General features: G+C 52.5%; 3 protein-coding genes across 11 annotated transcripts in view; 1 reads left to right on the top strand and 2 right to left on the bottom strand.

Annotated features, from left to right (window-relative positions):
• The window catches only part of LOC138423588 (nascent polypeptide-associated complex subunit alpha, muscle-specific form-like), a 4,633-nt gene extending 144 nt beyond the window's left edge, over window positions 1–4,489 (bottom strand). The window contains exons 1-3 of one of the 2 annotated variants that reach the window (XM_069559666.1): window positions 1,741–4,489; window positions 990–1,130; window positions 1–94 (exon numbers count right to left, since the gene is read on the bottom strand). The exon at window positions 1–94 is cut by the window's left edge and continues 144 nt beyond it. In XM_069559666.1, the coding sequence (XP_069415767.1) occupies window positions 1,033–1,130; window positions 1,741–2,923 (1,281 nt within the window). In that variant the 5' untranslated portion in view covers window positions 2,924–4,489 and the 3' untranslated portion in view covers window positions 1–94; window positions 990–1,032. Of the gene's footprint in view, window positions 95–989; window positions 1,131–1,431; window positions 1,531–1,740 lie in introns of those variants that run through there. The other variant, XM_069559667.1, reaches the window with a different exon arrangement.
• A 15,262-nt stretch (window positions 4,490–19,751) lies between these two features.
• On the top strand, window positions 19,752–122,731 carry CDC42BPB (CDC42 binding protein kinase beta). 4 transcript variants are annotated; one of them, XR_011250392.1, is made up of 37 exons: window positions 19,752–20,170; window positions 60,506–60,597; window positions 66,019–66,102; window positions 68,054–68,149; window positions 76,158–76,306; window positions 81,366–81,459; window positions 83,307–83,507; window positions 85,191–85,439; window positions 86,700–86,779; window positions 88,872–89,038; window positions 89,117–89,236; window positions 89,991–90,124; window positions 90,487–90,729; window positions 92,734–92,844; window positions 93,853–94,097; window positions 94,167–94,272; window positions 94,650–94,774; window positions 95,153–95,258; window positions 101,854–102,002; window positions 103,289–103,383; window positions 105,055–105,134; window positions 108,209–108,298; window positions 108,577–108,654; window positions 109,849–109,954; window positions 110,458–110,594; window positions 111,100–111,239; window positions 112,373–112,454; window positions 113,588–113,804; window positions 113,919–113,981; window positions 114,908–115,320; window positions 117,839–117,936; window positions 118,011–118,095; window positions 118,189–118,306; window positions 118,384–118,501; window positions 118,851–118,959; window positions 119,041–119,111; window positions 121,527–122,731. XR_011250392.1 is itself a non-coding variant. In XM_069559857.1 (37 exons), the coding sequence occupies exons 1-37, from the start codon at window positions 19,996–19,998 to the stop codon at window positions 121,656–121,658; spliced, it is 5,142 nt and encodes a 1,713-aa protein (XP_069415958.1). In that variant the 5' UTR covers window positions 19,752–19,995; the 3' UTR covers window positions 121,659–122,731. The 4 variants fall into 4 exon arrangements, 2 of the variants coding, with proteins under 2 accessions (XP_069415958.1, XP_069415959.1); XM_069559857.1 differs by having other exon boundaries at window positions 114,908–115,504; XR_011250393.1 differs by lacking the exon at window positions 118,851–118,959.
• Window positions 121,771–135,363, bottom strand: AMN (amnion associated transmembrane protein). 5 transcript variants are annotated; one of them, XR_011250394.1, is made up of 13 exons: window positions 135,064–135,363; window positions 134,280–134,398; window positions 134,123–134,167; window positions 127,065–127,152; window positions 126,263–126,477; window positions 125,993–126,130; window positions 125,702–125,810; window positions 125,499–125,581; window positions 125,142–125,319; window positions 124,667–124,760; window positions 123,133–124,595; window positions 122,829–122,925; window positions 121,771–122,519 (listed from the first exon to the last, which is right to left on the bottom strand). XR_011250394.1 is itself a non-coding variant. In XM_069559862.1 (12 exons), exons 1-12 carry the CDS (start codon window positions 135,104–135,106, stop codon window positions 124,509–124,511), a joined length of 1,389 nt encoding a protein of 462 aa, XP_069415963.1. In that variant the 5' UTR covers window positions 135,107–135,363; the 3' UTR covers window positions 124,398–124,508. The 5 variants fall into 5 exon arrangements, 4 of the variants coding, with proteins under 4 accessions (XP_069415963.1, XP_069415962.1, XP_069415960.1 ...); XM_069559862.1 differs by lacking the exons at window positions 121,771–122,519; window positions 122,829–122,925 and adding an exon at window positions 124,865–125,054 and having other exon boundaries at window positions 124,398–124,595; XM_069559861.1 differs by lacking the exons at window positions 121,771–122,519; window positions 122,829–122,925 and adding an exon at window positions 124,865–125,054 and having other exon boundaries at window positions 124,398–124,595; window positions 126,263–126,480; window positions 135,064–135,336.
• Window positions 135,364–139,179: the final 3,816 nt, after the last annotated feature.

Genomic DNA, 139,179 nt, shown 5'->3' with positions numbered 1-139,179 from the left:
TGCACCAGTTTCCAAAGAGGAGGGCCGGGGAGACGGTGTCAGGGCAGGATCAGCAGAGGCCCGATCTGGGCAAGGCGGCTGCAGCACGGGCCACCTGATGATGTGGGTGAGAAGAGAGGTGAGGGTGTGAAAAGCGGCTGCAGAGACGACGCTATGCTGGGAGGAGCAGCCAGGGGACTGGTCCCTGATGATAGCAGGGAGCTCTGGGAGGGTTTAGGCAGGTAGGTCCCCCAGTCAGCTACGTGCTGAGACGGGACCCCCATACACACATCCACCTCCTCACTGGACAGAACTTGAACCCCAAGGATGGTGGGGTGCTGTTTTAGGGCCACGCAGCAATGCTGGGGCAGGCTCTGGCTGCAGCTACGCCATTACAACACCCTGGCACCCTGTGTCAGGAGAGTGCCTGCTGGCATGCCCCCCCACCCCATCCCCCAAAAGGCCATGTCACTTCCTTTCCACCTGGGCGGGATTTTCTTTCCCTCCTTGTTAATGAAGGTGTCAGCTGTCACCCAAGGTGCTGCCTTTCACCCAAGGTGTTAGCCGACAAGGGCTCCTAAGAGGGCTCTCAGGAGGTGCTCAGGGCCACTGAGGCTCTAAGCCCCGATGGAGGAGCAGCGGACTGGGGACAGGGAGCCTCTTTAAAGACAGACCTGGAGGCCCAGAGCTGAGCCCACAGCAGCCATCTTTGGGGCTCGTCTTTGCCTCCAGCCTCGGATTCTGCTTCTCCCCCTCCCTGCTGCCCTCCACAGTGGGCCCTTCTCCACTAGGGACAAACAGATCTGCAGGCGGGAGCTGTGTGTCCCAGTGGCGCCCAGCCTTTGCTGTGTGCCCTTGGGAGGCCCTGCCTGCTCTGGGCCGTGGTGTTCCTGCCAATGGAGTAAGAGAATGTTGTGTCAAATGAAGAGTAAGGACCAACCATCCCTGAGGCTCCCTGGCCTCGGCGAGGCTGCAGTTCTCCTCCTCCCGGCCCCCTCCCCTACACGTACCCTCCAAAGCTTGCTTGAATGGAGGCAATGGCACCGCGCGGCTTCAGGCACTCAGAGTGGGTGGAGGCCTGGCTCTGGGCAAGGGAGGCTTGCTCTTTGGCGCCCTCTTGTGGCGATTCTGGAGTAAAACACCCCAAACTCCTGCGAGGGACACAAAACAAGAGCAAAGGGAAATTCCGGTGTTAATTTAATGTGGGCACCGTGGTCCAGGGCTTCCCTGGTGGTTCAGACAGTGAAGAATCTGCCTGCAATGCAGGAGACCCAAGTTCGATACCAGGGTTGGGAAGATCCCCTGGGGGTAGGGCAGTGGCTACCCACTCCAGTATTCTTGCCTGGAAAAGCCTGGCAGGCTACAGTCCCTGGGATCAAAGAGTCAGAAACCACTGAGTGATGAACACCGCACTCTCACCTTTTTCCTATACTTTGTCCTCACGTGCTGATCTTCTGTGAGAGGCAGGGCCAGGACGGAGTCCCTCTGCCCTTGGTGGGCTGCTGGGCGGAGGGTCCTAAGTAATGATCCCAAAGGAGGAGTGGACGGGCCCTGGGGATGGGTTGACAATGAGGCAAGAGACAGGCCCTGGCCGGAGCTGGAGGGAAGGGCCCTGAGGAGGGATTTCCAACCGTCTAGCTCCAACACTGAATCCCCAGCCCCTAAATTAGACTGGCTGACCGCACACTGTTTCTGGACGTTTCTTTTTAACATAAACAATCCGATTTCAGCCTTTTAAATGCAGTAATAAGGGAAACACACCAACAGAGGGAGCCCCTGGAGGCGCCGGCGCCGTTCCCAGCCGCTGGAGGTCCCCAGGAGCTGCAGACGTGGCCTTCAGTCCCATCACAGCACCCCTCGAGGCCTGCGACGTGTACACCCAGGATGAGAGCCGCGCCAGGACAACTGGGGGACAGATCCCCCGGGGACAAGTTGGGGACAGATCCCCCCCGGAGACAAGCGGGGGCTGAGGGAACCTGTCCTCCCAGTGAGGCTGCAGTGGGGATGGGTGAGGGGGACCCGGGCCTACCCTCAGACCCGAGCTGCCCTCCTTGACCTGCACTGCGGCTGCCCCGAGCCTGAGCGGGGACCGGGCAGGTTGGGGTCCTGAGACAGGCGTCAGCCGGGCAGGCCGACGGCCGCGAGGCTCTGGGGTGCGGGCGGGGCGGTCCTCGGGGCCGCGGGCCTTCTCTCGAGCGCCCGCTCCCACCGGGGTCCCTGCGCGGCCCCGGCTGCTCGCGCCCGCGAGCCCAGATTCGGGACTGGCAGGTTGCGGGCGCCGGGCCCCCCTCCGACGGTGGGGGCGGGCGGCGGAGGAAGCGCCCAGCGCCCCCGGACACGCGCTCTCGGCTTGGACGTGGGCGGCCCGGAGTCTGTCTCCGGGTCCCGGCCCCCGTTTCCCCCCACGGGGCGGGGCGGGGATTCCGGTTGCGGGAGCCAGGGCGGGGGTCGGGCTGACCTTCCTTCCTAGCTCAGCGCCGCCGCCCTGCCCCGTCCGGAAAGACCGAGGCTCGGGGAGCGCGGGTCGCCTGGGAACCCGAGGCGGAGGGGCACAGGATCCACGGCCCGCGCCCTGACACCCCGCCCTCTGGCCGAGGAAGGGCTGGCTCCCCATTTCGGAGCCCCGGGGTGCTTGCTCGCCACCCCCCACCCCCATCCCGCGACCCGCGCAGGGAGCTGCGCTCGGGAGGAGAGGGGGCGATGGGGGTCCGGCTCCACCCGCCGCGCCTGGAGGACAGGTGACCTGCGACGGGGCGAGGGGGGTGGGACGGGGTGACGGGGGGACGTGGGGGGCAGGGGGCGGGGGTTGAGGATGGAAGCGAGAGAGGCCGCGCGGAAAGGCGAGGGCGCCGCGGGCCAAGGGACGAAGGGCCGCTGCGGGGGTCCAGAGCCCGGGCCACCGCGGTGCTGATCGAGGCCACGGCCGCAGGGGCCACCCGGTCATCCCGGCCAGTGCTCCGCCTGCAGAAGGGAAGGTGTTCGCGCCTGCCGCTTTTTCTGCCTCATCGCAGTCCTTCGCGCTGTCCGCAGCTCGAGGATGGGGTTGGGCGGGGCTCCTGGTCCTGGGTTTTAGTCTCTAGAGCCTCCCGAGGGCTTGCCCACGGCCAGGAACAGAGGGCCGCACTCAGCCGGCCTGCGCCCGGAGGCTCCAGGTCTTGCCCCACGTGGCCGCCCCCGCGGCGCGCCAGGTCAGCTGCAGCCTCTGCTTCGCAGCCCCCAGGGCAGGTTGCCCTTCGGGTGCGCACGTTCTCCCCGGCTCAGCTGTGTCCGACTCCATGTAGCCCGCCAGGTTCCTTTGTCTGTGGGATTTTCCAGGCAGGAGTACTGGGGTGGGTTGCCATGCCCTCCTCCAGGGGATCTTCCCGACCCAGGGGTCCAACCTGCGTCTCTTACTCTCCTGCATCGGCAGGCGGGTTCTGCTAGTGCGCCTGGGAAGCCCAACCGCGCTGGTAGGTGAGCAGTGACTGTCCTGAGCCCCGTGTGTGCTTAGTTCCTAAGCTGAGTCTGACTCTGTGACCCCATGGATTGTAGCCCGCCTGGCTCCTCTGTTCATGGGATTCTTCAGGCAAGAGTGGGTTGCCATTTCCTCCTCCAGGGGATCTTCCTGACTCAGGGATCAAACATGCCTCTCCTGCAGTCCTGAGCCCCTTTGTGTAATAAACAGAAAGTTTAACATATGTGCCCTTTAATGCATGTACATGTTTGTACAGCATCGAAATGTTTTGCAAGACCAGCAATATTCTAGCTGAGCCTGCCTGGCTCTTCCTGTGTACAAGGCACGGTTTGGTGCTTTGCGAAGCTCATGTAATCTCGGAAACCCTGTGAGATGGTATATTATTATCTCATCCTATACATGAAAAGACTAGGCACAGAGAGGCTGAGGAACCTGCCCGGGGTCACAGAGCTGCAAGGTGGGGCTCTGCTTTGAGTGGGCACGTGAGACTTGCTGCAAACCCCCGGGCTAGGCTGCTGTCCCAGGGTGCGGGGCTCGAGTGGGCAAGCCGGCACACCTCTCCCCGCACATCCATTTAACACTGTCGGGCCACAGCCCTGTCAGGGCCAGCCAATCCGGTGGGTCCTCCAGACATCACAGCAGCCTGGAATCGAGGGGCTCAGACACCGAGACCAGAGTCCAGAGCAGGAAGCGGCTTGCCCCAGGGCTCCCAGCACAGAACCCAAGCTGGGACTTGAGTCTTCCCAGCCCCTCCTGCCTTCCAAGGGGAGCCCTGGGGTCTTCCCACTTCCCCCTACCATCCCCGCCCCAGGGGCAACCAGTCACTGCCGGGTGACAGGATGGACGTTAAGTCCTTGACCTTGTGGAAACTGCCCACTCCCGGCTCCCTCTCGGTTTACTGGTTCTCCAGAGCTGGACTCTAAAAGAGACTACAGTGGGATGTCCCTGGCAGGCCAGTGGTTAAGACTCTGCTTCTGCTGCAGGGAATGTGAGTTCAATCCCTGATGGGGGGCTAAGAGTTCACAAGGTTCTCAGACAAAAAATTTAAAATTAAAAAAAAAAGCCTCGGAGTGACCGCCCCCACTACTCGCCTGGGGGCAATGCACTGACTGCCGGCAGGAGCAAGTCCTGAGCAAAACCGAGGTGGGGGCCAGTGGAGAGCAGGCCTGGGCCGGACTCCTTTCTGGGCCCCAGCCCTGCCTGCCGGTGGGGCGGAGCAGGGTTCAAGGCCCGGAAGCCTGGAAGAGCTGCAAGCCCAGGCCCAGACACCGGTCTACCCGCTCCCAACGCCACCCCCACCTCCAGCTGGTCCTTCAGCCGCGGGGCCACCATTTCCTCCCACGTCCATTCACTGAGTGCCAGGGTGACATCCGCTGCTCCGGGCGCACCTCGCCAGTGGGAGCAGGGGCCCTCTAACCCTGCGCCCCAGGGCCCCTCACTCCTGGCCCTTCCTTAGTTGGGTGGGAGGGTGGGGGAAGGCCGGAAGAACTGCCGGGAGGGGTGGCCAGGCAGCAGGCCCCGTGAGCTGAGAACCCCAGACTCAGGGCAGTCAGCAGGGGTCCCGGCCCTGGGTCCTGAAGGCTGTTGTGGGGAGATTATCCCTGAGCTCTGCTAGCAGCCGCGGATGGTGTGGGGGTGCAGGTGTTAGCTCCACCATAAAAATAGCAATTTTAATGGTAAAATAGATGACAGCACTCTAATGGCAGAAAGCAGCGAGGAACTAAGGAGCCTCTTGATGAAGGTGAAAGAGGAGAGCGAAAAAGTTGGCTTAAATTCAACATTCAGAAAACAAAGATCGTGGCACCCGGTCCCATCACTTCATGGCAAATAGATGGGGAAACAATGGAAACAGCGACAGACTTTATTTTCTTGAGCTCCAAAATCACTGCAGATGGTGACTGCAGCCATGAAATTAAAAGACACTTGCTCCTTGGAAGAAAAGCTATGACAAACCTAGACAGTGTATTAAAAAGCAGAGACATTACCAACAAAGGTCTGTCTAGTCAAAGCTATGGTTTTTGCAGTAGTTATGTATGGATGTGAAAGTGTGAAAGTGAAAATCCCTCAGAAGTGTCCTACTTTTTACAATCCTGTGGACTGTTCCACAGAATTCTCCAGGCCATAATACTGAACCGGTAGCCTTTCCCTTCTCCAAGGTATCTTCCCAACCCAGGGATTGAACCCAGGTCTCCCATATTGCAGGCATATTCTTTACCAGCTGAGACACAAGGGAAGCCCAAGAATACTGGAGTGGGTAGCCTATCCCTTCTCCAGCGGATCTTCCCGACCCAGGAATCGAACCAGGGTCTCCTGCATTGCAGGCGGATTCTTTACCAACTGAGGAAGCTTCATGGATGTGAGAGATGGACTGTAAAGAAGGCTGAATGCCGAAGAATTGATGTTTTTGAACTGTGGTGTTGGAGAAGACTTTTGAGAGTCCCTTGAACCGCAAGGAGCTCAAACAAGTCAATCCTAAAGGAAATTAGTTCTGAGTGTTCACTGGAAGGACTGATAAAGCTGAAGCTCCAATACTTTGGCCACCTGATGCAAGAGCTGACTTATTAGAAAAGACCCTGATGCTGGGAAAGATTGAAGGCAGGAGGAGAAGGGGACGACAGAGGATGGGATGGTTGGATGGCATCACCGACTCGATGGACATGAGTTTGAGCGAGCTCCAGGCGATGGTGATGGATGGGGAAGCCTGGCGTGCTGCAGTCCATGGGGTCACAAAGAGTCGAATGCGACTGAGTGACTGAGCAACACCAACGATGGTGATGGAGAGGGGGTTTAAGAGGAGTCCTTCGTGCCCGCTCCGCCATCACCTCCCTTACTCCTCACACCTTTGGGAGGTGGGGATGTGCAGCAGGGAAGAGGGATTGGCTGTCGGGTGTGACCATCCCTCGGACTCGATCAAGTGAAGCGGGGACTGGCCAGGCCGTGTCCAAACTAGATGTCCCCCCAGAGGTCACTGGGGCTGCCCCTCCCCTTCTCATTCAGCTCTGAGGAACTGAGGGGAGTAGGTGGGAGGTGAGTGCCCACCAGGGCCCAGGGCAGAGGCCCTGGGAGGAAAACAGCTCCTGGCAGTCCCCAGGCTTGATCTTGGATCAGAATGGCATGACAGCCCCTGGCCTGGCGGTTCTGGGTCCTTGTGTCTGGGGTGCATCAGTAGCAAGTTCCCAGGGGTTAGACGGAGCCCTTGCCCCTCCATCCACTCCCTGTGTGCCTCCAGACAGGTCCTCACCCCCTCTGAGCCGCGATCTCCTTGTCTGCACAGTGGGGAGGAGGACAAGCTGTGTGCAGATAAGCGCGAGGCCCTGTGCAAAGTGCTGGCACACAGATGGCACTGGGGCTAGTGTTCCTCATCGAGTTTTTCTTTCTTCCCAGGAAGAAGCCTGGGCTAGAAGGAGGCAGGGAAGGCAGCACAGCAGTGGGCCAGGGCGTCTGGGCTCGGAAGCAGGCCCTGCCATGTCCCAGCAGTTACTTCGCCTCACCCAGCCTCAGTTTGCACCTCTGGAAAATGGGGTGACTCCTGCCCCTGCCTCATTGGGTTCTTAGCAGTTAGTCTGTAAAGAGCTGTGCATCAGGTGCGTAGAGTGCTTGCAGTCTTTGCTGTGACACCTTGAAGTCTCCACCGAAGCCCCTCCACCCCCACCCTATCCCATGCCTTCTCCCTGACTTCCTAGTTGGCCCTCCACACCAGCAGCGAGTAACTCCCTCTGGCAGGGCAGCGCTGTAGGCCCTGGGAGGGGTGGTTGAGTTGCTCAGCCGTGTCCGACTCTGTGCGACCCCATGGACTCTAGTCCACCAGGCTCCTTTGTCCATGGGATTTCCCAGGCAAGAATACTGAGTGGGTTGCTATTTCTTTCTCCAGGGGGATCTTCCTGACCCAGGGATGGAGCCCAGGTCTCTTGCATTGCAGGTAGAGTCTTTACCAACTGAGCCCCCAGGGAAGCTCCTAGATTAAAGGCTCAAGGGGACACCCTTATCCTTGAGGGAGTGGGGAGCCACGGAACCAAGAGAGCTGTGGTCAGAGCCCAGCTTCGGGAAGATATGCGTGGCAGCCAGTGGAGGGTGGGGGACTCCTGGCCCCAGTGGTGGGAGCGGGGGAGAGGGGGCCGCCTCCGGCCCTCGCCTTCCACCGGCAGCACTGTCGTTAGCTCCGGCCTGGCCTGTGAGCGGACGAGCTGCAGTCAGGTGCCCAGTGTGGCAGCAGGCTGCACCCGTGACTGCGCTGCAGTCTCCCTGTGACTGCGGGTCAGGGTCTCCAGCCCCCTTTCAGACGGGGAGCTGGGCTCCCAGAGTCGGCCCGGGGCTCGTGCCCTCACCCAGCCCTTGGAGCATCCCACGTGGGCAGCTGCGGAGGATGGCTGGGGGGGCGGGTGGTGGTGCTTTTGGATGCAGAGAACATTCCAGGCGTTTCCTGCAAGGATGTGCCTGGGGGGACCAGCGGGGCGGGGCTCACAAACCAGGTCTGGGTCGCTGCCCCACCCCACCCCGTGCGCCCTACTCTCCACCCCATTCCTTCCTGCACACACATCCAGGGGGCACTTTTTTCGGGTCCACCCTTGGCAGAGGACTGGTTCATGCCCCTGACCTTCAAAGTCCTCCATGTTGTCAGCTGGGAGGCTGAGAAAGAGGAAGAGAAGCACCCTTCAGGAAGAGCTGTGGCCTAGCGAGGCAGGCAGCAGGAAACCTCAGGAACCGCTGGCGGGGTCACCGTGGCCATGGGACCCCAGTGGCGGCTGGCAGGGAGCGGGGAGTCGCTGGGCCTACCAGCCGAGACCCGGCCACGCACGCGCAGGCCTGCCTGCCTGCCTGCCTCTCTGCTGGGCCGCCTGGGCCGCCCTCGGTTCCCGCTCTGAGCGGGGAAGCCTCACCGGGCTGCTTCTGCTTCCTTTCCACTTGCTTCTCAGTGACAGTGTGCTGGAGGCAGGAGCCCCCCCCCCCCGCGCCCCCCACCCCACCCTGCCATCTCATCACCGTGAGCACTTCCTCCCGAGCCCTCACTGTCTGGGATGCTCTCTTTCGACTCCTCTGCGCGCTGCTCTGTAATCTGTCCCTGGACCAGAGAGGATGCTCGGGTGACAGTCTTGGCTGCTGCCATATCTTCGGCATGCGGCATCTCAACAGGGATTGAACCCTTGCCCCCGGCATTGGGAGCATGGAGTCAACCACTGGACTGCCAGGGAAGTCCCTGTTTCATTTTTTCAGTGGCTCCATGGAATTTCATACTTTGGAGGTACCATTATGTATCTATTTATCTATTGAAGGAGACTTTAGTTTTCATTATTTTAATTGTAAGTAGCCGGAGAAGGCGATGGCATCCCACTCCAGTACTCTTGCCTGGAAAATCCCATGGACGGAAAAGCCTGGTAGGTAGGTTCAGTGATCAGTGCAGTCCTATGTACAGTGATACTCATGACCTGGTTGCTGCTGCTGCTGCTAAGTCAATTCAGTTGTGTCCAACTCTTCTCGACCCCACTTTCACTTTTCATTTTCATGCATTGGAGAAGGAAATGGCAACCCACTCCAGTGTTCTTGCCTGGAGAATCCCAGGGACGGCGGAGCCTGATGAGCTGTCGTCTATGGGTTCGCACAGAGTCGGACATGACTGAAGCGACTTAGCAGCAGCAGCAGCAGCAGCAGCAGCAACCAGGTCATGAGTATCACTGTACATAGGACTGAACTGATCAGGGTCCCAGCAGAGGCACACGGAAGCAGGTGAATCCAGGAAAGCATAAAAGTGGGTTTATTTACTGGGATCTGAGCAGGATCCTGGACACTCGGGGAGGGACGGCAGCTCCGAAGGCGGTGACAGGTAGGTGGGGGAAGGGCCGTGGAGGGAGGGGTGGCTGGAACCTGGGGGCAGGTGTGTCAAAGAGAGGGGCCCCAGGGCAGGCTGTGGCTGCAGCCATGGGATGGGGCAGCGGTGGGGACAAGATCCCATTCTTCCTCTCCCAAGCTCCCTCTCCCACGGGCCCGTCTGGGGCACAGAGCAGGCAGAGAAGGGCGGAGAATGGCCCTGGAGGAGCACCTAGCCCCGCGGCCTTCAGCATCCACCCCTGTCCCCTGGGGGACATGTGTCCTCAACACTCAGGACACACGGGCTGCACCAGCCTCTGATCACCCTGGGTGATAACAACCAGGGAGGGGGCCAGCCTGAAGCTGGAGGCACCCCCCCCCCAAATAAGGTCTCAGGGGATGGAGCGGGACAGCTGGGAAGAACACAGCCACCCTCCACCCCTCCCCGGGGGGTGCTTGCTGGGACAGAGCCTGCTTCCGACATGCTCTGCAACTGCTGAGCCCTGGGTCAGCCCTTCAACAGCACTTTTTTTTTTTTTTGCAGCTTTATTTATTTATTGGCTGTATTGGGTTTCATTGCTTCGAGGGCTTTTCTCTAGTTGCGGCGAGCGGGGCTCCTCTCCAGCTGCGGTGCGGGGGCTCATCGCGGTGGCGTCTCCAGCTGTGGAGCATGGACTCTAGGTGTGCGGGCTCCAGTAGCTGCAGCTCACCGGCTCCGTAGTTTTGGGGTATGGGCTTAGTTGCTATGTGGCATGTGGAATCTTCCTGGACCAGGGATCGAACCCGAGTCCCATGCATTGGCAGGTGGATCCTTATCCACTGTTCCACCAGGGAAGGCCAGCAGCGCTTATTTTTTAGCCTTGGTGGGATGACCCAAACTTTTGTTCCCTCGGGACCTGAGTGCTTTCCAAGCCCATCTGTGAGGAGCGCCCTTCCTTTTGCCCAGTAAGAACCATTGAGCACCACAGTGAAATCTCAGGGCGCCACATGTAGTCCACCTGGCCCCAACATGTGGCTCAGATCAGATCTCCTCTGATGACTGGTATCAATATGCCCTTCTCTGCCTGCTGGTTCAGTAGCATGAGGAACCAGAAGTACCCGGTTGGGGGAGGAGACAGCCTCAGCTTTAATTCATCCGAAGCATGAATGCGTTTCCTGATGGAGACATTCCTTTCTTGGACACTAGTCCAAGGTCACAGGAAGGAAAGCAAAAATTCCTCCAGTGTGTTCTTTGGTGTAATTGTGGGAGGGATGACTCCTACCTCCACTGCTGGATTCCCGGATCCAGGCGTTTGGGCTGTGGGGGAAGGGCACCCTGTAATGCTTGGTGGGTCAAGCATACCCCACACCCTGGAGAGCAGCACTTAAACCTTGCAGGGTGTTGTCTCTCACCCGGCATGGTAAGTAGTCTCTGCAGACCATCCCACTATCCTCCCAAGGCAGCTGCTTCTGGAGGATGGGGCATGGGGTAAGTCCAGGGAATTTCTTGGGCAGGAGCTCTCTGCCTCACTCTCCATCAGAAAATGAGTCCTTCAGCCCGAGGCGATGTTGCCTGGTTGCCATGGTGATGGATGAATAAAGCATTCTCCGAGTCCACAAATGGTGCTGCAGGTAGAAGGAAAGTGACTGAAAAGGCCTCACCTGAAATAGCCAAGGGCAATGTGCTGCCCTTTCCGTGATGACAGGGGCCCGATGTCATCAAGCTGACCGCCAGGTACCAGGCTGGTCCCTCTGGGAAATGGTACCATATTAGGAACTCAGTGTGGGTCCCTGCTGGTGACAAGGTGGGCACTCAGCCATAACGGAAGCCAAGTCAGCCAGGGTGAGGGCAGTTCATATGGCCGAGTCCCTGCATAGACTCCATTTCTGCCCTCTTGGTCACTTGTACATGGACCTGTTGAGCAAGCACTGGGGCAAGGGAGGGGAGAGGCTGACGTCCTCAGAAACAGATCACCTTGTCCACTCGACACTTGAGAACTTCCTCCATGGCGGATGTCCTTCGATGAGTATTCATTCTCACTTTGTGCCCTTTCTGACAGGTCCATTTGTGTGCCTTTCCCCCAGATCTCCAAGGAAAAGGTTATTCTTTCCAAGTCTCTGATCAGCTGGCCAACCTGTTAACCACTGTCCATGAGTCCACATCAGTTCAGTTCAGTCGCTCAGTCACATCCGACTCTTTGCGGCCCCATGGACTGCAGCATGCCAGGCCTCCCTGTCCATCACCAACTCCCAGAGTTTACTCAAACTCGTGTCCATTGAGTCAGTGATGCCATCCAACCATCTTATCCTCTGTTGTCCCCTTCTCCTGCTGCCTTCAATCTTTCCCATCATCAGGGTCTTTTACAGTGAGTCAGTTCTTCACATTAGGTGGCCAAAGTATTGGAGTTTCAGCTGCAGCAGCAGTCCTTCCAATGAATATTCAAGACTGATCTCCTTTAGGATGGACTGGCTGGATCTCCTTGCAGTCCAAGGGACTCTCAAGAGTCTTCTCCAACAGCACAGTTCAAAAGCATCCATTCTTTGGTCCTCAGCTTTCTTCATAGTCCAACTCTCACATCCATACGTGACTACTAGAAAAACCATAGCCTTGACTAGATGGACCTTTCTTGGCAAAGTAATGTCTCTGCTTTTTAATATGCTATCTAGGTTGGTCATAACTTTTCTCCCAAGGAGTAAGCATCTTTTAATTTTGTGGCTGCAGTTACCATCAGCAGTGATTTTGGAGCCCCCAAAATAAACTCTGTCACTGTTTCCATGGTTTCCCCATCTATTTGCCATGAACTGATGGGACCAGATACCATGATCTTAGTTTCCTGAATGTTGAGTTTTAAGCCAACTTTTTCACTCTCTTTCACTTTCATCAAGAGGCTCTTCAGTTCCTCTTCGCTTTCTGCCATAAGGGTGGAGTCATCTTCATATCTGAGGTTATTGATATTTCTCCCGGCAATCTTGATTCCAGCTTGTGCTTCATCTAGCCCAGTGTTTCTCATGATGTACTCTGCCTATAAGTTAAATAAGCAGGGTGACAATATACAGCCTTGATGTACTCCTTTCCCAATTTGGAATCAGTCTGTTGTTCCATGTCCAGTTCTAACCATTGCTTCCTGACCTACATACAGATTTCTCAGGAGGCAGGTCAGGTGGGCTGGTATTCCCATCTCTTTCAGAATTTTCCACAGTTTGTTGTGATCCACACAGTCAAAGGCTTTGGCATAGTCAATAAAGTAGAAATAGATGTTTTTCTGGAATTCTTGCTTTTTCGATGATCCAACAGATGTTGACAATTTGATTTCTGGTTCCTCTGCCTTTTCTAAAACCAGCTTGAATATCTGGAAGTTCATGGTTCACGTACTGTTGAAGCCTGGCTTGGAGAATTTTGAGCATTACTTTACTAGTGTGTCCTGCTGCTGCTCCTGCTAAGTCGCTTCAATCGTGTCTGACTCTGTGCAACCCCATAGACAGCAGCCCACTAGGCTCCTCTGTCTCTGGGATTCTCCAGGCAAGAATACTGGAATGGGTTGCCATTTCATTCTCCAATGCATGAAAGTGAAAAGCAAAAGTGAAGTCGCTCAGTCGTGCCCGACTCTTAGCGACCCCATGGACTGCAGCCTACCAGGCTCCTCCGTCCATGGGATTTTCCAGGCAAGAGTACTGGAGTGGGGTGCCATTGCCTTCTCTGTACTAGTGTGCCAGGTGAGTGCAATTGTGCGGTGGTTTGAACATTCTTTGGCATTGCCTTTCTTTGGGGTTGGAATGAAAACTGGCCTTTTCCAGTCCTGTGGCCACTGCTGAGTTTTCCACATTTGCTGGCATATTGAGTGCAGCACTTTCACAGCATCATCTTTTAGGATTTGAAATAGCTCAACTGGAATTCCATCACCTTCACTAGCTTTGTTTGTAGTGATGCCTTCTAAGGCCCACTTGACTTTGCATTCCAGGATGTCTGACTCTAGGTGAATGATCATACTATCATGATTATCTGGGTTGTGAAGATCTTTTTTGTACAGTTCTTCTGTGTATTCTTGCCACCTTTTCTTAATATCTTCTGCTTCTGTTAGGTGCATACCATTTCTGTCCTTTATTGAGCCCATCTTTTCCTGAAATATTTGCTTGGTATCTCTAATTTTCTTGAAGAGATCTCTAGTCTTTAGAATCAACATATTTGCCTTCTGGAAGAATTGCTCTTCACCATAGTCTTTCGGGGCTTCTCCTGAGTGTGTCTGTAAAGCCACAGCCATCCATCTTTTGTGGGAGTCACCACACCAGGCAGACCAATCTTTAAATCAGACACACATGTTTTCATCCTCCATTGACTGATCACAACACTTCCCATGGGAGCATAGCTGTGGGGTTTTTAACAGTTGGTAAAACAGATACCATGGAGTCTAAGTCACCTACTCATGAAGTCTGCTTGTTCCTTCCAAGTCTGTTTGGGAGGAGTTTCATTCTACAATGGAATGCCATGTACGTATCTACACTTAAGATTTAGTAGGTAAGACGATATCTATTTCATGATGGACATCTTGAGTCATAATTCCTTGGTTATCCGTGGTTAGGCACTAAGCCCCCATCTAGATCCACCAGGAAGCCAGGAACAGTCCTTGAAATGCAGAAGAGTTGTTGGCAGAAGAAGACATGGTCTGCAACTTCCCGGTGGCCCAGTGGTTAGGAATCCACCTGCCGATGCAGGGGACCCCGGTTCGACCCCTGGTCCAAGCAGGAGTCCACATGCTGTGGGGCAGCTAGGTCTGTGCAGCACAACTGCTGAGCCCGCGTGCCGCAATGACTGAACCCCCCCATGCCTTAGAGCCTGTGCTCCACAGCAAGAAAAACCCTGCGTGCAGCAACAAAGACCCAGCGCAGCACTCTCCCCACAGACAAACCAACCAACCCAGGGTCTGCTGGATCTTGGGGCTTAACTGCTTGTGTGGCAGGGCAGTTTGCACCAAGGCCTGGACCTGCATTGTTCTGAACCCACTTTTTCTCTGGGTTTCCCTCAAAACTGACAGCCTTCATGGGTACCCAGCAAATGAATCAGAGAAGCTTACCCAAGTAGTAAGTGTGTCTAGAAAAGCAAAAGAAGGCAATCAGGCACTGTTCCTCTGCCTTCCTGGTGGGCCTTCATATATTTGAAAATGTCTTTATTTCCACCTTCATTTTTTGAAAGATATTTTTGCTGGGTATAGAATTCTGGGGGTGGCAGTTATTTTGCTTTGCTTTTGGTACGTTAAAGATGCCACTCCAATGAGATGTCTTCTCATTTACACAATTTCCAATGAGAAATTTGATGTCATCTTTGTTCCTCTGCACATAAAGTATCTTTTTCCTCCTCTGGCTGATTTCTTTTTGTCAACAGGTTCTGAGCAGTTTGATCATGATGTGCTTTAGTATTACGTGTTTGTTTGGGGGGTTTTATTGTTTTTTCTTATGTTTCTTGTGCTTGCGTTTCACTGAACCTCTTGGATCTGTGATTTATGGGTTTCATCGAGTTTGGAGATTTTTCAGCCATTATTTCTCCAGATTTTTTTTTTTCTGTCCCTTCTCTTTCTTGTTCTTCTCCTTTGGGACCCCAATCCATATATTGGATCAGTTGATATTGTCCCACAGTTCACTGATGTTCATTTTTTTTAATTAAAGAATTCTTTTTTGGCTGTTCTGGGTCTTCCTTGTGGCACGCAGGCTCAGTAGCTGTGGCCTAGGCTCAGTAGTTGCTGTGCAGAAGCTTAGCTGCCCCGTGGCTTTTGGTGGCTTAGTTTTCCCACCAGAGATAGAACCCACATCTCCTGCGCTAGAAGGCAGACTCCCAACCACTGGACCACCAGGGAAGTCCGTTATTTTTTTTTCCTCGCTTTTTAATTTTTTTGGATAAGCTCTACTGCTGTACCTTCAAATTCAATAATATTTTCTTACACAATGTCTAATCTGGCATTAATCCCATACAGTATGTTTTTCATCTCAGAAAGTGTAGTTTTAATCTCTGAAAATTCTATTAGGTTTTTTAAAAAAATGTCTTTTATGATTCTACTCATGTTTTGAACATGTGGAATGCAGCTATAACAACTGCTTTAGTGTCGTTCTCTGCTGATTCTAACATCTGTGGAAGTTCTGGGTTAGTTTTGATTATTTGATAATTCTCTTCATTATGGGTTGAGTTTCCCTGACTGTTTGCCTAGAAGTCTTTGAGTAGATGCCAGACATTGTGATTTGATCTGTTTGGGGTGCTGGATATTTTTGTGTTCTTATAAATTTTCTGGAATTTGGTTCTGGGATGCTGTTAAATTACCCGGAAACAGTTTGATACTTTGGGGTCTTATTTTTATGATTTGTTAGTAGGCAGATCTGGAGCAATCCTCAGTCCCAGGCTAGTTCCCACACCCAAAGCACAAACTTCTAGGGAATTCTGCCCAGTACCGAATTATCGAGCTTTTCTAGTTTGGCTGGTGAAAAACAACACTAGTCCCAGTGTATGTGAGTACCAGGCGCTACTTGCTATAGTCCTTTTGAGTGGTTCTTTCCCCAGCCTTGGATAGTTTCCTCCTGCACAAGTGCTGGTCAGTATGCTGCTGGAAACCTGCGGGACCGCCTGCAGATCTCCAGGCGTCTCTCAGTGCAGTTCACTCCTCTTGGGTACTTGGTCCCAAGTCTTCTACCTGCCAGACTTTCAGCTCTGCTTCCTCATCTCAAAACAGGTTTCCCCGCAGTTTCAGGCTGTGTGAAGACGCTCTTAAGACACACTGTTCGATTCCATGAGAAAAGAAGTTGGGGGAGAGTGTTCCGTGAGTGTTGACTGCCATACCTGTTGTTACCCTAATCAGGCGAAACTGTACTATTGGAAGACTTCCTGTCAAGAAGTGGCACGTAGGCTGTTTCAGAAAACTCAAATATTTGAAAAAGTTGTTATTGTAAAGAAGAGAAAAATGAACCTGTGTGTTTTTCTGGCAGGAGTGAGGTTGCAGCTATCCAGCTTTCACGGAAGAAATCACTGCTTTTGGAATCGGGCCCCATTTCTCAGGTTCACAAAAACAAGTTTCCCCGCAGTTTCAGAGCTGTGTAAGAAGAGAGGTCAGGCGAGAGTGTTTCTCTGAGTGTTGGCCTGTTGTTACATTGATTAGGTGAAACTGTGCTGTGGCTTGATTACTCTATGTTGTGCATGTTTCAGGGCCTGGGGATAAGGCCAGGCTCAGTGTGATGTTTTTTAGGAGGTGGGGCTTTGGTAAATGATTAGGTCATGAGGCTGGAGACCTCATGAATGGATTAGTGCCTGTTTATAAGAGGCCAGAGCTACCGCTTTCCATCATGTGAGAGCACAGAAATACAGCCCTCTGTAACCAGGGACAGTGAAGTCACCCAGAACCAGACCACACTGGCATCCTGATCTTGGACTTCCAGCCTCCAGAACTGTAAGAAATAAACTGCTGTTGTTTATAAGGCACCCAGCCAATGGTGCTTTGTTATAGCGGCCCAAAGTGATTAAGAGACACAGAGGAACCTTAAGGATGGATGCCTGAGGACACTGGGATTCCGTGCTCTGGGGAACCCAAGACACTCGGCCCATCAGCTGGTCACAGAGCCCCTGCCCCTGGTTTTAGATATAACAATTCCAGTGCATGACACCAGCTATCAGTGTGTGAGCATGTGAGCCAAAAGGCAGTTCAAGGTGCTCTTGGGGTATTAATTTAGTTCTTCCAGAAACTTACTGAAATACTGGTGAAGGTCCTATTATCATTCTTTTTTTAATCTTTGAAGAAACTGAGGCCAGGAAGATTTCTAGTATCCTGACTAATGGGCAAGACTCACAGGTACCCACTTTGCCAAGTGCTAAGGAAAACTATGAAGTGGGGCCTGGGGAGTTAGGCAAGGCTGCCCTGAAAGGACGATTCTGAGACAGATTTGGGCTGAGCAAAGTGAAAATGGCCAGGGAGGGGCATCCAAGCTGAAGGGCTTGGCAAATGCAAAGGCCCTGAGGCAGGAGGGAGCAGAAACGGCAGAGGAACAGCAAGGCAGGCAGTGAGACTGAAGTCAGAGACCCAGGAGAAGAGAGTAAGGACAGGGCTAGAGGGCTGAGCAGGCCCAGGCCACCCTGCTGTGTCTGGGGATGAGAGAGCATCCTGTATAAATGGGGGCATGGCGGGAATGAAGGTCATTGTTAGATGTACACTGGGACAATGGCAAAAAATTGGGACTGTCCCAGACAAATTCAGATGTTTGATCACTTCAAATGTAAGGTGTGCAGCAGAAACTAGCACAGCATTTTAAGTCAACTATACTCCAACAAACAGACAAAGGTAAAGTGAAGAATTTGGTCTTTACCCTAAAACCAGCGGGGCATCTTTGGTTTTGGGCCTTTTGTTGGCTTGGCCTTTTTCTTTTTAATTGAGGTATAATACATGTGTTTGTGTGATGAGTTGCTTCAGTCATGTCCGACTCTTTGTGACCCTATGGACTGTAGCCTGACAGGCTTTTCTGTCCACGGGATTCTCCAGGCAAGAATACTGGAGTGGGTTGCCATGCTCTCTTCCAGGAGATCTTCCTGGCCCAGGGATTGAATACGCATCGCCTGCACTGAGCCACCTGGGGAAGGTCCATAACACACGAGTACAAATATTTAAGAGCATGGTTTATTGTTTTGTTTTGTACCCTGGTGGCTCAGTCGGTAAAGAGTCTGCCCGCAGCACGGGTGACCTGGATTCCATCCCTGGGTCGGGAAGATCCCCTGGAGAATGAAATGGCAACCCACTCCAGTATTCCTGCCTGGAGAATTCCACAGACAGAGGAGCCTGGTAGGCTACAGTCCATGGGGTCACAAAGGGTCAGACACGACTAAGTGACGTTAAAAACATTTTTTTTCCTTTTTCTTGATTAAACTTTATGTATGTATAGACCCATATAGCAAGATGGGTCAAGATACAGAATGTTCCTAGTCCTGTACCACATATTTCCCCTGACGTATCCACTACTCTGACCTCTAACACCAAAGATTGTTTATGCCTGCTTTTTAAAAATTAAGGTATAATAGCGACATGCACTACTCAAGTGCACAGTTTAAGAATGTTCCTTATATGGAGTCCTGCATAACCACCATCCAAGTCAAATTACAGAACATTCCTAGAAGCCCAGAAGGCTCGCTGCTACCCATGGCACTCAATGCCTCCCCAACAGAGGTAGCCGCTATTTTATGTCCGTAGGTTAGTTTTCTCACAGGCTTCTTTAGGGCGCCGTCTTCAACCTCATCTGCTCTCCCTAGCTGGCCCCGCTCCTCCTGAAGCTGCCCGCTCGCCCCTCCTCCCACTTTAGGGATTCCCTAGCCCTACATCGTCATTGGAAAAGTCCCTATGCTGGGAAAGACTGAAGGCAGGAGGAGAAGGGGATGACAGAGGATGAGATGGCTGGATGGCATCACCGACTCGATGGACATGAGTTTGAGCAAGCTCCAGGAGATAGTGATGAACAGGGAAGCCTGGCGTGCTGCAGTCCCCTGGCTCCCCAGCCCTTGCCTGCTCATCCCCGCGGCCTCAGTAATTCCCCACGAGTTCTAGGCTGCCCCTCCTCTTCCGACGCCAAGGGTCCCTCTGGCTGCAGATATTCACCATTACCCTCCTTCCCCAGACACACGCATAAACCCGCGATCTGAGTACCAGCCCAGAGGGAACGGCAGGCAGCTTCCTACCAAACTGCCACCCCAAGGCATCTGCGGGGAGGGGGCGGCGGGGGTGCATCACGAATTCATGGGGCGCTGGGTGGCCCCTCTCCGGCAGCCCCCACCCAGCCCGGGCCTCAGTCTCCCGCCTGTCAAGTCGGAGCAGGGTCCGCCTTTCCCCAAAGGCCGCTCCCAGCTAAGAGGAGGCCCGGCTTTAAAACACCCCGTCGTGCGGTCGAAGTCGCCAGCACTGCGGCAGCGGGGCAGCCTTGACGCTCGCCTCAGCGCACCAACCCCGAAGCCCCCGGGCAGGCCAGAGCCCGCGGGCGTCGCCTCACGCCTCGGGGGCCCATCCTGGAGCCGCGTCGCGCGCGCGCGGCGGGAGCGCGGGCCCCGCACACAGGCTCCGGGTCGCGCTCCACGCGCTCCGGCCCGCAATCTCGGCGGCGCGCTGGCCGCTCGCTCCGCCCGCCCCCGCCGGGCGGTGCTGCCCTCCGACCCCGCCCGCCCGGCCTTCCCAGCATCCCGGCCCCGCTACGGCAAGCGGCGAGGTCCGGCCGCGCCGGGAGTCGGGAGCCGGGAGCGCGGGGCGGGGCGGCGCGCTGAGGTCAGCGCGGCGGCGGCGGCCGGCCCCGCCGTGGTTGGCTGCGCCCGCGCTGGCCGCGCCCTGGTTGGCTGCGGGCCGCGGGGCTGGGCCGCCAGGTCGGGGCCTGGGGTCGGGGCTCGGGCGCCGGCCGGGCTTTGCGCAGCAGTGCTGGCCTCCGCGCTGCTCCAGGCCGACGGCGAGCTGCGGCGGCGGGCGGCGGGGAGGGCGCGGCCGCGGGTGGGGCCGCGGGGCGCGCGGCGGGGGCGAGCCCAGCGGCGCCGGGCGGGGCGGGCGGCGGCGCCGAGGGGAGGGGAGCGGCCCATGGACCCGCGGGGCCCGGCGCCCCAGACGCTGCGCCGCCGGGCCCGAGCCCAGGAGGTCGGCCTAGGCCGGGGCGCGACGACGCGGACGGGGCGGCGGCGAGGCGCCGCGGCTGCTGGGGCTCGCGGCCGCCGGGACCCCGCGGGCGCGCCCTGACGGACCGGCCGAGCGGGCCGGCAAGAGGCCCGGCGCGTTGGGAGCGGGCCGCGCGGCACCATGTCGGCCAAGGTGCGGCTCAAGAAGCTGGAGCAGCTGCTCCTGGACGGGCCCTGGCGCAACGAGAGCGCCCTGAGCGTGGAGACGCTGCTCGACGTGCTCGTCTGCCTGTACACCGAGTGCAGCCACTCGGCCCTGCGCCGCGACAAGTACGTGGCCGAGTTCCTCGAGTGGGGTAAGTGACCGGCGGCCCTGCGACCCCCGCCCCGGCGCGCCCTCCCGGTCCTCGGGCGGCCGCGCGTCCCGCCTCGTCACCGCTCCCAGGCCTGCCTCTCGGCCCGGCCCTGCCCTCCTCCCCGGCCTTCGCACGTCCGCGCTGGGCCGTCCCGCCCCCTCATCCTGCCCCTCGGAGCCACATCCTCCGTTCCCACCCCCGCCCCCACCGTCCCGCCGGGCCCGCGCCCCGGCCGCTTCCTAGATCCACTCTCCCCGAGCCTGGATATCGTTTCCTGCAGCCCTACCCGGGATATCCGCCGCCGGTCCCCGCCTTGGGGTCCCGAGTCCGCGTCGAGTTCCTCGCCCCCCCCCACCCCACTCGCCCTGCGGGGTCGTATGGGCAGCGGCGCGTGCCTTCTGCATCCGCCTCCCCACCCCCGCGCGTCTCCTGGGAGCCCCTCCTAGGTGACAGCCTGTCCGCATCCCTTGGTGTCCAGGGCCTGAACATCCGTTTTACTGTACCACCTCCAAGGGAATTTTAAAGTTGAAATCCTTGTTTTGAAATGCCATGGGAGAGTCTGTTGATATTTTTCATTGTAATTTTGCCAGACCCTGATAATGCTTGGGGAGGGGAGGGCAGCTGGAACTGTTAGTCTATGGAAGTCACTGTAAAACTTTCTTCATCAGACCTCCGCATGCTTTTTAATCATGGGTCAGCTAAATTATTATGTTCTACTAGGACAGAAATCTGATTAAGCTGTGTAATGGTTAGAACCCCAGAAACAACTACACGTGTAAAGCGACGTCTTCCCTTTCTCTCTCTCTAACTTGGGCGTCTTGTCAAGACCCTCAGCCTCGTTTAAAACTACCTAGAAGGAAGATGAGATGCTTCTGTTCAGGGTTCAGGTCAAAGCTATGAAAATCTTATCCTTGGGTTGTTTGAGTCGTTGGGCTCAGACTGTGCCGTTTGAACCAGTAATTTCTAATCTTCAGGGCTGATAAAGCTGACTTTTTTACATAAAGAAATGAATGTGTTCTGTAGTTAGGACCCCTGGTCTGCCAAAATGGTAATTGGAATTTGGGATTTTGTTTACCAAATACAACTTCAGTTGTTAGGTGTTTTAGAGAGCTTTCTCTTCTTCCCTCTTTAGTGAAATTTTGAAATCTTTTGAGAACAGCAGGAAAAGGAGGCCCACAGCCCCAAGACAGCCTGTTTCGCTTTGTTTTGGGCTTCGTTTTGGTACTGACCACCCTTCCGGGTTACATACAGTATCAATAAAATGAGAATACTATTCATTTTCTGGCGTCATTCATTAGTGATGTGATCGCCAGCTGAATAATGAACTTGACTTCACAGTTGCTTTGAAAGTGAAGTCAAGCCTCTTACATCCAGCCTTCTGAGGATCCTGTTTGCTCTTCCTTGCTGAGCATTTGATCTTGGAATCCAGACAGTTTCACAATCAGGTTCAACTCAGTGCTTGGCATGTGAGTCAATATGTGACTGAAAGGAGGAAGCAGATGGAAGCTTGAGTTAGCAGGTGAGGTGTGGTCCCAAAGTCCTCTGGCCTGGGAAGTGCCTAGGAGGGACTTACTTATCCCGAAGGCTGAACCAGTGGTTGCTGTGCAGCCCTCTTAAAACCAGACAGTAGCAGCCACTGTGAACTGGTGGGTTTCAATGGAAGAAGCGCTCAGCATGTGAGGAGGTCTTATTTTATGAGGTTTTGACTTTTCCCAAGTCTGAATAGAAGCTGTGTGCTGTAATATAGAAATATTTTGACTCTTTGGAAATTATGATTACAAATAAATGACATTATCTCTTAAGAATTCAGTCTGCATTGAGCTTTAAATCACAGAGAAGAGGAATGGACTCTAATTTAGGTGGCATTTTTTGTGGAATAGTAATATATTTGAGAAGCAGCATTTAATGTCATGTATGTTAAGATATGCACCATTGTGACTCCACAGTGTGTATCACTCATTAGAATCTGGGCGGTTGTTATTTAGTGTTGCTTGGGACGCCCACTTACTGTGTTGGAAAGCAAAGAGTGGTCTTTCAAATGGAATTGTTTGTGGAGCATTACTAGGTACTCTCACTTCCTAGTGGGATTACTTCTGCTTTACTCAAGAAACATATATATAGGCTGTCACCCTGCGAGCTGTTGATTTACACTCTGCATGATGTTTGTGACCTCTAATGTGTCGAGTCCTGGCATGCAGAGGACCAACCTTGGTAGGTATCTGCTGACAGTTATGGAGAAGTCTGGAAGCTCAGTGAAGAAAAATACCCGATTCAGCCCAGATTTGAGAATTATTGGGGATTTTTGAGGAAATTTGGAAGGTATAAGTAATAAAGTTTTTAAGTTTTAAAAGAGAATTTCCCACAGTGGTTGCGTGGGCCTAGACTCATCCTAGCCTTCACTGTAGGTTTTGCCTTTAATTTTCCCTTGATTATGTTTATAGTTTGATTAGTTTCCTCTATGAAATCCTGGACCTTAATTAAAAGTTGGAAGTACCCTGCTTTGCATGTGTATTTCTTTAAGCTATTTTTTAAATGCAAATTTGATACCGTTTGAAGCAGAGCATGTGAAACACTTTGAAATTTCTACAAGTAAACAGCAACAAATACGGACAACTAAATGAGGTGAAGTTGTCTTTCATCTTCATTATGTAAAAATACTTGTACATGTGTTAAAATTTTTTCCCCTGACTTAAAAAAAAATAACCACGGCTGTTATATTTGGACAGAGCCGATGTTGCGGCCCATTGGCGTTGGATGGACCACAGTGGTCCTCGGCCCTGGCCCCCATGTGGCTTGCAGACCAGGCGGGAAGCAGACCTCAGCCTGGTTCCCCGATTCCCAGTCCAGGCCCTCATCTTGCTCTGTGCCACCATACTTCTTCTGGAAGGGATAGAATTCATCTCTGTAGTCCTCTGTTTAGTTTCCTCATTGGTGATTTTTCTTACGAATGAAGCATTACCTTGTCAGAGTTCTCTCTCATCTGTGTGAATTCCTGTAGCTTTTGGCGCGGGGATGCTCAGCGCCCAGTGTAGGTGGGATGTCTCTACCAAACTGAATGTGTTCAGGGCTTCACTGATGGTGCTAAATATCTCAACATACATTTTTAATCTCAGTGGCTTCTCGAGATAGAATTTTTGCATGACAGGGGAACACTTTTTTTTTTAAGTAACAGATTTGGAGAAACATCTTTTGAATAAAAATATGGAATTTAGTAGAGGAATACTGGGATTGTGTAATAAAAATTAGGTTAACACAGTTTGGATTTGTAAATAGCTATTTGAAGTGCAGAGTGATATTGACTATGGCACTGTAACAGAACAGCTGAAACCATTAAACATTAACCAGCCAGCCTTACTTTTCTCTCTTGAAACCTCCTCCATTGACAGTTGGGCTTTGAAGTAGACAGCAGTGTGTCTGTTAAGTCTAGACCTGCGGCAAATGAAACTGGAGTTGGAGTGAGTTGCTCTCACTTGATACCACTGCCTGAAAGAGCTTAGGAGGTGCGGTGCATGGCTCTTCAATTGCAAATGCATGTAAGGTAGAAACCCCAAACACAGCAGCGGTGTGGACAGGAGCCCCCGTTGGCTTTGCCCTGCCTCCTCCTGTAGCACCTGACGCCCTTGGAAGTCTTGTCCTGTCTGTGCTGACGTCTGTGATGCCGGATAAACATGCGCGCAAACAGGACTGTTAATACCAAACTATATTAAGTACAACAAAACTATTGAACTCTTTTCTTGGTAAAGAGGCAAAACGTATTTTTTTGAGAGTAATAACATGAAACGATCATGCTGGAAGAAACCAAATACATATTTTCACTCTTTTTTTTTTTTCCCCACCAAAAAGGTGATAAAATGCAAGTAAAGAAGATTTTGAAAGAATTAAAAAGACAAAATTCCCTGTAATTCCCTCACCCCAACCCCCATAACATGACATCTTTTAGTCCCTGCCCTGAATTTGATTCTTAAGTTCCAAATGACAGTATGTTAGCGTTACCTGAAATTTGTGTGAGAAGCTCTCTTACTAATGAAAATGCATGAGAGGAAAATACACTTTCCTTAGATTTAAAATCATAAGTATTTGGGGACTTCCCTGGAGGTCCAGTGGTTAAGACTCCACCTTCCATTGCAGGGGGCGGAGTTCGACCCCTGGTTGGGGAACTGAGGTCCCATGGTCCTTGGGGGTGTGGCCAAAATTTTTTTTTTGGTAATTAATAAAATCATGAGTGTTTGGCCAACATAAACTTCGTATGGTAAATTTTGAAGGCTTTATTTAGGTTTAAAATCTATCAGATAAATTTTATTAAGACAATAAAACAGATACTATGTATGAGATGAAGGTCACACATTATAGTATGATTTTAAATGTGTTCAATATTAGATATTTGGTCAGTGTTATTGAGTGGTAGGTAACTGACAACAAAATTGTTTTCAGGTTAAAACTTTGTGAAAAGGATCAGTATGTAATATAACAGGAGACTTTGGATATTTTGTTATCTTTAGGAAAGAATTAGAGATTTGAAGAAAAATTTGAATTAGAGAGTTGAAGAAAAATTTGAATTATATAATTTCTTTTTTAAATATAAATTTATTTATTTTAGTTGGAGGCTAATTACTTTTACTGGAGCATCTTTGAAGACATATGAGATTTATTCTTCTAAGGGGACCGTCGACATTACTGATGTGATGATGCTTCCTGTCGCTTCCAAGTTGTGGGTTTGAAAACTGTTGGGAATTTGAGAGATGGCATGGTCTTTCCTCCACCCACATCTCCCCTCTCTGTTGGGTAAACCAGGCTCTAGACTTTTCCCCTGATCATTTCTGAGCAGCTCGCCCTCCAGCCAGGGTTTCTCTCCTCCGTGGGCTCCTGGTCAGCCATGGGCTGCCTTGCTGGCACCTGCTATGTAATACCTCAGTTTTATTTTGACCTTTTTTTCCCCTTCATTCCCATCCTCACTGGCCTAGCTGAAGGTCTCAAGACCTAAAGGAAAGCGTTTCTCCCTTGAAGATTTCAGTATCTCTGCCTGATCAGTCTTCAGCACTGCCTTGCATTTCATCCCTCGCCTTCTCAAAACTTCTGCCATGACTTTGGATTCTGTTGCCTTGAGAAAAATCAGATCTGGAATCTGCAGTCCAACGGCAATTTAGAATTAACTAAAGGGGACTTCCCTGGTTGTCCAGAGGTTAAGAATCCACTTTGCAACGCCAAGGCCTTTGTTCCATCCCTGCTCAGGGAACCGAGATCCCATGTGTTGTGGGGTGGCTTAGCCTGTGGGCCTTAACTGCTGAGCCTGCATGCCCCGACTCAGAGCCCGGGAGCCGCAGCAGAAGGTCCTGCAGACTCGACGACGATCCTGCGTGTTGCAGCTGATACCTGCTGCTGCTGCTGCTGCTAAGTCGCTTCAGTCATGTCTGACTCTGTGCGACCCCATAGACAGCAGCCCACCAGGCTCCCCCATCCCTGGGATTCTCCAGGCAAGAACACTGGAGTGGGTTGCCATTTCCTTCTCCAATGCATGAAAGTGAAGAGTGGAAGTAAAGTCGCTCAGTCATGTCTGACTCTTCTCGACCCCATTGACTGCAGTGCACCAGGCTCCTCCGTCCATGCGATTTTCCAGGCAAGAGTAATGGAGTGGCCACATACAAAAAAGTGAATGAACGAACATTACTCTTTCAAAGTAAATAAATAAAGTTTACCTGAGAGACTCCCTGGTCCAGTGATGAAGACACTGGACTCCCAGAGCAGGGCCCGGGTTCCATTCCTGGTCAGGAAACTAAGATCCTGCCACCGCACAGCGCGACAGAAAAGGAGAAAAGAATAAAGACCTAAAAAGATACAGCCAATCCTAGTTTGAGAGGTTGAGATGAACGGCACATCTGACCATCCCCTGTGGAGTGATTTTCTTTCAATGTAATTTTACTTTTATCAAAGTAATGCATTTACTCAGTTTTAAAAGTGAAGTAGTTCTGCAGAGTTAGGATGAAAGACAAAAGTCCCTTTACCAGCCGGCCTGCTCTGGGTTCTCAATTCTCAGAAGCAACCAGTTTTAACCCTTCTGTTTCTCCTTATGGTCAACTGTCTTAGGCTGCCAGTGACAGAGAACCAGATAACAGTCACCTAAACAAAATCGGGGCTTCCCTGATAGCTCAGTTGGTAAAGAATCTGCCTGCAATGCAGGAGATCCCGGTTCGATTCCTGGGTCTGGAAGATGGAGAAGGGATAGGCTACCCACTCTGGTACTCTTGGGCTTCCTTTGTGGTTCAGCTGGTAAAGAATCCACCTGCAATGTGGGAGACCTGGGTTCAGTCCCTGGGTTGGGAAGATGCCCTGGGGAAGGGAAAGGCTACCCACTCCAGTATTCTGGCCTGGAGAATTCCATGGACTGTATAGTCCATGGGATCGCAAAGAGTCTGACATGACTGAGCAAGTTTCACTTCACTTCAAACAAAATCAAGGTTGATTTGCCTTTCATGCGGCTTGTGAGCGGTCCAGGGCTGGTTTGACAGCCTCATTCCAAGAAGTCTTCAGGGACCTGCCCTTTCCTGCTCAGTCCACGGTCTGGTCTGAGGGTGACCCTCTTACCTACATTCCAGGCAGAGGGCGAAGGTGTTATTAAGTGGATGGGGGAAGAACCTTGGATGCTGATGGTGGGGGCTGTTGAGTCGCTAAGTCGTTTCCGACTCTTTGCAACCCCATGGACTGCCACACACCAGGCTTCCCTGTCCCTCACTATCTCCTGGTTTTTGCCCAAGTTCATGTCCATCGAGTCGGTGATGCCATCCAACCATCTCATCCTCTGTCGTCCCCTTCTCCTCCTGCCCTCAATCTTTCCCAGCATCAGGGTCTTTTCCAGTGAGTCGGCTCTTCGAATCAGGTGGCTGAAGTATTGAAGCTTCAGCATCAGTCCTTCCAGTGAGTATTCAGGGTTGATTTTCTTTAGGATTGACTGGTTTGATCTTGCTGTCCAAGGGGCTCTCAAAAGTCTTCTTTAGCAACACAGTTTGGAAGCATCAGGTCTTTGGCGCTGATGAGTACTTATTTAGCAATTCCTGCCTCAAATTTCATGTGTCTCTGTAGCATGCTTATGCTGCTTCTTTCTGATTTTCCACTTTATATGCCATCTGTTAACTTCTCCTGTGGAAGAGAAGGCCATAGAACTTTAGATGTCTCCTCCCCTGCATTGCCGAGACACACACACCCTTCCTCCCTCTTTGTTTTTCCAAATCTGGCTATATAATAATTATTGTTTAAATTGATATTCAGTGTTTGTTATCATTGGGTAAACATCTTAACAGCTAAGCCACATAGGATGCGGTTAATTCCCAGTCTACTAAGACAAGGAATTATTTTTGTGTTAATTGGGATGAATTATTTTTTCTCTCCCTTCGTGTGGATGCAAATGTCTAGTCATGAATTCAGTGCAGGCTTCAACTAGAACTCCCCAGTGCAGTCAGCCACCTCAAGTGATCTCTCACTTTTCAGCCCTTGTAGAGCCTTGCATTTCCCTGTCCCACTTGAGGCTGTGTCTTCTCTAGGCCTGCTGCTCCCTGCCATCCTGGGGTTTCTCTTCGTTCCTTATGGGAATTCTTTCTGTGCCTCTTCTCTGTTGAATGGGAATTCCGGGACCCCATGTCTTATGTTCTGGTGGCTTCCCTGGAAACAGTCCATCAGAAAGAAAGGTTTTTGAGAACTAAACTGTCTGAAGATGGCTTTTTTCCTTTGTGTTTGAATGGCAGTTTACCTGAGTGTTGAAATCTAGGTTAAAAGTCATTTTCCCACAGAAGTTTGAAGGCCTGACTCAGATGTCTGCTGGCTGTTGTTACAAGGGGAGGCCTGAGACCAGTGTGATCCCCATGCCTTGGTGAGATTTGTTGATCCCTAGTGTTCCTTGGGGGTCTTTCTGGAGGCGGGGGCCACTTGGGTCCTTCAGCTCTCCAAAGCTTTCCTGTATTATTTCTCTGTGAGCTCTGATTTCTTTATTCTAGCCTTTTTGATCACCTGTTATTCATATGTCAGATCTTCTGAGTTTTCTGTTAATTTCCTTTCTCCTGCTTTTTCCTAGTTGTTGACCTTTTATCCTTCTTGTTCTGGATGAGAGCTTCGACTTTATCTTCTAGGCCTTACATTGCAGGTTTATTTCTGCCATCATCATATCTTTCATTTCTAAGTGTTTTTGTCCTTAGTATTCCTTTTTATAACATCTTGTTTCTGTTTCATGAAGGCAATCATCTTAAAAACCATTTCTCTTTGTTGTTCAGTTGCTAGGTTGTGTCTGACTCTTTACAGCCCCATGGTCTGCAGCATGCCAGGCCTCCCTGTCCTTCAGTATCTCCCAGAGTTTGCTCAGACTCATGTCCATTGTATCAGTGATGCCATCCAACCTTCTCATCCTCTGTCGTCCCCTTCTCCTCTTGCCCTCAGTCTTTCCCAGCATCAGGGTCTTTTCCAATGAGTCAGCTCTTGCATTGGGTGGCCGAAGTATTGGAGCTTCAGCTTCAGCAGCAGTCCTTCCAATGAATATTCAGGACTGATTTCCTTGGGGATTGACTGGTTTGATCTTGCTGTCCAAGGGACTCGCAAGACTCTTCTTCAGCACGACAGTTCAAAAGCATCAATTCTTCGGTGCCCACCTTTCTGTATAGTCCAACTCTCACATCCATATACGACTACTGGAAAAATCATAGCTTTAACTAGATGGACCTTTGCTGACAAAGTGATGTCTATACTTTTTAATGTGCTATCTAGGTTGGTCATAGCTTTTCTTCCAAGGAGCAGGCATCTTTTAATTTTGTGGCTGCAGTCACCATCCACAGTGCTTTTGGAGCCCAAGAAAAGAAAGGCTGTTACTGTTTCCACCGTTTCCCCATCTGCTTGCATTGAAGTGATGGGACCAGATGCCATGATCTTCATTTTTTTAATGTTGAGTTTTAAGTCAGCTTTTTCATTCTTTTACCTTCATCAAGAGGCGCCTTAGTTTCTCTTCCCTTTCTGCCGTTAAAGTGGTGTCATCTGCATATGCGAGGATGTTGGTGTTTGTCCTGGCAGTCTTGATTCCAGCTTGTGATGCACCCAGCCCAGCGTTTCGCATGATGTGCTCTGCATGTGCGCACACTTGAGTTATGCAGACATTTCCTTTCGTTTCCTGTGTTGTCTCTGTCTCTTCTGAGTCCTTCTGAGCTGGTTTCCTACTTTGGTCTTCGTCTTTGGTGTCAGAAGCTCTTCCAGTGCCTGGTGATTATTGGCTGTCTTCCACAGTTATGAGTGGACTGATTGGAAACTCTCTGTGTGCATAAACCGTAAATGTGAGGCTCACCATTAGGAAATGGGATGGGGACCTGGTCCCATTTGAGGGGCGCTAGCAGAGTTGCTAGAGTAGTCCCTTCTCTGGGCCTGTCGATTTTCCCAGAACAGAGCTTCTGGTGTCCAGCCTAGATGGTGGCGAGTGTGATACAGGCCCAGCTGCCAGCATTCTGGGAAAGTGGGGCAAGCTGGGGTTGGGGGGGCAGTGGGTTGGGGATGGGAGATACCTGGAGTGTAACTGCTTCTCCTGCAGACTTGCAGCCCGTTCTGCGCTCTGTCGCTTACTGTTTGCATGTGTGTTAGTCACTCAGCCCTGTCTGACCCACTGTAGCCCGTGATGCTCCTCTGTCCATGGAATTCTCCAGGTAAGAATACTGGAGTGGGTAGCCATTCCCTTCCCCAGGGGATCTTCCCCATTCAGGAATCGAACCCACGTCTCCTGTGTCTCCTGAGTTGGCAGGTGGATTCTGCCACCTGGTGACGCTCATTTCTGTTTAGTCTGCAAGACCCTGCTGCTGCTGGTGATCCCTGTTTCTTTTCCCTCCCTCCCATGGCTGACTTTCACTTTTCTGTCTTTGCTGGATTCGATGCTGCTTGTTCATTTCCTCTGTGCAAAATCGTGTTGACTTTCTAGTCTACTGCCACCTTCTGTCCTAAGAAGTGCCCGGGCACTGCAGTGGTGAACAGAATTCCTGTTCTTTGGAGCCCATGTTATCCTTGAGGCTACGTCCCACTGTAACCCATGCTATCATTTTAGTAGGGCTTCCAGATGGTGCAGAGATACGGCTGTTCTATACACTAGAGGTAACTGAAAGGTACCCTGATTTTCATCTCTAAATGGAGTCAGGGTGTATAGTTACCATTTTAGTTTTTTTGGCCGGATTGTGTTTCTGTTATATGTACTCACTTATTAGAAAGCTTCCCCTCTAAGTAGAAGGGAGAAATGCAGATAAGGGAGGGCAGCGTTTTTTTCTGGTAATTGCACAGCATTGGAAGAAAGAGAAAGGAGGATGGGTAAAACAATGTGAAGACAGGGGACTTGGATATTTTGAGAGCTGGAAAGTGGCTGGAGGGACACTGGGCCGGCACCCTGGGTGTGCTGGGGGCGAGGCAGGGGTGGTGTCTGAATTGGCCCCTTGTGCCTCAGGGACCCTGTGTGTGAACTTGATCTTTCTTGAAGTGACACAGACTGGTTCTGTTTAACTCCAAGGCTTTTGGTACGGAGGAAGAAATCACTAATTTAAAACAAAGAATAGAATAAGAAATGCTCTTGCCAGTCGTGATTTTCTAAAACCATAAATAAATGAAATCCAAAGGTAGACAGACCTCCCTTAACCATGACACCCAAACTGCATTTTAAGGCTGTTTTCTCTTGTGCTGTACCCCGTTCATATGAAAGAATTCATTTGAAAACACTGGGTTATTCTCTCTCTTTGTTTAAAAATTTTAAATTAGGGGGCTAAAATTTTTAACTTCCTATTTTTAACTTGAAATAGCATTTGTATTGATTCTTTGTTGAGGAAGATGTCGATTTATAATTAGTGGGTTTGCAGCAATTCTTAAATATTGCAGCTCAGATGTGTTTCTTTTTTAACCCTAAGTATTTGAAATCAGATTGTTGAAACATCTTTAAGTATACTAACAAATCATCTTTCAAATGAATCTGGGAGAGTGCTGATGAAGTATTGCTTTCAGATACGTAGGATATATTGTCTAGTTGGCAGCAGATTGGGAAATTATTGAGAATGCTCTATGCCAGTTTCACCAATTAAGCTGTCAAGGGTAGCATTTATATTAGACTGTATTCGAACATAAAAAATGTTCTCAAAACATCAGGTGTTATTGTGATTTTATGTACTCAAACTGATAAGCCTGGATAAATTTTCTTCTACAAATATATACTTTTTTTTAAAACAAGATTTGTGTTCATGAAGTTTTGATAATCCTTGTGAAATGATATGTTAAGAAGGTTACTGAACAGAAACCAGAAGTCTGCTGACAATATGAAGCTTGACTTGAACTGCACAACTGATCATTTTAGTGAAAAAGGAAGATTTCTCTGCCATTTACAGTTACCAGATGACTTCTTTCGTTTGTAACAGTTTTATTGAGATGTATAATCCACGTGCAAATTACCTATTTAAATTGTAGAGTTCAGTAGTTTTAGCATTTCACAGAATTGGGTAGCTATCTCTGTTGTTTATTTCCAAATATTTTCATCACCTTAAAAAGAAATCCTAAACCCTCTAGCTATGACTCCTAACTCCTTCTTTCCCTCCCCACCCCCAGGCAGCCGCACATCTAGTCTTATTATATATACGCACATTCTGGCCATCTCCTACAGATGGAGTCATACGATACGTGGTGTTTTGCGATGGCATTCTTTGCACTTAGTGTAATGTTTTCAAGGGTATATCTGTTTCCTTCCTTTTTATTGCTGAATAATGTTCCGTCGTATGGCTCGTCCGCATTTTGTTTGCGCGTTCCTCAGTTGATGGGCGTTTGGGCTCTTTCTGCCTTGGAGCTGTTCTGAATAACGCCGCCGTGAACGTTAACGTGCCGGTTTTTATGCGACATGTTTTCCTTCCCCTTGTGTGTGTGCCTGAAAGTGGAGTTGATAGGTCCTTTGGTAACACTATGCTTAGCGTTTTGAAGAACTGCCAGGTGGATTTCCATGACAGCTGTCCCAGTTTACATTCTCACCGGCGCTGTGGGGTTCCAGCTTCTCCTTATCCTCACAGATGCTTGTCGTTATTTGTCTTTCTTACTCTAGCCATCCTGGTGTGTGCGTGAGGTGGTGTTAGAGTCAGACACGACTGAGCGACTGGACTGAACTGAAAGGCCAGTGATGCTGAGTATCTTGTTTATTGTTTTGTTATTGGCCATTTGTGTATGTTCTTTGGAGAAATGTCTGTTCCGTTTCTTTGCTCATTTTTTAATTGTGTTGTCTGTCTTGTTTTTCTGTTGTTGTAAGTTATGTACCTACTGGATACAGATCCTACATCAGACATGTGATTGGCAGATATTTTCTCCTTTAGGTTGTCATTTCACTTTCTTACAGGTTTCCTCCGAGTCCCAAGTTACTAATTTTGATGAAATCCAATTTAACTTTTGTTGCATCTGGTGTCATGTCTTAAGAATCTGTTGCTAAATCCAAGGTCACAAGGATTTTATACCTGTGTTTTCTTCTAAGAATTTCATAGTTTTTATAGTTTTAGCTTTCACATTTAAGTGTTTGATCTGTTTCGATTTTTTATTTTTTTTAGAAATAAGGTGTGAAATGGGAAGTTATAATTCATTCTTTTTCATGTAGCTGTCCTGATCTCCCAGCAGCATTTGTTGAAGAGACTTTTTTTTTTCCCCATTGAATAGTCTTGACCCCCTTGACCATAAATGTGCGGTCTTATTTCTGGGCTCTTAGTTCTGTTCTGTTGATGTATATTCCTGTCTTTGTACAATATACTACCACACTCTCGTGATTACTGTTGCTTTCTGCTGAGTGTTGAAATCAGGGAGTTTGAGTTCTCCAACTTTGTTTTTTTCTAAGAGTGTTTCGCTATTCTGGGTTCCTTGACTTTCCATGTGCATTTTAGGATCAGTGTGTCAGTTTCTAGAAGGAAGACATCTGGCATTAGGGATCACGTTGAATCTCTAGATCACTTTGGGGAGTACTGCCATCTTACAGTATTAGCTTTTCCTGTGCATGAACATGATATGACTTTCCACTTATTTAGATCTCCAAATTGAAGTGTGTGTATATATATATATATTTTGTAGTTTTCAGAGTTTAACTTTTTTTTACTTTTTGATTGTGGTAAAATATATATGATACAAAATTTGCCATTTTAGCTTTTTAAGTGTTCACTTAGTTGCATTAATTTCATTCGCAATGCAAAATGTAAGATTTGTACTTCTTTTGTTAAATTATTCCCAAATGTCTTTTTAAAAATTCTATTATAAGTGGAGTTGTTTTCTTAATTGCGTTTTTGGATTGTTTGTTACAAGTACAATTTTTTTTTTAATAGCGATTTTGTATACTGCAAAAATGTTTAAATTTTTTATTAGTTCTAATGGTTTTTTTTTAAAGTGGATTTCTTAGGATTTTTATATACAAATTCGTGTCACCTGTGAATAGAGGTTGTTTTAGTCCTTCCTTTCCAGTTTGGGTGCCTTTTGCTAGTTTTTGTTGCCTATTTGTCCTGACTAAAACCTCGAGGACAGTGTGGAGTAGGAGTGGCAAGCATGGCCACTCTTCCTCCTAGTCTTAGGGAGAAAGCATCTCAAGTCTTGCGCCATTAAGTAGGCTGCTTTCTGTGTTTGATGAAAGTCCGCTGTGAAGCCAGCTGGGCTTTCTTTGTGATTAGCCTTTGGATTACTAATTCAGTCTCTGTACTTTTAGATCTGGTCACATTTTCTGTTTCTTCTTGAGTCAGTTTGATAGGTTCTGTCTTTTTAGGAATTTGTTCATTTCGTTCAGGTTAGTTTATTGGCATACAGTTGTTTGTAGTATTTCTTAATCCTTTTATTTCTGTAAGATCTACAGTAATGTCCCTCTTTCAGTTTTAGACATTTGAGTCTCTTTTTTTATTTTTTAAAAATGATTACAGTGGCAACTTTTATGTTATGTATCTTTTACCCTAACAACAAAGTAATTGCAAGTAAAAGTAATTGAAGTCCATCCATGCTACTGAGTGTAAGTGACAGTAGCTAGTTCCTTCTGGTTGCTGTATCCCACTGAATTCCTTCCCCACAGTTTATCCGTTCATTCAGTGCACATCTCAGCTGTCCAGCTTGGGGCTATTAATGAAGAGTGATACTACCAGAAATTGTTTTGGCTTTTAAAATTCTCCAGAGAGAATGAATGATTTTTCTAAATCCAACGCGTTTCCCTTAATGTTGAATTCTGTTGTTTGTGGAGGGTGGTCACAGGTGGTCCAAGTCACAGTTCTTTGTCATTTAGAATTGTCCTTTATACCAAGTATTAAAATGTCAGCACCTGTATCACAGAAATTGTATTTGGCCAGTGCAATTTTTATTTTAAGTAGTGTTAAAATTATAGAAAATAACGTATGCTCATGATTTTAGTAAATTCAGGCAGTATAGAAGGGTATGTCACAGAGTAAAAAGTCGCCTTCCCTCTAGTTGTTTTAATTTTTTTAACTTCTTTTTTAGATTTTAGAGCATAATCCAGAATTTCCATTAAAACTGAATGTTGACTTGAAAGGTTTTTTTTAACATCAAAATATGTTTATATTAAAATTTTTAATAAGAAATTAATGTTGGAATATGGCTTCCCTTGTGGCTCAGCTGGTAAAGAATCCACCTGCGGTGTGGGAGACCTGGGTTTGATCCCTGGGTCGGGAAGATCCCCTCGAGAAGGGAAAGGCTACCCACTCCAGTATTCTGGCCTGGAGAATCCCATGGACTGTACAGAGTCCATGGGGTCGCAAAGAGTCGGACACGACTGAGCGACTTTCACTTTCACTTCACTTTCATCAATTTTATGTTGTCAGAGTTTCTAACATTTATGGTATGCTGTGACTTAGAGAAGTCTTTTTTGTTTTGTCTAAGTTGGTTGTACGATTTGGAAACTAATAAATAGAATTTAAAATAGTTATAGGTATGTAACTGTTATCCACTGTAAAACCCAGCTGTGTGACTGGACCCAGAGAGAGGCACCCGTCCTGTGTCTTGAGCAGCAGAGTCATCGAGGTGCTGGTGTTGAAGAGTCCCTGGACTTGCTTCCTAACTTCTTTGCTGCTTCTGGGTCATACGCAGATGTCTCTGTTTCTTATGCTCATGTCACTTTCTTGGATTCTTTTATTTTGATGATTGGCTAGAGCCTTTTCCTGGTGGACTAATGCTGAGTTGCTTCAGTCGTGTCCGACTCTTTGTGACCCCATGGACCGTAGCATGCCAGGCTCCTCTGACCGTGGGATTCTCCAGGCAAGAATACTGGAGTGGGTTGCCATTTCCTCCTCCAGGGGACCTTCCCCACCCAGGGATCGAACCCACAGTCTGTCAGTTCTCCTGCATTAGGTGGATTCTTTACCACTAGCGCCACCTGGGAAGCCTTTCATGGTTGGGGGGCGGGGATATGTATATGTTATACATACACACATAAGTGTATATAGCATTTCCTCCCATGTAGGATCAAGGGTGGTAATCTTTCCAAGTTACTGCATTTCTAAAAATGTCTTCCCTTACCCTCATTTTAGTGGTGTGTGTTTGACTGAGAATGGAACTCTGGGGTCAGAATGTCTCCCTCTTGGAGAAGATACTGCTCTATGACTGTGGTGAGGTGTGGCGTGGTAGGAGGCTAGACTCTGTCCTCTTTCTGAGAATATTAATCAGATTTTTTTTTTTTTTGGCTGCACTGGGTCTTTGTCGCTGCAGGCAGGCTCGCTCTCATGGTGGTGGGTGGGGGCTGCTCTTGGGTTGTCCAGCGTGGGTTCTGGGCTCACGGGCTTCAGTAGTTGTGCATGGGCTCTGGAGTGCGGGCTCAGTAATCACGGCACATGGGTTTAGTTGCTCCACAGCATGTGCAGTCTTCCCAGACCAGGGATTGAGCTCATGTCCCCTGCATTGGCAGGCATAGTCTCAGCCACTGGACCGCCAGGGAAGTCCGTTAATTAGAATTTTTTAAAGTTTTCTTCTTCCCGATTTATCAGTTTTCTCTGGAGTCAGTTCTTGGTTCACTTGGAACTTTTCCTCTTAATGATTTTCCTGGTCTTTTTGTCATGCAGTATTTAGAAATCTTCCCTAAAAATAATATAGAATTACTAGTTGTCCCTGTTGAGGGGTGATGTTTTTGAGTTCTAGATCCTTAGTCCTTCAGGTTTGATAGTTTTTCTTCTCTGATAGCATTTTTGTAACAACTCTAGTTTGTGATATAGATAAAACTTCATTTCATAAGAATTTAAAAAAAATTCATGCCATTCTTAATATCCATTTCACAGTACCACGTGTGTATGTTATGGCTTATTTTTTTCCCTACTGCAGTTATTTTGGATTGTATTGTAAGTTTAATGATGCTTAAAATATTACATTTATTATCTGAGAAAAATATCTGGCAATAAAATGAATTTTAAATGTTTTTTAAAATGAAGTTTGGAGTGGAAAAATTTAACTGTTTCCCCCACTTTCCCCATAGCGTTCTCATTTCTCCACAGTGAAGGGGATCCTTAGGTAAACATTTATCAGTCAGAGCATCACCTGGCCCTTCTGGAAGTGGAGTCTGGAGTACTCAGTGCTGTACTAGCATCAGTCAGGTCAGGGGAGAGATCTGTTACACCGAATACTGAAGCTGTTAGTCATGGCAGCTTTTCAGAGTTCGTATGAAATGTTTACCAGCTCATAAAACTGTTTTATGACCCAGAAGGAATTCCAGCAATAAAGCAAATGAACTCGTAACAAATAACCTGGGCATGTAGTTGATTTTCGTGCCCAGATACACTTGCTGTGTGGTTCGTGACAAGAGAAGAGCTCTGGTGATTTGGATTCATTCTGTTTGGAATTCAGTTGGTTTGAGTATTTGTAAAAGGAGACTTAATTTTTCAAAAACTTCTAATCTAATATCCCTTGTCATGCCTTCAATTGTCCTCCATTTAGATATGAAATAGTCAAGGACACCATGTTTGAAAACGTCATTGTTCCGTTTTGGAGGGGCTTGAACTTTTCATATATTGATACTCTTTGTTTTTATATTTAGTGTTAATAAAAGTGATTGATTATAATTCCATTTAACATTTTTATTATAGGGGCTTCCCTGGTGGTGCAGTGGATAAGAATCCACCCACCAATGCAGGAGCCACGGGTTCTGTCCCTGGTTCGGGAAGATCCCACCCGCCATGGGGCAGCTAAGCCCACGTGACGCAGCTGTTGAGCATGTGCTGTAGAACCCTTGCTCTGTGGCAGAAGCCACCACAATGAGAAGCCTGTGTGCCACCATGAAGAGGAGCCCCCGCTCACCGCAACTAGAGAAAGCCTTGCACAGCAACAAATAGCCAATGCAACCAAAAAAAAAAAAAACTTATTATAGGAATCTTGAACCTGTTAAAAAGTAGAAATAGTTGACTAATGAACCCCTTGTTTCAGTCACTCCCTTCAACAGTTAAGTCACCCCTGTCTTCATTTTGATACCTTTTTCCCCCAAAAAGAGTGATTTTGAGGCAAATCCTAGACATCTGTCATCTCATTTGTAAATATTTCCCTGTATGTCTCAGGAAGATTAAGGCCTTAGCCATATAAACATAGCATGTAACATAAAACCATAGTAGTATCATGTCACTGAAAAAAGGACCATAATTCCTCAGTACCGTCAAATACGCAGTCAGGGTTTAAATTTCTCCTTTTTTGCTGCTGTTTTCAGTTAATTTGTTCTGTAGCAGCCAAAACAAAGTTACTTATGGCGTTTGGATTGCCCACCTCCTGGTTCTCCTTTAACCTATAGGCTCCCTTTCTGTCTTCTCCCCAGTTGCAGTTTATTTGTTGAAGCAACCAGACCACTTGTCTTGTTCTGCTCCTTCCGTTTGAATTTATTTCTAGCTGGACAAATTTGGCTTTTGACAAATCATTTCTATACTATTGGCCTTGCATATTTTGTGGGAAATAGAGCTATTAGGGGACCAAACTGATATAAAAAATTAGATACTTCTTACTTCGTTTGAAATCCCCCTTTTGTGAGGAGTATTGCAGTCAGTACCTGACTTGGCCTAAGATCCTGAGTGTGAGCTGGGTGCCCGAGGGTGCTGTGCCAGAGGTCAGTGGTTGGCATTCTGGGTGGTGATGCAGGGGCTTGGTGGGGGCTGGGGCAGTTATTGCCTCCCTTCCCCTCAGTCCCTATGGAGATGTGGAGGCACCAGTTTGACAGTGGGCACCTGCCTTTCTCTGGAGCCCATGTGTCTGATTTGCCCCTCCTGTCCCCTTGCCCCTCTCCTCCAGTGAACACTGTGTGACTATTTGAAGAGTTGATTAATGTCTAGCTGGTATCCTTCCCCTTTCTCCACACTTCATATTGGATTGCTGCTAGAAATTTCTTAGAACTTTATGTTCTAACATTCCCTATGTTCCTGTTAGAGGAATTAGCCTAGCCTCTTTTTTGTATTCTGTACTTGATAGCTTTCCTTTGGTTTTTGTTAGCACTTACTGGTGTTTTGTTCTTAGTGTTAATACTGCAAGTTGAATTGGAGGGTGCCAGGGTCTGACGTTTCCCGTCCTGGTCCCTTCCTGTGCCGTATGCTCCCACTTCCTGTGCCAGATGCCCCGCTTCCTGTGGTGGGGTCCGCCCACTTCCTGGCCAGATGCCCCACATCCTGTGGTGGGGTCCCCCACTTCCTGGGTCAGATGCCCCGCTTCCTGTGGTGGGGTCCCCCCCCACTTCCTGTGTCAGATGCCCCCACTTCCTGGGTCAGATGCCCCGCTTCCTGTGGCGGGTCCCCCCGTTTCCTGTGGCGGGTTCCCCCACTTCCTGTGTCAGATGCCCTGCTTCCTCTGGTGGGGTCCCCCCACTTCCTGTGCTAGATGCCTCACATCCTGTGGTGGGTTCCCCCGCTTCCTGTGTCAGATGCCCCCACTTCCTGGGTCAGGTCCCCCGCTTCCTGTGGCGGGTCCCCTGCTTCCTGGGTCAGGTCCCCCGCTTCCTGTGGCGGGTCCCCTGCTTCCTGGGTCAGGTCCCCCGCTTCCTGTGGTGGGTTCCCCCGCTTCTGTGCCAGGTGCGCCCCGCTCCTTTTCTGGGCCGGACGGTGGGTAGGCCTGGCTCTGTCACCAGCTCCCTTCAGCTTCCTTCGTCTGGAGCAGGAGAGGCCTCGCTGGGGTGAGCTGGTCCCAGGGGAAGATGGAGTTTTGTTGGGTGGCGGGGCTGACTGTAAGGTGCCGAAGAGGTTCGTGGAGGTGCGGGCTGGGAGCCGGGAACCCTGAGGCAGGGAAGGTGGGTCAGGGCCGGCGGAGGGGTGAGAGCCGTCCTCAGAGGGTGGCAGCCACTTGCGGGGGGAAGGAGGTGTAGACAGGCCTGGCCTGGAAGCCACTGCCTGCCCCAGGCCAGCGCCAGGTCATGCCACCTGCAGGCCCTCCCTGAGGGGCCCCGAGGCTACGGGAGAGGAGGGGGCAGCGCACACTCCCTCGCCCGATCCGACGCCCCTCTGCCGGCTCTGTCTCGCCGCCTGCCCTCTCACGCCAGTGTGGCCCCTCTCCTTGGGCCTGCACCTGGGGCGCCCTCTCCGCCCGTCTTCGGCTGGGGTTCTGGAGGGCCGGGTGGGGTGCAGGGAGACCGGAGCCCAGCCGGAGGCGGCGGTGGACGGGGCTCGGGGTCCCTCTGTGCCGCTTGCGCACCCCGCCGCTCAGCGTCCAGTGTCGGTCGGTGCTCGGTTCCCCTACCCACTGCAGCGGTCCAGGGCCTCTGGGTGTGCGGGGGCTCGTCCCACAGGGAAGTCACCGGGACTCAGGCTCTCCTCTTACACTGGGGCTCGCACGGGCAGGGTCAGGATGGGACGAGTCCACGAGGTCGGTTGGGAGGTTGAGCGTGTCATCTGCACTGGAGGGAGTGACACCTCCCCATGGGGACTGGGATGGTGTCCTGAGACCAAGCCGCAGCGTGAGAAGTGAGAGGTGTGGTGTCGCTTCCCGGGTCCTTCCTGTTAAGAAACGCCCACGCTGCCCTTTCTTTCAGATGCTTGTTCAGCTTGGGTGACCGGCAGGGAGCTCTGAGAGATACCTTGGACTCATAGCATCAGATATTTTTTTAATACAAGACAGGTCTTACATAGAACGTAACAGTTGTTTGCTAGAGACGCTTTGGAATTAACATTGTGACTTCTCAGTTCTTAAAATACCTTTTTAAGGTTTTGGTTTTTTAATCTGACTTCCGAAAAAGTGGTTCCTGCTTGTCCGTGTCTGACAGTGGTGCTGTAGCCTGCAGTGCATCCAGGTCTTCCTTTTCCTTTAATCCAGCTCTGCAAAGTCAGTAGGCCGGACAGACACTGTGCTCTGGAAATAGTAGGAGAGCCAGGCAGCTTCCTGCTGAGAACATTCAGGGGAAGAACTAAGTAGGAGCATGTGTGCAAAGTCAGTTCAGAATCACCAGACATCCTGGGAAATCGTGATTCAAAACAACAACAAAAAATCCAATAACACTTGTAATATAAACCTTTCATTTTTACTGAAGGGTTAAGAAGGAGGCTGTTTTTTGATTGGTTCTTAGAACATGCAAATGTAGGCTCCACAAAGCTAAGTGTTCTTTTTTTGAAATGTAAAACATGTGCCAACCTATCAGTAAAATTCTGTTGATTTATGGGAAGCTTTTGTCATTTGCTAATTTTCAATGTGTCTCATCTCTGGCTATCTAGTGGGAAGATGACCAGCTTACCAATGGCTGGATAAAACCAGAGTGACTGTCTTATGTACAAAACAGCTTTCTTCCTCTTACTAACTCACTTATTTTGTGATGGTGAGCTAAAAATAAAAGACAAAGGAAGACATTTATTCTCTTTCTCTACTTTGTGGCTTGAAGATTTTCCTTTGTGTTTCATTCTCTTTATGCTGACATTTTATTAAAAAAATATCAAGCAGGGGACTTGTTTGCCTGTTTTTTTAAAAGTGCTCAGAAATGCATAGGTTCCGTCGGATAATTCAGTGCAGGTAGTGGCATCCGGTCGAGGGCACATGTAATGTTGATGTTCAAATAAACAGCGTTGAACACGAGTGTAGCTATTTTTGTCACATCTAAAATACAACTTCTCCTTAAACAAGCTTCTTTAAAAAACGAAAGCACACAACTTGGTTCTTCTATACATTCATGAGCATTTTGAAAATGCACGGTTTCCATCTTAACCTTGCAGGGCAAGGGTGTGAAACTGCCTTGAGTACCCAGGAGCACCAGCCTGTGTGGGACTGAGGTGGGTGACAGCTGGTGAGAGGTCAAAGCCGCCGGGGCAGGTGGAGGGGCCGGCAGCTCCTCATTTCCCCCTTTTGGAAGAGAAGTGAGTGCGATGCTCGGAGGGCCGCTTGCTGGGTTCTTCCTCTGGTTCAGAAGCAGTTGCCTTGAGAGTAGGTTAAGTACTGCAGTTGCTGGGCGAGTTACTGTTGCCGTTTTGAATGTTCTCGTTCTTCATGTCTGGCCACGGGGGGCTTCAGGCTACCGTATTTTTGTCTCCTGAGATGTCTGACATAGGATTCGGTTCTGGAGGATGCATATAATTTTTGGTAAAAACACTTCTTTTCCTTCCAGAGACATTTATTCCTTGTGTAAAAATATACAAAACTAAGTATGGTAAACAGCTTAAACGAATTTTGGATAAGAGAAGATTACCTGTGAAAAGATGTAACTTTTTTTTTCAAACACCACAGTACTCCTTGTATATCAACCATCCAACTCAGACTTTGTCAGGTTGGACTTGGATCATTTAGTATTCAGCTCTGTACAATTGTTATGAACACTGATGTTTAGGTGCAGAAGGTTTAGGAGCTTAAATAACATGTCCTGTTGGTCTCAGGACGTGTGCTAGACATTTTTTTTCTAGAACCGTGACATAAATTTGTTTTTCTGTTGTTTTCAGTTGTATGAGTTTAAGAGTAAATAACACTCCCATTAACCAAGAATTCCACACACTTGCGCCCAGACAAGAGAGTCCATGCCATACGCACAGATCACCAGTACAGAGTATAGGACGGTTACACAGTGGTGTTGGGAAGGCCTTCTTGGAGGCAGTAGATTCTGCTTTATTCAGCCGGGGTCAGCGCTCAGAGGCTCTTCCTCAGGGCTGGGCAGGGAGTGGCCCTTAGTGGGGAGCGGCAGGCAGTGCCGTGGGGCCGGGCGGGGCTCGAGGCAGTGAGGCAGGCACGGCCCAGGACAGCTGCCTGGGCGTGGGCTCACACCGGGAGGAGAGTCGAGGTGGGGGGCACAGTGAGTCTTCTCTGGTGAGCCTGCGATCACACGCATATAGTGACCCGCGTCTGGAGACACTGAGCTCATGGTCTCCGTCCAGGGCTCTTGTAATTCTCCTGATAACCCTCAGTCCTGCATTATCCCTAATTGGCCATTGAGGAAGCCGGGGCTCGGATCACGCATCCCGCAACACCAGCAGGGCAGCTAAGTCTAAGCTCAAGCGCATGCTGTCAGTCACTCTCTGCTTCATCTCAGTAATTTTTTTTTTGGCTGCACTGGGTCTTCGTTGCAGTGCACAAGCTCTCTGGCTGCGGCAGGCAGTGGCTCAGTTTCCCCTCGGCATGTGGGATCTTAGTTCCGCAACCCAGGACTAAACCCGCGTCCCCTGCACTGGAAGGTAGATCCTTAACTAGGGAAATACCAGTAGTTTCCTTAAATATCCCTGATACCTTTTGAATAAATGAATGAATGAGTCAGGGACCCACGCAGGCTCTGCTGTGCCCTCTTCACCCCTCAGTATATGACTCTTCCCCAGAGTGGGGGGCACTGTGTGACCTGCATCACACGTTAGTTAATGCCCGGGTTTTTTTTCAAGTTTATTTTTTTCATGTGTATACAATTTGGTGATTTTTTTTTCTTTTTTTGTATATTCACAGAGTTGTACAACCACCACCACTGCCTGATTCTAAAACATTTTCATCACCCTGCAGAGAAACGCTATTTCCATTAGTAGTCCCTCCCCATCCCCCTGCCCCTGGCCCTTGGCAGCTAGTAGTCTACTTTCTGTCTTCATGGGTTTGCCTGTTCCGGGCATTTCGTATAAATGGAATCATAAAACACGTGGTTTTTGAAACTGGCTTCTTTCACTTAGCATAACGTTTGTAGGAGTCATCAATGTTGTACTGTATATCAGCATTTCTTTTTTATGGCTTACTAATATTCCATTCTGTGGATAGACCACATTTATCCAATTAAAGGAACAGAAAAGAAATTTTCCTCATAACATGATAAAGAGGCACAAGCTTTCAGTTACAAAATAAATGAGTCACAGGTATGAAATAACCAGTATGGGGAATATAGTCAGTAGTCATGTGTAATTATGTGTCTTAAGCCAGAAGGCAATGGCACCCCACTCCAGTATTCTTGCCTGGAAAATCCATGGATGGAGGAGCCTGGTAGGCTGAAGTCCATGGGGTCGCCAAGAGTCGTACACAACTGAGCGACTTCACTTTCACTTTTCACTTTCATCCGTTGGAGAAGGAAATGGCAACCCACTCCAGTGTTCTTGCCTAGAGAATCCCAGGAACAGGGAAGCCTGGTGGGCTGCTGTCTATGAGGTCGCACAGAGTCGGACACGACTGAAGCGACTTAGCAGCAGCATGTATCCTAAGAGTTCTCATCACAGGGAAAAATACATTTTAAAAAATTTGTTTAATGTCCTATCTATATGAGGTGATTGTTGTTACTCAGCTGTTACTCCTAGACTGCAGCATGCCAGGCTCCTCTCTCCTCTGCTGTTGCCTGTAGTTTGCTCAGATTCATGTCCTTGAATTGGTGATGCCATCCAACCATCTCATCCTCTGTCATTCCCTTCTCCTCCTGCCTTCAGTCTTTCCCAGTGTCAGGATCTTCTCCAGTGACTCAGTTCTTCGCATCAGGTGGCCAAAGTACTGGAGCTTCAGCTTCAGCATCAGTCTTTCCGGTGAATATTCAGGACTGATTTCCTTTAGGATTGACTGGTTTGATCTCCTTGCAGTGCACGGGACTCTCAGGAGTCTTCTCCAACACCGCAGTTCAAAAGCATCAATTCTTCCGAACTCAGCCTTCCTTTTGGTCCAACTCTCACATCCATACATAACTACTGGAAAAAACATAGCTTTAAGGACCTTTGTCAGCAAAGTGATGTCTCTGCGGTTTAATACACTGTCTAGGTTTATCATAACTTTCCTTCCAAGGAGCAAGTGTCTTTTAACTTCATGGCTGCAGTCACCATCTGCAGTGATTTTGGACATCACTGAGATGTCCATGAGATGATGAATATTTACTAAACCTGTTACAGTCATCATTTCACAGTGTATGTAAGCCAGATCATTACGCTCTGCACCTTAAACTTGAAAAGATTTTAAAAAAGGATTTACTGTCTTAACATCTTGCGTATATAATGTACAGCAATGTTAGTTATAATGTTGTCCATTGCACCAGAGTACTTACTTGTCTTATGACTGGAAGCATACATTTTTAGTTTTGATGAAGCCTAATTAAAATTTTAAAATTTTCTCGCTTGTGCTCTCAAAACTTCATTGCCTAATGCAAGGTCACCACGGTTTGTAGCATTTTTTCCCTAAGAGGCTGATGGTTCTAGCTCTCACTCTAAGGTTTTTGGCCCACTCTTAGCATCTTAGCTGGTTTTCATCTTTGGTCTGAGGTAGGGTACAGTTGTTTTCCTGCGAGTGGTTGTCCACTGTCCCTGCACCATTGGTTGAAGAGACTGTTCTTCAACCCTTTGAGTTTTCTTGAAGTTGTGTCTGTTTTGAGCTTCATACAATGGAATTATGAGTACTTTGCGTCTGACGTGTGTCTTCTTTAAAATCATAGTGCGTGCTTTATGTTTGGCTGGGCTGGGTCTTCCTTGCTGCTCTCAGGCCTTCTCTGGTTGGAGCGGCGGGGCTGCTGCTCAGCGGCGGCCCCTGGGCTCCTTGCAGTGGCTTCTCCCCGTGGAGCACGGGCTCTAGGGTGTGCAGGCTTCTGTAGCTGCGGCGCCCGGGCTTAGAGCCCAGGCTCAGGAGTGGTGGCGCTGGCAGGTGCTCCGGGGCATGTGGGGTCTTCCCACAGCAGGGATCAGACCCGCGTCTCCTGCGCTGACGGGCGGGCTCCCAGGGAGGCCCTGTGTCTGGTCTCGGGCACCTCCCGCTCTGCCCTGGGGACAGGTGCATCAGGGCTGTGTGCCACAGCGGGTCACTCTTTCTTCTTGATGAGAAGTATCCCACTGCAGGAATAGGATTATTAACACAGATAATATTATGTTATTATTGTTACATTATTATTATTATAGTAATATCCTGTTATCACAGATTATTCTCCATTCTCCTGTTAGCGGACATCTGGGTTGCTTTCAGTTTTTGAAGGTTATAAATAAAGCTGCTGTGGAAATTCTTGCAACTTTTTGGTAGATGTAACTAACTAGGTCATAGGGTATGTTAACTTAGATACAGACACAAATGGGGGAATGGAAGGGCAATAAATCAAATACTCTGTATAGAGGATAGTGAAAGAATTGCTTACTTGGATTACCAGTTTTCAAAGAATTTGAATGAGACTGTTCGCTTTCACCTAAGATGATACTGGCTACCATTGACTGTTAGTTCCTCAGAAGCTTTACTAATCATGAAATTAGAAGCAGCTATTGCTTTGCTGTGCAGAAAGAAAACCACGCCCTTCTGAAATGCCAGCAATAGTACACAGAATTTTGATAAAATACTACCTACTCAATGATTAAGTTAAACAACAGCAAAAATAGTGGAGTTAATTTTTTCCTTTGATTTTTAAAATTGAAAAATTTTAATGTTTATGAAACATGAAGAGTCACTTATGTGAGAAATAAATAACAAGGGGGTAAAAATGCTGTATATTTATATGAACTTGGGCTTTGTGTTTTCAGGGTTTTTTTTTTTTTCCTATCAAAAGCAGATGATATCTATCCTGAAGGTTTTAAAGACTATTTTATGAAATTCCTGAAACATATGTAGATGTTCAGAAAGTAGTGATGATTTTATAAACTATTTGGGGTGCAAGAGAGAGTAAAAGACAAATTTAAAGTATTAAGTCAAGATTTTATGTCCTTAGGTTTCTTAAATTGAACCATGCCGTAAGTTTAATGTAATCATAACGGAATGCCAGTGGATATTTCTGGTTGCTAAAAGTTCCCCCAAATGACTGATTACTGAAAATAAGTTGCCGCCTTTTCAATGTATCAATTGCTGGTGATTTGCAAACTTCTTATTTCACTCTTCCCATTCCTTCTTAGTTGCCCTTTCTTCTCCAAATACTATTTTTGTCAATGTCCTCTGTTAAAGAGCAGTGTCTTCCAGGAATGTGCCAGCAAGGCTGGGAGTTGGGGGCCAGGAAGAGCGAGTGAGGACTCACTCTGGTATAGGGTTCTGGGGGCGGGAGCTTTGAGCTTCTCCGTCCTGCTGTCTCAGTCCGGCGGGCTTTGTGAATCGATGCAGCCTGGGAGGAAGAGCTGCAGACACCCCCTTCCTTGTCCTGCTCACGCCTCCTTCCTGCCCACGGGTTCCCGCCCAGTTGTCAGTGCGTGGGAGGGCGGCGGGTCTGGCTTTGTGCTGGGAAAGGGTGAGGAATCAGGGATTTCTCTTCCTGCTCCGCACAGCAGCTCAGCTCATTTCCGGATCCCTTTTCCTGGTGACGGCCTCACCCTCCAGGGGTGTCTCATCCTGGGCGTGGGCAGCGCCCTGACCAGGTGACCTGCAGGGCGTCTCCTGTCACCACGGGGTGCACGGGGTGCTACCTTCTGTCCCCGTGGGTGTGTTGATAGCTCAGTCGTGGTTCCCACATGACTCTGCCACCCTGTGGACTGTAGCCCAGACTTCTCTGTCCATGGGACTTTTCCAGGGAAGAATACTGGAGTGGGTTGCCATTTTCTTCTCCAGGGAATCTTCCCTACCCAGAGATTGAACAGGAAAAACTGAAGAAAACCATTTTGTAAAATCACTCATTTCTCCCCAAGGCTCTCGGGAGGGTGCCCGGGCGGGAGCCTGATGCAGGCTAGCAGGCCTGTCTGGGCAGGGCACTGCCAGGCCCTGGTGCTAGCCAGAGACGCATCCTGGGCCATTGAGTTCGTTTTAAAGAAATCGTTGTGTTCTGTGGGTTGCTGTGCTGGGAGCTTGAGACATTCATCTTTGTAACCTAGAGTCATGGTTTGTTGTAAACAGCCAAGCCAGACGTCAGTAATACTCACCCCAGCCCCATGCTGGTGGGCTAGGTGGTCATTGTGATGCCAGCACGGGTTTGGAATAGACGGACTTGCCCCCTACTCCAAGATGAGTGGGGATGTGGCCTGAGGGATCTTAGGATCCCCACCAGGAACCGGACCCCCAGCCTTGGCAGTGAGAGCAGAGTCCTAACCGCCGGACTACAGGGAGGTCCCATCGTTCTTTAACAAAACATTTGGTGAAAATGAAGTCAGACATTTAAACTAGGCTCCCCTCCTCCCGTCCTTTTTCTTGAAAGCAGCAAGCTCGGTGGAGTTGTCTGCTCCGTGTCTTCAACTCCCGCTTCCCCATTCGCAGACTCAGGCTCATCAGACCGCTGCCCTAGTCAGGGCCGCCCGTGGCCCTTAGTTCTCAGCCTCGGGTTGGAGTCCTGGCTTCCTGCGCCCGCGCTGGCCACTCCCCCAGGCTCCCGCCGCCGCCGCCTCTTCTCCCGTCCTCCTCCTCCCAGAGCTCCCTGGGCGCCGTCCTTGCCCTCGTTTGCCCCACTGACTCCTCGGGGCCTTGTCCAGGCTCCTGACCCTGATGCAGCCGGGTCCCAAGACCCCAGTTCCCACCCCTAGCCTGGTCTCCTCTCCAGAATCCAGACTCTTGTAGCGGCCACCTCGGAGCGCCCGCTGGACACAGCAGCCGCCGGTCCCGCCTCATCCGAGGCAGCTCCCTCCTCCCGCTTGCTTAGGCCACGCCTTGGATAATTCTCCAGGCACACTTCCGGTCCAGCAGGAAATCCTGTCGGCTCCACCTTCAAAATACAACCGGGATCCGACTGTTGAGACCACTGTCACCCTGCGAGCTGTATGTGAATATCTCTGCCCCACTACACTCCCATTTTCCCTGCCGTTTTTTTTTTTTTAATCCGAAGGGTTTACAATTTTCTGTATCATCTACTTGTTCCTTACATGTGTTTTCTTTTCTCTCTTACTCCACTAAAATGTAAGCTTGATGACGTTAGGGGTTTTTGTTTGTTCACAGGTTTATTCATGCCGCTTAGTGTCATTCTCTGCAAATAGTGGGTGTGGTCCTGTGTAAAAATGCTGTTGTCTGTGCTGTGGTGATACAGGAACTACCACCTATCCAATAAGAACCCAAAGGGCTTTGTTTATACGTCGCAAAATCAGAATCAATTTAATAGATATTTATTAAGCGCCCACCTTCTTTTCCGTTTGGCTTGTCACAGGATGTTGAGCATAGTTGCCTGTGCTGTACAGGAGGACCTCGTTGTCTGTCCATCCTGTATGGAATAGTTTACATTTTCTGATCCCAAGCTCCCAGTCCAGCCCTCTCCCAGCCCCTTCCCCCTTGGCAACCACAGTTACTTTCTGTTTCCCTGATTCTGTTAAATTATGAAAACTTTTTGAGTTAAATTCTGGAATGGGGTACATTAGAGGGTAACAAAACCTAAAGCTTTTCTCCATTTATATCTGTCTCTCCAGTGTATCCCCCAAAGCCAGAAGGTAGCTTAGGTGGTCTCTTGGGGAAGATAACTAGAACTGATCCTCCTGACACGGCCCTAGCACTTTCTAAGCTTCTAGCTGACACCTCGTTTTTCTTCCTTTGGATCATCTAAGACACAGAAGGGCGAGACAGCACTCCCCACCAGCCCCAGAAGCCTGACCCCAGGGCCCTGAGAAGACCCAGACCTGAGGGGCTGCGCTGGCTTTGGGTTCGAGAAGCTCTGGCGTGAGGGTGCAGATCCGCAGTCCTCTCGCTCGTGGGACGGGTGAGGCTGCCAGGCTGTGGGGTGCTGGGCGCGGGGCTCCGCCCGTACCTGCCCATTGGCGCCCACTCAGGGCTGCCGTCCAGTGGCCACTCGGCTGCAGGCGCACTAGGAAAGGCTCTGAGTCGGTGGGTTCCTGTTTCACAGTCACGCTCCCTGTAGACGTCGCCCTCTTCTCTGCCCTCTACCTGTCTTACCAAAATGAGGTCAAACAGAACAGAAAGAGAGCTAAAGCTCTTACATCAGAAATTCTACTTCAGAAAAAAATACGAATCTCTTAAAAGGTTTTTGTCCCATTTTCCCCGGAAGCAGAAGGGCGACATACCGGCTGTGCTCGTTCAGGCCTGTCTTCAGCACCTGCGTTTTCCGGTCGCCGTACTGTAATTAATGGCGAGCCTTTGAGCAGGTCTGGGAAGCTGACAGCGGCTGAAAGCCCTGACCCAGGGGCCTATTGGTCTCTGCCTCAGGCAGAAATTTTACTTCCGTGGCCCTTTGTGTTTAGAAATAGGCTCTTAGACTGAAGGAAAGTAAGTCACATGGTGGAGATGTGAAGGTCATCACAGCAGTCAGAAGGTTCTGCCATGCCTCCATGAGTCACAGCTGCTCTGATGTGTCCAGGGAGAGCGATAGAAAAGCTGATTAAAGTGGGGGGTCAGCGACAGCTAGTTCCCTGGGGGCAGGGGAGGCAGAAGGGCGGCTATCCGGTGGTCTGGACCTTGCAGGTGAAGCTGCCCTCCCTCCACTAAAGTAGCAGCTCCAGGCGCCTCTGCTCCAGGGCAGCCCTGCTGGCTGAGGCGTGCCTGTGAGTCGCCCTCTCCTGGGTGAGAGACCATCCTCCAGGGCTGTGCAGGGCCCTCTTGGAGTACCTGGTTTACAGGGCTGCTCAGTGGCAGTTACTGGGTGCTACCCAGGAGTCTTCTACATGCAGCCTGCCTGGCAGAGCTTGTTGGTAGTGAGTGTACCTTCTTGGTTGGTAATACAGCTGGATTCTAGGATAATTTAGGCAGTGGTTTCATTTGTTGATTTGCTGGTTGTAGTTCTTCAGTCACTGAGCCATGTCCAACTCTTTATGACCCCATGGACTACAGCACGCAGGCTCCTCTGTCCTTCAGTGTCTCCCAGATCTGGCTCAAACTCATGTCCATCGAGTCGGTGATACCATCCAACCATCTCATCCTCTGTTGCCCTCTTCTCCTTTTGCCTTCAGTCTTTCCCAGCATCAGGGTCTTTTCCAATGAGTCGGCTCTTGGCATCGGGTGGCCAAAGTATTGGAGCTTCAGCATCAGTTCTCCCAGTTGAATATTGAGGATTGATTTCCTTTAGGTTTGATCCCCTTGAAGTCCAAGGGACCTGTTGGTAAATATGGCATATAAACAAAAACGAAAAGAGACGTGCCACCCCGCAGTGATGACGAGCTCCCGAGTAGTGAGGACGGACCGTGTGCTGGCCCAGTGCTGAAAGCTTTTGGGTTATCGGGTCTCACGCTCCTGTAACTCCTTGGATGCACACTCTCACTCTCAGTCCGCAGGGGAGGAGACGAGCTCGGGGATGCCTTGTGAGTGTGCCGGGCTCCTGCAGCAGCCTGTGCTGGTGGGGCTTCACCTCTGGACCCACAGGGGTTGTACTTGGCCTGGCCACATGGGTGTGCCTTCTACTGAGTGATGGGAGAGTAATCTTCAGCGAGCTTCCCCCTCCCCCACCAGTTGGTTACCGGCTATACATTCTGTACTCCTGAATTTTCTTTTTCTTAAATTTAGCAGGTAGGTGGCCAGGATGAGTGTGGCTCAGATGGAAGGGCCTGGATGTGCACGGTCTGCCTGGTCCACCCATCAAAGCATCGTGCAGTCGTCTCTTTTTCTTAGGTCACACTTTTGCAACATGTGCACATGTGTTCCTTGCTCATCAGAAATTAGGCTTTTGTGCAGAACCTCCATTAGTACCTGTTCTTGGTAACGAAGAGAAATTCTAGGACAATTTTCATGTTTTGGAAAAAAAGGCAGAAAGTGAAAATACTGACGAGTGTTTATGTTGCAGAGCACCATCTATAGAGGCAGCACCCCCAGCAGAGAGAGGGCCCCGCCAGGCTCCCTCCCCAGGAGCCCCCCTCCAGCTCTGCAGTGTCTGAGTGTCTCTACGTCATCTCTGTGGATCAGTTAGCAGACGTGTCCTGAGGCGATTGCTTAGGAAGGATTTCCATTCCCTTCTCCTAGGGGATCTTCCCCCAGGGATTGAACCCCGGTGTCCTGCATAGCAGGCCAATAGCTTACCATCTGAGCCGCCAGGGAAGCCCCAGGGAAGATGTCCTGTGAGCACTCTATTTTGGGTAGCGGGGAGCCCGTGTGTGACTGTTGGCTTTGTCATAACGTGGCGTTGTACACTGGGATTTTTTTTTTTTAACAAAACATATATTTGTATTCACATCCTCGAGGGATCTGGCTTTAGAAAAGAGATGTGTTGTGAAGGTCACTCACTTTACACAGGTCTTTGCTTTGACAAAGGAATCCCAAAGGACAGGGCCGCGGCTGCTCGTGGAGATGACTTCATAGTCTCAGAGTTGCTGCCTTCTTGACTGGGAGCTGCAGGCAGGAAGGCAAGCAGTTCTGAGTGATGCCCGTCAGTGAGGCAGCAGAATTTTATTGCAGTGATGTCAAAGCAAGAGGGACCACGTGAAGAGGAATTGAGGAAGGCAGTCCGTCAACTCTGGAGTGGAGGCAAAGATGCAGGGTCGTGTGACTGACCCCAGGGTTGGTCTGGGAAGGCTCGCCTCCTTCACATAACATAACATAACATAAGAGCAGGCTGTTGGAATGAGATTTTTCCTGGTTTTCTGTTGACTCACTGCGGCCTCCCCACCCCTGCTTCTCAGATTTTCACTGACTTAGTCGGAACCTTACTTGTCTTCTGAGTCAGAGCATTAAAGGACTTCCTTCTCAGTCCTCTAGAACCTTACACTGCTTTAGGTTAAAATTAGTGTTTCTTCACTTCACAGTATTGTAGTCCCTGATTGTCAGCTTATCTGAAGAGTTCATGGTTGGAGAATTTTTAGTTGGGAGTTAACAGGGCTTCTTGGAAGCTTCCACTTTCTCGGCTTCTTATGAAGTATAGCATTCTGTCATTTAACCAAAGATCATCGTTGCTACAACAAGTAAAGTCCATTTAATGTAACGTAAGCACATTTTCCACAAACTCTGGGGCAGGTGAGACTCCCATTGGGGTTTTGGATCTGCGCTGTGGGGACAGACTTCACCCCGTCTTGGAAGCGTGAGCTCCCCGGAGCCGGTGCTGGGGAGAGTGCTTGCTTCCTGCCTGGCTAGGTCAGGGCCTGGCCCGGGGAGCCCTGCCCTGGACACGCAGTGGGGCTGAGGTCACGCCTTGCCCTTCACGGTCCTCTGGTGGCCACACTCTTGGGTCCTCAGGGTGCTGTCCCACCGCCCTCCATGCGGGATGCCTATCACTGCACCTCTTGAGTGGTGGGGGTGGGGAGCCTCCCCAGGATTGGGGCTGACTGTTCGCAGAGGAAGCAGAGCCGCCCCTCGCATCCTCTGCGTGTTCCTGGCCCTTGGGCTCAGGGTTCCTCCCTGGTACGTGTACTGTTTAGACTGGGTGATCTGAAAGGCCAGTTCCCCGGGTGTGAGTGCCGCGGGGCCTAGGCTGGGCCCAGGGGCGGGGGCCCAGCACGCCCCACCCTGCGACACGAGGCCGCCCCTCCTGGCGACATGAGGCCGCCCCACCCCGCAACACCAGGCTGCCCCTCCCAGCCCCCCGTCCAGCTGGTCTGCTCTTACCTCTCTAGATAAACAAACCAGAGGGTGGGGCATCAGTTTCTCATTTCACATTTTCAGTCAGTTTCAGCGAAAGTGTCTCCCTCTGCCCCAGTCCTTCCTGGTAAAGCCATTCTCTGTTTAGAGGGAACATAGGGATCCCCGTTTGCTCTTGGAGTTGCCAATGGTTGTCCTTGCTTGGCTGATTGATTGATTGCCCTTTAGAATCATGAGAAGTTCTGTAGGAAGAGGATTAGGTTATAGAAGAATGAAGAGAATAGGAAAATGTTTTTCCTAATCAAGGTTTAGCTGTCTAAGGGCTAAGCTTTATTCTGTCTTTTTTTGGAGGAAAATATCCCAAGTTGTTGAATGTATTCTTAGAAAAAAAATAAAGGTGCTCCCAGTGGAGATGGTCACCTTTCCTGATGACTGGTTGCTGAGGCAGCTGTGTTTGCTGGTTCCCTTGTGTTCCGCTTGGGGGGCGGGGTACCCCTCACAGGGCCCTGCTTCGTAACACCACATTCAGGCCGCAGGCACTGAAAGATGAGTGTAGTGGGACTGAGGGGCGCACGGGGTGTTGTGGAGGAGGGGCGGCAGCAAGCTCTGTTGAAGGATGCTCAGGTCGGCAGCACGGCAGCAGGGAAGTGCTGGGACGGTGCTGGTTTGGGAGAAGATGGTGCTGAGGGCTGGAGGGTGCATGCAGGCCAGCACCGGAGGGCGGGGTGGTAGCTTTGTGACTGCCTGATGGGGTGGGTTCTTGGGGACGGTCTCAGGCCGCAGCTGCAGGTCACCCACCGCGCGTGTGGGGCGGGGCTCCGAGTGGTGCCCACCCCAGCAGTCGCTGAGCGTGGGTCCCCACCGGCCGGCCAGCCCGCGCCCGGAGCGCTGCCCCAGTGCAGGGCCCTCCCGTGTTTGCCAGTTGCTGGCATGAGAGGAGAGGTCACCTTGCTTTTTCTAAGGTTCGGAGTAGTTGTGTTGTCTTACCTCAGAATCTGTGGGTTCATTATTACCATGAAAAAGCAAATGTTATTTTAAGCATTATAATGAATCTGTTTTCTTCAAACTACCCATAATATCTGACTTCTGAGAGAATCTTAATATAAATTATGTTTGAAATGAATCCCTAATGGTGTTTTGGTTGTGATTTTGCTTTGCAACCTGACTGTTTAAAGAGTGTCATGACAAGCTGCTTGTTCCCCATTGGGCACAGCTCATAGAATCCTGGTCTTGTATTCTGAAGAGCACCGGAGCTCTAGGCTTAGTCAGTGGAGCAGCCTTCAAAATGCTGCTGCCCGGCTCCCTCCCAGTGAGCTCCAGTTTCCTCCCGGTAGGAAGCCACCCTGGGGTCAGCTGGCTGCTCTGAAGTGAGACACTTGTTTGAAAACATGAACCAGCAGTAGACTCTTGTGAGAACAGTCCGTCCGTTTGGTCTCGTCTCCGTCTCCGACTCTGCAGCAGGAGCCGTGAGTCCTGTCCATCACTGCTGCCCACCCACTCGCCCTGGAGTCTCCCCCTGCTCCGCCCACATCGCAGGCAGCGCTCTTCCAAAGGGTGACCTGGTGCAGCATCGTCATCCTCACCTATGCTTCCTCCCGCCGTGGTGGGAGGCGGCGCCCCCCCCATGCCTGCCCCACAGCCCCACCCGCGCTCCAGATACCAACTGATGATCTTTGAAACGAGGTTAAATGTTTTGAAACAGTCTCAAACTTACAGAAAAGCTGCAGATAGCAGTATAAAGAATTCCCTCAACAATTTGAGGGTGAGTTGCTTACATAACCCCCCCTTGAAGGCTGAGTGTGTGTTCCCTGGACCCCGTAGTCTGCACCCCCAGATCAGGACTTAGCATCGCACTCCCCCAGGCCCGCCGTCCCACCTTCTCCCTCAGCAGAGGGGCCGAGATCCCAGCCCCTCTGTGCTTCCGTCCTGTCTCCCTCCCTTTTCGGGGATGTGCCTGGCCTCGCCTAACTGTCATGGCTGAGCCCTCTGTAGGCCAGTCATTTCGTGGACTGTCTCCACAGCTTAGGCTTCGCTCTGTGTCCTCGTGGTTGAGTTCAGAGTCCAGAACGAGGTGATTCTCGTTGTGTCCTCTGGGTGGTGCAGTCTCACTCCGATCCCCGGGTCTGCAGCCTGTCGGCCAGGCTGCACTGTGAGGTCGCTGTGTCTCTGTTTGATCCAGTAGTATCCGTTTGGATGTACTTTGAAACTGCAAATATCCCATTTCTCATCAGATTTTAAAACTTCTTGATTAATTTATTATCCTTGTGTATTCCTGAGCTTGTTTTATTTAATGGGTGGGATGATCTGTGACCGTGACTGTTTGTTTCCATTCACTCATTCTTTGAGTGCTTGCTTGCTTTCGGGCACAACAGGGGGCTCCAGGCTCACCTGTGCTTGCCTGACCCAGCTCTGGAATCGATGGAGGAGCCCTGGTTCCTTAGCTGGAGAATGGTGTTTAGAAACCAAGATCTTTCCTAATGATGCTTCTTGCTGGGGTGGTGCTGCCTCCTGGCCCTCCATGGAGACAGAGTGCGGCTTCTGTGTGTGTGTGTGCACACCGATTACATCCACACATTGAAAGCCGTGAGTTCTCACTGCTGCCCCCACTTCTAATCCAGTACCGAGGGGCCTTTGTCCTCCCTTTTCTGACAGTCGTGGCCCTGGCTCCCATGGTCCTGGGTCTGGTTACTGAGGGCATCAGGCTTTCCGTGTGGAGCAAGCCCCCGTCCCTGCTCTTACTGTGTCTCCCACACGGATGTCTTCCTCACCCCAGCATCGCCCAGTTTGGGCTCTAACCCTGCTCCTTGTTGGTCTCTGCCCAGGGCGCCCCGGAGGGAGACGGAGGGGGCTGGAGGAGGGAGAAGGGCCTGGCAGCTTCCTGCCGCCTCCTCTTCCTTCGTGGCATTTGTGAACCCTGGGCAGAGGGCTCCGCGCAGCCCAGACTCCATCCCGAGTTTCAGAGTTGAATCTGGGCTCACCTCTGCAGGGGACACCTGGCCCCCAGCTTCTTCCTGGCAGGAAGTGTCTTCCGGTCGTGGGCTGTGGGCCCCGGTTTGGGTGTTTTCCCATGCTTGCAGACACCCCAGCAGCAGCTGGCCAGTGCCCCTCTCAGCTTGCGGGCCTCCAGCCCCTATGACCTACCTCTGTGCTCAGAGACCCCGGCTGCCGCCCACCCTCCGAGTCCCCGCTGTGCGGAGCCCTGTGCCCAGCCTCACCAGCCCTGCTTCTCCCTGTGGTTCTCCTGGTCCCCGGGTGTATCGGCTGCTTCCTGCCCCTGCTGTTTCATGATAATCCCGCGCACTTGCATCTCTTCGGTTACCTAGCCACCAGCCCTGTCTGTCACATTTTCCTCAGACACGCCTGTGGGCTCTGCCTCTAGACGCGGCCTGGTCCGGATGGCGGGCTCCCTGGCCTCTGAGATGACACTGCCGCCCTGTTGGAAAGGTGGCTCTCTCCCCTCCCCTTGTCTCCCTCAGTCCCTCCCGCCAGAGCGGTTTTTGGCCTCTCAGCGCTGCTGGGCTTGTAGGAGGCCTGCTGCTCTGAGGTGATTTTCTGTTTGGGTTCTAGATAATGCAGTCTCAGTGATTTTTACCTAGCACTGTAACATTTTTACTGTGTCTTCAGAACTGTTTGAAAATATTTAGGATTCTTCAGAAATAATGCTTTCCTTCGGGATTCTTTTTAGTGCTCTTTATTTTAAAAATTAGATTTTGTTCTCATAGTTAACTTCCTGTTGCTTGAGTCTTACTTCCTTTATCTTTTCAAGCTTTCATTTGGGGTGTTCCCATGGTTCTTCCCCTTTTATCAGACTGGACTGGATAAACCCGTGGTCATGCATTTCAGGGAAGTTGTTCAGAGCTGTGTAGAACGCATAAACAATAAAAATTGTTTCATCAAGAAAGTAAGAGGACAACTTGAGGAGCATCAAGGAGGACCGTTGATGCGGAAAAAAGAGGCGCCGAGAGAGCCGGCTGGGGCTCCTCCGCCGCAGGGGCCTTCTGCCTCCCTGCCTCAGCCCCTGCTGATGGGTCCCTGAGGAGGAGGGGCTTTTTGCCTGTTTTATGGAAAATTTAGTCAGAGGAGCAGATGCCTTTTCTAAGGTAGCAGAGCTACCAGGTGTCCCACTTAGAACTTGACTCCCCTGATGGAAGGAAACCAGGACTTTCCTGGTTCCGCGGCCACATGGCCGCCTCCTGCCAATACGGGAGGCGTGAGCAGAACTTGGGGATGTTTCCCTGGACTGTTCACCTGCTTACAGATAGTCACCAGTGGAAATCAAGACAGACGCTTCTCACCAGGTTCCAGAGTACTCTGAACAACAGGTGAATGATGAGTTGACTGTTTTAACAAGCTGTTTAGCCAAAAATAGGGTTGGCTATCAGATCTGTATTAAAGAGTTACAACTTTCTAAGCCCTAAGAATAGAATTACAGGAAAAGTGAAGTTGGTTTTATTAAAAGTAATAATTGCCATAAAATAAAAATAGTGCAATTCAGATGAAAAGAGGCAGCAGAGTGGAGGCCTGGTGTTTACAGTTGTTATGTCTGACAAAACCAAAGTAAAGTTCTAACGTACAGTTGGTTAAAAAGGGTGAAGCAGATGTCATGAGGTCATGAGGTCAATGAGCTGATGTCATGAATGGATAGTTAACATCCCAGGGCATACAGCCGGATATGGGAGAACATTACCTCACCAGGCATCAAAGAATGTTTTAATTTCAAAGGAAGACAAGGCATCAGTGTGGGGTGGAAGACAGGTTAGGAACCAGAAAAATGTTAGCACCCAGAGGAGAGTTCTGGAATTTCATCCTATAAATTAACTTGAAATAGTGTAAAAAAAAGAAAGAAAAATCTGTGTGTATGAAAAGTTTCTTGCAAATTTATTCATCATAAGGAAATAATTTTAAAGAAGTAAACCTTTAAGCTCTGCATTAGGTAGACACACAAGTTTAAGTTGTGGGTGTGTCAGCTTACTGAAATATTATGCAACTGTTAAAATGATAGTTGAGTGGTTTAGAAAGATGCAAAACGAGAAATTGAAAGCAAAATATGAAAAATAGCTGTATGGACATTTACTGTGTCTACAATCAAGGGCTGGAATGGGAACGTGGGAAGTTACAAGGATTTGCAGCACAGTTGGGGTGGGTTGTCTTTGACCTCCATGAACACTGCTGTTGGGCCTGCGCATTTATGACAGCGGGCTGCAGGCTGCGTGAGTCTCCGGGTTTTTGCAGCAGAGTGCCCCGCGCTGTGTGGAGCCCCCGCCAGGAGGAGCGTCTGCCGGCCACACGCCACATGCGCAAGGCTCAGCTCCTTCCCAGGAGCGCCGCAGCATCGCCTTCCCCGGCTTGCTGTCCTGCTGGGGGAGGATGTGCTGGGCACGTCAGCTTTGCCAGGAGTGTCTTCTTCACGGAAAAATGAAGGTACCATTTGGTTCCCCCAGAAGATGCTGAGAGAGGTGATGGTCTTCAATGGCTGTTGAAAGTCCGCATTTCCATGAGGATTCCTGAGAATGGATATTTTGGGCGATGTTTGAAATAAATCATGAGGCGCCATAGGTGACCTTTTAAGTTCTAGCTCAAGAGTTTTCTTTAGCCTTGCTTCTCGCCCCTAAATAATTCAGATCCGGTGTGTTCTGTTCCCTAATCTCAGCGCTGATGGATAATCTCAGCGCTGATGGATATTTACAGTGGCGGCGGTGGTAATTTACTACCAGCAGGAGCCAAGAACCTTCTGCTACTCTTTGTTCCTTGGATCAGCAAACCTTGTTTGTCAAACCTTGGTGGACTGAGCAGCTATTTAAGGAGGAAATAATTGAGTTAAATTAAGAATGTGGAGCTCAATTGGAAGTCCAGAAAAGATGAGATTTGCAGGATTTGAGGAGAGAGAATGTAGCTGCAAGGAGATCCAACCAGTCCATTCTGAGGGAGATCAGCCTTGGGTGTTCTTTGGAAGGAATGATGCTAAAGCTGAAACTCCAGTACTTTGGCCACCTCATGCGAAGAGTTGACTCACTGGAAAAGACTTGACTCACTGGAAAAGACTCTGATGCTGGGAGGGATTGGGGGCAGGAAGAGAAGGGGACGACAGAGGATGAGATGGCTGGATGGTATCACTGACTCGATGGACGTGAGTCTGGGTGAACTCCAGGAATTGGTGGTGGACAGGGAGGCCTGGCGTGCTGCGAGTCATGGGGTTGCCAAGAGTTGGACACGACTGAGCGACTGATCCGAACTGAACTGAACTGATGTAGGTGCACATGCAGTTATAACAGAGAACCCAGAGAGAACCTTCGTACGTTTGCCCACATCCCCCCAGGGCAGTGCTGGCGAAGCTGTCCTCGTGGAGGACCTGAAAGAGAGCTGTGGAGAGCAAGTCCAGGTCGGCCAGACACAGGACTGCAGGCCTGAGGGTGTGAGCACTGTGACGGGCCAGGCGAGGGCCGGGCGGACGGCGGTCACGCTGCGTCCTGTGCCGGTGGGGCTCCCGACCCTGGGGCTGCTCTGAGAGCTCACCACCAGCTGGGGGCCCCAGAGCAGCAGAGAGCTCCTGTTCTCCCACAGCTCTGGGGCCAGAAGTCCCCAAGTCGGGGGGTCAGCGGGGCTGTGCTCCTTCTGCAGGCCCTTGGGGAAAGCCTGTCCCTCCCTCTCCCAGCGACTGGCAGCAGCAGCAGTTGGGGGCACCCCTTCCTTGTCACTGAACCCCTGGGCTCTGTGCCTCCATCTTCACGAGACTCCCCTCGTCGTCTCTCTGGTTTAGGTTTTTTGTATGTGGGTGCCAGTCGTGCTGGGTTTAGGACCCACCTCGTTCCTGTTTGGGACCTCCTCTTAGCTTGATGACGTCTGTAGAGACCCCACTTCCAAGTCAGATCACATCCACAGGTTGTTGGGGAGACACTGTCCAACCCGGTCCACATTGCGCAGGAACCTGGCTCCGTTTTCTTCTCCCTGGAGCGTGGGTGGCCACACAGTGGACTTTGAGAATGGCGTGCGGCCTCGTGGGGGCGCAGTGCCCCCAGCCTGCCCCCCGGCACCGCCAGGGGCTCCAGCAACTCAAGCTGGTTACCGGGAGTTGGGAGAGCGCCTGGAGTCCCTCAGGCTGGCGCGTGGCACCCAGAGCTCACAGATCTGGCCCGCTAGCCTGTGCTGCCCTGCAGGAGAGTCGAGCGTCCACAGCTCGCTCAGTGGGGAGAGCCCCACTGCCCTGAGTTTCCCAGGGGGCCTTTGTTGTGACGGTGTTTGTCACGACACGTGTTGAAGTACAGGTCCAGTATGAATGCCCACCTTAATCTGGTGTAACTTCTGATTCTCCAGCTGTCCATACCTTCCCAAAGGTTGGTGTTTAGTCGCTACACTGTGTCTGACTCTTTTTGCAACCCCACAGGCTGTCCATGGCATTTCCCAGGCAAGAGTACTGGAGTGGGCTGCCATTTCCTTCTGCAGGGATTGAGCCCCCTTTTGCTACCTAGGCAGGTGGATTCTTCGTAGGCAGGTGGATTCTTTACCACTGGGTTGCCAAGGAAACCCTTACGGATATGTTGCATGTTTTAAAAAGTATTCATTTAAAAAGTAAACTGCTTCTAAGTAAAATATAACTTCTTAGAATGCCCAATTATAAAATTTTTATCTGTTATCAACTTATTAGAGCAAATTGTTGATTTGACTTCTTTTCGTTTGTAGCAAAACCGTTCACGCAGCTGGTGAAGGAGATGCAGCTCCATCGAGAAGACTTCGAGATCATTAAAGTGATCGGAAGAGGCGCTTTCGGTGAGGTGAGGTAGACGTCTTCCCTCCCTCCTCCCTCCCTCCCACCCTTCAGTTTTGCCTACAACTGTTATCTAGCGTTTCTAAGGTCCTGTATGTTGATTTTGAGATGAGGTAATTATTGGTATCATTTGGAGAGTTTCTGGTGGATAAAATCTGAAGGATAGAATTAAGGAGGAAAAAAAAAAAAGGTGGTGACTGGTGAATTACCCTATTGTCTGGACCAGAATAGTTCTTTCTTACAGAGTAAGTTTTTAAAATTATCTATTTGTCAGCTGAAAAAAGTCTTAGGAAAAAAGAACCATCGTCTCGGCGGTACTCACTGTTGGTAGCCTGCCCGCCGCCTGTCGGTCCTCGTGGGGTTGAGTCCAGGCGTGTGTGTGTGTTGGGGGTGCAGATGGGAGCAGCCTGTGCACCCGGGCCGGAGCCGCTGACCTCCTGTCTCCGCACCCAGCACCCTCCGCGGGCCGCCCAGCAGCGGGCCAGGATCCGGTGCGTTCGCAGGGGGCTCTTCACTGAACTGCAGTAACGCCGTTCCTTCGGATTTGCCTCAGTGCTCCTGGGCCAGGAGCTGCGTGTGTTGGTGAGCCAAGTGCCCTGTCACGTCCCAGCCGCGCGTGTGCTCTGCTCGCCAGCGACCCTGCTGGACGTGACTCGAGTGCTGCAGACTGTGAGATAGCATTCGCTGTGCACAGCGTACACTTTACATGGGGCGAAATACACACGGAAGGAAGCAGAGCAGGATTTAATGAGATGGCTTCTTTGCCCTGGAGTTTCTCATGACTGCTGCGGACTGGCATCTGTTCTAGAAAACATTTCAGCGTTTTTTATGATTCTTGCGCTGCCAGCACCTGGTGACAGCCGCGCTGTATCTGCAGGCTTCAGTAGAACACCCAGGAGGAGAGAGCTGCTGTGGAAACGCCTTCAGAACACCTGCGTGGGAAAGCCTGGCCTGCCGGCGTAAATGTGGGCAGCTGTGTGTCGCACTCCTGTTTCTTCCTTGGAAACCCTCGGCCTCGGGTCAGACCCTGGCCCACGCTCTGTGGGGGCCTGTCCTCCTCATACCTTCCTCTCCCCCGCCAGCCCTGAGAGTGGATCTCTCCAGGCCGCAGGGGATGGGGCGGCCCGCCACTGGGGCAGCTCAGACCCGGGGCGACCCCAGACCGGCTGTGGGCTGGGGCGGGACGGGGATGTTGGCTGTTGCTTTCAGGTACTGAGGTGCACCTCCCCATGAGATGCACAGATCTGGGTGAACGGTTCTAGTTATGACAGCTGTCTGCTCCTCTGCAACCAGCTCCCCAGTCAGTACGGAGCATCCTATTCCTGGAGAAGTCCTTCCCTTTTCTCCTCAGAGCCCCCACCTCCTGGGAGCCCTGCCCTCCCCGAGCAGGGGAAAAAGTGAGCTCTGTGGAGAAACAGCAGATCTCTCTTCAAACTGAAACCCAGCTCAGTTCAGTACACCCTTCCACCGACTGTCTCCCCTCCCAGGAGCGGGGCGGTCTGCTGGGCACAGCGCTGGCCATGCAGAGCTCCACACTGACAGCAAGCCCTGTAGGGTGTTGGGGTGGGGAGCAGGAGGAGAGCCCAGGGCAGGACAGGGATGGCCTTTGGGAGGAGAAAACAAAAGCACAAGGAAGGAAGTTGTTGTGCCCGAATAGTTGACAAGTTATTTTTAGTGCTCTTTTTTTGCCAAAGAACTTAATGCAAAAGTCAGTTTCTGATTTTCAAAGAAGATAACATCGATCACTTTTCACTTCCTCCCGGATGAAGAGAGATGACGCATCCTTGGAGTCCAGCCCTGGCTCCCTCTCCAGGTTTAGCAGCTTCTCTATGAGGCACACAGTCAGCCCTTCCTGGGCCCCCACACCAGCCCTCCTCACCCAGCTCCTGTGGCTGTCGGCTCGCTGCACGCGGGTGCCGCCCTTGCCAGCACAGCTGGAGTTCGGGCTCTGTGGCTCACCTTCCTACCACTGCCGTTCCTCCCGGAGTGGTCTTGTCAACACGTGCCTGAAATGTGGCCCCGTTTCAGCTTCTCTGTCTCCAGAGCACCAAGCGGATTGTGGAAATGGGAATGCCCTAATCATTGTTGTGTCCTGAGTGTTCTTCACACGTGGTTTTAATTGAATGATTGCTTCCTCGTGACAAGCCAGGGATGGGGGAGAGTCTGTGCAGATCTGCCTTGTGTGTGCAACTGTACACAGGTGTGTGTACCTGTGTGTAGACAGGGGTGTGTGCACCCATACGCAGACAGGGGTGTGTACCCCCATACGCAGACAGGGGTGTGTGCACCCATACGCAGACAGGGGTGTGTGTACCCGTGCATAGACAGGGATGTGCGCCTGTGCCTCTGACACCATGGCGGTGCTGTTCAAGAGCCCTGCCTGTACACAGAACTCGCAGAGTCCGCTTGGAGTGGAGTATGTCCCTCTTATCTCAGAATTGTAGCAGAGCTCAGCGAATAGGTTATTATTCAGCCAGGGCTTGGAGTCTCAGGGTGTTGGCTTGTTCCTGAGCTTTGAACACGTCTCCGTCCTCCCCTCAGCGTGGAGAAGCGGCCCGAGAGGTTCCTCTGACCCTGGATCTGCAGTGGGGCCCACTCTCCGGCTTCGAGGTGTGGTGCCCAGGGCCGTGGCTTTGGACGTGACGGCAGGTCCCCGAGGGTGACCGTGTGCTTGGCACCACAAGCCTCACATGCTTTCACAGACATGGAGAAGATGCGAGGCTGAGGCGCAGAGCGGGGGCCTGACCCTGGGTGGGCGGTGGGGGCAGCACTGACTCCTGAGCCTGACGCAAAGCCCATGTGTCCAGCCACCCTGCCTTGCTGCCCCTTGTTTCTAGGATGACTTAAAGAAGCAAAGCTGTGAAAGCTTTGTTTAGAAACAGGTTCAAATTAAGAGAACAGCTGTGTGGATAGAACGGTTCAGAGATCGGTTCAGCCCTTTACTCAGATGCCCCTTTGTTGACGTTTTATCTCACTTTCTTGATCACTTTATAGCTTGCTGCTCTCGATTGAGCTCCCTCCCCGTCCTTCCCTGCCTCTGTGCGTGTGTGTTTTATCAGAACCATCCTGTGTGTTATCTGAAAGTTTTCTGTGCCCTGGCAGAGCTCCTCTCTAGAGCCACGCTCTCTGGTGGTCTGCATCTCGTTCCCGGCAAGGTCTGGATCGTCAGTGATGCTTGTCATTTTCAGAATCTCATTCTTTTTCTCAAAGGTTAGCAGCTCTGCCTTGCTTACCAGGTTAGACCGTTTCTGTACTAAGCACTAGTAGTTTTTTCCCACTTAATATCTTACCCTCTCAGATTATAGCTAATTCCCAGGAAGAGATAGACACTCCTCACATGATGGCAGTGTGTGTCCAGAGTTCCTGTCCTTAGACATGTTGGAGAGCCCACTAAATGTGCGCTTGCTGTTATTTGTTGTTATTCTTAATTTATTCAGAGTTGTAGCAGGTTTGGTCAGTGGTTTCTGAACCGGCAGTGGACCGACGGCCACTTAGGTGTGGTGTGAGGGGAGCGGCCCTTGGAGTGGCGGTGACGGGGTGAGGGGGGTAAGGGCCAGAGGGTGGTCGTGGGCACTTGTGTGGAGGGGACCCTGGCCAGTAGCCCAGCAGTGCAGGGCACGTACCTCTGACCCTCTGCAGGCTCTGGGAGGATTATATCTAATTGTGACCATAGTTGTAAGACAGTCCTTCCCAGCACATGCCTGAGGGAGTGAGGCTCTGCATCTCAGATGGCACACCTGTGACGTTATTAGAAGTAGCCCCCATCTAGGACTGTGGAGAGGGTGAGCTGAGAGACAGTGGGTCCGCTGCTCGGCGCAGCCCCGGACACAAGCGGTGTTTTGTGCGTGTCAGCTCCTGTGGTTGCTGCGATGATGTTGCTATGTGGTGTTGTTTAGAAAGCAGGGGAATAAGTGGTTCGCTTTTGGAACTCTCTGTCCCATCCCTGTGTGTGGCAGCCCCTGGCAGCAGAGCCCAGGTGCAGGGGTCAGTATCACTGCTTATGGTTTTGTGATGGGGACTCAGGGCAACGAGTGAGTGATTTATTTATATAGGGTAGGGTGTGCCATATGACGGTGCAGACATCACTTCTCACGTGCAGCGATGGAAGAATTCATCTTAGATGTGATGGGGACCAGAAGTCCAAGAGGACTTCCTGGACAAGGTGGCATTTGAGTTGTACCTTGAAGAATATGGCTGACAGCCAGCATGCCAAGGGCTAATAACTATGTGCCTAAACCATCCTGAGCCACGTTGAACGTGTCGAGTCTTTTAATCCACACAACAGTCTTAGGACAGTCCTGCTGTTGTCCATTTTCTAGTTGTAGAAACTCAGGCACAAAGAAGTGAATCTGCCCAGGTTACACTTTGGAGCCCCTGTAGGGAAAGAGCAAATTAGCTGAGACAGCAGTGGTCAGGCTCTCTTGTCCCACGGCCTCTCACCCCGCGTTTTGTAAATACATGGTTATGTAACAGCTGAGACCACATATAGCACCGCACGTGCGTGTCACGACATTCCCCATGGGCCACTTTTCTCGTACATAAGCTCCACCTGAAAAGCCCTTGGAGCTACGTGATGGTCTGCGGTAGGGCTGCTGCGCCAACCCAGAGATAGCGTCAGCCACTTGCGCCTTGCCCACTGGGTTCAGTAAACAGTGAGATAAGAGGAAGGCATCCCCTACCGCAGTTACTCACCACCCTCGTGAAGAAAAAATCCCGGAGGCGAGTCCTGGCGTGTGCAGGGCTGGGAGGTGGGGGTGGCTGGGTGTGCGGGGAGATGAAGCCCCAGAATGCAGGAGGGGAGCTTGGGAGCCCCTGACAGAATGCAAAGCCATCGCTGTGCAAATGCGCAGACCCCAGAGAGAGGCCGGCAGGCCGCGTGCTCCAGTGCTTCAGCTCCGAAGTGATGGAGGCTGAGCCAGCGACTGCAGTCATTCAGGCCTCATGTGACTAGAACTGACTTTTTTTTTTTTAATCAATTTATTTTTATTTTTGTTTACACTGGACCTTTGTTGCTGCTCGGGCTTTCTCTAGCTGCGAGAGAGCAGGGGCCACTCTTGGGTGAGGTGCTCAGACCTCTCCCTGCGGTGGCCTCCCCTGTGGCCGAGCGTGGGGTGCGGGCTCGGGGCGCGCCGCACGCAGGCTTTAGTTGCCCCGAGGCGCATGCAGCCTTCCCAGACCGGGGATTGAATCTGTGTCCCGGGCGTTGGCAGGTGGAGTCTTACCCATTGTGTCACCAGGGAAGTCCTAAAATCAAGTTTTGATGCTTAAAATGGCAAATCTTTGCTTATATAGAAAACTTTACTTTCCTTAACAGCTCATTTTCCAGGGTTTCCAGGCAGTTAAGTTTTCTCTGTAATTAATGAAATGTGCTGCTGACCTTTTGTGCTTCGTTAACTGAATTTTTGTTGAACTCTCATTTGTATGACAGGTTGCTGTTGTCAAAATGAAGAACACTGAACGAATATACGCCATGAAAATCCTTAACAAGTGGGAAATGCTGAAAAGAGCAGAGGTAGGTGTGGCGCCTTAAATAAATCCGTAAACTGGCAGTGTCTATGTCAGGAAAGGTCTGATGGAGCCCAGCGGGTAAGAACCGCAGTCCTGCACGTCTGGACCTTCTTCTGTCTGTCCGTCCTTCCCTCGTTGATGAGAGCCGCTGCTTTCTGTCAGCAGGCCCTCAGCCCCTCCCACCTGCCCCTCCTGGTGTTGGCTCCTGGCCAGGTGCCTCTCTCCAGAGCCCCCTCGGGTCTTTGGGGGCGGTGGTCCAGTGGTTAGGACTTTCGAGCGTCCACTCCACGGGGCATGGGTTCAGCCCCTGTCGAGGAGCTAAGCTATCATGGGCCTGGAAAAAAACAGGAAAAAACCCTCGGGCATCTTATCTCAATTCTGCTCCTGGTGCAGAAGGGATTCTTGAATCCGGGAATGTTTTGCCCTCCCTCCTCTAGGGGAGGGAAGGTTATAAATAAAAGTAGGTGAACACTACAGGACAGCCTGTTTCTTTCTTCCTTGTCCATCTGGGTGGCCGCTGTTTCGTGGCCCTGGCCTCACTCTCCCTGTCCCCTCCATCCCCCTCCAGGCCGCTGCTGCCCTCTGTCTGTCCCAGGGACCCCCGTCCAGAACCACCACCTCCTCCTCTGGAAATTCCTTCTCATCCTGTCACTCTGACCCCTCCTGGTAACTCCAGGTGGCCCCTTTGCTGTTTTCATGGATGTTTACCTGCCGATGCGAGTGGTCACGCTGTGTGGACAGTACACAGCACTGCTGATGGCCACGCAGCTCTCCTGAGCGCAGGCCGTCCCTCCTCCCTCTCTGGGGCTCCCGCCTCAGCACCCTGCTGGCCACCCAGCTCCGTCTTCTTAAAGTACATGTGGCTTCCCCCCTCCCCTGTCGACACTCATGTCCTCTTTCCAGCTGCAGCACCAATCACAAGGTCTTACACGTGTCATTGCTCAAGCGTGTGTTGGTTGACTGAGTTGTCACCAGTGTTGTGGTCACCTGGATTCGAAATGCAGGCTTCCCATGACTTGGCCTTTTCTGCCCCCGCCCCCCCCGCCCCGCCCCGTCCACTCCGCGTCCCCCCTCTCCATCTTCACCCATCACCGACAGCCCCAGCAGCCCTTCCTGTCATCGCTGGCAGGTCGGTGAACACAGGAAAATCACTGGAGCAGTTCTTGGGGGAAGAGCTACTATTGAATGAAAGTTTAGGGACCAAATAAAAGTACATGGGGAAAGAAATACTAGTAGCAAATTCTATTGAAGTTTAAATTTTTACGGAAGTGATTGATTTATGAAAGAAGCTAGTTGGGCCGTATGTAATGTAACTTGTTATGTTAATCTCGAGTGATGAGTGTGTAGGGTAAACGTTAAAAATTATAAAAGCTTTAGGGGTAGATGACTCACCTTGTCACACTAGTCATGGTGCATGAGCACATTTGAAGAGTTGAATATTGCTTCTAAATTTAAACCTGGTTACACAGAACCTATGACTGACATACTGTGCACCAAGTCCAAGCGTGAGCTGGGCTGAATCTCGTGTGTTGGCCCTGGAAGGGGCGTGTGGAGGGGTGGGTGCGAGCCCCTGGGGGGAGGTGACTTCTCAGCAGCCCCAACACACTCGGGGTGGGGCCACGGGGGCAGGAGAGAGCAGAGATCCCTCTGCTGCTGTGGGAGCCCTCAGGGGGAGACACCACGCACCTGGTCCCTGCGTCCTGGGGTGGGGGGACTGTGGCCTCGGAGCCAGTGTCCGCTCAGAGCCTCCGTCCACTGCAGGCCTGGAGGGTGGGGGCCGTGGCCTCAGAGCCTGCGTCTGCTCAGTGCCTCTGTCCACTCAGAGCCTGTGTCCGCTCAGAGCCTCTGTCCACTGCAGGGCAGGGGCTGTGGCCTTGGAGCCTGCGTCCATTCGGGGCTGCGCCCTGCAGGCACCATCCCAGTGGACACAGCCTGGCTCACTCCCCACTTTACAGACGGCCTGTTTCCGGGAGGAGCGCGACGTGCTGGTGAACGGGGACTGTCAGTGGATCACCACGCTGCACTACGCCTTCCAGGACGAGAACTACCTGGTAAGTGTGGGCCCCGCGGGCCTGCCCCGGGACGTCTTCCCAGGGGTTCTGACTCCTGTGTGCCACCACTGGAAACGAGTAAGGCTCTCTGGGTCTGCCGTTGCCTAAATGTGCATTTGACGATAACCCGAGGGTTGGTTTCAGTGTGATCATCAGGTGAGCTTTTCCCTCTGATCATTAGATAGCGCGCTTCTTTTCTTCACTTGGTTTATTATGAAATGGGGGTTTTCTATCTTGGATTATATGTGAGAATAAGAAACTGGGGGAATTCAGAACATTGGAGCCGTGACCTGAGTGGCTTTTCTGTCACGTTTCCCAGGCGGTCATGTCAGGCAGCAGGTGCTGGTTTGCAGCCCTCCCCACTGGGGCTGCTGACGAGGTTTGGGGGTGACTCTTGGTCCCCGTGTTCTTGTCGGCTGTTTGTTCTGACTGGAGCTGGGGCTCACTTGCAGTGTCAGCTCATCACTTTGTGACTCGCGCGTGTGGGTGGGGTGAGCTTGGACGTGTAAGAGAACAGGTGCAAAAGACACACAGATGGCTCGCAGACACGTGGAAGACGCTCAGCGCCACTGTTACCAGAGAAATGCGAATCAAGGCCACGGTGAGGCACCGTCTCACACCAGTCAGAACAGCTGCTATCAAAAAGTCTACAAACGGTTAACGCTGGAGAGGGTGCAGAGAAAAGGGAACCTCTTACACTCTTGATGGGAATGCAGACTAGAACAGCCACTATGGAGAACAGTGTGGAGATTCCTTAAAAAACTGGAAATAGAACTGCCATATGACCCAGCAATCCCACTGCTGGGCATACACACCGAGGAAACCAGAATTGAAAGAGACACGTGTACCCCAATGTTCATCGCGGCACTGTTGACAGTAGCCAGGTCGTGGAAGCAACCTAGGTGTCCATCAGCAGACAAATGGATAAGAAAGCTGTGGTACATACACACAGAGGAGTATTACTCAGCCATTAAAAAGAACACATTTGAATCAGTACTAACGAGATGAATAATGAAACTGGAGCCTATTATATAGAGTGAAGTAAGTCAGAAAAACACCAATACAGTATATTAATGCGTGTATATGGAATTTAGAAAGATGATAACGACAATCCTATATGTGAGATACCAAGAGAGACGCAGATATAAAGAACAGACTTTTGGGCTCTGTGTGAGAAGGCAAGGGTGGGATGATTTGAGAGAATAGCATTGAAACATGCACATTACCACATGTGAAATAGATGACCAGTCCAGGTTAGATGCATGAAACAGGGCACTCAGAGCCGGAGCTCTGGAACCACCCAGAGAGATGGGATGAGGAGGGAGGTGGGGGAGGGGGATTGAGATGGGGGCACACGTACACCTGTGGCTGATTCATGTCAGTGTATGGCAAAACCCACCACAATATTGTAAAAATAATTAGCCTCTAATTTTAATAATTAAAAAAACGAACAGGTGCAGGACAACCAGTTTGGAGTGAGAGGTAAATCAGACCTTTGGCTTGGGCCCTGAGTGACTCATGATGGCTTTGTTAGGACTTTTAACTCTGAGAAGGACTTTCCAGGTTTGCCTGAACCTGGAGATGTCCACGCCATGGAGCTCTGAGTGGACGGAGTCTGCACGGACCTCGGGGAAACTGGTCTCTGCCCGGGGAGCGGCCGGCACGTTTCCCCAGCCGTGGCCGCACGAGACTTGCAGGGCAGAGCCTCAGGTGACATGTGAGTTCACTCTGAGTAGTGGACTCTGTGTGCTTCCAGGAAGTGGAATCATGTAGAATTTCTTATATTTATCTTAAAATAATCTCTTTCAGACCTCAGAGAAATCCTTTAGATTCAGTAGGCCGGGACTAGGAAACACAGTATGTTAGACTCTTTGTTTAGATTTTTAAAAATATGTGTTTGTTTTGAGAGGGGACAGCTGGGGCTTATTGGGCACAGCCTATTGATTATCAGTCAGTCTTCCCAGTGGCCAGGCGAGTCAGTCATCCGTGGTTTTTCATGATTGTGTGAACACTTTCTGGGTCAAGGGGAGAGGGCATCATTCATCCCAGGTTACCACACAGATCCAGGGACCGTGCTAGGACTTGGTCCCCGCCCTCTGGCAGGAGAGGGCCCCACTGCACAGATCCAGGGACCGTGCTAGGACTTGGTCCCCGCCCTCTGGCCGGAGGGCCCCCCAGGGCCATCTCTCCATCAGCCGCTGCTTCCAGATGAGTGTTGCTGCTTCGAGTGGACTGCCTCCAGTTCACTTCCTATTTTGTTAAGAACTGAATGAAGTCTCTGTGGAGGACTAGGAAGAAGGAAGAGCAGGTCTTTTTTTCCCCGATACTTTTCCTACAGCCAGCACAGCGTTTTGCTGGCTTATTCTGAGTTACAATGGCCAGTTAGGAATTCTGGGTGAGTGTAGGGGGCTGCCCCTCAGACACGGAAAGCCGCGAGACAAGGCAGGCAAGGCCTGCCACCGCCTGGTGGGAACCCGAGGCTGCTGGCCGGGCATGGCTCCTGCCTCTGCCACCCAGCGGCGCTCTTCAGGAGCAGTTACTGCCTTGTGGGGAGGATGCGAGGAGGAGCGAGACTGGAAGCAGGTGGCGGAGCCCCACTGGGCGCGAGGTGCCGTGGGCTGAGGGGTCTTGTGACGGGGAGGCCACCCTGCAGAGCCCGTCCACGTCACAGTTTCTGCTGTGGGCATCTAAACTGGGCATTTCGTAGAAATTAAAGCTGTTTCACCAGTCTGAAAGGGCATTGCCTTGTTGACTGAAGTCAGGATCCTGTTACGTGACATGAGAAATAGCCGGTCGCTTTCTCTTATTCGCCTGCCTGTAAGCCCTTGCAGGTTCCTTTCCCTGTAAACTTGTTTTCCAGGAGCCCGCTGGTCATTTCTAGCGCTGCTGTGATACACTTTCTGACTTTTCTTCAGATTTCTAGGTGGACAGGGAAACAGTGGAGGCTCGGCTAGCCGTGGCGCTGCCTGCCCCCACCGGTTCCTTTAGGGACCGAAGGTCTCGGCCGCTCATTTCATGGGCTCTGCCTCACCCCGCGTGTCCAGCCACAGGTGCTGTGGCCTCTCCCCCGGGTTACCTGCCCTCTGTCGGGTCGTCTCCCCTTCCACCCTCCCACGTGCCGTCACCCTCACCTCCTGCCCAGCCCGCTCCAGCTCTGCTCCCCTCCTGCCAGTCTGGTCTGCGCACTGGGCGGCCAGGGGAAGCTGCGAGCAGAGTGGAGCCCGGAGCTCCCCGGGGCCCGGCTGCCCCTTTGCTCGCCTCGCTCACTGGCCCCTTTCTCTCAGACCCTTTGTCTGGTGGGCACCCCCGCCTGGGCCGGCTCCCTTCTGCCCTCAGAGCCCTGCCCCCGGGGTCCACGGTGGGGAGTCCCTGTGCAATAGCCACCGGTTGGGCCCTCCATCACCTGCGGTTGGGTTTTTTCCTGGCCTGTCACTCTGAATTCCTGTGTTCCCCTCCCTCCATGTGATGCCAGCCCCATGAGGTACCCATGGCCAAGCAGGTGCCAACAAGTCTGTCACTGAGACAGGGAATGAGCGGACGTTATTCTGGTCTTTTTGTCACAGTCAGGGTGTTTGTCCACTCCGTGTACTTTTTCTCCTGAAGAGCTGATGTCTCCTGCCTGTGCTAGTTTGCGTGTGCCTCTCAACACTATCTGTAAAGTCCTTCTGATTGTGGAGAGGGAGGATTTATCACAAAAAGTTTCCTCTAGGAAGTTGTTATTCTAGCATATCTTCTGAAGAAGATAGTCTGTTTTTCATAGTCACAGAAGTTTGTTATTTGCACATCTTTAAACAGTGAATAACCCTTGTGATTATACAGTGGAAGTGAGAAATAGATTTAAGGCCCTAGATCTGATAGATAGAGTGCCTGATGAACTATGGAATGAGGTTCGTGACATTGTACAGGAGACATGGATCAAGACCATCCCCATGGAAAAGAAATGCAAAAAAGCAAAATGGCTCTCTGGGGAGGCCTTACAAATAGCTGTGAAAAGAAGAGAGGTGAAAAGCAAAGGAGAAAAGGAAAGATATCAGTATCTGAATGCAGAGTTCCAAAGAATAGCAAGAAGAGATAAGAAAGCCTTCTTCAGCGATCAGTGCAAAGAAATAGAGGGAAAGAACAGAATGGGAAAGACTAGAGATCTCTTCAAGAAAATTTCAAGGGAACATTTCATGCAGAGATGGGCTCGATAAAGGACAGATATGGAATGGACCTAACAGAAGCAGAAGATATTAAGAGGAGGTGGCAAGAATACACAGAAGAACTGTACAAAAAAGATCTTCACCACCCGGATAATCACAATGGTGTGACCACTCACCTAGAGCCAGACATCCTGGAATGTGAAGTCAAGTGGGCCTTAGAAAGCATCACTACGAACAAAGCTAGTGGAGGTGATGGAATTCCAGTTGAGCTATTTCAAATCCTGAAAGATGATGCTGTGAAAGTGCTGCACTCAATATGCCAGCAAATTTGGGAAACTCAGCAGTGGCCACAGGACTGGAAAAGGTCAGTTTTCATGCCAATCCCAAAGAAAGGCAATGCCAAAGAATGCTCAAAGTACTGCACAATTGCACTCATCTCACATGCTAGTAAAGTAATGCTCAAAATTCTCCAAGCCAGGCTTCAGCAATACATGAACCGTGAATTCCCTGATGGTCAAGCTGGTTTTAGAAAAGGCAGAGGAACCAGAGATCAAATTGCCAACATCCACTGGATCATGGAAAAAGCAAGAGAGTTCCAGAAAAACATATATTTCTGCTTCATTGATTATGCCAAAGCCTTTGACTGTGTGGATCACAATAAACTGTGGAAAATTCGGAGAGAGATGGGAATACGAGACCACCTGACCTGCCTCTTGAGAAATCTGTATGCAGGTCAGGCAGGAAGCAACAGTTAGAACTGGACATGGAACAACAGATTGGTTTCAAATAGGAAAAGGAGTACGTCAAGGCTGCATATTGTCACCCTGCTTGTTTAACTTATATGCAGAATACATCATGAGAAACGCTGGACTGGAAGAAACACAAGCTGGAATCAAGATTGCCCAGAGAAATACCAATAACTTCAGATATGCAGATGATACCACCGTTATGGCAGAAAGTGAAGAGGAGCTAAAAAGCCTCTTGATGAAAGTGAAAGTGGAGAGTTAAAAAGTTGGCTTAACATTCAGAAAACGAAGATCATGGCATCTGGTCCCATCACTTCATGGGAAATAGATGGGGAAACAGTGAAACAGTGTCAGACTTTATTTTGGGGGGCTCTAAAATCACTGTAGATGGTGGTTGCAGCCATGAAATTAAAAGACGCTTATTCCTTGGAAGAAAAGTTTGACCAACCTACATAGCATATACAAAAGCAGAGACATTACTTTGCCAACTAAGGTCCGTCTAGTCAAGGCTATGGTTTTTCCTGTGGTCATGTATGGATGAGAGAGTTGGGCTGTGAAGAAGGCTGAGCTCCAAAGAATTGATGCTTTTGAACTGTGGTGTTGGAGAAGACTCTTGGGTCCCTTGGACTGCAAGGGTATCCAACCAGTCCATTCTGAAGGAGATCAGCCCTGGGATTTCTTTGGAAGGACTGATGCTAAAGCTGAAACTCCAATACTTTGGCCACCTCATGCTAAAAGTTGACTCATTGGAAAAGACTCTGATGCTGGAAGGGATTGGGGGCAGGAGGAGAAGGGGACGACAGAGGATGAGATGGCTGGATGGCATCACCGACTCGATGGAGGTGAGTCTCAGTGAACTCCCAGAGTTGGTGATGGACAGGGAGGCCTGGCGTGCTGCGATCCATGGGGTCACAAAGAGTCAGACACGACTGAGCGACTGAACTGAACTGAAACAATGAAGTGGCGTCCTTTGCGCTTGCTGGTTTGTGGTCCATCAAAGAGCATCCAGTGCTGGGTGCCTGTCGCCCGTCCCCGCATACTGGCTCCCTCCCTGAACCATTCACAGCTCTTACCACCGTTGGCCCCGGGGGAGTTGAATCCCCCGTGGAGTCCAGGATCAGGCAAGTCACCAACAGCAGCTGGTATACTTCCTGCTGGCATTACTCAGACGAGCTGTGGCTGCCGCCGAGGTTCCCGGGCAGAGAAAGCAGGTCAGGTGCAGGCGGCAAGCTTCTCTGGCAGTAGCGATGGCTCAGCTCCCCAGGGAGCGCGGCCTGCGATCAGGCTGCGGTGCGTGCTGAGTGCAGAGCCCGCGTGGGGCCAGAGCCTGAGGTGCTGTCTCTCACATGAGGGGTCCTCCCTACACATGTGGAAACCAGCCCTGCGTGGAGCAGACCCTCGGAGGATGGAGGCTCAGCTCGTAGCTGTGGGCTGGGCCCCTCAGTGAGGCACCGTGGACGTGTGTCTGCTCTTGCCTCGGCCACCTTTGCGCTAGGGGAAATTTCCACAGATTTTCTTTTCGGATTTTGTATTTCATTAGACTCTCGCTCTTATCTATGAATCAACAGAAACTATTTTAATTTCCAGTTCTTTATAACGTATGTTAGGAGACGTCCTTCTCTTTTATTCTTCAGATACTTTGCAAATATTGTTTATTCTTCTTTAACCCAGTTAAGAAATGGGTGGAAGAACTGATTAGACATTTTTCCAGGGAGGAAATGCAGATGGCCGACAGGTACATGGAAAGATGCTCTTTATCCCTAGTCATCAGGGCGATACAAATCAAAACCACAGTGAGATGTCACCTCACACCTGTCAGAATGGCTGTCACCAAAAAGAACATATATAATAAGTGTTGGCGAGCTTATGGAGAAAAGGGAGCCCTCGTGCTGTGTTGGTGGGAATGTAAATTGGTGCGGCTACTGTGGAGAACAGGATGACAGCTGCTCAAAAAACAGAAACACCATGTGACCCAACAGTTCCCTTTGTAGGTGTTCAGGTCAGTTCAGTCGCTTAGTCGTGTCTGGCTCTTTGCGACCCCATGAATCGACCTTAGTCAGCAAAGTAATGTCTCTGCTGTTGAATATGCTATCTAGGTTGGTCATAACTTTTCTTCCAAGGAGTAAGCGTCTTTTAATTTCATGGCTGCAGTCACCATCTGCAGTGATTTTGGAGCCCCCCCCCCAAAAAAAGAGCAAAATACTGATTTGAAAATACACATGCACCCCTGTGTTCGTAGCATTTTTCTACAGTTGCCAGCGTAGGTGTCCATCAACAGATAATGGATAAAGAAGGTGTGGTTGTGTGCATGTGTGTGCTCACTGTCTCTCACACACACACACACACACACACACACACACACAATGGAATACTACTCAGCCATACAAAAGAATGAAATTTTGTTATTTGTAGGAATATGGATGGACTTGGAGGAGATTATGCTAAATGAAAGAAGTCAGAGAAAGACAAATACTGTATATGTCACTTATATGTGGAATCTAAAAAGTACAATATAAACTGGTAAACATAACAAAAAAGAAGCAGTCTTAGAATAAACCAGTGGTTACCTATAGGGAGAGTGAAGGAGGAAGGGCAATATAAGAGTAGGGACTGAGAAAGGAAGTTTTTGTGAGATTACATGAAATTATACATATGAAACTTGAAATTTGTGAAGTACTATAGAATAAAAGAATCATTCAACAAAAACAAAAAGGGATTGGGGTAAAATATTTCTGAAGAATATGAGAAAAAGATTTGTACAAATCAAAAATAACATACTGCTAGTTTGCGTAACAAGATGTAGCAATATCAAGAAATCAACAGTCCTCTGATCAATTTGTAAATTGAGTGTGGCTTCTGTATTGATACCATCTGGTTGTGTTGTGCAGGCAGAAATTTTATTGACAAGAATATTTACTGAGCTCTGTTCCCTGGTGGATGTGTCACTTCATACTCAGCCGTGCCTCAAGGTCCACATTCTGGGGGCGCGTCCTGGGCAACAGGAGCCTCTCTGGTGCCGTCTCTCCAGACCCCGTGGGTCCAGAAGCTCTGCGGCAAGAGCGTGGCCTCTGATCGTTGGGTCTGGTGGTGATGGATGCTGTCTTCTCTGCCCATTTGCAGTACTTGGTCATGGATTACTACGTGGGTGGTGATTTACTGACCCTGCTCAGTAAATTTGAGGACAAGCTTCCAGAAGATATGGCAAGATTCTACATTGGTGAAATGGTGTTGGCCATCGATTCCATCCATCAGCTTCATTACGTGCACAGGTAATCACCTTGGTATGTGTTTTATGGAAACCACCATTAACGTGTTAAAGCATTCCTTTCAGAGCCCCGGTGCCAGGCTCTGTGGAGAATTTTGGAGGTTGCGGTCCTCCCTTTGGCTGCCACGATGTGGGGTGCCTTCCTGGTACCTTCCCGGGTTGCTGCTCTGTGGCAGCTGCTGTCAGCTGAGGTCACCTTGTCCTTTGGGGTCTGCCTCCCATTGGCTCGTGCTCTGCCCTGCCCGCCCCCCAGAGCTCATTTCCTGGTCACCCACAGAACACTGGGGTTAAGTTGAGGGGGGCTCCCATCACAGCAGCATAAAGGACTTCAATGAGTGTGACTGCTCCTGTGTGGCAGACGGGGGTGGCAGCGCGTGGGACAGGCCCCCTCCTGCTCACCACACGGCCCCTGCCCCCCGCCACCAGGACAGCGGCCTTAGTCGTTGCCGAGCCTGCGTCTCTGTGTCCATCTCATTCTGCTGTCCAAGACAAGGATTCAGTCCTGCGGGGTTGGGTGGTGGGGAGGGCAGGGGTTGTTGGTTCTGTTTTACTTATTTTCATCAAAGTGTTTCATGGCGATAGTTTTAGAAATTCAAATAGTTGTACAAGACTTATAACAAAACATGAGTGCTCAGTCCTGCTCCACCCTGACGCCCCTGCCATAGGTAACTATTGTCAATTTATAGTTGTTTCTTCTGGTATTTGCCTGCATATTTCCAGCTAACAGAAATGTGTTTCTATTGCTGCTGCATTTTGTGGGGTGGGGGTGGGGGTCTCAGAGCACGTCTGTTTAGGTGGAGGTTTGACTCTCTTATGTAAGTAAGTCCATCTCTCTCATCCCTCCTTCCCGCCTGGTCCCAGTTAGCGTTGCGCGGTTCCCCCTTAGGCACCGTGAGTGTGAACTGCGCGGGTCGCAGGTTCTACATGGCTTCTTTCACTAAGTACTTGCCACGCCTCTGAGCCTGTCAGGGAATTTCCTAAGCAGATGCAGTTCGTGCTTCTAGGGTGGCGTTGGTGCCCTGCCACGAGTGTGACCCTGTTGCCCTGGGAGGGGGCAGCTTGCCAGGGGCCCCGTGGTCCTGCCCAGGGCACTGGTCTCTGTGCCACTGGGAGCCTGGGGTGCTGCCCCCTAGCAGGTGCTGCTTTCAAGACACTGAGGTCTGGGCCAGAGCGCCCTTCTCTCTCCTGTGTCCTGCAGCATCACTATGCCTGCTTCTCTAACAGCCACTGTTTCTGTTTTCAACATCAGATTTTATACTCTTCTTCATGGAACTTTGCTTAATTCACTACAGAGAGATGAATGTCTTTGTAGTTGTCACGGATCTCCAGGGAAGTTAATTTACTACCTTTTGAACAGTTTATTCTTTCCTGTTTTTCCCTAAGTAGAAAGCTTTCTGCTCATTTTCTTAATTGGTTGTGTAGGAGCTTTGCTCTATTTTTTAACTTTATGGCATAGTTCAGTTCAGTTCAGTCGCTCAGTCGTGTCCGACTTTGCGACCCCATGAATCGAAGCACGCCAGGTCTCCCTGTCCATCACCAACTCCCGGAGTTCACCCAAACTCACATCCATCGAGTCGGTGATGCCATCCAGCCATCTTATCCTCTGTCGTCCCCTTCTCCTCCTGCCCCCAATCCCTCCCAGCATCAGAGTCTTTTCCAATGAGTCAACTCTTCGCATGAGGTGGCCAAAGTACTGGAGTTTCAGCTTTAGCATCATTCCTTCCAAAGAACACCCAAGGCTGATCTCCTTTAGAATGGACTGGTTGGATCTCCTTGTAGTCCAAGGGACTCTCAAGAGTCTTCTCCAGCACCACAGTTCAAAAGCATCAATTCTTCAGTGCTCAGCTTTCTTCACAGTCCAACTCTCACATCCATACATGACCACTGGAAAAACCATACCCTTGACTAGATGGACCTTAGTCGGCAAAGTAATGTCTCTGCTTTTGAATATGCTATCTAGGTTGGTCATAACTTTCCTTCCAAGGAGTAAAGGCATAGTAGGAAACATTAAAATACATAATTTGACATTGTTTTCTCCCTTAAAGTCAATGCAGTATTCAGACTAAGTGCTTGAATGACCTAGTCTAACAACAGAGTTTGCAGAGTTAGATAGAACAGGAAGTCAGCGCTACCCCCCTCTCAGGGGTGTGCCTGAGTAAGTTAAGGCTGCCTGTGGTGGGGCCGGAGATGAGTGACTCCCATCAGAACTGTGGACATGACGGGCGGGTTCAGACCATAGCTTTGGGCCCCTTTCCCATGGGAGGTCATGGGCCATGGCGACTTCTTCAGGCAGTGCCTGCCACCCCCAAGCCAGGCTCCTGCAGACAGAGTGGCTGCGCCTCGCCTTTGGCAGCTGGACCCCTGCGAGACTTGCTGCAGGAAGCAGCAGGAACCTCCGACCCAGAGCCAAGCACCCCGGTGGGCACCACCCTTCCTAGGAAGCCAACAGAGCAGAGACCAAGAGGCACAGGCTCCCAGGGATTGCAGCCAGGCAGGGTTTTGTTTTTAATTTTAACATTTCCATTCAGCTCTTTGTTTTGTGTTTTGTTGTTGTTGTTGTTTGTTTGTTTGTTTTTTAAATTTATTTGGCTCTACTGGGTCTTATTTGAGACACGAGGGATCTAGTTCCCTGATTAGGGATTGACTTCCGGCCCCCTGCACTGGGGGCCAGAGTCTTAGCCACTCCAGGGAAGTCCCACGGGCAGATTTTTTTAATATAGTAAATTTATTGGTTGTTTTCTTCTAATGGTTTTATTTTTCACATAAATTCCATTTGGAGTTTATTCTTATATAAAGAATGGATCTGATTTTATCTTTAATTAAAAGGCTCTTCTGTTGTCCCTGCACAAACTTAATTTATTTGTGTCTTTGCCCACTGATCTGAGGTAGCAGCTTTATGATATGCTCAGTTTCTGTATGAGTTTGGTCTGTCTGGATAGTTTATTCTGCCCTGTTGTCTTTCCGTCTCTGCTCTGGGACCACATCGTGGAGCCTTGAAATTCCATGGGGCCAAGTCCCCCATCACACCTCTTTCTTTTCAGTGTTTTCTAGCTGTTCTTACATGTTGGTTGTTCCGTATCAGCTTTCAATATCAACTGGTCTGGCTCCAAAAAAAGCAGGACACATTTCTTTTTAAATTCGATGAGCCTTTCAGTCTATAGATTCAGGTCTTCTCTTTTTTTAACTTCTGGAAAGTTGTCCTGGCTTCAGCTTCAGACACGGTGTTTTCTGTTTCGGTTCTTCAGGGACTCTTGTTACGCGTAGGTTGTGCCTTCTTCCCCTGTCTTCCATTTCAGTCTCCAGCTGCTCTGTCCTGACCCTTTTTAATCATTTGTCCCGTTTTTACTTTTTCAGATCCTTTCCTCCGTTTCTTCCCTGCCTTTCATTTGATTTTTTTTTAATGTTTTGTTTATGGTTGGCTGTGCTGGGTCTTGGGTGCCGCACAGGCCTCTCTCTGGCTGCGGCGCGCGGGCGGACCCCAGCTGGCTGTCTTCTCTCGCCGCGGAGCGCCGGCTCTAGGGCTTCAGGAGCTGTGGCGCGCACAGGCTGCGTTGCTCTGAGGCACGGGGGCTCTTCCCGCATCAGGGGTTGAACCTGTGTCTTCTCCGTTGGCGGCAGGTTCTTCACCACTGAGCCAGCAGAGCAGCCCTAGATTTTTATTTAAATTGATTCCTCTGTGGCATCTTACACTTTAGTTTTCATTTCTGTTAAGATCGTCTTTTTCCTCTATTTCTCCCCTGGGTTAAATCAAGTCTCTTTTCTCCTTATCTTTGTCTAGTTCTGTTCTTTGGTATTGCCAAGACTTGTCGCATGTGGGATCTTAGTTCTCTGACTGGGCATCAAACCTTTGCCCCCTGCAGTGGAGGCTCAGTCTTAACCACTAGAACACCAGGAAAGTAGTTTTTATTTTTCTGAGTCATTGAGGGATTCTTTTGCTTTCTCTTTCGTATTCCTGAGTATTTATTTAAGATTTATTGCAGTTTGGAATGCTTTGTTAGAGGGTTTTTGGGGGTTTTTTTTGCTTTACTTCTTTTGGATTAATCATCTTTTGCTCACATGTGTTTGTGAGACTTACTGTGTTGTTGGGAGCAGCGGGGGCTTTTGTGTGTTTGCACCAGGGTGCAGCATTCTGTCAGGCCATAGTGGCCTGGCCTCTTGGAGGTGGTCCACACTCGAGCCCCCCTGCAGAATGTGGGCCTTGTCACAGCCCCTCTTGGCGGTTGTCACCAGCTATGCTGCTGGGAGCATCCTTGCGGTCTTCTAGGTGAACACTTTCCTTTTAAAGTTTCTGTTCCTCGTCACGCTGTCTGGTCACATAGACTTATTCTGCCAGGAAGGAGGACTAGTCCCTTGAAGTGCACCGCACTGCCCCCCACTCCCTGCCCGGCGTTGGCCAGTACACAGGACAGTCGGTAGGATGGCGGGTTGAGGGAGACAAACTTCCCTTTCCTGCTGCGGGTGACTGGCAGACTGCTCCGCTCTGAGCTCCCCGTCGTCGCCTATAACATACACTTTGGGGAGGGGCCCGTGGTGCTCCGGGATACACGCAGGACACCGTCCTGCCCCAGTTCCTCACCCGACCTGCTACGCATCAGGTCCCTGCTCAGGCGTCTCTTCTCAGTGGCCACGGCCACCTGGCTCCCTTCACACTCCGTTCCTCTGCCTCCTCTTCTGTTTGCTCCTGTTTCTTCATCGCAGTTGCCGCACGGCTTGTGCTCTGTGATGCCGAGACCTTGTGCGACTGTGCCTTGTGTGTTCGTGTGCTGACATCCTGGCCAGAGGGAGGCTTCCTGAAGGCAGGCAGTGCCGTCCAGCCCCTGCTGTGGGCCCGGGTCAAGAGTAGCGCCCAGCCTGGGCGGTGGTGGGTGGGGTCCGTGACCGGTCCCCACAGTTAATGGGGGTTCACTGCTGCTGCACGCCAACCACACCGCCGCAGGGATGCTCTCCTAGGTCCTGTCGTGACGAACTAGCGCTTCCTCTGGTGATTCTCTACTAGTGGAGGGCTGTGACCTACCTGAGTGTTGCACGGAAATGGTTCATTTGTGTGTTTATTTTACTAACAGGGATATTAAACCTGACAATGTCCTTCTGGATGTAAATGGTCATATCCGCCTGGCCGACTTTGGATCCTGTTTGAAGATGAATGACGATGGAACTGTAGGTATTTTTGTTGAAACGTTTCCATTTGGTTTTGTGTTTTGCTTGCAGTTAGAAGGGGCTTATTTACGTTTTCAATTTGAGTTACAATTAAGAAACCAAGTGTATTAATGTAAATTAAGAAGACAAGTCCATTTAGAAAACAATTGAAATTTTCTATTTATGGTTAAAACATCTTGATTGCTTCTTATGTTCACGAAAGTGATCTATGTGCCTTCTGCAGAAGGGGGAGTCAGGTGTCCTCAGATCCCCGGGCGGCTCCTGGGCGCAGACCCCGTGGTGAGAGGGGCAGCCCGCCCGGTGGGCAGACCTGAGCCGGGTGTCGGTACCTTCTCGTTTCTTTCCGGAGCAGGACTCCCTGAATGGGGGCACCCCCTCCCAAGGGCCAGCGGATGCTCCCTCTACAGAGCGGGAGGACACCCCTGGAGTGGCCATCCCACCCCAAGCCGACTGGGCGTGGGCTGGGTCAGAGCTCGCTGACCTCCCCCCGGCCTCCCTTGGCGGCCTCCAGCACATGGCTCCGCTGCGTTAGGGACTCGTCTGCATCCTTCCCCATGGCCCCCGTCGCAGTTTGAGTTTTAGGTGTTTGGGAGTCTTTTTAAAACCTACGCGCGTCATAAAGTCTACTGTAACTGCTTCTCCAGAGAGAGCAGCCCCTCCCCCACCCCTTGCTGTGGGTTTTCAAGCAGCAGTAAAAGAACATAAAGTTGGCAGCATGTGACAGTGTTTTAAAAAGAGCAAGTCGGTTAACTCTCTCTCTCCACAAAGCCAGTCTCTTATTTCTAATGTGATGGGTCTATTGGTGCTGTCCCCAAAGCCGGTCTTCTAACGAGGGAGCTCTGGCCTTGGTCCGAGCCCGCACGCTGGGCGCTCTTTCCTGGGGGCTCACTCACCTCACCTTCCGGTAGCTGTCCTCTGCTGCCCTGTCCGACTCCTGAGGACTCCCCGCTGAGTCCTGCCACCGGGCCCTGGGCTGTAACCAGGGAGAGGCTGGTCTTTTCGAGGACCGGCCTCCTTGGCTGTTGTCGTCACGTCTTGCTGACCCCAGTCCTGTGGACTGTGCATGCTCTGGGGCCGGTCTGCGGCCTCTTGGCGCACCCAGCCCCCACACTGTCTCCAAGATGGTTGCAGCTCCCCGTGGAGGCCGTGTCCAGCACCCAGCTGGGCCCTGGACCTACTTCCAGACGTTCCAGTGTGGAGCTCGAGGGTAGGGTGTGGGTGAGCAGCCCGAGCTTCCCCTGGGAGCGTGTCAGAAAGGCAGCATCTTAGAATCTCTGTCTCGCAAGTGCATGGTGTCTACGCATGTACAAGTCTGAGGCTGCCTGGCCTGGATGCACGGGGTGCCTGGACCACACTTTGAGCCATGATGGGGAATGTGGAGCTCCAGTGCTGTGTGGGGCTGGGTGGGCATCTAGGGATTGAAAAACCCGGCGGGCAGGAGAGTCTGGTGCATTCTGGAAACTGCCCGATGTTTAATGCTATAAAAATAGCTCTAAGTTGTATCTGACTTTTGCGATCCCATGAACTGTAGCCCACCAGGCTCCTCTGTCCATGGAATTCTTCAGGCAAGAGTACTGGAGTGGACTGCCATTTCCTTCTCCAGGGGAGCTTCCCGATCCAGGAATTGAACCCAGGTCTCCCGCGTTGCAGGCAGATGCTTTACCGACAGAGCTACGCTGGAAGCCCCGGTTTAGTGCTATAGGAACATTCATTTGTATTGAGTTTCTCATTATGAGGTTTTTAAGTCATGACCATGTGCCAGGTTTGTCTTGTGATTGTCTCTTCATCCACTGTCTGCTAGAGACATCCTCAGGTTTCCCTTCACCCTGTCCACCCTCTTCCCTAAGGTGCAGTCTTCCGTGGCTGTGGGCACCCCGGACTACATCTCCCCAGAGATCCTGCAGGCGATGGAGGATGGCATGGGCAAGTACGGCCCCGAGTGTGACTGGTGGTCTCTGGGCGTCTGCATGTACGAGATGCTGTATGGAGAGACCCCGTTCTACGCCGAATCCCTCGTGGAGACCTACGGGAAGATCATGAACCATGAGGTAAGCTGTCGCCCTCCCACCCCGTGTGTGTCCCAGCCACTGGGGAAGGGGGGCGGATGGGGCAGGCTGGGCGGCCAGATGAGCGTCCCTGGGGAAGAGGGGCAGGTGGGGCAGGCTGGGCGGCCAGACGGGCATCCCTGGGGAAGGGGGGCGGGTGGAGCAGGCTGGGCGGCCAGACGAGCCGGGAGACAAGGGCGGAGGGGACGTTCCCATTCCCTGGTGGAGGGTGGCAGGTCCATTGGGCCAGAACCCCTGCAGGAGACGTGGGCTTCAGTAGCTAGACACAGGTCCGAGGGCGCTTGTGGGCCACTGCCACCTGTGCGCCCACCCTGCCGTCAGGCATCAGTTCTGCCCTTCCAGCCTGTTTGCCCCAAAGCTGTCGTCAGGAATGGATCATGCATCTCAGCTCAGTAGTGCTCAGTCCTTCCTTGAGCCTATTTCTTTTCCTCTTGCTTTTCCCCCTTTTACCAGCTATTCATTTTTCACTTCAATTTCCCTCATTTTCTGTTTATTATTTCTTCTTCTCTCTAAGATTTTTGTCATCTGTGTTTTTTCTTTTTATCCCTTTCCTCATGTCCTTCTGACTCCAGGGTCAGCCTCTGCCCGTTGGCTCACAGCACCCTTCCCCACCTGCTCGGTCACTTACCCAGACAGGTGCTCACTTGTCTGCTCTCTCCTCCCAGCCTGGTCTCGCAGTATTTGCTCAGATAAGGAGCAGATTAACATTAAAGTCCTAAAGCATCTTTCTTTTAACTCAAGAAAAGTTATGCCTTAAAAAATTTGTTTTCAAAGTAGAAATTATTTTTATTTATAAATTAATATATACTATCAAAAACTTCAGACATGCCGAAGTGCATGCAGTGAGTTGATGGTAAAAGGCGCCCCGTGAGCTTCTGGTGGTAAGCGTGGTAAAGGGAACAAGTGGGACTTGCTTGCATTCTAAGACGTGCTGTCCCTGAGCGCCTGCCACCTGTGGACCACCCCCCACCCCCCACCCCCCTGGTGGTCTCTGATCATTTATTCCGTCTCTGCCGCAGCCCCGTGAGGCAGCACTGCTGTCCCTTCTAGAGATTACAGGTGAGGTCTGGACCGCAGGGGCGGCTCGGCACACAGGCCCACAGTGGCCTGGTGGGTGTATGGCCTTGTGATCTCCTGGCATGTGGGAGGTGGAGACTGTCTGAAGAAACGATATCACGGTCACATATGGCCAGGGTTTCGGTCATCTTTCTACTCAGTGCTCAAAGGCAGACCTTACCATATGCATGTGTGCAGTGTATCTTGTTTTAACAAGTCCCTCTGATGAGCACTGAGGTAGTTTTCAATTTCCTTGGTCAGAGCAGAATGGCGTCACGAACACGTCATGTGTTCTCGCTGATACTGCTGGCAGAATGCACACTGAAGGGTGTGCCCGCTTCTCTCCCACCTACAGCCTGTTGTCGGTGTTCTTTGCCACCTTGATAGGTGAAAATTTATCACCGTTTTAGTACATGCAGGGTGGTAACAAGTCTGCCGTGAGTAAAACCGGCAAGACTGAGGGTTTTCTGGAATGAAGCCTCATCCGCTTCGGCTGCGTTTGGCCACTGGGACACAGAAAGGGGCTGTAGCTGTGCAGCTGCGCCTTTGCTCTGCTCCCCACGATGCCTGCACACCACAGGTCCCCTGACTGCCCCCCTGTCCCCCCAGGAGCGGTTTCAGTTCCCGTCCCATGTCACAGACGTGTCCGAGGAGGCCAAAGACCTCATCCAGAGGCTGATCTGCAGCCGGGAGCGCCGGCTGGGGCAGAATGGGGTGGAGGACTTCAAGAAACACGCCTTCTTCCAAGGGCTAAACTGGGAGAACATCCGGAACCTGGAGGCGCCCTACATCCCGGACGTGAGCAGTCCTTCCGACACGTCCAACTTCGACGTGGACGACGATGTGCTGAGGAACATCGTAAGTGTGGCGGCACCCTGCCCTCCGCACCGTGTCACAGGTCTGCGTGCGCACGGCTTGCTCATCAAGGTGGTGAATCTGAGAACTGTGCCGACTTCAGAAACTGTGGCGGTTGCCTCGAGGAATGCACCTCTCATTCTAGCCTTCAGCTTGGTCCTTAAAGAGATGGCTTACTCAATTTTAAATAGCTGTTCTGTTTTAGGGTTCATCAGAATTATTTAATGCCTTTGTGCCTTATGAACAGTGCCACGTACACTGTTCCGTCAGTGTCCCTTCTGCCCTGTCCCCCTGCCAGGGGCCTGCCCGCGGCCCCACCGTGGCATGGGTCTCTGGGTCTCCACTCCTCATTGTCCCTGTCCGCTCTTCTGCTGACACGTGTGTTCAGCATGTGCGTGACCATTTGTTCACATGGCCAGAGGTCGGGAGCAACAGGGATGAGGCCAGTTTTGAGGCGCTAATGTCTCAGATTGTGGGTTTTCCACGTTGGATGCTGGCCGTGGGGCCCATCTGGTATCTGACCTCATCTCACGGGGCCGCTGATGAGTTTGTCATTGTACCTTTTGGGTCCAGAGAGTTTTGCTCATGTGTTGTGACATTATTTTGGTCTCATCAGACTCAACATTCAGTAAGCGTTACTCTATACATGAGTCTTGGGGATAGAGGAACTGAAGTTTAACCAGGGAAAAGAAAACTGATTTAGAGGCTTTAGAGGCTCTTTCTTAGTAAAATAAGAGTGGAACTTTAGATGATGTGAGAAAAGACTGAGGAAAGTATTAATATTATTGTTGAAAGGATTTTTCCTGAACTTCAGATAAGCATTATTTCCACACTGAAGTTTCCCAGGTAAATAACTTTGCTTTTATTTTTAATAGAGAAGGATCCTCAAACTGAAAAATAGCAGTAAACCCATATAAAACAGTCTCCCCTTGGGTTCCAGACCCCACTTCTGCCTGCGGCCTGTTTCAGGGCAGGAACCCAGTGCCCCTGCCTGCGCCCCACGTTCCCCCTGCTCAGGGTCACGGTGAGCGGCAGTTCCTGCCGCTTTAGAAGGTTTGCAGTTACCTGATCCCACTTCAGCCTGAGCATCGCTGTCTCAGAAGCAGTGTGTCGAGCCCCTTCAGGGCCTCGCGCTCCGGCCCAAGCCGGGAGTGAAGAGGGCAGCATTGTGGGAGGCCCCGTGGGGCTCCCCTGGAGCACTCTCCCCCTACTCCCCGCTGGTTTGCACACAGTCTCGCTCACACCGCGCGTGTTCTCGTGCAGGAAGTGCTGCCTCCTGGCTCTCACGCCGGCTTCTCTGGACTGCACTTGCCGTTCATCGGGTTCACGTTCACCACGGAAAGGTGCGTCTGCGTCTGCCTGCCCCCGCGGGTGGGGGTCTCCCCGTGGGGTGGGGGAGCTTCCATGTGGGGCTGAGCCCCATCAGAGCCGGGGACTCTGACGTGTTCCGTGCTTGAGGGAGCTTCTCTTTTAACAACCCATTAAAAATGGAAAAGCCGTTCTTACCTCAGAATTGGGGCTCGGCCCACAGGCCCTGGTTTGCTGGCCCCGACCCCTGCCGGCCATCAACTGGACGGGCTTTGCCCAGGTGGGACACCGGGGGCCCTGGCCAGCGGCGGGGTGTCTGGCCACCCCGGCTGAGTGCCTACTCCGTCCAGGCTCTGCTGGCTTTCATGGGGAGTTTTGCAGCAGCCACAGGGTTCCCAGGGCACGGGGTGGGGCTGTAGATGAGAGCCAAGCCCCGCCTGTGAGCACAGCCCCGGGAGCCCTGGCTGGGGCCGTGTGTGGCCTGTCTCCAGGGCCTCTGCAGAGTTGTGGTGCCTGTGGCGCTCTGACTCGATTTTAAAAGGACCCTGGGCCAAGAAGAGGGGGCTGAGGAAGAAAGGCAGTAAAATAAGACAGATGGGGCTGCCTCGGCACCTGGAGCGAGGTCACTGAGCTTGGTTCCTGGCTGCTTCCAGCTGCGGGTGCCTGAATTGGGATAAATTTCTATGGAAGTGGCCTACTTCTGCCTAAGCGTGTGAAAGCTCTCTTCAGGTGTCAGATGCTGGAGTTAGTAGCGCTTAGGCCAGAGCGATTGCCTTCCAGCCCAGAGGAGGCGTTCTGGGTACGCTGGGCATGCTGACTTATTAGCCCCTCTGCAGAGGCTCTAGACCCTTCCACCGCGTTCAGCTCACTGGGTGCCTGTCACACCTGTGGACCCTGGGCCCCCAGCGAGGCTCCAGGTTTGGCAGGTTGACCCAGGGACCTCTTCCTGAAACAGACCCCAGCAGTGCTGGCTGGCCCAGCACCTTTGGGCCACCTTTGAGAAACACCAGCCAGGCCTTTCTGTGAGAGAGAGAGAGAGAGAGAGAGAGAGAGAGAGAGAGAGAGAGAGTGTGTGTGTGTGTGTGTGTGTGTGTGTGTGTGTGCGCGCGCGCGCGCACGCGCTCACTGTAGAACTCAGAAAAGCGTCCCTGAGAGAGAGAGTGTGTGTGTGTGTGTGCGCGCGCACGCGCTCACTGCAGAACTCAGAAAAGCGTCCCTGACTGCCCTTCTGTGTATGTGTGTGCACACTCACTCACTGTGTAGAACTCAGAAATGCTCCTGACGTTGTCATCACTTTAAAAGCAAGAGGAGCTAAGTGGCTTGTCCCCAAGTTCAGCTCCGATGGAGAGAACCTTCCTTGGCCCAAATCTGTGTGTCAGCGTGTGCTCATGGAGAGGCGTATCGTGAGCCGCTGCTGGTTGGTGAGGACCTTGGCTGTGCTGGTCCAGGGGTTGGACTTGCAGGAGCCATGTAGGGTGTTGACAGTTTGCAGGGGGCGACAAGCCCCAAAGGCTGAGAGCACGGTCCTGGTGAGGGCAGAGCCAGTGCACCCTCGCCCCTCATTGTGCCGCAGTCGCCACTGAGCGTCAGGGCGCCTCTGCCCGCAGCCCTGCCAGCCCAGGCCCTCGTGCAGGAGGCCTTCTTCTTTCAGCTCCTGGTTAGGTGTGCACGGTGACTTAGAGATTACACTCTGTGCCATCACAGTGAACTGAATCCACGTCGTTTGTTCAGTGACTAAGTCATGTCCAACTCCTGCAACCCCACGGACTGTAGCCCACCAGGCTCCTCTGTCCGTGGGATTTCCCAGGCAAGAATACTGGAGTGGGTTGCCATTTCCTTCTCCAGAATCAACTGTACTTCAATAAAAGAAAGAAAGAAAGAAAATCATACTTCCCAGCCCTGCAGAGGCGCTCTATCTGACCAGCCCTCTCACTGCCCATTGTCACCCAGTGGCTTGCAGTAAAGAAGACTCTTGTCTCATTTGGCTCCATAAACAACAGTCTTTTCACAGGTGATTTTGTTTACCAGTTTGAAAAGGCTTATCTTTTACCCCAGGAAGTTTCTAAACACTAATGAAGTCCTTGTAAAGTCTCCGTGGGTGAGAACACGCTGTTGCTTTATCTGCAGCTGCTTCTCTGACCGGGGTTCTCTGAAGAGCATCCTGCAGTCCAGCACACTGACCAGAGATGAGGGCGTGCAGCGTGATCTGGAGGCCAGCCTGCAGGTGGAGGCCTACGAGAGGCGCATCCGGAGGCTGGAGCAGGAGAGGCTGGAGCTGAGCCGGAAGCTGCAGGGTGAGGGGTAGGGCCTCTGCTCGGGGACTGTCCCCCATGGCCCGCCCCCCACAGCCCTCACACGCGTCTCCTCCCCAGAGTCCACGCAGACCGTCCAGTCCCTCCATGGCTCAGCCCGGGCCCTGGGCGGCGCAGCCCGGGACAAAGAGATCAAACGGCTGAACGAAGAGATCGAACGTTTGAAGAATAAGATAGCAGGTGAGTGTTCCAAGGTCACCCTGCTTAGTCTTTGTTCTCGGATCTTCCTTTCTGCAAAATACATTCTCATGGTCCTTTCCATTGGATGGAAATGCAGGAAAAAAGTTGAACTTTAGCAAAGAGTTCTGGTGTTTTGCCAGTTTATTTTAAATGATTTCTCTAATGTGCCTAACTTCAACACTATAGGAACTGATTTGAGCTGTTAGAGTCAATGCTTTATATATGATCTCTCAAAGTATTTACATTTTTCCCTGTTAATTCTCCTCTTTGTCACTCTGAGGCAGAACTGCCGTAACGCTCTCTTTCTGGAGCTCTCACCCGCGGCCAGGTTTCCCCTCCAGTGTTAAATGCTGAATCTGGGGTCACCAGAGTGCATGTTCCGTGGCTCCCAGTTATCAGAGCTTCCTGAGGACTCAGGGCACTGTTAAGTCCCAGCCCTTAGCCTGACCTGTGGGTCGGTGCTACACCTGATTGCTTTCAAATCAAACCCAAGTCAGTGGCTGTCTCTCTGCTTCCTTCTGGGACCCACCATCCTGATCTGAGAAAAGGCTGCCATTGAGTGCCTTACTCACCAAGACCCTCCCACACCGCCCAGCTGTGCTCATCCGTTACAGGGGAGCGAGGGAGAGACGAGGCCACAGGTGCCCCGGGGAGAGGGTGTGGACACGCGTCAGAACCAAGTCTGGGGGGTCTGTCAGCTGTGCCGGCGGCCGTGCACGTGTAAGGGACCTGGCTTGTTTCCTGTTTTGCTCAGATTCCAGTAGGCTGGAGCGACAGCTCGAGGACACGGTGACTCTCCGCCAGGAGCACGAGGATTCCGCGCAGCGGCTGAAGGGCCTGGAGAAGCAGTACCGCGTGGTACGGCAGGAGAAGGAGGACCTCCACAAGGTAGGCGGGCCCATCTATGGGGAAAGTGCGTGGCTTCACAGTGTGCGGTTGTGTTCACGGGGACATCGGAGACTTGCAGGCCTTCATCTGCCTCTGTGATAGTGTGATGACACGGGAGAGGTCGGGATTCCCGAGCCAGGCAAGCTTGGGCACCTCACGGGCTCCCTGGGCCTGGGTAGCCTTCCAGCTGTGCTGGGGCTAACAGAGGGCCTTCCCGGGGAGCTCAGTTTTCGGGGCCAAGGCTGCAGCCTTTCACCAGCATTTGCTGTCACTTCAACTCCTTGACACAGCAACAGGTGATGCTTCTCACCTTGCGGTCCTTGTTAGGCAAACGTAAACAGCCTGTAACTCTTTGCATTCAGCAATTGATCGAGGCTTCCGAGCGGTTGAAGTCCCAGGCCCGGGAGCTGAAAGACGCCCACCAGCAGCGGAAGCTGGCACTGCAGGAGTTCTCGGAGCTCAACGAGCGCATGGCCGAGCTGCGCTCCCAGAAGCAGAAGGTGTCACGGCAGCTGCGGGACCGAGAGGAGGAGGTGGAGGCGGCCATGCAGAAGATCGACACACTGCGGCAGGAGGTCCGCAGGGCCGACAAGGGCCGGAAGGAGGTAGTGTCTCAGGGTGTCGGGCCATGTTGATGGGGTGTCTGGAGGGTCCCAGTAAGGTGGCTTTGAGAGCTTGGGCTGCATCCTGTAAATCACTGGGAAGTAAACTGGATCTTAAATTTCATGTGAAGCCAAGTAAGTTGCTCTGCCAAGTGTTTATCTTGTAGTTCTCAGCCCTTCATACATATTTGTGAAATTATTAAAACAGGTCTCTGTAGTAGTAAAGTTTTAGAGTAAAGTAGGCGGCTTTGTGCCCAAAAAGTACCATAGAAATGCACTGTGACGTGATGTGGCATGGCTTCCGAGAACTGAAGGCTCAAAGCGGGTGGAGTGCCAGTCTCAGCCCAGGGCAGCGTTCTGAGACTGACTCTAGGATCCTTGACACTCAGAAGGTCACCAAGGCCCCAGGGAGCTTTTGTATATTTGGTTACAGGCCTTAATGTTTAACAACTTAGAAGTTAGAACTGAAAAATGTTCAACATAACCAGACTGATTCAGTTTAGTTCAGTCGCTCAGTCATGCCTGACTCTTTGCTACCCTGTGGACTGCAGCACACCAGGCTTCCCTGTCCATCACCAACTCCAGGAACTTATTTAAACTCATGTCCATTGGTGATACGTTCAACCATCTCATCCTCTGTTATCCCCTCTCCTCCCGCCTTTAATCTTTCCCAGTGTCAGGGTCTTTTCCAAGGAGTCAGTATTTCGCATCAGGTGCCCAAAGGATTGGAGTTTCAGCTTCAGCATCAGTCTTTCCAATGAATGTTCAGGACTCATCTCCTTACAGTCCATGGGACTCTCAATAGTCTCCAGCACCACAGTTCAAAAGCATCAATTCTTCAGTGCTCAGCCTTCTTTATGGTCTAGCTCACATCCATACACAACTACTGGAAAAACCATAGCTTTGACTAGACAGACCTTTGTTGGTAAAAGAATGTCTCTGCTTTTTAATATGCTGTCTAGGTTCTTAATAGCTTTTTTTCCAAGGAGCAAGCATAGTTTAACTTCATGGCTGCAGTCAACCATCTGCAGTGATTTTTGGAGCCCGAGAAAATAAAAGTCTCTCACTGTTTCCATTGTTTCCTCATCTATTTGCCATGAAGTGATGGAACTGGATGCCATGATCATTTTTGTGCATTTCTTTAATGTTTGATTTAGTAGAAAGCACCCAGGTTCTCATATGTGTTTCTGTGTTATCTGTAGTGATAACCTTTTCTGTATCATTTACATGAAGAAAATCTAGCTCCTAAGATGGGGAATTAGAGGAGGAAGGCCTTACAGAGCCTCCAGGGCCTCAGGACCCCGCTTTGAGAACTGCCCTCCTCGATGGTTCCACATGTTGTGCTCTTAACAGGCAGCACATCTCCTGCAGCCCTGCCTATAAATTTGCTGGGTCCCCTCGATGAACTGCCGGGAGGGCCTGGAAACACCTGTTCCGCTCCATTCATGTTCAGGGCTCTTTATCCTTTGGCGTCAAGATGCCTCTGTTTTCTTCTTAGACATTTGGTTGTGCAACCCCAGGACATTTGTGTTAATAATTACAGCCAGCTACAACTCTCTTCAGTGAACCCTTGGTTGGGCACAGCCCTTCTGGTTCTGGGGGTAACCCTGCAGCCGAAGCAGCTGGGCCCGGGGTGCTCAGCTTGAGGCAGGGTCATGGTACACAGACCTCGTTACTCTGTCCACCCTTGTGTGTGTTTGGAATCTCCCCTTTGGACAATGAATCTGTGTTCTGCAGGCATCAGAAGTCCCTGTTTTCATGAACTTGTATCTTTTCTTAAAATTTAGTTTCAGTGTATCTGTTTAAATTAGAATTTAAGCTAATCAGCCATTCCAGTTAAGTCCAGAAGTGTTATTTCTCAGCCATTAACTAGTGATGGAATCTGAGGGAGCGTGAAGAATCAGGAAGCTTTCTGAAGGCTCAGTTCCCTAGGACTGCCTCCCTGGGAGGGCTCCAGCCATGGTGGGCCTGGCGGGCGGTGGTAAGCAGTGCTCTCTCCCTCCTCAGCTGGAGGCGCAGCTCGAAGACGCGGTGGCCGAGGCCTCCAAGGAGCGCAAGCTGCGGGAGCACAGTGAGAACTTTTCCAAGCAAGTGGAGAGCGAGCTCGAGGCCCTCAAGGTAGCGCGGCGAGTCTCTCCTCACCGAGGGAGCGGGGCAGGCCGTGGTCCTTGGCGGCTGCTGGGTGGGAGTCCTGGGAACCCGACGTGGAAGCTTGTGGGAGCTTTTCACTTTTCAGAACCAGATCCTTCACTTGACCTCCTAGAGCCAGCCCTCATACCCCAACACCTCTTGCTTTCTCTGTGTCTTGATCTGTGAATTCAGTGCTGGTCATTCTGGAAGAGCTCCTCACAGCCCATGTCCTGCTGGTCATCCGCAGGGGGCTGAGGTGGGGTGGGGCTGTAGGTGCTCTCTGTTAGCTGAGAGACCTCAGATACAGGCCTCCACTTTCTGAGTCTGTCCTCTTCATCTGTGAAATGGAGACAGCAGTCTCCTCCCTCTCACAGCTGGCCCTTCACCTAGACTTGGTGCCGTGACTGCGTCTCCCAGTCCCTTTCTTCCCCTCTGTAGTCTGCCCTCTCCAGGCAGCTTGTCACTCCAGAGTCGGAGCGCATCACACCTGTGCTGGCTGCTGATGCCTTCCCGCAGTTCTCAAATAACCCCGACCCCTCCCTTCAGCCTCCCCGATGCCCTCCTGTTCTCCAGCCTCGTGCAGCTCGCCCCCCACCCCGTTCTCCTCACCCCTCACTCCCACGCTCAAGACCCTCCTAGCCTGACAGCTCAGTGCCCACGTCGCCGCCCGTGACAGCAGAACCCCTGTGTGACCCTGTCATCAGGAGGCGCCTGGCTCACGGCCCTCCAGAGGGCGCTCTGGTGCGAGTGGATAGACCGCACGAGGGGACCTGGAGGGCCACTCACGTCAGAGTGTGAGCAGGGCCTCAGCGTCCCAGGCACATCTGGATTTCCCAGGGCAGAGCCCCCCACCCCTGCAAAGCCTGCCCTGCAGCCGTGGGGGAAGGATCGGTGCCCGCCGCTGGGAGCGCTTACTGTGTCTGTCTTCGGCGGGGTGAGGCGGGGCCCTCAAGGAGGACACAGAGATTTGTGATCTGTCTGAACCTTTGCCCTCAGATGAAGCAGGGGGGCCGCGGGCCAGGTGCCACCCTAGAACATCAGCAGGAGATTTCCAAGATAAAGTCTGAGCTCGAGAAGAAAGTCCTGTTTTATGAAGAGGAGCTGGTGAGACGCGAGGCCTCCCACGTGCTGGAGGTGAAGAACGTGAAGAAAGAGGTGCACGACTCCGAGAGCCAGCAGCTGGCCCTGCAGAGAGAGGTCACGATGCTGAAGGACAAGCTGGAGAAGTCCAGGCGAGAGCGGTGAGTGCGCCGCGCGGGGCAGGCAGGGGCGAGCCGGCCGGGGCCCTGACGCCCGTCCTGCGTCCTCAGGCACAGCGAGATGGAGGAGGCCGTGGGCACCGTCAGGGACAAATACGAGCGGGAGAGGGCGATGCTGTTCGAGGAGAACAAGAAGCTGACTGCCGAGAACGAGAAGGTGATTGAAGGGCTCTGAGTGCCGCTCTGTGGGAGCTGCCATTCTTTTCACTCTTGAGTCTTAGAAGTTGGGTGTTTCAAGTAACTTAATTTCTAAATGATAGAATATGTTTGGTCTTTAAAGTGGGATGTTTTCATTTAGTTACAAGCTGTTGATTACCTGTAACCACTAGCTCTGATCACTTTGACACTCATATTTCTATTGAAGCGGGGCTTAAGTTACATACGGCCAGGAACCCCACATTGGAAGTTAGGTTGGCAAACCCTCATAACAGTGAAAGAAAACATGAAGACCCTTCGAAAGAGCCTGCAGTTTTGCGGTGCTGACGTCACGTGTAAACGAGTAACGAGTCATGTGTCCCGACTGTTTCCCGCCAGCTATGCTCCTTTGTGGATAAGCTCACGGCTCAGAATAGGCAGCTGGAGGATGAGCTGCAGGATCTGGCATCCAAGAAGGAGTCAGTCGCCCACTGGGAGGCCCAGATCGCGGAAATCATCCAGTGGTACGTGCCTGCGGGCCTGGTCACAGTTCCCCAGCTGCTGGCCCGCCTCCACAACTCACACTGCTCCTCCGCGGGCTCGGTGCCCAGCTCACCTCAGTCTCCCCCAGATAAGTAACATCCAGGGGCAGCAGTTCTGTCCAGTGACCGTGATGTGGGACTGCAGGTGGGAGGCAGCACCCCACGTGGCCCATGGTGTGGGTCGGGCTGGCCCCGCATGCGGAGACAGAGCAGAGCTTCCGGGAGTCCAGAGAGTGAGCTGGGACTGTCCTGCCCAGGCGTCAGAGGTCACGGTGCCTGGGTGGCGAGGTGCGGAAACTCCGTGTCTTGAGGAGGGATAGCGGGCAGCGCTCCCTCACAGGACGGCCCTTTCCCCTCTAGGGTCAGCGACGAGAAGGACGCCCGGGGTTACCTCCAGGCCCTGGCCTCTAAGATGACCGAAGAGCTCGAGACGCTGAGGAGCTCCAGTCTGGGATCAAGAACGCTGGTGGGTCTGGGTCTGGAAGCCGCATCTGTGTTGCTTTGTGATGCTTAGGGGCTCTACCTTGATGTGAGTTGAGTGATGGGAGAGGCTGCTATGAGACCTGCGCCTTCTTTCTGATTTAGGAACTGACGGCTATGCGGGGTCTCTGGTGGTGCGGTCTGCTCTCTAGTTTGGTGCGTGGCCTCTTGCTGGAGCAGGTCTCCTGTGGAGCATGGGCTGTGGGCACACAGGCTTCAGTAGCTGTGGCCCATGGGTGTAGCCGCTCTGCAGCAGGTGGGGTCTTCCCAGACCAGGGGTCAAAGCCATGTCCCCTGCATTGGCAGGCGGATTCGTTACCGCCTGCTGCTAGCACCTTGTCAGTTGTCAGGGAATCACAGGTTGCTTCGCCACCATTCATCTGGTTGGCAAATCCCTACTGAGTCAGCAGGCTCGAGTTGGGACGGCGCTCCGCCCTTGTAGAGGGTGCTTTGTTAGTGTGATGATCCACTGTCCGGTGGTCGATGTGACTCTGCGAGCGCGGAGCGTGGCCAGCGCCAGGCTGGTGGTGCTGGTCCCTCTCTCCTCCTCTGTCCCCCTTGTTAAAACATGCACCTGTGACTTACCTTGTGAGACTCACAGAGTAAGAGTGCAGGGAAAGCGGAACAGCTTCATTGGAATCACAGCTAGAATTAAACTTCGTGGACACGCAGTTTATTCCATGTTCTGGTTTGAGGCAGGGTCCGGGGAGACTGACCTGTCTTTTAATTTCGTGGCTACAGTCACCATCTGCAGTGATTTTGGAGCCCCAAAAATAAAGTGTGCCACTGTTTCCATTTTTTCCCCATCTATCTGCCATGAAGTGATGGGACCAGATGCCATGATCTTAGTTTTTTGACTGTTGAGCTTTAAGTCAATTTTTTCACTCTCCTCTTTCACTTTCATCAAGAGGCTCTTTGCTTTCTGCCATAAGGGTGGTGTCATCTGCATATCTGACGTTATTGATAGTTCTCCCGGCAATCTTGATTCCAACTTGTGCTTCTTCCAGCCCAGCGTTTCTCATGACGTACTCTGCATATAAGTTAAATAAGCAGAGTCACAGTGTACAGCCTAGACGTACTCCTTTTTCTATTTGGAACCAGTCTGTTGTTCCATATACAGTTCTAACTGTTTCTTCCTGACCTGCATACAGGTCAAGAGGCAGGTCAGGTTCTCTGGTATTCCCATCTCTTTCAGAATTTTCCACAGTTTATTGTGATCCACACAGTCAAAGGCTTTGGCATAGTCAAGAAAGCAGAAATAGATGTTTTTCTGGAACTCTCTTGCTTTCTCAATGATCCAGTGGATGTTGGCAATTTGATCTCTGGTTCCTCTGCCTTTTCTAAAACCAGCTTGAACGTCAGGGAGTTCACGGTTCACGTATTCTCGAACCGTGGCTTGGAGCATTTTGAGCATTACTTTACTAGTGTGTGAGATGAGTACAGTTGTGCGGTAGTTTGAGCATTCTTTTGCATTGCCTTTCTTTGGGATTGGAATGAAAACTGACCTTTTCCAGTCCGATGGCCACTGCTGAGTTTTCCAAATTTGCTGGCATCTTGAGTGCGGCACTTTCACAGCATCAACTTTTAGGATTTGAAATAGCACAAATGGAATTCCATTACCTCCACTAGCTTTGTTCGTAGTAATGCTTTTTGAGACCCACTTCACATTCCAGGATGTCTGGCTCTGGGTAAGTGATCACACCGTCGTGATTATCTGGGTCATGAAGATCTCTTTTTGTACAGTTCTTCTGTGTATTCTTGCCACCTCTTCTTAACGTCTTCTGCTTCTGTTAGGTCCATACCATTTCTGTCCTTCGCTGAGCCTATCTTTGCATGAAATGTTCCTTTGCTGTCTCTGATTCTTTTTGAAGAGAGCTCTAGTCTTTCCCATTCTATTGTTTTCCTCAATTTCTTCACACTGACCATTGAGGAAGGCTTTCTTATCCCTCCTTGCTATTCTTTGGAACTCTGCATTTAAACGGATACATCTTTCCTTTTCTCCATTGATTTTCGCTTCTCTTCTTTCACAGCTATTTGTAAGGCCTCCTCAGACAGCCATTTTGCTTTTTTGCATTTCTTTTTCTTGGGGATGGTCTGGATCCCTGTCTCCTGTACACTGTCATGAAACTGCATCCATAGTTCATCAGGCACTCTAGTGAGAGTCTAGTGAGATCTAATCCCTTTAATCTACTTCCACTGTATAATCATAAGGGATTTGATTTTGGTCATACCTGAATGGTCTAGTGGTTTTCCATACTTTCTTCAATTTAAGTCTGAATTTGGCAATAAGGAGTTCATGATCTGAGCCACAGTCAGCTCCCAGTCTTGTTTTGGCTGACTATATAGAGCTTCTCCATCTTTGGCTGCAAAGAATATAATCAGTCTGATTTCGGTGTTGACCATCTGGTGATGTCCACGTGTAAAGTCTTCTCTTGTGTTGTTGGAAGAGGGTATTTGCTATGACCAGTGCGTTCTCTTGGCAAAACTCTATGAGACTTTGCCCTGCTTCATTCTGTACTCCAAGGCCAGATTTGCCTGTTCAGTCCAGTTCAGTTCAGTCGCTCAGTCGTGTCCAACTCTTGGTGACCCCATGAATCGCAGCATGCTAGGCCTCCCTGTCCATCACCATCTCCCAGAGTTCACTCAGACTCACGTCCATCGAGTCCGTGATGCCATCCAGCCATCTCATCCTCTGTCGTCCCCTTCTCCTCCTGCCCCCAATCCCTCCCAGCATCAGAGTCTTTTCCAAGGAGTCAGCTCTTCGCATGAGGTGGCCAAAGTACTGGAGCTTCAGCTTTAGCATCATTCCTTCCAAAGAAATCCCAGGGCTGATCTCCTTCAGAATGGACTGGTTGGATCTCCTTGCAGTCCAAGGGACTCTCAAGAGTCTTCTCCAACACCTCAGTTCAAAAGCATCAATTCTTCGGCGCTCAGCCTTCTTCACAGTCCAACTCTCACATCCATACATGACCACAGGAAAAACCATAGCCTTGACTAGACGGACCTTAGTCGGCAAAGTAATGTCTCTGCTTTTGAATTTGCTATCTAGGTTGGTCATAACTTTTCTTCCAAGGAGTAAGCGTCTTTTAATTTCATGGCTGCAGTCACCATCTGCAGTGATTTTGGAGCCCAAAAAAATAAAGTCTGACACTGTTTCCACTGTTTCCCCATCTATTTCCCATGAAGTGATGGGACCAGATGCCATGATCTTCATTTTCTGAATGTTAAGCTTTAAGCCAACTTTTTCACTCTCCTCTTTCACTTTCATCAAGAGGCTTTTTAGTTCCTCTTTACTTTCTGCCATAAGGGTGGTGTCATCTGCATATCTGAGGTTATTGATATTTCTCCCGGCAATCTTGATTCCAGCTTGTGTTTCTTCCAGTCCAGCGTTTCTCATGATGTACTCTGCATAGAGGTTAAATAAGCAGGGTGACAATATATAGCCTTGACGTACTCCTTTTCCTATTTGGAACCAGTCTGTTCCATGTCCAGTTCTAACTGTTGCTTCCTCACCTACATACAGATTTCTCAAGAGGCAGGTTAGGTGGTCTGGTATTCCCATCTCTTTCAGAATTTTCCACAGTTTATTGTGATCCACACAGTCAAGGCTTTGGCATAGTCAATAAAGCAGAAATAGATGTTTTTTTGGAACTCTCTTGCTTTTTCCATGATCCAGCAGATGTTGGCAACTTGATTTCTGGTTCCTCTGCCTTTTCTAAAATGAGCTTGAACATCAGGGAGTTCACAGTTCACGTATTGCTGAAGCCTGGCTTGGAGAATTTTGAGCATTACTTTACTAGCGTGTGAGATGAGTGCACTTGTGCAGTAGTTTGAGCATTCTTTTGCATTGCCTTTCTTCGGGATTGGAATGAAAACTGACCTTTTCCAGTCTTGTGGCCACTGCTGAGTTTTCCAAATTTGCTGGCATCTTGAGTGCGGCACTTTCACAGCATCATCTTTCAGGATTTGAAATAGCTCCACTGGAATTCCATCACCTCCACTAGCTTTGTTTGTAGCGATGCTTTCTAAGGCCCACTTGACTTCACATTCCAGGATATCTGGCTCTAGATGAGTGGTCACATCATCATGATTATCTGGGTCGTGAAGATCTTTTTTGTACAGTTCTTCTGTGTATTCTTGCCACCTCTTCTTAACGTCTTCTGCTTCTGTTAGGTCCAGACCATTTCTGTCCTTCATCGAGCCCATCTTTGCATGAAATGTTCCCTTTATCTCTAATTTTCTTGAAGAGATCTCTGGTGTTTCCCATTTTGTTATTTTCCTCTATTTCTTTGCATTGATCGCTGAAGAAGGCTTTCTTATCTCTTCTTGCTATTCTTTGGAACTCTGCATTCAGATGCTGATATCTTTCCTTTTCTCCTTTGCTTTTCACCTCTCTTCTTTTCACAGCTATTTGTAAGGCCTCCCCAGAGAGCCATTTTGCTTTTTTGCATTTCTTTTCCATGGGGATGGTCTTGATCCCTGTCTCCTGTACAATGTCACGAACCTCATTCCATACTTCATCAGGCACTCTGTTTATCAGATCTAGGGCCTTAAATCTATTTCTCACTTCCTCTGTATAATCATAAGGGATTTGATTTAGGTCATGCCTGAATGGTCTAGCGGTTTTCCCTACTTTCTTCAATTTAAGTCTGAATTTGGTAATAAGGAGTTCATGATCTGAGCCACAGTCAGCTCCTGGTCTTGTTTTTGTTGACTGTATAGAGCTTCTCCATCTTTGACTGCAAAGAATATACTCAGTCTGATTTCGGTGTTGACCATCTGGTGATGTCCATGTGTAGAGTCTTCTCTTGTGTTGTTGGAAGAGGGTGTTTGCTATGACCAGTGCATTTTCTTGGCAAAACTCAGTCTTTGCCCTGCTTCATTCCACATTCCAAGGCCAAATTTGCCTGTTACTCCAGGTGTTTCTTGACTTCCTACTTTTGCATTCCAGTCCCCTATAATGAAAAGGACATCTTTTTTGGGTGTTAGTTCTAAAAGGTCTTGTAGGTCTTCATAGAACGGTTCAACTTCAGCTTATTCAGCGTTACTGGTTGGGACATAGAGTTGGATTACCATGATATTGAATGGTTTGCCTTGGAAACGAACAGACATCATTCTGTCATTTTTGAGATCGCATCCAAGTACTGCATTTTGGACTCTCTTGTTGACTATGATGCCTACTCCATTTATCCTAAGGGATTCTTGCCCACAGTAGTAGATATGATGATCATCTGAGTTAAATTCACCCATTCCAGTCCATTTTAGTTTGCTGATTCCTAAAATGTCAACATTCATTCCTGCCGTCTCCTGTTTGACCACTTCCAATTTGCCTTGATTCATGGACCTGACATTCCAGGTTCCTATGCAATACTGCTGTTTACAGCATCAGATCTTGCTTCTATCACCAGTCACATCCACAACTGGGTGTTGTTTTTGCTTTGGCTCCGTCTCTTCATTCTTACTGGAGTTATTTCTCCAGTGATCTCCAGTAGCATTTTGGGCACCTGCTGACCTGGGGAATTCATCTTTCAGTGTCATATCTTTTTGCCTTTTCATACTGTTCATGGGGTTCTCAAGGCAAGAATACTGGAGTGGTTTGCCATTCCCTTCCCCAGTGGACCACAATCTGTCAGAACCCTCCACCATGACTTGTCTGTCTTGGGTGGCCCTGCACGGCATGGCTCACAGTTTCATGGAGTTAGACAAGGCTGTGGTCCCTGTGGTCAGATTGGTTAGGTTTCTGTGATTGTGGTTTGTGTCTGTCTGCCCTCTGATGCCCTCTCAGCACCCTACCATATTACTGGGGTTTCTCTGACCTTGGACGTAGGGTATCTCCTCTCAGCTGCTGGCCGCTCCATCCTTAGAAGTCTTTACCTACTTCCTCCTGGGTCTGCTCACCTGAACCTCCCTGTGGCCGGTCCCTCCATCACCTCTAGGTGGCGCCCCACTGTGCTCCCCACACCCCCGTCTCCACTTTACTCCTGCGGAGGAAAAATGAAAAATTCTTAACTGTTTTCAATGAAAATGTAAATAGAAGCCAGCAAGACAGTCTCTCCAGATTTCTCTTATACTCTTGAAAGTCAGTGAGATACATCTGGAGTCTCAATAAGAAGGAATGCTGTCCTCAACTGGTGTGTTTTACTGTAGCCTCATCCTTCAGTCCATCCCATCGCGCTTCCTTTCTCTTATTAGTTTAGTCTTTTAATGATGTAGTTACTAGGATGATAACAGGGCACGATGTTTCAGGATGTAGAAAAATGAGAGTAACTCTGATCCTAGAATATAGCTTAAATTACTCTTTTACAGAGTGTAGTGGAACCATGTAGAGAAATTACCCTATCAGCTCAGTTTTATTTTTAAGAAAGTAAATTTTATTCTTTAGAAGACCTCTAAGAAAAAAGTCACAAAATACCAAAACTATAATTGGGTCCCATGGACTTTAATAACATCTGAGAGTTAATATTTAAATATAATAATAAAGTCTTAAGATTCAAAGAAGATAAATTACCTGTTAGTATTAATGTTGTTAAAGGAATGAGTTGGTTCAGAATGTGTTTTAACATCTGAAACCACTTCTGCAGGACCCCCTCTGGAAAGTTCGCCGCAGTCAGAAGCTGGACATGTCTGCACGGCTGGAACTGCAGTCAGCCCTGGAGGCAGAGATCCGGGCCAAGCAGCTCGTGCAGGAGGAGCTGAGGAAGGTCAAGGATGTGAACCTCTCGTTTGAAAGGTGCCTGCCAAACCGGGGCTGTTGGGACGAGCAGAGTGCTGTTTCTGGGGCACAGATGAGCACGTGCAGGGTTTCCAGGGCAGAATGAGCGTGTGTGTGAGTCTGTAGTTTTGAAGCGTCCGTGTTTCTTTCTGAGTGTGAACAGGGTGCTTGCCACCCTGAGCTGGGTGACAGGACCCGCATGTCCATGGACACCTCTCTGGCCTTCCTGTCCACCTCTTCAGCTTAGCGTTGTTTTCTTTAAAAGGTAAAATCACACACTAAAATATTCAGAATTTTTTCCCCATCTTCAAGCAGTCATAGAAAACACTGTTTGACAAGGCAGTGAGTTCAGCAGATGCTTGATGAGAGCCCGTCGTCTGGGGGTTCCGTTTTGTTCCTCATGATCTGTAATGACCTGCAGCCTTAAGAAAGCTGGGCTGCCCTGCCTGCGGTGGACCTGTCCACGTGGTTGGCTAAGCCCTGACATGTCTTTATGGGGGGGTGACCTGGAAGTGATGGTGTCACTAACAGGACCTTGTGTCAGTTTGGGGCTGAAAAACTAATCATGGTAATAGCTGCTATTTAAATACACTGCCTCTGTGCTTGGAACTGCTGTGAGACTGTCGTTCTATGAAAGCACATGACCCTTCCAGCATCCCTGTGAGGCGAGCGCATGTACCACCCCCGACCTCACAGTGCGGGGTGAGGGGAGGGCGGTGACCGGTTCTCCTGGCGTCACCGTGATCAGTACAGGGCTCTGAGCAAGGCTTGCTGCCCGCCTCCCCCCTGGGTCCGCTGGGCCCTGCCCTGGCCCGTCCTCGCCACGCTGGGAGCAGAGGCCCCGCTGCGCGTGCAGTGGTGTGGCTCTTCGGCGTGGCCCACTGTCGTGCTCATTCTGGGGAAGACGTTTTGGGGGCCTGACAGCTGAGTGACTGAGCCGTGGGTCCTCAGAGGTAGGGGCCGTCAGAGACCCCATTAGGGCCTCATGAGATACAGTCTGTAAACTGTGACTTTAAAGTGAAGCTCGTGTATGATCCATGATGCAGTGAGCAGCAGCTGATGCTGAGAGTGGGCTTGAGTGTCCGTCCAGTGGGTCTGGGTGCTTTCTCAGACACCTGGGAGTAGCAGCCCCCCCAACACACACACAGACATACACAGACACAGACACAGACACACACACACACACAGACACACACACACCCCACACACACACACCCCTCACCAACCTAGCTACTTGACACTCTGAACCAGCACAGAGATGACATGAGCTCAGGGCACTTAAAGCCTTTTATTTTGTATTTTAGCAAACTAAAGGATTCTGAAGCTAAAAATAGAGAACTACTAGAAGAAATGGAAATTTTGAAGAAGAAGATAGAAGAAAAGTTTAGAGCAGATACTGGTAAATTAGGATCATAAGCTTCTGAATTGTTTATGTATAAACCTTTTTTAATGAAATGGTTTTATGTTAGATTTAATTTCTTTTAATTTTAATGGTTTTTAGTTCTATAAGGAAAGCGCTTACCCTAATCCCAAAGCCCAAATTCTGGAATAGGGTATGTCCAAAGAGGCCTCCCAAAAAGGCAGCCGCGGTTTCCGGTGTATTCTTCCTTTGGTCCATCTTGAAAATATAAAGCAGGTGCCTGTGTCTGTATCGTTAGGCCTCACAGAGGCCTGCCCTGCCCTGTCCTGTGCTCAGGCGAGGCCACGACCCTTGGCTGGCCCGAGTCCTTTGTGCAGCCGGCTCGGCACAGCACCCGCTCGGTGTCCTGCCGCTGCAGTCCCCTGCCGCGGGGCGTGCCGTGTGCGTGTGACATTTGCTGCAGGGCTGCTGGTGGAGAGTGAGCGTGCAAACCTCAGGCTCAGCTGTGCTGGCTCTGGGCTCTGCTCCCGGGCTGTGGGTCTGTGTCCCCGGCACAGGGCGGGTGGGGGTCCCTGCCTTGTAGCCTCGCCCACCAGGGGTGACCTCACTCGGAGCGGGTGAGAAGTGGCACCACATTCACATTTCTTAACGAGTGAGGTTGCGCATCTTTTCATGTGTTTGAGGGCAGTTTGTACCTCACTCTGTGGTTTATGGATTTGTATTTTCTATCCATCTGTAAAAGTTCAGATTGTGGCTTTTTCTTAATTCTTAGAAGCTGTTTATATGTTGAGGGCTAGAGTCTTTTGTTTGACGAAAGTTGCAAATAATTTTCCTGGTTTGTCTTTTTGTCTTTTTACTTGGCTTATTATTATTATTATTATTCTTAATTTTGTCTGTGCTTCTGCCGGGCCTTCATTGCTGCAGGAGCCCACGTGGTAGGCTTCTCGTTGCTCTGGCTGCTCTTGCATTGGCAGGCAGAGTCTTTACCACTGAGCCACCAGGGAAGCCGCCTGATTTTTTTTTTTTTTTGCCAAGCATTAGGTGTTTTTTGTTACTGTTTTCATTTTGTTTTGCTATTTTCATTTTTATGTCAGATTTGTTAGTTTTTTTCCCTTTTTTAAGTCATAGGGAAATATTCCCCAAGTCCCCAGTTGTTCAAGTAATTCACCCATGTTTTCTTCAGATACTTCTGTGACTTCATTTTTAAAATTTAGATTACTGATCCATTGGGAAGTTACTGTGACATAGAGTTTGAGGAGGACCCATTCTGTCTTTTTTTCTGAGACTTGTTAGTTGTCTGATTCCAATTATTAAAAGTTCCTCTCGATGCTGACTTCAGATGTCAGTCTCACCATAGATGAGATGAGTTGCCATGGGGGCTGAGGGCTGTTTCTGGGCTTCTACCTTGTTCATTGTCGATGGGCAGGACCCCTGCTTCTAATTAGAACATATGCTTCAGTGAATCTGCGTTAGTACTTGGTAGGCCTCCTCCCCTCCTACCCCCTCATCTTAGAGACCCCCAGGTAGTCTTCTTGGTTGCTCCGGATGTCCAGCTCTGGGGCAAGTCTAATGGTATTTTTACTGTAATCGCATCATATTTGTTAGTTCACTTACAGAGAATCGCTGTCTTGATGATAATGATTCTTCCTATAAAGCTTAAGAAGCAGTCTTAAATTTTGTACCTTGACAAGTCTTGTTTTATTCTTACAGGACTCAAACTTCCAGATTTTCAGGATTCTATTTTTGAGTATTTCAACACTGCACCTCTTGCACATGATCTGACATTTAGAGTAAGTGTTTTTTTAAGTGACAAATGAATTTATGATAAATTAGAAATATTGATAGTTTAATATGGTTTGGCTACCTGTGACCACAAACATACCAGTAAGTTAACATGAGACAGTTGTCTCAGCTGTTGACCAGGGATGCTGAATGCGTGAGGTTTGAGACGGTTAAGGTACGTGGAGTGTACCCAGAGAAGTGTTCCCACTTCCTCAAATCACATGGGGTGAAGGAGGTGCTTGGCACCTTCAGGGAAGAGACCCCTGCCAGCCTCCACCTGGGTAGTGAGTGTTTCAGACAGTTTTTAAAACACACATTCTCCCCCTGCAGCCGGTCACATTACCCCTTCAGTGGCTTCTGTGCAGACTTGCCGATGGGTGGGGTGGGTGGTATGGAAGAACAGCCCGGCTCCTGGCCCCTGTGGAGGTCCTGGTGGTGCAGCTCAGGCCTCCACTTGGGGTGACTGCACCAGAGGCAGCCAGAGCGCCCGTGATAGGAAGCAGCTCCCGGGAGCAGCTGGGCCCGTCCTCCTCGGCCGCTGAGGCTCTTCACTGCACCCCTTGGAGATGGGGCAGTCGGTCCTTCTTTCCCCGAACTGCAGGGTGGACCCTTCCTGGCCACCCCTGAGACGAGCCAGTGAACATAGTGACCTCAGGTCTCACTAACGGGGCCTCTGACGTGTTTGTCGTTGCTTTTGTTTCCTTCTTACCAGAACCCTGTAAACCTGCAGGAAGGCTGAAAGTGGCACGGCGAACATACACGTGCCGCTCGCCTGGCATTCTGCCCATTGCTCTCTCCCTCTCTCGGGTACACTCGGAGCTTTTTGAGCACGAGTTGCAGGCATCGTGACCCCCAGACACTAAACTGTCTGGTGCTTCTTTGCTGAGGTCACTGAGCACAGGGCCGCCCCCCCGCAGGGATGGTTTGCACAGCTGCCCCCCCTCTGCCCAGGAGCCAGCGCCTCTCTGGTCTCCTTCCATCTGGAGTCACGGCCCCCACCTCACCCCCCTTTATAACTCTGATATTTTTGTAGTATCCACACCAGCTGTCTTGTAGATTGTCCTCCACTCTTCCTCTTGATTAGGCATGGGTTGGATGTTTTGATGTGAACTCTGTACTGGAGATGGTATGTGCTTCCTGCAAGTGGAGGCCGCTTGGCTCAGCACTGGGGATGCTAAGCTTCTTGGCCCTCAGGTGGAGGTGGTGTCTGTGGACCTGCCCCAGCGGGACTCAGGAGGTACCAGTGGTCATCCGCAGGTTAGCGGACCACCGTGATCCTAGCCTAGCCCAGTTGTTAAAAAACCCAAGCAGATCTGTGTTGCTCACAGATCTGGGGGTACCTTCTCGGCACCCATCTATTACATGCACCTGTCAAGAGGGGTTTTTCTCGAATGTGTGATGTCGCCTTTTCCCGTAAGTCCTCAGTTTTTAAGAAGCAAATACATGTAACTGTTCACACTGGCAGCTCTTCCAGACACACGCTGCAGGTCAGCCCCATGCCTCCTCCCAGCGCTGCAGGGCCAGACACAGACTCCCAAGAGGCTGAGACTCGGGTCGTGGCCAGGATGGGGTGGCCTTTCTCTAGAGCTCGTGGACAGCGGCAGGCCACGGGCCAGGTGGTCTCTAGCATGTCCCTCCTGTCACCGGGGGCGGCCAGAGGGGCAGGCTGCGCGTGACCCTAGACCCCGTCCCCTGTAGCCAGCACTCCTGCTGTTTTTCACGTTTAATTTTCGTCCCTCGCTACCCTGTGACTTAAGTAGGAGGAACAGTTACTGATGAAAAGCTCCTTGTTCAGAGTCGGGGGTGTTAGGAGGGTTTGCAGACCTGAGAATCTTCTGATAGGAGCTCCTGGTCTGCCTTCCCCGTGCGAAGCTGTAGTTCACACTAAAATGCTGGCCACAGCACTGAAGCAGTAGGTTTTCCTGGAGGTCTGTCTCAGGTGGAAACACTGGTTTCGTTCCTCTGTCCATCACAAGCAAGGGCTCCGTCTCTTCCCGCACATCCTCTCTGCCAGCCTCTTGGGAGGAAGTCAGTCACGGCCAGCGTGGGGCCCGCCCTCATCGCTCCGAGTGCGGCCCCTCCCCATCCCGCCTGCACCCTTTAGATCAGTTGTCCAGCTAAATGAGATCAGTGGGCTGCTCCTCGGCTACAGTTAGATTACGAAATGTTCTTTTGCCCTTTGTTTATCTAAAAATGCAGCTCTAACTCATTTATGTACCTCGTTTACGGGGGAAAGTTGCTTATATCTGTGGCTAATTGATCTGGCCTTTCCCTTACGAGTGTGCTTACAGATTCACACGTCGCAGTGCGTGGTCACGCGTGTGTTTCTGTGCACACCCTGCTTCCCGTGTGAATTTGGCTCCTTAGGCAGCAGCCTGGCTAATTCAAGCCAGTGGAAAGTGTTTCTCTGATGCGGTTCGATGGGATTTCAGTGTGGAACTGCCTGCCCAGCTACCCTGGGTCACCTGTTGATAAGGCTACGTAAATTGTGTGTGTTCGTAAAACACAGTTGCTGGTGACGAGGGAATGTTCGAGTCGGGAGCACTCCTGAGGTCATCTGTAGGTGGTTTTAGAATGTGGCTTTAGCTCCAGCTTGTGAAAGTAATTTGAGAGTCTTGAATTCTTAGAGCCAAGCATTGCTTCCCTGTGTCATGGAACTTAAAGGGAAATTCCTCCTTCTGGTCATAGGTCCACAGCCCTTTTTGATGTTAGAATTTATTCTCGGTCCCAGAAACGAGGTTCTGGAGCACGTGGCTACTTCAGCTTAGGGCTCCTGGGTGTAGAGTGAGTCATGGCCTGTGAGCTCAGAGGGCGGGCAGGCCAGGCTGCGGTTGGAGGGTGAGGCCTCGGTGGTAACCCTCCCTCACAGTCGCCCCCACCCCAGGACGCTGAGGGCAGTGGTCTCGGGAAGGCAAGACAGTTGTGAGTGAGATGGGGTCCGTGGTGGGATAATGCAGGAATGAGTCTGGGCTGGGACCCCAGGTCCAAACGCACTTTTTAAATGAAGAACGTGCAGTCAGCCTCTGACTTCTGCAGGATGAGTTCCCTTATCCCCACAGTGTTTCTCTGCCTTTGTTTTCAGACCAGCTCCACTAGTGAGCAAGAAACACAAGCTCCAAAGCCAGAGGCGTCCTTAGCGGCCTCTGTGGCTGCGGGCGCAGAGCAGCAGGAGGTGAGCATCGCCCTGTCGACCCCCAAGAGCTGGGCTCTGCCCCCCTCCCCATGTCTGCGCGCCTCACGGACCCTCACAGGCGCTACCCTGACAGCTTGTCCCTCTGAGGCGGCCTCGTTCGAGAATTCCCATTGGGGCCTCAGCCTGCCAAGGGTAGCTCCACGGCCGTCCCGACAGCACAGTAGATTGAGACCGCAGGACGGTTCCTGCTAATCAGTGCTGCCAAGTGAGGCGTGCGCTGAGCTGGACGCTGCTCACTTGTCCCCGCTTGTCCTCAGGACGTGGCCCGGGCCCCTCAGAGGCTGCCTGCTGCACCGCTGCCCACTGCACAGACCCTCACTCTGGCAGGACCAAAGGTAGGGCTTCCTCTTCCCTGGGGGGCAGGGGGGTTTCTTGGTTTTAGGCAACTTTGTGTAAACAAGCCGAACTTAATGTTTTCGTTTACACAGTAATGTTTTGTTCTGAGTGGTGTGTTGAGCCATAAAGTGTCAGGACCCTGTGTTTTCCTAATTAAACCAGTGACACATGAATGCATTTTAATTGGAAAATTTCAGAGTCTGGTCTCCCCGGTCCTCTTCCCTCTCTCCCCAGACCGCATCTCCTTCCCCGATAGAGTGCCGCTCTCTGTTAAGTGTCTGTTAAGTCCCTGCTTCACGTGTATTCCCATGTATCTGGTTGCACTTCAGGCTCTAGAGAACCATGTGGCTTATGGGAGGCTATTTTCCCCCCCACATAAATGGAAAGCTGCTGAAAGTGCCACTTCCTAACTTCTGCTCGTCAGTGTATCTTGGAAAGCTGAGCCCGACGTTCGGGTGTGATGAGGTCCTAGGTTCCCAGTTTCACAGGCATCTGGCCTCATGTGCTGGGTGCTTTCCTTCTTTAATGTAGGCACAGCCTCTCTTAAGGCGAAAGATGCAGACAGCCATGCCTGAAACCAAGGGGGCTTGGTTTCATTTGAGTCTAGCCAGCAGCCAGGCTTTGGGCTTGCAGCTCTCAGGGAGGCAGAGAGCAGACCGGGCTCTGGGCTTTGTGCTGGTCGAGCCCTCATTCCGGCAAATGGCAGCACAATGTGCCCTGAAGGGCGCTGGTCCCTCCCTTTTGCTGCCTTGAGCTTTACCAGCACTGTGGCTCTCTCTCCATTGTCCCTCGTCCCCTGTCCGCTCTCCCAGTGAGGAGTGTTGGGTTTTTCCAGACTCTTCCTGGGATGAATGAGCTGCTGTGGCAGGGCTGTGCACCCCAAAATGTGACCCAGGCCAGCCCTGGAGCCCCTGCAGGCGAGGGGCTCACGCCAGTGTGTTACCAGCGGTGTCTCCGCCCTGACCCCCCAGCCTTGCCAGTGTGGGCAGCGAGGGTGCTCGCTGTGGGAGGCGCATGTGGGCTCCTTCTCTGGGTCAGCCTCTCCGTGGATGGCACCCCTGGGAGCCACGTACCTCATGGTGAAAGCACGCGATTCAGCCTCTCGAGGTCGCACCCCAGAGGTTGAAACATTTGCTCCCAAGTAGGCGGCCCCATGCTCACCTCCCTGTCTCACCCCGATGTCCTTCCTGCAGCCGAAGGCGCACCAGCTGAGCATCAAGTCCTTCTCCAGCCCCACGCAGTGCAGCCACTGCACCTCCCTGATGGTGGGGCTGGTCCGCCAGGGCTATGCCTGCGACGGTGAGTGCGCCTGCCTGCCGCGAGGGCGCGGGGCGGGGGTGGTGAAGGCCCGGAGCCTGGGGTGGCCCCACCGGGAGGGGGCCCCGCAGGCTCCTCTGTTGGCTGAGCCGGGCCCAGCCGCGGTTGAAGTCCTGCTGCAGCGGACAGTACGCTGCTCCGGGGCGGCCAAGGCACCTGCTCATCCTTGTTTGCTGTAAAATTAACATCCACATCTGTTTTCCAAAGTAAAGGAAAGCAGAGTAAAAAAAAGAGCTTTAAAATATTTCACTAGCAAGTCGTCTAGAGAGAAGCATCACCATGTGGCCTCTGTTCTTCCGGGCCTGTCATTACTAGCAATTTACGCCTCCGAGTCGTGTGCCTGCCCTGTGCCAGGGCCGATGAGTGTGCAGAGAAGTTAATCTGCCCCGCGTCCATGGGAACTGTTCCCTTTTGGGGGTGCCACACATCCCCCACGGCCGCCGCTTCGGGGTGCGGGTCTCACGGCACATCCCGTGCTTTTGCAGTGTGCTCGTTTGCCTGCCACGTGTCCTGCAAAGACCGCGCCCCCCAGGTGTGCCCCATCCCCCCCGAGCAGTCCAAGCGGCCTCTAGGTGTGGACGTGCAGAGAGGCATAGGAACAGCCTACAAGGGCTACGTGAAGGTAGGATGTGACCCACGGCCATGCTCTGGCAGGCGGCCAGCCTGCTGACCACAGCCACGCCCAGCTGCACTGGAAATCCATCCCTTTGCCCCATGTGCCGATTCCACATGCCCTGCCCTCCTGGGGTCCTCCGGACCCCGCAGAAGCACCCATCCAAGGCCTCTTGTCCCACCTCCTGGGCTGATGGACTTTAAGCCCAGTGCCATTTGAAGGCGCTGTGCCGGGCCCAGCACTCCACGACACGCCACGTTTGCTGTGAGCACGCCCACGCTGAGCCACCCACCTTGTCCCCTGCAACCCTGTTGGTGATGGGGGGCTCCTCCCCAGCAGCGTCCTGAGCTTTCCTGGGCCCAGACGCAGCTCTGCTACCAGCCTGGGCCGGCCAAGCAGCAGCCGGGGTGGACCCCGGCACGGCAGCCACCTCCAAGAATTCTCCCGGGCCTGCCTCTCCACTGCCTGCGACTGGTGCCCTGGCCCTGCGGGACACGGTCACTTTGATCTGCAGATCCCCAAACCAACTGGGGTGAAGAAGGGGTGGCAGCGAGCCTTCGCGGTGGTCTGTGACTGCAGGCTCTTCCTGTACGACCTGCCCGAGGGCAAGTCCGCCCAGCCCGGCGTCCTGGCCAGCCAAGTCCTGGACCTCAGGTCAGTGTGTGCGGTCTGCCCTCGTCCTGGGCGTGTCACCTGACCTGTGTATCTTACAGCGGGGGTTCGCTGCTTGGTCGTCTTTAACCTTGTTCCTTCCTTCACATTCTTAGTCGTCATGCCACCTTGTAACGGGCCCGCTAGAAACTTTCCTGCTATGGATGATTTTGCCCTGAATGATTTGCCAAGTAGGCATCTGATGAGAAAACTATGTACCCCGGAACAAAGAGAATATAGCCCACGCACCGCGCAGCCTGGGGTGGCCTGTGTGCTCTGCCTCCGGGAGCCCTGATTCCCTGTGGCCACCGCATCCGCTCAGCGGCACCTCTCACAACCCCCCTGTGCCTTGTCAGCTCCCTCCTGCCATTGACACAGGAAAACGCAGAGCCCCCCGTAAATGTCCCACTCCCTGAAATGGGCAGAACAGCAACGCTGTGAGGCCTGGGGCTGTGAGAAGACTAAGCCAGTTAAGAAACAGGGCGAGCTTAGCTTGGAGCCTGAGGGTGCAGCTGACAAAGCGGCCACATCCCCCACGTGGAGAGCCTGTCGCTGTGCCACCTGCCTCAGCCAGCTGCTCTGCCTTCTGCCCTGCAGCTGCCTTGGCAGCGTCGGTACCTGGGGGGCCTGTGGGGCAGGGGTGACCAGGGGCACCTGCGGTTTGGAAACGTCCCCAGGTGGTCCTGCGCATCCCCCCCCACACACACACACAAACACAGGTGTGCCCAGCCCAGCCATGCTGAGAATGCACTGAGCTTCCCGGGCGTCTGCTGCTCACAGCTCAGGGTCAAGAGCTGCTGGGGGTGACTCTCCGGCTGCCACGGCAGACTTCATTCCCCTGTTTACGGCCAAGCAGAGGACACAGCAGAGATGTGGTGTGTGCCTGCCGCGCGGCCTGGCACAGCCAGAACATTGTGGCTCGGGGAGGGTTTAGTCCCGGACACCCCCCGCCATCGAAGCACACTCGACAGTCTTAGCCTCTGTAGGCCGGCTTTGTCCGTATCGGTGTTTCCTATCCGGACGGAGGCAGGGAGCCACCGTTGTGTTCTGGAAGGTTTTCCCAGAGGTGTCGTCTCTCACCGAGGTCCCACGGGTGGAGGACGGGCCCCCTGTTCTGAACGTGTTATTTCTTACAGAGATGAAGAGTTCTCTGTGAGCTCCGTCCTGGCTTCAGACGTCATACATGCCTCACGCCGAGATATTCCATGTATATTCAGGGTACGTTTTCTTCCTGGTTTTTCAACATGTTTCATTAATTATTAAAGAAGTGCATGTGGTTAAAATGAAAAGGTTAATGAGCATGTTAACGAGCATTTTCTAGTGTGGTAGCAAGGAGTTCGCGTGAAGGGACCTCCTGTTTCTCTAGACTGTCGGCCTCTCCGCTCATCCATCCACCAGCCCCCCAGTGCCAGGCCTTCCAGCTCCATCCTTGTCCTCGGTGTGTCTGTCCTGGCCCTTCCGTCCAGGGCACTGAATGCTGAAGCTGCCTCATGAGTTGGCATTGGGGAAACGGGCCTTTCAGCCTCCCTCCCCAGGACTCACTGGGCATTAACCTGAGCAAAGCAGGAAAGGAAAAGGTAGATGCTGCCGTCAGCAGCCTTGTTGGCGGAGGCAGGGTGTCCCCGCTGGGCGCACCCTGCTGGGCTGGTGGTGGGTGCTATGGCTTCAGGAAGCTTCCAGAAGAATGAGTTCCCCCTCTGCTGGGAATTTTCACAGCTACAGTAAAATCTGGTTGACCACACAACCAAGACCACGGATCATTTTCTGTAAAATCACGTCTCTGTTCAGAACCTGCCTCTGTACACAGTACAAAGAGTCGCCGTCACTGTGCCAGGACGATTCTGTAGCAGCTAGAGTCGTGCGCAGCTCCTGGTGCTTGCGGGGGGGAGCCCCCGGGAGGTGGGTGTGCGAGAGCCCTGTCCCTGCGCGCTGCTTTGTTTCTCCCCTTTCTCTCTGCCTTTTTTCTCTGCTTTGGCTGCATCGTGCAGCTTCCGGGATCTCAGTTCCCTGACCTGGGGTTGAACTTGGGCCCTTGGCAGTGAGAGTGTGGCATCCTGACCACTGGACTGCCAGGGAACTCCCACTCTAGCTGGACACGTTCTGAGAGTGGGTTTCCCAGCTGTGACAAGAGCAGTTAGAGCGAACAGTTAGCCGGTTTTGGTGAGAGTGGAGTGCCCTGCCCTCAGAGGTCAGGCTGCTCGCGGCCCCTGCGGGCAGCTGGACCAGGATCCCAGCGGCCCTTGGAGGGAGCGCTCTGGGCAGCAGCCTCAGGCTCACCCCTCCAGGCCGCCTGGCGCTGGCTCCGTGTGCCATTGTCTTACGACTCGTCTGTCTTGTTTTCTGTCCTGAAGGTGACGGCCTCTCTCTTAGGTGTGCCTTCTAAGACCAGCTCGCTGCTCATCCTGACGGAGAACGAGAACGAGAAGCGGAAGTGGGTGGGGATCTTGGAGGGCCTGCAGGCCATCCTCCAGAAGAACCGCCTGCAGAGCCAGGCGGTGCACGTCCCCCAGGAAGCCTACGACAGCTCGCTGCCCCTCATCAAGGCCGTGCTCACGGCCGCCATCCTGGGTGCGCGTCCTGCGCCACGGTGCCCGTGCAGGGGGCCAGGGCGGGTGGGCATCGTGGGAACTCATAGTTAACTCCGGAGACAGAGGATCGTGACTTCCTTTGCGTCGTCCGCAGACGGGGACCGGATCGCCGTTGGCCTCGAGGAAGGGCTCTACGTCATAGAGGTGACCCGGGATGGTAAGTGTATGGCGCTTGGGCCGTCAGCTCTGTGCCGCAGGCACGGGTCAGTGGTGGGGACGCGTAGGCATTAAGGTGGGTTTCCTGGTTAGCAGAGTTCAGTTTCCACGTCAGAGAGCTTCACAGAGAAGGGGATCGGCCAGCGGCTAAGGAGAGGAACAGGCCACAAATGAGACAGACGGCGGACAGCTGTCTGGCACTTGTCCGCCCGCCCCATGGGCTGCAGGCAGGGCCCGCCTGGTCCAGTGAGATGCCGAGAGCAGTCTCGAGAGTCCTCCCAGGGAGGGTGGGGTGAGGGGAGACGGGCACACTGAGGCTTTATCAGACAAAACGCTCTTCCTTGCTTCACGTTTTGATCTTTCATTCCTCCCAGAAGAAAAAGCAGGAGTATCCCTGAGTCTCCCAGATCACTGCCTGGGCCTGGCTCCAGGGGTCTCCCTGGGGAACAGGGGGCTTCCCTGAGGGGGTGGTGGCCCCTTCCCCGGGAGCCCGGGGTCTTGGCACTCCAGACCCAGGGAAGAGGTGGCTGCTCTTGTGGAGCTGTTCCCCATCAGGATCCAGACCCAGGGCTCTGACTCAAACCCCAGTGGAGGTTCTGACCCAGGGAGGGTGTCGAAGGTCCTGGGTTGGTCTGGGGCCCCCAGGAACAGGTGGGTGCATCCTGCGAGTGTATGTAAGGGTCCAGTGAAGCTGGTGACAGCCCTTTGGTTTCCAGATGCAGGGTCTTGGGTTCAGGGATGAGGGGGAATCCAGGGTGCACCCTCAGGGCCTCCCTGCACTCAGCACCTCCCAGCCAGGGGTCTGGGCCGGGGCTATGAGAGAGACGACACAGCGGCGGAGACAGCAGGGTGTGGACCAGGAGGGCTTCTGAGAGCGGCGGGGGCATCCACAGAGCCCTCGCCTCACGCTCCCGCCCCGTCCCACAGTGATCGTCCGTGTGGCTGACTACAAGAAGGTGTACCAGATCGAGCTTGCCCCCAAAGAGAGAGTCGCCGTTCTCCTCTGTGGCCGGAACCACCACGTCCACCTCTGTCCGTGGTCCTCCTTCGATGGGGCAGAGAGCAACATGGACATCAAGCTTCCGGAGACAAAAGGCTGCCAGCTCATAGCGACCGGGACGCTGAAGAAGAGCGGCCCCACCTGCCTGTTCGTGGCAGTGAAGCGGCTGGTCCTTTGCTATGAGATCCAGAGAACTAAGCCTTTCCACCGGAAGCTCAGCGAGCTCGTGGCCCCTGGCAATGTGCAGTGGATGGCCGCGGTCAAGGACAGGCTCTGTGTTGGCTACCCTTCCGGGTTCTCTCTGTTGAGCACCCAGGGAGATGGGCAGGCTCTAAACCTGGTAAATCCCAATGACCCCTCGCTTACGTTCCTCTCACAACAGTCTTTTGATGCCCTTTGTGCTGTGGAGCTCAAAAGTGAGGAGTACCTGCTTTGCTTCAGCCACATGGGACTGTACGTGGACCCGCAAGGTCGGAGGTCGCGCGCTCGGGAGCTCATGTGGCCTGCGGCGCCTGTTGCCTGTAGTATGTATATGTTTCCTGTTGCCGTACCCCGTCGCCGCCGCCGCCCCGCTGGTCAGCACGTGTCCTCCCTGCCTCGGTCTGTCCTCCCGCCCCTCAGCCGAGTGCTTGGGGTGGGCGGCAGGAGAGGCGGACCCCCAGCTTGCTGCAGAGGACAGGGTGGGCCTGGGGCCTCTCCCTGGCCGGCCAGCTGGGCTTGCCCACCCCTCCATTGGGGGGCCCTCAGCTTAGGAGCCGAGCAGCTGGCTGGCCTCGGGGGGAAGGCAAGGCGGATGGGAGAAGGACCTGCGTTGTTTCGCTTTTTAAAAAGACGTTCTTGGTGACGTGTAAACTTAACACGGTCATGATAACAAGCTACAGGTTTCCTTGGGCAGAAAGCACTCAGCCCTGACCGCTGGGGCGGGGTCCTCTCGGGACAGACGCCGTGCTGCGGGCGGGAGCCGCTCCGGGTGCTCAACCGAGCGTCCTTCTGCCAGGATGACGGCGCCAGCCGCTGGAGTCTGTGCTCCACGCCCTGCCGGCCTGCCGTCTGCTCTCGTGTCAAAGAGCCTGACCGCAGATCCTGCCTGCTCAACACAGGGTGTAGGAGGTGGTCTGCGTGGCCACCCGCATGTCACACGTCAGCTTCCAGCTGGCAGGCAGGAGGGGGTGTCCTGTTTTTCCCTGATTCCCTTAAAGTATCCTCTTGGGTCTGCCTTGTCGCTGGCCTCACCAAACTGGCAGAACACCCATGGGCTGTGACCAGGAGCTGGGGCCCGAGGGGGGCTGGCTCTTTCCCGGCCTTGTTCGCCCTTGGCTGGGGCCCAGGCACGGTGTGGGCAGCTGTGGCCTCAGCATCTCCCCTCCTGGTCTCTCCCGCCGCGCCCCCTCATCCTCGTGGGTGGCCAGTGCAGGAATGGGCTCGCAGCCACCTGGTAACTCCAGCGGGATACAGATCGCTGGGGGCCATGCGCTCTGATCTTGGCGTCAAGGTTGCTGCATTCTCTACCAAGTCCAGCCCTCTCTCGTCTTCTGTGTTCGGTTCATCTCTGTGCACGGCACAGACACCAGCCAGTTCTAGAGCTGCAAGACTCATTCAGGAGCTCTCAGGGTGGAGCACTAGCGCTGCTTCCTGCTCATTGCGAGCCCCACGTGAGCACGCGCGTCCTCTCACACACACACCACCCCACCCCAGCTACAGGAGCCCCATCCTTCCGAGGAGCAGCCTGGGAACCACACAGGGCGGTGACCTGCCCTACCGCACAGCAGGGGCCTTCCTGCTCATTTAACCGGTTACTTTTTTGTTCAAGTGGGCAGCTGAGTGTATCAGTCTGTCAGTAAACCGTCTGCAGACAGAGCCCCACGGGTTCCTGCATGAGGGGAGCTGCCCCTGGAACCCCCGCGTGGGTCAGGTCTCTGAGGCCCTTCAGGGTCCTCTTCATCATGTGCAGCTCTCAGGAGGCCTCACGGTTTGTCCTAAATGTCACTTCTGGGACAGTTTGGCAACTGGTTTCAGCATCTTTTGTTCCCTAAATCCTGTTGTATTTTCTTTTTTGTGCTCCAAAGAACAGGTGTGATCAGGCAGCCCATTTGGAATCTAATAGCAACATAGCAGAAGCTTTTTAGAAATGCAGTTAAGTGTGATGTGAGCAGAGACTTCCAGCCTTGGGACATAGGACCGGAACCTAGGCTGAGCCAGAGCCCCCCGTCCACTCGGCGTGACAGCTGCGCCTTCCAGGATGCTCTCTGGGCTGGCTCACGTCTGCCCCATTGTCCTAATGGCGGGAAAGTCCCTGTCCCTGTAGACCTCAGGTGCTGGCGGGCCAGCAGGCCCCAGGAGGGTCTTCCGTCCAGACCTGCGGTGAGAGAGGAGAGCGGCAGGTCCCCAGCCCGTGGCAGGAGGGAGATTGTCATTGTGTGTGTTCAGACCGGCTACAGGAGGGTGGCCTGCAGACAGCTTCGGGGAAGGCCAGCGCCTCACTCAGAGCAGATCGGTAGTTTCTTGGGGGAGATTTTAAGTATTTACTCAGAAGTCTGACTTCCTGGAATCTCAAAGAAGGAGTTTGCCTTAAGGAAAAAACGTTAGGCCCCTGCCTGGATTTGCAATGCATTCAGCCTGAAGTAACAGTAATAAGCTTCTGCTATAACTGTATAGCAAGCAAGCTAAATGAAAACCGAAGTTTTGAGTAGGTAGTCAGTGTTCAATGTGTGGTGGTATTTAAAACGCTGTCAGATGTCAGGAGCGGAGGTTCCCTCCGCAGTGGGGGCCCCGAGGCCTGGGCCGTCGCACCCCCGTGCGGGCGGGTGGCCTCTGGCACCGGGCAACCCAGGCTCACCCCTCTGCTCCGTGTGTGCCAGGTTGCAGCCCCACGCACGTCACGGTGTATAGCGAGTATGGCGTGGACGTCTTCGATGTGCGCACCATGGAGTGGGTGCAGACGGTCGGCTTGCGCAGGGTAAGGCTCGGGGTGCGTGTGTGGTGCCCGCTGCCTGCGCAAGGCAGCCACCTCACCCATCGTTCCCAACACAGATTCGGCCCCTGAACTTGGAAGGCAGCCTCAACCTCCTCAACTGTGAGCCTCCCCGCCTGATCTACTTCAAGAGCAAGGCCTCAGGTGAGCCCTTATTGCGGAGGGAGCGGAGGATGGAGTGGGGTGGTAGGGGCTTCCCAGGAGTCAGCAGCCGTGCGACCCTTCCCTGGCCCACAGGAACCGTGCTCAACGTGCCCGACACCTCGGACAACAGCCGGAAGCAGATGCTTCGGACCCGGAGCAAGCGACGCTTCGTCTTCAAGGTCCCGGAGGAGGAGCGGCTGCAGCAGCGGCGGTAGGAGCCGCGGGGGCGGGGCGGGGCGGGGTGGGGGGCAGGGATGGGGCGGGGCCTCACGCCGCCTCCCTCTGCAGGGAGATGCTCAGAGACCCGGAGCTGCGGTCCAAGATGATCTCCAACCCCACCAACTTCAACCACGTGGCGCACATGGGCCCGGGCGACGGCATGCAGGCGCTCATGGACCTGCCTCTGGTGAGCCCCGGCCGCTCCCGCCGCACCCCCTCCCCGTGGCTCCCCAAGGGTCTGTGGCCGTCACCGTCTCTTACCGTGTCATGAGGAAACCGCTGTCAAAAACGACTGCTGGAACAGCGCAGTAAGGGCAGGTAGCATACCTTGCTCTCTCACTGCCAGTTCTTAGCGCAAAGCTGACCCGCTGCAGCTGTCCAGAGGGCTTTCCCAGCCTGTTTCCCCACGGAGGCCCAGGGCCTCCGCCTGGTGGTGCTTCAGGCTCCGCAATGGCCTGCACACTCTGCCTGGGGCCTGGCTACCCGCCCCGGCAGTCGGTGCATGTTCCCGAGCTGACACACTGCTCTCTGTGCAGAGCGCTGTGCCTGCGGCCCAGGAGGAGAGGCTGCCGGGCCCCGCCCCTGCCAGCCTGTCCCGCCCGCCTCCACCCAGGAACAAGCCCTATGTCTCGTGGCCCTCGTCAGGTAGGGGCCTGGAAATGGGGCTGGGCTTGTGGTTCTGCTCTCAACTGTCTCCCCAGGGTGATGGCCGTCTTTGTTTTGTAGGGGGATCTGAACCGGGAGTGGCTGTGCCGCTAAGGAGTATGTCTGACCCTGACCAGGACTTTGACAAAGAGGTGAGGTTCGCCTGGTGAAGGCGGAGGCCCGAGGTCTGAGGCTCAGGCTGCCCTGGAGCGGCAGCTGTGAGTCTGTTGGGAGAAAGGAGAGGGTTCTCCCCTCCTGGTCGTGGCCTCAGGAGACCGAGGACTCCTTCAGGCCCTGCTGCCCAGTGGCTTGGCCCCCTGGCCTAGCTGAGGAGGGTTCGGCCAAGGGCCCCTGAGGTGCTGGGGCCCAGCTCTCCTCCCTGGCGCTGGCTGGGTGGGCATCCGCGTGATTGGAGCGTGCAGGGCGGCTGCTCCCGCCGGCTTTTCTGCGTAGTCTCGCACACGTGGCTGGAACTCCAGGAGGTGCACAGCTGGCCTGTGCGTCTTGCTCTGTCTCCTCCTCCGACAGCCCCGTGGGATCGGAGTGTTGAGGGTCAACACAGTGTTCTCGGGCAGTCCCACTGCAGACAGCAGTGTCCTCAGTCCGCCCATGTGGTGGGGGAGGAGAGCGGGAGGCAGGGTGGCCTGAGGGCTGGGCCCCAGCAGCACTTCTCTGATGGGAGGCCAGGGGCGCAGGGCTGCTGAGCTGACGGCAGAAATAGGGCTCCAACCGCGCGAGTCCTTCACCTTCCTGGCCCACCCGGAGCTCCAGGTTTGAGGGTTGGCTGTTTGCTCCTCCAAGTCCACCTCTGCACCCTTCACCCAGCTGCTCTTGAGGGACTGTCTCCTCCTACTTGTTCACAGAAACTCTTCATAGATTGTGGGTATTACCTGTTGCGAGTACTTTTCCCAGTATCACTGATGTTTTAATTTTGTCTTTAATTGTAAAGGTATTGTCGTATAGAAATATAACACACAGAAATTTTTAGTTCTTATACAGTCTAGTCTCTCTTTTTCAATTAAGATAAATTCTCTTTCTCTCTGAGAACTTGGCAGGCTTTTCCTTTCTGTCATTGTGTTGTGAAAGTGTCTGAGGGAGTGTGAGAGCGTGTAAGTGTGTCTTAGCGTATGTGGGTGAGATCTGAGCCGCTTTCTCTCTCAAGCACATGGCACCACTTAACTTCCCTCTATCCTGTAGGGTTACCCTTTAGTATTTGTTAAATTCTTTCCATGTTTCTATTCCTGGAGCCTCTGCTGCACCACCTGTAGCCTGAGAGCTAGCACAACGCGTCTGTTCGTCGCCCATTTTCAGGACAGTCTCTTAGCTTCTCCCTCAGCTTTATTTACCGGTGGCTGCCTGAGTCTCGGTTGCTGCCCGGGCTTTCTCTGGTCACAGTGAGTGGGGCCTGCTCTCTGCCGGTGCGCAGGCTCCTCTTCATGGTGGCTGCTCCTGCTGTGGAGCATGGGCTTAGTCGGCCCGCGGTGTGTGAGATCTTAGTTTCCCGACCAGGCATCGAACTCGTGTCCCCTGAATTGGCAGGCGAGTCCCAGTGGTACATTTTGAAGTAGTGAGTTTGGGAAGTGTGAGTCCTCCAGCTTTTTCTTATGCAGTTTTCTTTTGACTCTTCTGGGTCCTCTGCTATTCTGTGTGAATTTCAGGATTGGCTTTTCCAGTTCTATGCCTCCCCCAAAAAGTCCTTTAGGAATTTGGAAAGGACTACATTGAATCTGTAGGTTGATCACGTGGGGAATGTTGCCATCTTAACAGTAGTCTTCCAGTCCATGAAGATGGGATGCCTTTTGATTTATTCAGGTGGTCTTTTTAAAATTTTTTCAGCAGTGTTTATGGTCTTAGTATACAGATCTGTCACCTCTGGTTAAACCTATTCTTAGATATACTTTACCCTTTTGGATGCTATTGGAATTGTTTTCTTAGTTTCCTTTTCAGATTGCTCATTGCTGGTGTATAGAAGCAGAACTGATTTTGGGGTTGACCTTGCATCCTGCAGCTTTACTGAACTCGTTAAGCTCTTTAGTGTTTTTATCCCTACAGAGTCTGGTCAGCTGTGAGCAGAGATGCTTTTCCTTCTCTTTCCCTCGTGGATGCCATCTTTACTCACCCAGTGGCTGGACCTTGTAGCACGGTATTGAGCAGCAGTGACGGCAGCAGCCTGGCCTCGTTCCTGCTTTGAACGGGGAGCTTTGCCTTTCACCACTGGGCGTGAAGTTAGTGGGCTGCTCACTGACACCTTTGTCACGTGGAGAAAGTTCCTCTCTCTCCCCTGTGCTTTTACCATGAAAGAGCCTCACGTCTGTGACCTTGGACCACTTGGTTGCCACACTGCCTGGTTTCTTCACGGCAGAGTTACTCCTTTTTGTAATAGTTGCATGAGTTATCGGTGGTGCTGGGCCTTGGTTTGTGATCTCTCCAGCAGGGGCCACATGAGAAGTCTGTAGCGAGTGTGTCCTCGTATCTCAGAAGGAGACCGCGGGGCTGCCCCTGCCCAGGCAGCTGCCCTTGCAGGCCCAGGCGATGGTTCTCACGCTCTCCCCATTCTGTCTTCACAGCCTGACTCAGATTCCACCAAACACTCAACTCCATCCAACAGCTCCAACCCCAGCGGCCCGCCCAGCCCCAACTCCCCCCACAGGAGCCAGCTGCCCCTCGAGGGTCTGGAGCAGCCGTCCCGAGACGCCTGAAGCCGCTGGCTCCCGCCACAGGGCCGGGGCCCGGGCGGCCTCCAGCGCCAGTGCCAAGACTGAGCTGAGCCTCCAGTGTTGTCCAAGGAGACGTAGAGTCGACGTGTAGATATGGAGATGGAGAAAATGCTTTATTATATTAACGACCAATTCCGTGCCGCACTGTCTGGTGGTAGACCAGATCACCGTCTGCGCAGCTGTGAGGCGATGCGGCTCCGTTTGCACATGAAGGATGCCCCCGGCCCCTCCCACCCACCCAGAGCCAGCCACAGCCCCTGCGGGACGCAGGCAGCTCAGGACGGCCTCGGTGCCGCTTCCGGCCCATTCCCTGAAACCGTTTCCTAGGCGCTTAGGAGCATCGTAGGAAGTCGTATGCCATTCCCAGTGTCACTAGAGTCTTGAAGACAGGAAACGTGGAGGTTAGTTCGTGGCCTTTTTGTTCATTTAGCCCGTACATAGTCAGAGGCGGAAGTCCTCCTGCCGACCTCGTAGCCGTGGACAGAGGCCCTCCCAAGTCAGTCCATTCCCAGTCACAGCCACCTGTTCACCAGTCTCTACTACTGTGAAGTCAGCTGTGCTCTGTCCTGCTCGCTTCCACTGCTCAGCCTCCTGCCCTGAAACCAGTGGGTGGCGGGTAGCTGGGCCCTGTGCCCACGGGCCGAGAGGCCGCGCCCAGGGGCGCCCTGCCCCGCATGATTCGTGCCCTCTACTGGATGGTGTAGACACCGCCACACTCCACCCCGCACCCTGCGCGCTTCTGCCTCCCCTCCCGGCGCCAGGGCCTGGGGCGGCCTCTGAAAGCTCGCCATGAGCCACCGGCAGGCTTCCTTCTGCCCTCTGCCAGCGGACGTCCTCGCGACGCTGTGGAAGACACGCATTTCCCATGAGTCAGCACTGAGCGACATGGGCACTGCGGCCTGCCCGCCCCCCCGGGCCTTCTGCTGGGGCTGGCACCTGCTGGGGGTTCTGGTTTTTACTTTTTTAATGTAAGTCTGAGTCTTTGTAATTATTGAATTGTGAGAACATTTTTGAACAATTTACCTGTCAATAAAGCAGAAGACGGCAGTTTTAAAGTTCTCGGTGGTTTGTCTGAATGGCACACGCAGTCAGCTGGTGCCTGAGGGCCCCGGCACTGGAAGGCCCACCCTGTGCTGGAAAGAACCATCTTGCCTTGGAGCGGTGGAGGACGGAATCCATGTGGCAGGAGCCAGCCTCCAGGGCCAGGACCTCTCGCCTGCGCAGATCCCGGGGGGCCTCTGGGGACACCCTGCATGGTGGTAGGCAGGGTCGGGGTGGGCTTCTGGCTAGAGGGAGGGGGCTGTCTGGCAGGTGTCCCTGCTAGGCTTCAAAGAGAGAAAACGGGATCGGGCCGACCATCCCCAGGAGGGGGCGCTCACAGGGAGGAGGGGGTGGGTACATGGCAGTTGCAGAGCTCTGGGGGCCCAGGAGCCTCTGGCGGGCTGGGTGCACTGACCCACAGAAAGCTCTTGGTGACACGTGGGCAGGGGGCGCTGAGGATGGACAGGACACAGAGAGCTGGCGCGCCATCCCTGGGAAGCATCCCGGGCCCCCTGTAGCTCCACCAGTCAGCACGGCCAGCGGGTCCGCCACCACCCCTGCTGGGGCAGGGGCACCCCGAGCCGCCTCCCCGTCCCCACACAAGGCACAGGCAGACGCCCCTGAGGCAACGTCCAGCACCTGGCAAACCAAACACAAGTGCAGGCCCACGGTGAGCAGGCGGTGGACAGCCAGGCAGCCGGGTCAGAGAGCGCGTGGGGCATTGCCCCCCACCCCCCCCACCCACCCAGACATCTGCCCCACAGGAGCACCTGTTGTCAGTCTGAAACACAGGTGCTCAAGGGTGAGCCTTTTCTAAATGAGATAATAGCTATTGTAAGTAACCACCGCCCACAATGTGGGCGAGCTTCACAAGGTGCTGGCCGCAGAGCAGAGCGATGGGAGCTTAAGAGTGAGTTCACCATCAGGTCATGGGTGGTCACCCTCAGGGGGACAGGTGTCCCCAACACGGGTCACACAGGTGTCTCCCTGACAGTTCAAGCTGGGCATGCATCCGTACACACACACACACCACCATCCCATGCCGGCCCGTCATTACCTACCAAGTCAGGGTCCTACCCCAAGCAGCTCAGCCCTCACCCACCGCAGACCTCACAGCTGCCCGCAGGAGGGGGTGCGGGCCAGGCCTGGCCTCAAGGCCTCCACCACCAGAGCCACCACCGGTCAGGACACACGCCAGCGCACCGACACCTGCAACCACGGCAGGCGGGCAGCTCTGGCCCCGCCGGCAGAGGGGACAGACCCACTGTGCCGCTGGGCCAGCCTGCTGGGCGGGCCAGTGCCTGGCCTGTCGGAAGTCCAGGCCCAACTGTCTGGCCCCGGCGCAGCCCATGCAACCTGGGCCTGAGGAGCTGGCAGCCGGCTCTGCCATCCTCTTCCCTTCAGCTCCCGACTCCCCCCCCCACCCCCCTAGTAAGGGCCTCTTCCTGGGCTCCTCCGGAACACAGCAGGCCGTCCTAGTTACAGGAGGACCTTCTCAGGCCAGAACATTGGGCTGCCCCAGCCGATACGTAGCACCCAGGACCGCCCTGGGTGGCTAGGCGTCAGCGGGCACGGGCTCTGAGGACCACCCCTCACCATCCGCCCTGACCCTCCCAACTCCGACCAGGCAGGGACAGACGGGCGCGGGGAGGGGGCGGAGGGGGGTGGTCCACGCTGACAGCAGGTGCAAGAAATCGCTTTATTGGGCCAGGCCACCCCATCCTAGGCCAGCAGAAGGTGGGGGATCCCGCGATGCCCGTTGGATGGGGCTGGGGTCGGTCACGCGGCCGCTCAGGCCTCGGCCTCCCCTTCGCCAAACAGCGGATTAAGGAAGTAGCTGCGGCTGGAGCTCCTTTGGTCCGACTTCGGGGCCGGGAGCTGCGGGAGCGCAGAGTCAGGGAGCCCAGCCGCAGGGAGGTCCCGCACCCCCGACCCCGGGCGCCCCTCACCGCCTCCGCGGAGTCCGCCGCGTAGAACAGCGGGTTGTGGAAGCCCCGCGGCGCCCCGGCCCGTGCGGGGTCCGCCTCGTCGCGCCTCCTCCACCTGGAGGCGAGGACGCGTGTGAGCCCGACACACCCGAGCCCCGAACGCCTGCCCCGCGTACTGGAGCCCCGAGCCCCCGGCCCGCGTCCCCGAGCCCCGCGTACCTGAGCCTCCCCTCCCGGCGCAGCAGCAGCAGCGCCCCCGCCAGCAGCACCATTAGCACCAGCAGCCCCGAGGCCGCCAAGCCGCCCGCCAGCCCCGCGCGCGCCGGCGCGTTCAGCCCCGCCGCCGTGCCGCCCCAGACGGGCGCGCCCGACTCTCGAGCGGTCGCCGAGAGGACTCCGAGGGCCTCGCCTGCAACGCAGGGCGCTGGCTCAGAATCCCGGGGCGGGGCGGGACGGAGGGTTGGGGGGGGTACTGGGAGAGGGGCGCCGCGGTTACCGTGCTCCGCGATGTCCTCCAGGAGGGCCCGGGCCAGCCGCCCCGCGCCGCCTGTCTCGGGCCCGGCCTCTACCAGGACCACCTGGATCTCCGTGTCCGCCTTCGTGCCCGAGGCTTCGCGGAGCCCGGGCGGGCGCAGAACCTTGGACACGGCCACTTGCAGCCCTTGGTACTGGGGCTGGAGAGGGAAACAGAGTTGGCCCGGGGACTCCGTCCCTCGGACCTGCAGGGACAAAGGGGACAAGGACAAGAGCTTTGCAGGCAGAAAGCGGACGCAACAAGGAGGCGGCGGAGGGGGTGCTCCCAGACCCCGGCGGCGGAAGGGTGGGGGCCGGGCTGGGGGCGCGGCCTCAGTACCAGAGCCAGAAAGGCGTGCAGCAGCCGCGCCCGGTACTGTTGCAGGTCAAAGGCAGAGCCGTGGGTCAGCGACACGACAGCTCCTGCAGCAGGAAGGGAAGGAGGGGTCAGCCCCGCAGGTCCGAGCCCGGCAGGGAAACAGGCTGGGACGAGCCAGGGTGGCCGCGCCGCCCCAGCTCTGAGGGGCGCGACGGGGCGCTCACCGCAGAGGTCGCAGCACTGCCCTTCGGGCCGGAGGGGCTCCAGGCATGTGGCCTGGGGGCAGCCACCACCCAAGGGTTGGAGCAGTGCGGCGCAGATCCACGGCTGCGCCTGCAAACGGGGAGCGGGTGTCAGCGCGGAGAAGGCGAGGGCCAGACCGGGAGAGAGCGCCGCGCGCCTTGGGAGAGAGCGAGCGGGAGACGGCGGGGCGCAGCGGCACAGGCCCGACCTCCCGCCCAGCGCCGGGCCCGGCCGCGCGCCACTCCAGCCGCCCCGCGGCGGGCCGCCCTCACCTCGGCGTTGCCGCAGACGCAGCCCGACGGGTCCGCGCAGGCCTCGGGGTCCACGCTCAGAGCGCCCGGCCCGTGGAAGCGCAGGCGGCCCGCGCGGGACGCCAGGAAAGCCGCCAGGTCCTCGTCGCGCGCGAACGTCTGCAGGTGGCCGGGTGGGCCCGGGAGCCGGCCGGGGCGGAGACCGCGCCTGAGCGCCCGGAACCCGCCAGGCTAGCAGGGCGGGAGGCGCTCCGGGGAGACCCCCGCCCGCCCCCCGCGCGCCCGGCCCACCTGGCCCAGTGCCTGGACGCTGCGGACGCGCACGGTGCCGGCGCCCGGGCCCAGGCCCACCCGGAAGGAGGCGTCGGCCGGGAAGACGACGTCGTCGTGGCGGCAGGGCACGCGCTCGGCGTCCACGGAGAAGAGGCCGCGCGCCGCGTCCCCCGGGCGCCACAGGCGCGGGTCGAGCCACAGGAAGCGGTCGGGGTCGAGGAAGCGCGCGCGGGCTGCTGGGCGGCGCGCGACCCTGAGCTGCGCCGGGAACGCGCCCTCCAGGCCGGCCCCGCCCGCGGCCGCGCCCCCCGGCCCCGCGCCCCCGGCCCCGCGCCCCCCGCCCCGCGCCCCCCGGCCCCGCGCCCCCGGCCCCGCGCCCCCCGGCCCCGCGCCCCCGCCCCGCGCCCCCCCGGCCCCGCGCCCCCCGGCCCCGCGCCCCCGGCCCCGCGCCCCCGGCCCCGCGCCCCCCGGCCCCGCGCCCCCCGGCCCCGCGCCCCCCGGCCCCGCGCCCCCCGCCCCGCGCCCCCCGGCCCCGCGCCCCCGGCCCCGCGCCCCCGCCCCGCGCCCCCCCGGCCCCGCGCCCCCCGGCCCCGCGCCCCCGGCCCCGCGCCCCCGGCCCCGCGCCCCCCGGCCCCGCGCCCCCGGCCCCGCGCCCCCCGGCCCCGCGCCCCCCGCCCCGCGCCCCCCGGCCCCGCGCCCCCGGCCCCGCGCCCCCCGGCCCCGCGCCCCCGCCCCGCGCCCCCCCGGCCCCGCGCCCCCCCGGCCCCGCGCCCCCCGGCCCCGCGCCCCCGGCCCCGCGCCCGCGGCGCGCCCCCCTCACCTGTGCTGCAGTCCGGGCGCGAGCCGGCGTCCGCGGCGCCGAACCCAGCTCCTGAGGCCAGGACGAATTCCCCGTCCAGCGGCAAGAGCTGCGGGAGGCACGGGCTGAGGCGGCGGGTGGGCACCGGAGGGTCCGGCTGTGCGCCCACCCCCGAGCCCCGTCCCCGCGGGCGGGAGAGTCTAGGCCGCCGACTGGGCCGCTGACGGCGGGGCCGGGGGGCACTTCGTCCGGGCGGAGGGGCCGCTGGGCCGAGGGAGCGGGGAGTTTGCGGCAGCGTGGCTCTCGTCAGGGCCGCCGGCCCCCTGAGAAACTACAATTCAAGGGCCCGTCGGCTCCACGAAGCCAAGCCGCCGGGGCCCCTGGAGCAGCCCTCACCGTGAGGAAGGGCCGCGGGGCGGCTGGGGAAGAGGGAACCGGGGTGGTGGGGCCGCGGAGCCGCGCGCCCCCTTCCAGCGCGGGCAGCTCCTTCCAGCAGACGCCTAGGCCTCGGGTGTCAGGCCGCGTGAAGGCCCGGAGCGGGGCACCCCACCCCACCGTGGGGTCCGGGCGGAAGGTGAGGGCGGGGCCGGGGGCCTGCTCGGTGTGGGGGTCCCGGGCGCTCAGCCCCTCGGGGGAGAGGCCCCAGCTTGCTCCCCAGAGTCTGCTCTTCAGCCCCCCAGGCACTGGGCCTGACCGGCAGGCTGACCCCGGGCAGAGTGAAGGTCACGGGCGAGCTTCGGCCGCGGCTGGGGGTGCAGTCCCGTGCCAGCCAGGCAGACGCCCCCCACCCCTGCAGGCGCCAGGGCCGAGCCCTGGGGACCGAGGGGCGCAGGCGCCTCGGGAGGGGCGGTGGGTATCCGAAGTGTGACGCTCCAACAAGAACTTGGTTTTCAACCGAGCCAAAGCGGAGAGTGTGGATAATACACGGTAAGTGCCATAGTTGAAAGACAGCAGGAAAGGGCCGAGAGAGAACAACCAGGAGAGGTGGGGGCTCGGCGCCAGCGCCAGCGTTCGGACACAAGGCCAGGGCGCGTCTGAAGAAACCCGCAAGAGGAATTCTCTGCATCCGAGGAAAGCTGGGAAACCTCGGCTGAAAGGTCTCACTGGGGACTTCCTGGGAGCCCGGTGGCTAAGCCTGCTCCCAGTGTAGGGGCTCGGGTCCAGTCCCTAGTCAAGGAGCTAACATCCCACACAGCACCACCAACCACGTATGTAAAAAAGAAAAAAATAACTTTAAAAAGGAAAGGTCTCTGCTGCTGCTGCTAAGTCGCTTCAGTCGTGTCCGACTCTGTGACCCCATCCATAGACCAGGCTCCCCAGTCGCTGGGACTCTCCAGGCAAGAATACTGGAGTGGGTTGACATTTCCTTCTCCAATGCATGAAAGTAAAAAGTGAAAGTGAAGTCGCTCAGTCGTGTCCAACTTCGCGACCCCATGGACTGCAGCCTACCAGGCTCCTCCATCCATGGGATTTTCCAGGCAAGAGTACTGGAGTGGGTTGCCTTTGCCTTCTCCAGAAAGGTCTCATTGAATGCCAAATAAGGAAAATCACATAATGCTCTGTTTATGAATATCAAAGACAAAGAGAACGCTGTAAAAGCGGCAGAGGGAAAGAAATCACCCAGGAAGGAAAAACATTTAAGGATTGGGTTTCTCAGCAAGGACGCACACGGACAGCGGAACAGGCTGCCTGAAGACGTCCCAAGTCAGCAGAGCAGACACTGCCCTGGACATGGCCCTGCCCTCCAGAACAGTGTGTCATATATTAAAGAATAATAAAACGATCTCTAAGCCTGAAAAACTTCAGAAGGATTGCCACACACAAACCTACGCTGAAAACATGCCTGGAGAAAGAAAGAAGGACAGAATCCAGAAGCTAAGAAGAGATACGGGAAGGAGGGTGATGAAATACTTTTGTGAAATACTTTCATGATGAAATAACAAAAATACTTACTGCTGTCTCTTAATAAATGTTTAAATCAAGGTTTAAAATGTGATGGGGGAGGGAGAGACCGCAAGGTCATGGACATACAGTAAGGACCTCACTTGAAGGGAAAATACAGATACTGAGAAGGTTAAGAAATCAGTAAGACTGCCAAACACCTAAATGAAATATACCAATTTCTAGGAAAGTTTAAAATATCAAAGTTGATGCAAGAGGCAATAGGGAATTTGAACCGACAAGTAAGCATTAAAGAATTTTAAATGTCAGTCAAAGACGTCCTATTCCCCAAATTCCCAGTCCAACCAAGGGTTTTATAGGTGAGCTTTGCTAAACCTTCAAGTAAAATTTAATTTCTTCTTCCCGAAGTTGTTCTGGAAAACAGAAAAAGACTGAAAAATCACCAGTCCATTTTATGAGGCCACTGTAATCTTCATTCCAAAACCAAATGAAGGCACTTCCCTGGTGGTGCAGTAGATAAGAGTCCACCAGCCAACGCAGGGGACACAGCTTCGATTCCTGGTTGGGGGCGATTCCACACGCCACGGAGCAGCTGAGCCTGTGCGCCCTGGAGCCTGTGCTCCGCAAGAGAAGCCACTGGGACAAGAAGCCCGTGTACCAGAAAGAGGAGCAGCCCCCTGCAACAAGGGAAGGTCCCCTCAGGAGCAAAGACCCCCTGCGACAAGGGAAGGTTCCCTCAGGAGCAAAGACCCCCTGCGACAAGGGAAGGTCCCCTCAGGAGCAAAGACCCCCTGCGACAAGGGAAGGTCCCCTCAGGAGCAAAGCCCCCCTGCAACCAACAATAAACAAACCAAAACCAAATGAATGACAAAAGGAAAAAAATTATAGGCTCAGTTGACTTACAAACAAAATTGCGAAGATTCTAAATAAAATATTAGCTGATTGGATCCAATAACGTATTGGAAGGAAGGGATGAGAAAGGCCCCCATCCTGAGTTCTCTGCAGCGTGTGCGAAGGTGTCCCAGCAGATGGCAGTGGAGAGTCTCACGAAATCAGCGTGACAGGGAAGGCAAGTGTCTTGAAGAGGCACACTTCGACCTGCACCTGAAGGAAGGTGCCAGGAAGGCATGCGCCTTACAAGGACGGTTCCGCCTCAGAAAACCCCATTAACAGGCTACAGCGGGGAGGGGGGGTTACATCTCAGTCAATGTAGGAAAAAAAACAACTGGGAAGTTCAGCAACCCATCTATGATTTTTCAAAAAGCTGCCAGCAAACTAGAAATAGATTAGAATTTCCACAATTAAATAAAGTTATCTACAAAGCCCTACAGCAAACATTACACAGTGGAGCACCTCGACATGTCCTCTCTTTTATGCTGGAACAAGACAAGAAGGCCTGTTTTCGTGACTTTTGTTTAACATAGGGGTAGAGGTCCTGGACAATGATATAAGGAAAGAAAAGGAAATAAAAAGGAGTTGGGACTGGAAAGGAAGAGGAACAAATGGTCATTGTTTACAAAGATAACCACATAGACGATATCATTCTTAAAAATAGGGCACCATTCACAATAGGAACCAAACTATATAAAGGATTTATAAATTAGCCACTACTACACAAAACCTCTACGTGCACCATTTTAAGCCTCTAGTAAAGAGTTTTATAGCCAATGACCTGAAATATTTGAAGAGAAAATCCATGCTCTCAAGCAGATGACTTGCATATATAAAGTTGTCATTCATTCCCAATCAAATTCCAGGGTTTGGGTGGCCAAAATCACTGCAGATAGTGATTGCAGCCATGAAATTAAAAGATGCTTGCTCCTGGGAAGGAAAGTTATGACTAACCTAAATAGCATATTCAAAGCAGAGACATTACTTTGCCAACAAAGGTCCGTCTAGTCAAGGCTATGGTTTTTCCAGTGGTCATCTAAGGATGTGAGAGTTGGACTGTGAAGAAAGCTGAGCGCCGAAGAATCGATGCTTTTGAACTGTGGTGTTGGAGAAGACTCTTGAGAGTCCCTTGGACTGCAAGGAGATCCAACCAGTCCATTCTGAAGGAGATCAGCCCTGGGATTTCTTTGGAAAGAATGATGCTAAAGCTGAAACTCCAGTACTTTGGCCACCTCATGCGAAGAGTTGACTCCTTGGAAAAGACTCTGATGCTGGGAGGGATTGGGGCAGGAGGAGAAGGGGACGACCGAGGATGAGATGGCTGGATGGCATCACGGACTCGATGGATGTGAGTCTGAGTGAACTCTGGGAGATGGTGATGAACAGGGAGGCCTGGAGTGCTGCGATTCATGGGGTCGCAAAGAGTCAGACACGACTGAGCGACTGAACTGAACTGAACTGAACTGAACTGAACTGAACTGGTGTTACCTGATAAACCTACACTATGATGTCTCTGCAACAGTCAGATCCACAAAGAACTAGTCAACCTTGAAACAGAAGGGTGAAGAAGGTGCAGGGTGGCCGGTTTCCACCTGGGTCCTCTGAGGGTTGACCTCTCAGAGTGGGGGAGAGGCAGGGGAAATTGACCCAGTGGCTTTTAAGACAACTCACAGAGCCTGAGTGGGAACACTGCGGTGCTGGCAGAACAGGCAGAAAGATCAAAGGAACTGCAGGCAAAGCTCGAAGAGAACCCCCACCACACCTTGGGCAGCTGGCGAACAGTGACCCCAGTGCCACAAAGCAAGGGGCAAGGCTGGTGGTTGGAGGGGGACATGAGAAACTGGGCTTAATCCAAGGAGAAGAATACAGCTGGTTCCCTAGTTAGCGTCTGACTCAGACATGTGCCCCTGATGGGAAACCCATGACCCGATAGACATAATATATGGCTGATTATGGTTTTACCGAGAAGCAAGGAAGAGACGCTTAAACAAAACACCGAAAACACAGGTTTAAAGCAACCGATCTTGCATCTGATAGATTAATAATGGTGTTTTCTTCTCAGCAAAGGGAAACACAGGCAGAGTCCATAGTGAGAAGACATTTGCAGTAACTCGACAATTAATGGGTAGAAAATAATAGATTCCTGGGCAATCTGCCCAGAAATGGGAGGGGAGGTGTTCAGGAAGAGAAAAATCCCAGGGAGAGATGTTCCAAACCAAAGTGAAAAGTGAAGCTGTTAGTTGCTAAGTTGTGTCTGATTCTTTGAGACCCCGTGGACTGTAGCCCGCCAGGCTCCTCTGTCCATGGGATTCTCCAGGCAAGAATACTGGAGTGGGTTGCCATTTCCTCCTCCAGTGGATCTTCCTGACCCAGGAATTGAACCCGGGTCTCTTGGATTGCAGGCAGATTCTTTACCACCTGGGAAGCCCACGTTCCAAACCAAGAAAATGCAAATTAAATCACTGAGTTGCTGTGCCTTGTCACAGGTGACATCTCAGCAGCTGGACCACACTGGGGCCCCACAAGTAGGGCTGGAGGAGGGCCCTCAGGCAGCACTGGGTCCTTTCGGCCCCTCGTCTCCATGCCCCTGGGCTGTTTCCACCCAGGACCTCCGCAGGCTGACCTCTCCTGGCAGAGCATAAGCAGGGGAAGTAAGGGGGGTGCCCCAAGGGGCCGTGCAAGGGGTACAGACGTGCGGGACAAAGAGGAGGGCTGGCTGGGCCAGGGGAAGGACAGGGCAGAGAGAGGGACTGAGGGCTGAATGAATGCATGACTGTTGTCTCTTTTGAGATTCCCCAGGCACTCCCCAGGGAGATCATTCAGGCAACCAAGACGGCCAGAAGGGGCAGAGACGTTGCTTTGCCGACAAAGGTCTGTCTCGTCAAGGCGATGGTTTTCCCAGTAGTCATGCATGGATGTGAGAGTTGGACTATAAAGAAACCTGAGCGCCGAAGAATGGATGTTTTTGAACTGTGGTGTTGGAGAAGACTCTTGGGAGTCCCTTGGACTGCAAGGAGATTCAACCAGTCCATCCTAAAGGAGATCAGTCCTGGGTGTTCTTTGGAAGGAATGATGCTAAAGCTGAAACTCCAGTACTTTGGCCACCTGATGCAAAGAGCTGACTCATTTGAAAAGATCCTGATGCTGGGAAAGATTGAGGGCAGGAGGAGAAGGGGATGACAGAGGATGAGATGGTTGGATGGCATCACCGACTCAATGGACATGGGTTTGGGTGGACTCCGGGAGTTGGTGATGGACAGGGAGGCCTGGCATGCTGTGGTTCATGGGGTCGCAAAGAGTCGGACACGACTGAGCGACTGAACTGAACTGAACAGAACTGAACTCCCCAAGGAGATCATCCAGGCAACTAAGACGGCCAGAAGGGACCCCCAAGTCCCAGCACCCCCATCTCCAACTGACTCCTCTATATGCGGGTTCCCGCCAGTTCCAGGCACCCCCTGCCCTCTCCAGGCCCCTGCCTGGTTGCCACGGTCGCCAGGGCTGTGGGGGCTCCTGAGTGTGGCCACGGCTCTGCCACTTCCTCGTCCCCCTCACTGGCCCCTCCATACCTTAGTCTTTGGGTTGGACACGTGGGAAGGGCGTCTGGACCCGGGATCTACAGGAACCAGCACATCCTGCCCGAGGTCCCCTTCCCAGGCTGCAGGTGAGGGCTGGGGTCTCTAACGCCCCCTGCCCTGTCCCCCCATGGGGCCAGACTCCCAGAATTAATGCCGCTTTCGAAAACCATCAATTAACCTAGCTGCCTCCAGGTGGAAATAAGGGGTACCCAGACCCTGCATCTGGGCAGCAGAGTGAGTGGTGCCCAGGCCTCCTAGGCCACCGGTGGCCCCCGCTCACCCATAAAGTTCAGTGGCCTCTGGGTGAGGACCCCACCCTGGAACTCACACTGTGAATCAGTTTGAGAAAAAGGTCCCCTGATGGAGTTCCGATGCACAGGACAGGGAAAGGCTTTAGTGGGGTGGGGTGGGGTTTCCCTGGGGCAAACCTGGAGAGGACAGGCTCCTGGGCGAAGGCAGGGGCAGGAGGGACAGGAGGTGCCCCCACACCCCCTCCGGAGCTGGGCGCAGCCGGGGCTGCGACTGTATGACCGATGTCCCCTCCCATGTGGTTCCCCACTCTTCCAGAAACCCCTCCACAGGGTAAGAGCTAGTGCATTGAAGGGTCTGCCCCCCAGGTGGAGGCCGGTCAGGAAGAGGCCTCAAGTTGACCAGGGCGGGACCCACAGGCCCCCTTCCCACTGGGGGCCCATTCCCAGCCCTGCTCACCATGTCTGAGATGCTGTGACCTTCTCGCACCAGGACCGACAGCGTCTGCAGGCAGAAGGGATGTCAGCAAGTGCCCCCCGTCACTGGGGTCCGGGGCCTGGACCACGCCGGGACCCAGTCCCCCCGCCCCCAGGGCCCCAGGAGTGGGGTCAGGCACCTTGTCCGCGGGAAACTCGACAGCAGCACCCGTGCATGGGGTCCGGTTCTGGCTCCAGTTGGTGGCATTGTCAAAGTTGGTGTTGGGGACCCAGACTTTGTAGGCGGCCTGAGTCAGGGCTGGGGAGGGGCCGGCTGAGCGCTGGGGTTCCTGCCTGGAACCCCCAGTGCCAGGAAGGAGGACCTCATCCAGAGAGACCTGGAGCTAGAGGGTCCAGGCCCCGAGGCTCCCCAACTTCTACTGAATCTGCAGAGCCGTTTCAAACCTGCCTTCCTCAGGGACTCACCGCCCCAAGATCGCCTCCTTGCCCGCCCCCAGTTCGCCCTGCCAGAATGGTGGCAACCACAGGACTGAGGCCATCGGGGCAGGGAGGCCTCGGCCCAGGGGAAGAAACTGGGGGACCGGGCGGGGGCGGGCGGCAGGCCGGATCTGCCCAGGGCTCAGAGAGGGGAACCGGGACCGGCTACAGTTCTCACAGCTCGCGGGCGTAGGGGGCCGCTCCGAAGACGCGCCCCCGCCTAAGGGCCACGCGGGGGTCAGAGGCGCCCCCCTGGGGCCGGGGGCCAGCTTCGGAGGGGTAGGGGCGGAGCGCGGGCGCGGCCGGCCGTCGGTCTGGCCCTGCGGCTCCGGGGAGCCTCCCGCTCGGCCCCGCGGGCGCTGCGCAAGGAGGGGCCGGGCGGCCGGCCGGCTTCCGCAGCCCCTCGCGCTCCCGCCGCGCACCCCTCGGGGACACGGGTCTCAGGGTGCGTCGGGCCCCCGGCGCGCCACCCCCCAACTCCCTTACCGCACAGCTGCAGCCACAGCAGCACCCGGCCCCGCGCGCCCATCCCGCCGGACTTCGGCGTCTCGGACCCTGAGACTTTGCCCCGCGGGGCCCACGTGACCGGGCGGGGTAGGGGCAGCCGGGAGGGTTACACATTCACCTCCGACCCGCCCGCAGCGACTCCTGGGCCCCTCGGCGGCGCCGGGCCCCTCCCACACACCCAGCTCCAGGACCTGAGGACCGTGGGCGCTCAGAAAGGGGGCTTGTGGGGACCACTTCCCAAGGAAACGGTGCGCTGGGGGCGGGGCTCCTCTCCGCCCCAGATGCTGCTTGGGCTCCACCCAGCTGCCTGCATTTTGGGGCCGGGAGTTGGCTTGTCCAGGGGCCGGGTCCAGGCAGGCCCTCCTGCCTCCTAGGCTGGTGGACTGTGGATGGTGGCAGACGGGTGGCACCTGGTGTCTGGTGTGTGGAGGATGGTGGGAAGGTGAGCCTGGATGCACGGTGCGTGATGGAGGGTATTGTGCTGGCCCCTGGATGGATGAGGAATGGGCTGATGGGAAATGGCGAGTGAATGAATGAGTGGACAGCAATGGAGTGATGGTGGCTGGAGGATGACTGGTGTGCGACTGATGAGCGTCGGGTGGCAGAGAGCTGCATGAATGACTAGATGGTGGCTGGTGGGCAGAGGCTCGATGGTTGGTGGTGCAAAGATGTGATGAGTGGCAGGTGAATGCAGATAGCTGTTCACAGGTGGTGGATGGATAGAGTAGACTGGAAGATAGGTGATGGAAAGTGGATGGTCGCTGGATGAATAGTGGAAGGGTGGAAAGTGGAATGTGATTGGACAAATGGATGGCTGGTGGGTGAAAGATAAACTGTCAGTATTAAATGGATGTGTCTATGTATGGATGGCGTGTTGAGCTGGATCAATTCAGTTCAGTTAGGTCGCTCAGTGGTTTCTGACTCTCTGCGACCCCATGGACTACAGCCAGGCCTCCCTGTCCATCACCAACTCCTAGAATTTACTCAAACTCATGTCCATTGAGTTGGTGATGCCACACAACCATCTCATCCTCTGTTGTCCCCTTCTCCTCCCGCCTTCAATCTTTCCCAGCATCAGGGTCTTTTTGGATGAGTCAGTTCTTGGCATCAGGTGGCCAAAGTAGTAGAGTTTCAGCTTCAACACCAGTCCTTCCAATGAATATTCAGGACTGATTTTCTTTAGGATGAACTGGTTGGATCTCCTTGCAGTCCAAGGGACTCTCAAGAGTCTTCTTCAACACCAGAGTTCAAAAGCATCAATTCTTTGGCTCTCAGCTTTCTTTATGGTCCAACTCTCACATCCATACATGACTACTGGAAAAACCATAGATTTGACTAGATGGACCTTTGTTGGCAAAGTTAGTGTCTCTGCTTTTTAATAAGCTGGCTAGGTTGGTCATAACTTTCCTTCCAAGGAACGAGTGTCTTTTAATTTCATGGGTGCAGTCACCATCTGCAGTGATTTTGGAGCCCAAAAAAAGAAAGTCTGTCACTGCTTCCACTGTTTCCCCATCTATTTCCCATGAAGTGATGGGACCAGATGCCATGATCTTAGTTTTCTGAATGTTGAGCTTTAAGCCGACTTTTTCACTCTCCTCTTTCACTTTCATCAAGAGGCTCTTTAGTTCTTCTTCACCTTCTGCCATAAGGGTGATGTCATCTGCATATCTGAGGTTATTGATATTTTTCCCGGCAATCTTGATTCCAGCTTGTGCTTCATCTAGCCCAGCATTTCTCATGATGTACTCTGCATAGAAGTTAAATAAGCAGGGTGACAATATACAGCCTTGACATACTCCTTTCCCGATTCGGAACCAGTCTGTTGTTCCATGTCCAGTTCTAACTGTTGCTTCTTGACCTGCATACAGGTTTTTCAAGAGGCAGGTCAGGTGGTCTGGTATTCCCATCTCTTTAAGAATTCTCCACAGTCTGCTGTGATCCACACAATCAAAGGCTTTGGTGTAGTCAATAAACCAGAAAGAGATGTTTTTCTGGAACTCTCTTGCTTTCTCGATGATCCAGCAGATGTTGGCAATTTGATCTCTGGTTCCTCTGCCTTTTCTAAATCCAGCTTGAACATCTGGAAGTTCATGGTTCATGTACTGTTGAAGCCTGGCTTGGAAAATTTTGCACATGACTTTCCTAGCATGTGAGATGAGTGCAATTGTGCAGTAGTTTGAAGTTTTTTTGGCATTGCTGTTCTTCGGGGTTGGAATGAAAACTGACCTTTTCCAGTCCTGTGGCCACTGCTGAGTTTTCCAAATTTGCTGTCACTTTCACAGTATTATCTTTTAGGAATTGACATAGCTCAACTGGAATTCCATCACCTCCACTAGCGTTGCTTGTAGTGATGCTTCCTAAGGCCCACTTGACTTCACATTCCAGGATGTCTGGTTCTAGGTGAGTGATCATACCATCATGATTATCTGAGTCATGAAGATCTTTTTTTGGATCGTTTTCTTTGTAATCTTACCACCTCTTCTTAATATCTTCTGCTTCTGTTAGGTCCCTAACATTTTTGTCCTTTATTGTGCCCATCTTTGCATGAAATGTTCCCTTGGTATCTCTAATTTTCTTGAAGAGGTCTCTAGTCTTTCCCATTCTATTGTTTTCTTCTATTTCTTTGCATTGATCACTGAGGAAGGCTTCCTTATCTCTCCTTGCTATTTGGAACTCTGCATTCAAATGGGTATATCTTTCCTTTTCTCCTTTGCCTTTCATTTCTGTTCTTTTCACAGCTATTTATAAGGCCTCCTCAGACAACCATTTTGCCTTTTTACATTTCTTTTTCTTGGGGTGGTCTTGATCACTGCCTCCTGTACAATGTCACGAACCTCTGTCCATAGTTCTTCAGGTACTCTGTATATCAGATCTAATTCCTTGAATCTATTTATCTATATATAATCTATATATATCTATATATAACCTATATAATAATATTTCACATATATGTTAATATTTTATATATTAAAATATTAAATATTAAATAATATAGTATATAATATAAATATAATACATAAATATATATGTATGTGTACATGTATGTAATATAACTTATATATAATATATATTTAGATATAATATATAATATATTTACTGAATTATATATTATATATTTATATATAATATATAAGATATTATTATATATTTAATATATAAATATAAATTATAAATATATCGATATATTTATATTATATAAATTGAATTATACATATAATATATGCTTTATATATTATATACTATATTATATAATATTTAATAAATATAATAAATATATTAATATATTTATATTATATAAATTAAAAGTTACATATTATATATACTTTATATATCATATAATACATATAGTTTATATAATATTACATATATATTATATATATAATCCCTTGAATTGGTCACTTCCCCTGTATAGTGGGATTTGATTTAGGTCATACCTGAATGATGAAAAACCGTTTGTGGATTTTGATGGTGAATGGATGGAAATGGATGGTAAATGAGCTGAACGGTGGATGAATGTATTGATGGCGGATAAATGAATGGCAAATGGGATGCGGGGGAATGAGCATGGGTGATCAGCGGAATGGTGGTGGCTGGCTGGATGACAGTGGAGTGATGACCGGATATAAATGGATGGGTGGATGGACAGGTGAGCAGCGTGAGTGAGTGCAGGGTGGGTGAATGGGTGGAGGATGGGGGATGTGGAAGGATGAGACTGGGTGGACGGCTGTGTTTAATCGGAGAGATGGGTGCCTGGCTCTCTCTGGGGTGGGTGGTGGGGAGAGTATGGATTTGCTGGTGATGGGATGGCAGAGAGGGAGTGGGTGGGCAGATGGATGGGGTTTGGTAAACTGGATGACGGGTTTATGGGTCACAGGTGGATGGTGAACTGATTGTTAGGGGATGGGCGAAGTGTTAGGGGAATGAATGGCGAGATGAATGGGGTGATTGGTGGATGGTGGGAGACCAACGCATGATGCCTGGTTGGTTATGGTTGATGGAAGGGAAAGGAATGGCGGGTGGGCCCCTGGCTTCAGGATTCCCTGGTGGTTGATGAATTAATATGCAAGGATGGGTCAAAGGGTAGATTGTGGAGGT

Source organism: Ovis canadensis, chromosome 18 (genome assembly GCF_042477335.2).
Source record: "Ovis canadensis isolate MfBH-ARS-UI-01 breed Bighorn chromosome 18, ARS-UI_OviCan_v2, whole genome shotgun sequence".
Lineage (NCBI taxonomy): Eukaryota > Metazoa > Chordata > Mammalia > Artiodactyla > Bovidae > Ovis > Ovis canadensis.
The sequence above is the reverse complement of the archived record's forward strand: the minus strand, read 5'-3'. Positions and strand labels throughout refer to the sequence as shown.

Excerpts from the sequence above, each read along its gene's own strand:
- CDC42BPB (XM_069559857.1), top strand. The coding sequence starts at position 19,996 with ATGTCGGCCAAGGTGCGGCTCAAGAAGCTGGAGCAGCTGCTCCTGGAC. Across the intron at positions 86,780-88,871 it reads TTCACGTTCACCACGGAAAG|CTGCTTCTCTGACCGGGGTT; the intron begins GTGCGTCTGCGT and ends CTTTATCTGCAG. Across the intron at positions 94,098-94,166 it reads GAGAAGTCCAGGCGAGAGCG|GCACAGCGAGATGGAGGAGG; the intron begins GTGAGTGCGCCG and ends CTGCGTCCTCAG.
- AMN (XM_069559859.1), bottom strand. The coding sequence starts at position 135,106 with ATGGGCGCGCGGGGCCGGGTGCTGCTGTGGCTGCAGCTGTGCG. Across the intron at positions 126,481-127,064 it reads GCGCCCGGACTGCAGCACAG|CAGCCCGCGCGCGCTTCCTC; the intron begins GTGAGGGGGGCG and ends CGCGCCGCCCAG. Across the intron at positions 125,582-125,701 it reads GCAGTGCTGCGACCTCTGCG|GAGCTGTCGTGTCGCTGACC; the intron begins GTGAGCGCCCCG and ends TTCCTGCTGCAG.